This window comes from Pristiophorus japonicus, chromosome 7, assembly GCF_044704955.1.
Source record: "Pristiophorus japonicus isolate sPriJap1 chromosome 7, sPriJap1.hap1, whole genome shotgun sequence".
Lineage (NCBI taxonomy): Eukaryota > Metazoa > Chordata > Chondrichthyes > Pristiophoridae > Pristiophorus > Pristiophorus japonicus.
In genome coordinates, this window is record NC_091983.1 from 145,792,307 (window position 1) to 145,936,485 (window position 144,179).

General features: G+C 46.4%; 1 long non-coding RNA gene across 1 annotated transcript; it reads left to right on the forward strand.

Moving 5' to 3' along the window:
• Positions 1-2,155: 2,155 nt before the first annotated feature.
• LOC139266869 (uncharacterized) lies at positions 2,156-119,114 on the forward strand. Its single transcript, XR_011593790.1, has 3 exons — positions 2,156-2,221; positions 5,602-5,628; positions 117,958-119,114. It is a non-coding gene; the product is annotated as an uncharacterized lncRNA (long non-coding RNA).
• Positions 119,115-144,179: the final 25,065 nt, after the last annotated feature.

The window sequence follows — 144,179 nt, forward strand, 5'->3', positions numbered from 1 at the left end:
AGCCCAGCCATCCCTGGAATCAGTCTGGTGAACCTTCGCTGCACTCACTCAATAGCAAGAACGTCCTTCCTCAGACTAGGAGACCAAAACTGAACACAATATTCCAGGTGAGGCCTCACTAAGGCCCTGTACAACTGCAGTAAGACCTCCCTGCTTCTATATTCAAATCCCCTAGCTATGAAGGCCAACATACTATTTGCCTTCTTTACCGCCTGCTGTACCTGCGTGCCCACTTTCAGTGACTGATGAACCATGACACCCAGGTCTCGTTGCACCTCCCCTTTTCCTAGTCTACTGCCATTCAGATAATATTCTGTCTTCGTATTTTTGTCCCCAAAATGGATAATCTCACATTAATCCACATTATACTGCATCTGCCATGCATTTGCCCACTCACCTAACCTGTCCAAGTCACCTTGCAGCCTCTTCACAGCTCACACCGCCACCCAGTTTAGTGTCATTCAGCATTGCACTTAAAAACATTTCAAGTTCCCAGATGTCAGATAATATACTCTGAATGTTACAACGTGCAGTCCTATTGTGAACTGACATTGAGATCCAGTCAGCTCATATTGGTCTCTGGAAAGATATTGGTCTCTGGACAGATGTTGGTATCTGGACAGATGTTGATCTCTGGACTGATGTTGGTCTTGGGACAGATGTTGGTCTCTGGACAGATGTTAGTGTCTGGACAGATGTTGGTCTCTGGACTGATGGTCTCTGGACTGATATTGGTGTCTGGATTAGTGTTGGTCTCTCTGGGCTGATATTGGTCTCTGGGCTGATGTTGGTCTCTGGGCGTTGAGGGTAAAACCGAGGTCATGGCTCGAATAGACAGAATTGCAAAATTTAATCCACAAAATGTTGGCAAAAATCCCACCTGATGCAAACAAGATTTAACTTATTGTGTAACTGATTGTAAACAGGCTGATTTGAAGAATGCAATTACAAAACCATCAGCAAAAATCCCAACATCTCATGTCATAAAAATGGAATTCAGCTTATTCAGTTGCTCACAATCTCAGTTTTTATGTTTTTTTTGCTGTTGATTGAAAACCTTACCAAATAACGAATCCACACTATCAGACATAAAAGTCAGTGGAAAATTGCCTTCTGTTTTAAAATCCAGACTATTGATATCTGGTTTACATTTTAGAAATTTCTAGACAGCTTAATTGTCCTAATAATCCAGCCCAAAACTAAATGGAAAAATCTCCTCCTTTGCATAAATCACACATTTAAAACGCATTTGTATTTTCATAACTTTCAAGGTTATTTTTAACTAATTTAAATAAAACAAAGTGTATTAACATTCAGCAGGCGTGACAAGCCTATCCTCTAATGCACTCAGTAAAAGGACACAAGATAGTTGAAATCTCACTATTTCTGTCAAAGTGAGTAAAACATCTACTGAATGCATTACTAAGACTTTCCATCATTGATTTGGTCCGTGGCCTCATTGTATTGATTTTTGCTCTTTGTTTTTTCACTTAGATCCTGATCTGCCGATAATCTATTGATCACCTTGCAGAAAATCACTAAGGTTACTACTCACCTTAGCGCTTGTGAGAACTTAAATTTATCGATATAAACCCTGGTACTTTACTTGCAAGGAAATTCCTAACAGTTTCTAAAACTTTTTACCATAGCTACCATAGCTATCTGATGTGTCTTGAGCGTGTTTTCCCCTTAAGTTGGAGCAGAACTATATACAGTATAACTATTGTATTGAGGTGCAAAGAGGCTGTACTTTTTTTTAAGGGAAAGATCAGCTTGACTTGGGGGTGTGGCCTGTAAGTGCGGACTTGACTTCTGACACCTTCAATAACCTGGCCAACAGAAAATTGCATTACACCTACACAGCAATGCATATCTATGATGTACGCTACAAATCTAGGGTTCTGATTTTAACCAAACCTTCCTGTCGGGAACTGGCGGGTAAGCAATTAAAATATCATAAATTGACCTACCCACCGGGAAACCACTCGCTGCCATTTTAACTGGCCAACTGAAACATGCGCGAAAGGCAGCTGCCGGAAACAGGTGTGTGTCTCATAAAGAAATGCCAAATCATGGCTGACCTTAGGACTCCAAGGCTGGATTTTCAGCTTGCGGGGTTTTTCGTCGAAAACAATAGCAATACGTGAAACTTACTGTTTACGTTGCGCTACCATTTTTAGCCTGAACTTTTGGCCTTTACATTTGCGTCAAAGGAGCATCGGTAAGGGAGGCGTTGCACAAGCATTCGCGACGCAAACTGCGAGTTTTGGTAACTTTAGTCCGGGGCCGGGAACGCTGCGAGAGAGGCATTGGGTGGGTGGAAAAAAAAATTCCAGAAAACTTTCCAAAAACCTTTTTTTGCAGGTTTTCAAACTTACCACTGCTGGCAGGGTTGCACCGACTGGTTTGACCTGTCACTATTCTGGGCATGGCATACAGGTCGGGAGAGTGCTGAAATTTGGACATGAACGCAATCCGAATCGTTGCATGTCGGCGCACCTCTCCCCGGCAGTACTTGAAAGTCCCGCCCAGGCTTTGCGACAGGGTTTTTGCTGCCGAGGGTCAAATCGCAGTGAAAACACGGTCGCAAACCTCGCAAAAATCTAGCCCCAAGGTTATTTTAACTGGGCAAGAGAGAAGTCCTGCAGAGTGGCCAATCCGTTGAGTAAATCTTTGTAGGATTGATCTCAGAAACTGACTGGCAGAACTAGAAGCAATATTAAAAGGGCGCTCACCTGCACATACTCTGATCATTGGGATCTGTGTGCTATTGTGATTAGTGAATGTATAAGGCAGTTTTCAGCTTGGAGGTTGCATCTATCTGATTTTTCTCTCAATGGCTATGACAGTATATAGAGACAATATTTTGGGTTCCCAAAAATGCCAAGGGTGTACGAAATCGAAGCTTCGGAGTCCCCACCCCTGGTACTGACTCAGGTTTACATCAACGGGTCTTGAAAAGGGAGGATGGAGTCTATGCCTCAGACGTCCATGCTGGAAATCTCAGCTCTAGGCTAGGGATCCCACAATCCCTTAGGAGCACCTGTACTTAAGGAGGCCTCACAGGCTGGCGAGGCACTCTGGAGACCAGCAATAAAAGACTAAGGTCACACTTTACTTTGAGCTCACAGTATCTAGTCAGACTCTTTATCCATACATAACACACCCGGCATTATAGAATCATAGAATCATAGAAATTTACAGCATGGAAGGAGGCCATTTCGACCTATTGTGACCGCGCTGGCCGACCAAGAGCTATCCAGCCTAATTCCCACTTTCCATCTCTTGGTCCATAGCCCTGTAGGTCACGGCACTTTAAGTGCACATCTAAGTATTTTTTAAATGTGGTGAGGGTACCGACCTCTACCATCCTTTCAGGCAGTGAGTTCCAGACCCCTACCACCCTCTGGGTGAAGAAATTTCTCCTCATATCTCCTCTAAACCTCCCCTCAATTACTTAAATCTATGTCCCCTGGTTGATGACCCCTCTGCCAATGGAATCCACTCTATCCAGACCCCTCATAATTTTATACACCTCAATCAGGTCTCCCCTTCAGCCTCCTCTGTTCCAAAGAAAACAAAACCAGCATCGCCAATCTTTCCTCATAGCCAAAATTCTCCAGTCCAGGTAACATTCTTGTAAATCCCCTCTGTACCCTTTCCAGTGCAATCACATCTTTCCTGTAATGTGGTGACCAGAACTGCACACAGTACTCCAGCTGTGGCCTAACCTGTGTTTTATACAGTTCTAGCATAACCTCCTTGCTCTTGTATTCCATGCCTCGACTAATAAAGGTAAGTATGCCTTCTTAACCACCCTATCTACCTGGCCTGCTACCTTCATGGATCTGTGGACCTGCACTCCAAGATCCCTTTGTTCCTCTACACTTTTCAGTGTCGTACCATTTAATGTATATTTCCTTGCCTTGCTAGACCTCCCCAAAAACTTTTCCAGATTGAATTCCATTTGCCACTGTTCTGCCTACCTGACCAGTACATCAATATCTTCCAGCAGTCCACAGCTTTCTTCTTCATTATCAACCAGACAGCCTATTTTAGTGTTAACTGCAAACTTCTTAATCATACCCCCAAAATTTAAGTCCAAGTCATTGATATACACCACAAAAAGCAAGGGACCCAGCACTGAGCCATGCAGAACCCCACTGGATACAGCCTTCCAGTCACAAAAACACTCATCAACCATTATCGTTTGCTTTCTGCCTCTGAGCCAATTTTGGATCCAACTTGCCACTTTGTCCTGGATCCTATTGGCTATTACTTTTGTGACCAGTCTGCCATGTGGGACCTTATCAAAAACTTTACTAAAATCCATATACACTTCATCATATGCACTGCCCTCATTAACCCTCCTGGTTACCTCCTCGGAATTTAATCAATTAGTCAGACACGACCTTCCCTTGACAAATCCATGCTGACTGTCTTTGATTAATCTATGTCTTTCTAAATGAGGATTTAGCCTATCCCTCAGGATTTTTTCCAATAATTTTCCCACCACCGAGGTTAGGCTGACTGGCCTGTAATTACTAGGCCTATCCCTTTCTCTCCTTTTAAACAAAGGTACAACATTAGCAGTCCTCCAGTCCTCTGGCACTGCACATGTAGCCAGAGAGGATTGGAAAATGATGGTCAAAGCCTCTGCTAGTTCCTCTTTTGCTTCCCTTAACAGCCTGGGATACATTTCTTCCGGGCCTGGGGATTTATCCACTTTCAAAGCTGCTAAGCCCCTTAATACTTCCTCTCTCACTATGTTTATCTCATCTAATATTTCACACTTCACCTCCCTCATTGCAAAGTCTGCATCGGCCCTCTCTTTTTTGAAAACAGATGCAAATTATTCATTTAGAATCATACCCACATTTTCCGCCTCCACACACAGATTTCCTTCATGGTCATTAACAGGCCCCAATCTTTCTCTAGTTATCCTCTTGCTTTTAATGTATTTATAAAACATCTTTGTTTTCCCTGATTTTACTTGCCAACATTCTTTCATGCTTTCTCTTTGCTTTCCTGATATCTTTTTTAATTACACCCCTGAACTTCTTGTACTCCTCTAGAGTTTCTGCAATGTTGAGTTCTCGGTATCTGGCATAAGCTTCCCTTTTTTTCTTTATCTTACCCTATATGTCCCTTGACATCCAGGGGGATCTGGATTTGTTAGCCCCACCCTTTTTTTTTAAGGGAACATACTTGCTATCTACCCTCAGGATCTCCTTCTTGAATGCCTCCCATTGCTCTGACACTGATTTACCATCAAGTAGCTGTTTCCAGTCCACTTTTGCCATCTCAGCTCAGCAAAATTGACTTCACCCCAATTGAGAAATTTTATTCCTGGTCCCACTTTGTCCTTTTCCATAACTACCCTAATTCTTACTGAATTATGATCACTTGCACCAAAATGCTCTCCCACTGATACCTCTTCTACCTGCCCCTCTTCATTCCACATTATGGCAGGAGCTTTCTGGAACACCCGTGGATTTTGGGAACCCATGTTTCTCTGGCTGGCATGGTGATAGCTGGCATAGTGGATGTGCTGCTGCATGAGGTGGGTATAAGTTGACTTGCCTTTCCTTTTACTCCAAGGCACCTTCCAGAGGACAGAATTGTACCGTAAGTAACCTACTTCCTTTGTTGTGTTCCCTTCATAATTGGAGGTGAACTTTTGATTGATAAATTATTGATTGTTAATTTTTTTTCACAGCTTATATAACCTTTTGTAAAGTTTGGCTTCATCACTTAATGATGGGAGCATTAATTAGATGGAATATGTGCTCTGCCATTTATTTTTTTTAAGTCATTTTATGAGATTGTTCTTCTTTGTATAGATATGATCAGTTAATCACCTGAAACAACTATAATAGTTTGAAAAGGTATCATATGTGCAAATGTCTAATTTGACAAATCAGCTTTAAATCATTTTGCTTGAGGAAACAGCTCCATTGCTCACAAAGAGTCATTTTATTGTTTTACACTGTTACAGTACAGTGCACCATAATTACACAAAAGTGAAGTTGTACACGTAATTAGAATCAATTAAGACATCAGTTTGCATCACATTGTTCATTGAAAATCATTACATTCTCTCTACACCATTTGCTGTCACATGTAATTATATTTTCATGTCTGACTATGTGTTTTCTCAGCTGCTTTCCTTTCATTGATTTTTCTTTTCTCACCAACATTCTCCGCTTATTTTTTTCCTGCATCTCTCCTCTCCTGAAAGCACTGACTCTTCCTGGGGTATGGTTCCATGGACACTGCACCTTACCCAAATTGCTACTTTTCATGCTTAAGCTTTGATGATGAATTTCCCCAGACTATCCATTTTGTTCTCGCCTGATGGCAGAATGTCTGAGTACCCGCTCCCATATCTGGAAATTGGCATCTGATATCCACTTGTTGGAAAAAAATCAGAAGTAGGAATATTAACTGTTTTTTCTCCTAGGGGTGTGAAGGTTGATTACAATACCCTATCGCTACCTGTCCTGAGATCCATTAACTAAGTGCAGATCTTGGATCAAATCTGGAACCTTCCTGATTTACATGTCTCAGTTACTCACTGGCAAACTAGAGAGTGATTGGCGGAGACTTGCTTTTCATCCTGTTGCACTTGCCCCTCTAGAAAAATTAGAAATAAAAATTCCCTATTAGGTCATTGAATTAAATCTGGGGCAACATTTTTATTTAATTTTCTTTCAACTTGATCCAAAGAATTGTATAGAGGATTAATGACGTAAATCATGCAATTGCTTTAGGGTTTTTTAATTTATATTTCCATTTCCTTCTGTAGATTTGTATAATGGATTTATGGAGTCATCTTTATCTGAATGTGATAAGAGAGCCATTTACTGGATAACAATGCCACCTGGCTGACTTAGTAGTTCTCCTGTTACTCTTGAAAGTTATGAGTTCAAGCTCCAGTTGAGGGAATTGAGCTTCTGTCTAATATAAGATTCAGCAGGCTGCTAGCAGGTGCTGAGCGGTTGAAGGCAGGCAGATGGTTAGAGATTCTGGCTTCAAAGCAAATACATTCAGTGAAAAACAAAATGCATTTGAATGTACAAACAGTTACCAAATTGCTGCTGCTTCTGTGTAAGAATGTGAAACATGCAGATTCTGTACTGAAATAGGGGGCAAAAGAAAGCATGAAAAGATAAGTGTTATATTTTAGGCTTACACCAGAATTTGAACTCATGCTCAGCATCAATAGCCATCCTTGGAAGCAAGGCCTTGCTTCCTGCGAAGTGAAGTATGACTTTAATACAACGCAGGCGAAATATTCAACTCTGTAGCACTCGATTTTTCAGCATTATGGGTGCTGTTTTGTGCCAAAAATGGCGTCCGTGTCACGCACGCAAACTTCTGGTGTGTGCTGGTGAGGGCGGCAGGGTGCCCGTTAGGGGTGTGTGCCAGAAGTATGCAGATCGCGCAGATCGCGATGTCAATCAATTTGATGCCAGCATTTCCATTTTCCTCATCAATGCTGGAGCTAATGCCCTGTTTAACCTCGCACAGCTGAACATGCATTCGGTTTCAGCAAGGAACCCCCTCTAATGATATTTAAAAGGATCAGCAATTACTCTGAGGTTCATTGCTGATTCATTTCTACTGGCACTGTGTATGTTTGTGGAACTGTTTGGAGCTTTCCAGAGTTGTTTTAAAGTTGGTAAGGTGATGGGGAGTGGCGCTGCAAGTGGAGAAAGCCTTCCTTCTGACTCTGAGGGTTCTGCTCAAACCACTTGCTCCCCGTCATGGGTACTCTAGTTGTCATCTCCCTTGCCTGCAGCATGATAGGGAGATGAAACAGAGGCAGTGAAGACGAGGACAAGCTGCTTGCAGAAGGAGGAGGGGAAGAAGGGCTCTCAGCAGGTGGCTTTACCCACTTAGAGTATTCCAAGAGTGTTATGTATTAATGCTTGGGGGTCACCAGGCACCAGAGCATGCCTCGGTTGGAGGTCATCAGGCTGTACACATGTGGCATGTGTGTTTGGTCACCTATATAGAAGCTATGTGTCTTTGTCAGGCTGACACTCTTGGGCTGGAATAAAGATGGATCAGGTTGCAGCTGAGTGAGATTACAGTAACCAGACTCTTGAGTCATTACAATTGGTGACGAGGTAATTTAAGAACCTTCGCATGCACAATGGGCACTGTTCGAATTCTGGAGAGATTCGTGGAGGGCAAGGATTGGGAAGATTTTGTCGACCGGCTGGATCAGTATTTTGTGGCCAATGGCATGGAGGCAGAGGCCTATGCAGTTAAGCGCAGGGCAGTTCTCCTCACCGTTTGTTTTGTGGCCAATGGCATGGAGGCAGAGGCCTATGCAGTTAAGCGCAGGGCAGTTCTCCTCACCGTTTGTGGTCCGAAAATTTACGGCTTCATGAAGAATCTTCTCTTGCCTGTACGTCCAGCGGAAAATTGGTAAGAGGAATTGTGTACTGTAAGGGGTTCTGGGGACTGTTGTGCCTTGAGTGTCTCTCTCTCTGGGCTTCTACCCTCACAGCTTATGCCTGACCTGTGAGGTACCCTGAATGCTGCAAGAGCACTCCTGGAGACACTGTGTTCACAGCTTATGAAGGGGGTTTTGAGACTCGTGCATCCCCACAGCTTATGACTAGCCTGTGAGGCACCTGTGAGTGTCAAACACTCCTAACCCCTTTCTTCCCTAGCCTGTGGCACACAGTTGAGCATTTTCGAGGCGCTCCTGGCTTTCCTTACATTGTTCTGACACAAGACTCACGATCAGGAGATGTAATACAACAGAACTGAGGCGAGGCAATTCCAAGAGGAACTTTAAGCTTCCAATTTATTTGACAAGGTGTATCTCAACAAACAGCAATACACCATCAAAACAATCTCCCTAAATCCCACTAAACGGACACAACGAAAATTTTTACACAAGTATTAGCAGTACAATGCCCAACCTCCCACCTTTCCTGACCTAACCAAGTTGGGAGTTCTGGGGACCAGAGGTAGTACTCACTACTGTATCTTTTGCAGTCTGGTGATTTGTTTCTTCTGTCTTTGGTGTCTTCGGACACTGGTCTTCCTTCTGTGTTGAGAGGCTTGCTGGTTGCTGGATCATGAGAGCAGAACACTCACACACACTGGGTCAGAGCCCCCTTCTTATAGCCAGATATCCAGTCCGCCTCTCGTGCTGAAACCGATCCTTCCCATTGGTGGGCTTTGTGATTTTGAAAAATGCAGCAGTGTTAGATTTCGCGGGTTTTTTCCCACTGACCATTCAGATGTTAACCTACTCAAGAGTTGAGTAGGTATTGATTGGGTTGGCAGGGTGTGGGTCTCCTGTAGCCATTGTGTAGGCCCTTGGTTTGTTTTGGATTCCCTAGTTTTCTGAAGGTCCGCATAATTTCCCGATAATGGTGTAAACATGGGGAAGACAATAGCCCGATAATGGTGATAAGTCAGTCCCACAGTTTTCGAGCAAGTGCTCTCCCATTGGCTTGAAGCCCTTTGCTTTGGGCTAACTCTGTCCCACCATTGGCCCTCCAGTGTCGTCCCCCCATTCAATCACTGCTCTGCCAAGGCCACATCGTCTCGGTCGCAACCCACGCCTGGATCTGGGTTCTCTGTTCCTTCCAGGACACTGGCCTTCTGTTTTATTGCAGCATAGGCAGATTCCACAGCTCCTTTTCTTCTGGGTAAAATGAGGGGTTTTCGCCCTCCCCTACATAATGTTGGTGGGTAACCACCTGAAGCCAAAACAGGGGATCATCATATCATGCTACCATCTCTGCACGCCTATTCATGCTGAGGGCCAGGATGTGTCGGGATTTGTCGCCGACCTGCAACGTTTTGCTGAGCCGTGTAAGTTAGGGAACATGCTGGAAGACATGCTGCATGATGTCTTCGTGATAGGCATCAGCCATGATGCGATCCTCAGGAAGCTGTTGGCTGCAGAGATGCTGGATTTGTAAAAGGCCATCGCGACAGCCCAGGCATGCATGACGACGGATGATAATTTGAGGCAGATATCATCGATGAGTCGGAGTTCCATGGCAAGTACTGTAAACAAGATGGTGCCATCTTTGAGCAGAGCTACTTATGTGAAACCTGCCGCTGCTCAGAGCCTGCCAACTCATTTGAACCAGATTTCACCCTGTTGCTGTTGTGGGGGCAATCATTGGCCTCATCAGTGTCGGTTTAGACAATACTCATGCAATGGATGTTCAAAAGTGGGGCATCTTCACATAATGTGTCCACAACAAAGCAAGCATGGTGCGGCTCACCACGTGGTTGATGAGGACCAGTTCAGTGATGGCCCGGATACGCAACCCGAGGAGGAAGTGAATGGACTGTATTCATTCCTGAACATGAACGTTAATGTGAAGTTGAATGGCGTGCCTGTATCAATGGAGCTGGACTCAGGTATGAGCCAGTCGATAATGAGCCAAAGGACATTCGACAAGCTGTGAGACACTAAGGCTGCCAAACCGAAGCTGAGTCCAGTCAATGCCAGGTTGCGTACTTACACTAAGGAAATCATACCGGTGCTCGGCAGTGCATCAAACGAGGTGTTACATGATGGTGTGGTTCACGAGCTACCCTTATGGATCATCCCAGGTAATGGTCCAGCGCGGTTCGGCAGGAATTGGTTCGAGAAAATAAAGCTGAACTGGAATGATGTCAAGATGTTGTCCTCGGTGGATGATACTTCGTGTGCTCAAGTATCGAAAAAGTTTCCTTCTTTGTTTGATTGCAATAGTAAGGAAGTACATTAGCTTGGATGATGTGGAATCTGCGGAATACCAAAGGGCAGAAAACGCTAGTGGGAGTTGTGTACAGACCACCAAACAGTCGTAGTGAGGTTGGGGACAGCATCAAACAAAAAATTAGGGATGCATGCAATAAAGGTACAGCAGTTATCATGGGCGACTTTAATCTACATATTGACTGGGCGAACCAAACTGGTAGCAATACGGTGGAGGAGGATTTCCTGGAGTGTATTAGGGATGATTTTCTAGACCAATATGTCGAGCAACCAACTAGAGGGCTGGCCATCCTAGACTGGGTGATGTGTAATGAGAAAGGACTAATTAGCAATCTTGTTGTGCGAGACCCCTTGGGAAGAGTGACCATAATATGGTAGAATTCTTTATTAAGATGGAGAGTGACACAGTTAATTCAGAGACTAGGGTCCTGAACTTAAGGAAAGGTAACTTTGATGGTAAAAGACGTGGATTGGCTAGAATAAACTGGCGAATGATACTTAAAGGGTTGACTGTGGCTAGGCAATGGCAAACATTTAAAGATCACATGAATGAACTTCAACGATTGTACATCCCTGTCTGGAGTAAAAATAAAATGGGGAAGGTGGCTCAACCGTGGCGAACAATGGAAATTAAGAATAGTGTTAAATCCAAGGAAGAGGCATATGAATTGACCAGACAAAGCAGCAAACCTGAGGACTGGGAGAAATTTAGAATTCAGCAGAGGAGGACAAAGGGTTTAATTAGGAGGGGGAAAATAGAGTATGAGAAGAAGGTTGCTGGGAGCATAAAAACTGACTGCAAAAGCTTCTATAGATATATTAAGAGAAAAAGATTAGTGAAGACAAATGTAGGTCCCTTGCAATCAGAATCAGGTGAATATATAATGGGGAACAAAGAAATGGCAGACCAGTTGAACAAATACTTAGGTTCTGTCTTCACGAAGGAAGACACAAATAACCTTCCAGAAATATTAGGGGACTGAGGGTCTAGTGAGAAGAAGGAACTGAAGGAAATCCTTATTAGAAACATAGAAACATAGAAAATAGGTGCAGGAGTACGCCATTCGGCCCTTAGACCCTGCACCACCATTCAATAAGATCATGGCTGATCATTCACCTCAGTACCCCTTTCCTGCTTTCTCTCCATACCTCTTGATCCCTTTAGCCATAAGGGCCATATCTAACTCCCTCTTGAATATATCCAATGAACTGGCATCAACAACAATCTGCAGTATGAAATTCCACAGGTTAACAACTCTCTGAGTGAAATTGTGTTAGGGACATTGATGGGATTGAAGGACGATAAATCCCCAGGGCCTGATAGTCTGCATCCCAGAGCACTTAAGGAAGTGGCCCTAGAAATAGTGGATGCATTGGTGATCATTTTCCAACAGTCTATCGACTCTGGAACAGTTCCTATGGACTGGAGGGTAGCTAATGTAGCACCACTTTTTAAAAAAGGAGGGAGAGAGAAAATTGGTAATTATAGACCGGTTAGCCTGACATTAGTAATGGGGAAAATGTTGGAATCAATTATTAAAAATGAAATAGCAGTGCAGTTGGAAAGCAGTGACAGGATTGGTCCAAGTCAGCATGGATTTATGAAAGGGAAATCATGCTTGACAAATCTTCTAGAATTTTTTGAGGATGTAACTGGTAGAGTGGACAAGGGAGAACCAGTGGATGTGGTCTATTTGGACTTTCAAAAGGTTTTTGACAAGGGCCCACACAAGAGATTGGTGTGCAAAACTAAAGCACATGGTATTGGGGGTAATGTATTGATGTGGATAGAGAATTGATTGGCAGACAGGAAGCAGAGAGTCGGGATAAACGGGTTCTTTTCAGAATGGTAGGCAGTGACTAGTGGGGTGCCGCAGGGCTCAGTGCTGGACCCCAACTACTTACAATACACATCAATGATTTAAATGAAGGAATTGAGTGCAATATTTCCAAGTTTGCAGATGACACTAAGCTGGGTGGCGGTGTGAGCTGTGAGCAGGATGCTAAGAGGCTGCAGGCTGACTTGGACAAGTAAGGTGAGTGGGCAAATGCATGGCAGATGCAGTATAATGTGGATAAATGTGAGGTTATCCACTTTGGTGGCAAAAACATGAAGGCAGAATATTATCTGAATCGCGGCAGATTAGGAAAAGGGAAGGCGCAACGAGACCTGGGTGTCATGGTACATCAATCATTGAAAGTTGGCATGCAGGTACAGCAGGCGGTGAAGAAGGCAAATGGTATGTTGGCCTTCATAGCTAGGGGATTTGAGTATAGGAGCAGAGAGGTCATACTGCAGTTGTACAGGGCCTTGGTGAGGCCTCACCTGGAATATTGTGTTCAGTTTTGGTCTCCTAATCTGAGGAAGGACATTCTTGCTATTGAGGGAGTGCAGCAAAGGTTCACCAGACTAATTCCCGGGATGGCAGGACTGAAATATGAGGAGAGACTGGATCGACTGGGCCTGTATTCACTGGAGTTTAGAAGGATGAGAGGGGATCTCATAAAAACATATAAAATTCTGACGGGACTGGACAGGTAAGATGCAGGAAGACTGTTCCCAATGTTGGAGAAGTCCAGAACCAGGGGACACAGTCTAAGGATAAGGGGTAAGCCATTTAGCACTGAGATGAGGAGAAACTTCTTCACTTAGAGAGTTGTTAACCTATGGAATTCTCTACCGCAGAGAGTTGTTGATGCCAGTTCATTGGATATATTCAAGAGGGAGTTAGATTTGGCCGTTACAGCTAAAAGGATCAAGGGGTAAGGAGAGAATGCAGGAAAGGGTACTGAGGAGAATGATCAGCCATGAACTTATTGAATGGTGGTGCAGGCTCGAAGGGCCGAATGGCCTAATCCTGCACCTATTTTTCTATGTTTCTATGAACCGGGCATTGCAATTTTACAAGAGCCAAGGTGCAGATTCACCCAGACTCCAATGTAAAACCTGTCTATGACAAAACTCGGTCTGTTCCATACATGATGAGGGAGAAGGTTGAAATTGAGCTTGACAGATTCCAGCATGAAGGGATCATATCACCGGTCGAGGTTAATGAGTGGGTTAGTCCCATTGTTCCTGTGTTGAAGAGTGATGGCACTGTCAGTGGTTGTGGAGACTACAAGGTTACGATTAATCGATTTTCGAAACAGGACCAGTATCCGTTACCGAGGGCTGATGACCTGTTCGCCATGCTAGCTGGTGAAAAGTCATTCACGAAATTGGATTTGACGTCGGCCTTTATGACACAGGAGCTTGTCGACACTTCAAGGAAACTCACCTGCATCAACACCCATAAAGGACTGTTCGTCTACAACAGGTGTCCTTTTGGCTGCAGCCATATTTCAGAGGAATATGGAGAGTTTACTGAAGTCTGTTCCTAGAACTGTCATGTTTCAAGATGACATTCTGGTTACAGGTCGCGACACTGCTGAACAGCTGAACAATCTTGAAGAAGTCCTACAGCGTCTGGACAAATTGTGACTCAGTCTAAAATGCTTGAAATGTGTATTCATGGCACCTGAAGTCGAATTCCTCATGAGGAAGATTGCTGCTGATGGCATCAGGCCCACTGCTTCAAAAACTGAGACCATCAAAAATGCACCCAGGCCTCAGAATGTGATGGAGCTGTGTTCGTTCCTTGGAATACTCAACTACTTTGGTAATTTCTTACCCTGATTGAGCACTTTACTAGAGCCACTGCATGTGTTACTATGGGGTTGGCTGCGTACTTCAACGAGCAAATGAATCGGGCAAGCTACAACCTGATGTGTATGCTTTGAGAAGTCTGTCTGAAGCGGAAAGAGCTTACAGTATGGTAGAGAAATAAGCTTTGGCCTGTGTGTATGGGGTAAAAAAAAATGCACCAGTACCTGTTTGGTCTTTGTTTTGAACGAGAAACAGATCACAAGCCACTCATTTCATTGTTTGTGGAAAACAAAGTTATCAATACCAATGCATTGTCCCATATTCAAAGGTGGGCACTGACATTGTCTGCCTATGATTACGTCATCCATCATAAACCTGGTACTGAGAATTGTGCCGATGCACTGACTCATCTGCCCTTACGCACAACTGAGATGGAGACGCCTCAACCTGCAGATCTACTTTTAGTAATGGATGCTTTTGAGAGTGAAGGAACCCCGGTCACTGCTCAACAAGTTAGGATCTGGACCAGCCATGACCCTATTTTATCGGTTGTGAAATGGTGTGTACTCAGTGGTGATTGGTGTGCCATACCTATGGAGATGCGTGAGGAGACCAAACCTTACAACCATCGCAAGATGAGCTGTCCATTCAGTCAGCCTGGTTACTGTGGGGTAATCATGTAATCATGCCTAGGAAAGGTAGAGAAAAATTTGTACGTGACCTCATCCCGGTATTGTCATGATGAAGTCCATTACTAGGTCTCATGTATGGTGGCCTGGAATTGACTCTGATCTGGAATCATGCGTGCATCAGTGCAATACTTGCATGCAGCTAAGTAAAGTACCAGCGGAATCTCTGCTGAGTCTTTGGTCGTGGCCATCCAAACCATAGTCGAGGATCCACATTGATTTTGCGGGCCCATTCCTAGGAAAGATGTTTTTTGTCGTAGTGGATGCATATTCTAAGTGGATAGAGTGTATTATTATGTCATCCAGCACATCTATAACTACCATTGAGAGTCTTCGTGTCATGTTTGCTACTCATGATTTGCCTGACATTGTTGTGAACGACAACGGATCTTGCTTCACAAGTCTTGAGTTCCAGGAGTTCATGAAACTCAATGGAATCAGACATGTGAGATCAGCTCCATTCAAGCCTGCTTCTAATGGTCAAGCGGAGCGTGCCATTGAAACGATCAAGCAAAGTATGAAACGTGTAACTCAGGGTTCACTGCAGAGATGGTTGTCATACATATTGCTCAGTTACAGGTCAATACCTCATACACTTACTGGGGTTCCTCCTCCTGATGAAGAGAAATCTCAAGACCAGGTTTTCTCTTGTTCATCCTGATTGGAATGATCGTGTTGAAAACAGATGCCAAAGTCAGCAATGGTGTCATGATCGTGTTGCCGTGTCACGTGACATCTCGATCAACGATCCGGTTTATGTACTGAATTATGGTCAAGGTCCAAAGTGGATTGCCGGCACTGTTACAGCCAATTAGGGTAACAGAGTGTTTATTGTCATGCTCAAGAATGGGCAAACATGCAGGAAACACCTTGACCAGGTTAAACTGCGGTACACGGATGAACTGGAAGCGTGTGAGGAAGATGCAGTCAGTGACCAACAAACCATTGTTCATTTATCAGAGGACTCTGCTGACATTACTGACTCTGAACCTTCAGTCTCTGATATAGTCATGACCACTCCCAACAGATCAGCTACTCAGCCCTCTCAGCGGACTCAGAACGCTCACCCAGAGCCAAAGTTGAACTGAGATGATCAACTCGTGAGAGGAAAACCCCAGAATGTCTTAATTTGTAAAAAGACTGTTGTTAAGATTTTAAGAGGGGGATGTTGTTATGTATCAATGATTGGTGGCTCACCAGACACCAGAGGGCGCCACAGTCAGAGGTCATCAGGCTGTACACATGTGGCATATGTGCTTGATCACGTATATAAGCTGTGTGTCTTTGTCAAGCTGGCACTCTTGGGCTGGGATAAAGATGGATCAAGTTGCACCTGAGTGGGTTTAAAGTAACCAGACTCTTGAGTTATTACAGAGAGCAAGTTTCTTACCTCAGCCTGAGCCAGGAGCAGTGTGTGAGGCACTTTACGAAGGAGGTGCTCACAGAACTCTGCCACCTCATGCTTCACACTAGGGCAAGGACAGCGCTGCCAATGGCTGTGAAGGTGATCGTAGCCCTGAATTTCCTCTCGGCTGCATCTTTCGAGGCTGGAGCAGGTGACATTTCACAGTTCGCTGTCCGCGGCTATTTAAGGGAGGTGGCATGCGCTCTTTATGGTGGGAGAGGGGACTTGATTTTCTTCTTTCAAAACAGAGAGAGCAGGCAGAGCATGCACCTGGCTTTACTAGGATAGCAGGCTTCCACATGTTGCAGGATGCCATTAGCTGCACACATGTGGCTTTGCAGGCACTGCACTTAATGCTGAGATGAACTGTAACTGCAAATGTTTCCATTCACTTAAAGTACTGTTGATGTGTGACCATGCTCAGCACATCATGATGGTGAATGCCTGGTATCCTGGCAGCAGTCATGATGTTTTTATCTGCGCCAGTCTGCTATTTCCTCAGACTTTCAGCCACCACGTCAAACCAGAGGCTGGCTGATGGGCAACAAGGGCTATCTCTTGACCACCTGGCTCATGACTCCACACCCCAACCCAAACACACATGGCCAGCATGCATACAATGAGAGCCATGCTGCCACACAAAATGTCATAGAGCAGACCATTGGGTGCTGAAGCAACGGTTCCATTGCCTGGACCGCTCTAGAGGTGCCCTGCAGTACTCACCAGAGCGCATGTCACGATTCGCTGTGGCCTTCTGCATGCTGCAAAACCTCACCATCAAGAGGGCAAAGCCCTTGCCACCAGGCATATGGGGACCAGTTGAGGATGAGGAAGAAGAGGAGGAGGAAGTGGAAGGGAGGAGGCAACCCAGACAGCTCTTTTCTGCTCGGGCTATCCATGATCGATTCATCCAACTGCGGTTCCAGTGAACGCAGCCCCAATTCCACATTCACCAATAGGCCCACGCCTTAGCAACCTTCTGATATGGACCATCACAGCGATCTCTTGACCACAATGCTGAAATGAAAGCCACCACAAAACAAACATTCCAAATCATCTATATACATCAATCCATCTTATATTACATAAAAAGTCAACTAATCTCGCCTGTGCATTGCCTGTCTCCCGTGTGCCTCTGCCTATCCTAGTGCTCGTCTGAAATGCTGCCCCAGTGGCTGGTGGAAGGCTGCTTAGTTTCAGTGGGGGAGACTGCAGATGGCCTTACAGAACAACTGAAAGCATGTGTGGATCTAGAAGGCACAGCTGTAGATTGCACCACGTCGGCATGGGAGGCAGCACTGATGCTCCCACCACTGCCACGCTGCTCGCAGTGTTGCAGTGGTGGGAGCATGAATGCTGTCATCCTGAGAGAGGACAGCAGGTTCGTGCACCACGGAGCCGCTCCCACATGGTGGTGCCTCAGCAATCCTATTAATGTGTTGGAGGACAGAGTGCTGGACTGCTGTGACATGCTGCAAACCCCTTTGAACACTGGTTTCCGCAGCCATGATGGCAACAGTCTGAACTTGTGTGGCAGCAAACTGAGCTTCCACTGCTGCAGTTAGACGTTGGGTTGTTTCCGCCTGTGTTGCAATGGAAGCTGAGACATCGGCCATCATACGCTGCATCGTGGCTGGGTCCACAAGTGTGCCATGCTGGAAAGGATGGGCTCCAAGCTATGCACAAAGCCTTGTGCAAGGTTTGTGCCGGACTCCTCCATACTCCTTGACATTGCACTCAGGCTTTCTGGCAGGCCTGCCAATGCATCAAGCATTTCACTGTGCATACCCATCAGCCATCTCATCAAAGTCCTCATCTGAGTCTACTGCAGTAGAACCTATGTGTGATCACACCCTCCAGGGAGCTGGAACCTGAGTTATCCTTTCCCCCTGTCCTGGCTGCAGGCCGCTCGTGCCCGGTGTCTCACTACATACAGATCCCAAGGCTACCTTATCCTCTAAAGTGCATGGAGTGTCAGTATCTGAGCTGATGGCTTGGAGTGTGAAATCGACTGATGCTGTATCTTCACGATCACTGTCTTCCTGCTCCTCCACCTGTGCCTGGCCATTTTTTGCTATCTGAAAGGAGAAAGGCACAAGGGTAGGGTTACGGTGAGGGGAGGGGGAGAAAGTAAGAGGTGCATGCTTACATCATCTGCAGCTTGTAAGTCGAAATGTTAGTGGGATGAGGGGAAAGTGGGATGTGAGAAGGAGGATTAGGTATGAGGATACCATCATCTTGGATAGGTTCAGTCATGACCCTAACCACGAGCTCAATGATTGCCGTGTCAAGAATGGTCAGCACAAAGAGGGTTAAATTATGCAGATGTGCCTGAGCCCCTTTGGGTATCCCCTGCTGGCTCCGTTTGTGAGCCACCTTGTTCTGCAAGTGAAAGGGAAGTGTGTCAGTGAGTGTAGTGCCATGTGTTTTGGTGATGTACCTGTCATGGTTGAATAGCTGACAGCATGTCCCAGCTGTCAAATGTGAGTGTGAGTCTTGCAGCAGTGCTAAGTGTGTGAGGGTGAGGTGAAGCTATGAATGTGAGTTATGAGTTGTGTTTGGTCGAAATTGTTGGTAGGTGAATGATGGAGGTGTGGTGCATTGAGCAGTGTGTGAGGCTTGTGGTGCAGATGGTGCGATATGACATTTGAAGATTGATTCACTGACGTTGGCCATTTAACCTCTTCCTGCACTGCAGCCAGGTCCTCAGAGTTACACTGCTGACATTGAAAGCTATGATTATCTGTTCCATTGTGTTTACGAGTTTGCTTGGAGGGGCTTCAGACACTCTGTGGAAAAAGAAGCCCTCACCTCCTTTCCACCTCCTGCACCAAGGCCTCCAGTGCTGCATCTGAGAGGTGCACGCTTTCTCCCCTGCTGTGACATGCAAGGAGTATCCGTAATAAGGTGGATGAATTAACTGTGCAAATAGATGTTAACAGATATGATGTGATTGGGATTACAGAGACATGGCTCCAGGATGATTAGGGCTGGGAACTCAACATCCAACGGTATTCAACATTCAGGAAACATAGAAACATAGAAACATAGAAAATAGGTGCAGGAGTAGGCCATTCGGCCCTTCAAGCCTGCACCGCCATTCAATGAGTTCATGGCTGAACATGCAACTTCAGTACCCCATTCCTGCTTTCTCGCCATACCCCTTGATCCCCCGAGTAGTAAGGACTTCATCTAACTCCTTTTTGAATATATTTAGTGAATTGGCCTCAACAACTTTCTGTGGTAGAGAATTCCACAGGTTCACCACTCTCTGGGTGAAGACGTTTCTCCTCATCTCGGTCCTAAATGGCTTACCCCTTATCCTTAGACTGTGACCCCTGGTTCTGGACTTCCCCAACATTGGGAACATTCTTCCTGCATCTAACCTGTCTAAACCCGTCAGAATTTTAAACGTTTCTATGAGGTCCCCTCTCATTCTTCTGAACTCCAGTGAATACAAGCCCAGTTGATCCAGTCTTTCTTGATAGGTCAGTCCCGCCATCCCGGGAATCAGTCTGGTGAACCTTCGCTGCACTCCCTCAATAGCAAGAATGTCCTTCCTCAAGTTAGGAGACCAAAACTGTACACAATACTCCAGGTGTGGCCTCACCAAGGCCCTGTACAACTGCAGCAATACCTCCCTGCCCCTGTACTCAAATCCCCTCGCTATGAAGGCCAATATGCCATTTGCTTTCTTAACCGCCTGCTGTACCTGCATGCCAACCTTCAATGACTGATGTACCATGACACCCAGGTCTCGTTGCACCTTCCCTTTTCCTAATCTGTCACCATTCAGATAATAGTCTGTCTCTCTGTTTTTACCACCAAAGTGGATAACCTCACATTTATCCACATTATACTTCATCTGCCATGCATTTGCCTACTCACCTAACCTATCCAAGTCACTCTGCAGCCTCATAGCATCCTCCTCGCAGCTCACACTGCCACCCAACTTAGTGTCATCCGCAAATTTGGAGATACTACATTTAATCCCCTCGTCTAAATCATTAATGTACAGTGTAAACAGCTGGGGCCCCAGCACAGAACCTTGCGGTACCCCACTAGTCACTGCCTGCCATTCTGAAAAGTACCCATTTATTCCTGCTCTTTGCTTCCTGTCTGACAACCAGTTCTCAATCCATGTCAGCACACTACCCCCAATCCCATGTGCTTTAACTTTGCACATTAATCTCTTGTGTGGGACCTTGTCGAAAGCCTTCTGAAAGTCCAAATATACCACATCAAGTGGTTCTCCCTTGTCCACTCTACTGGAAACATCCTCAAAAAATTTCAGAAGATTTGTCAAGCATGATTTCCCTTTCACAAATCCATGCTGACTTGGACCTATCATGTCACCTCTTTCCAAATGCGCTGCTATGACATCCTTAATAATTGATTCCATCATTTTACCCACTACTGAGGTCAGGTTGACCGGACTATAATTCCCTGTTTTCTCTCTCCCTCCTTTTTTAAAAAGTGGGGTTACATTGACTACTCTCCACTCGATAGGAACTGATCCAGAGTCAATGGAATGTTGGAAAATGACTGTCAATGCATCCGTTATTTCCAAGGCCACCTCCTTAAGTACTCTGGGATGCAGTCCATCAGGCCCTGGGGATTTATCGGCCTTCAATCCCATCAATTTCCCCAACACAATTTCCCGACTAATAAGGATTTCCCTCAGTTCCTCCTCCTTACTAGAACCTCTGACCCCTTTTCTATCCGGAAGGTTGTTTGTGTCCTCCTTAGTGAATACCGAACCAAAGTACTTGTTCAATTGGTCTGCCATTTCTTTGTTCCCCGTTATGACTTCCCCTGATTCTGACTGCAGGGGACCTACATTTGTCTTTACTAACCTTTTTCTCTTTACATATCTCTAGAAACTTTTGCAATCCGTCTTAATGTTCCCTGCAAGCTTCTTCTCGTACTCCATTTTCCCTGCCCTAATCAAACCCTTTGTCCTCCTCTGCTGAGTTCTAAATTTCTCCCAGTCCCCGGGTTCGCTGCTATTTCTTGCCAATTTGTATGCCACTTCCTTGGCTTTAATACTATCCCTGATTTCCCTTGATAGCCACGGTTGAGCCACCTTCCCTTTTTATTTTTACGCCAGACATGAATGTACAATTGTTGTAGTTCATCCATGCGGTCTCTAAATGTCTGCCATTGCCCATCCACAGTCAACCCCTTAAGTATCATTCGCCAATCTATCCTAGCCAATTCACGCCTCATACCTTCAAAGTTACCCTTCTTTAAGTTCTGAACCATGGTCTCTGAATTAACTGTTTCATTCTCCATCCTAATGCAAAATTCCAACATATTATGGTCACTCTTCCCTAAGGGGCCTCGCACAATGAGATTGCTAATTAATCCTCTTTCGTTACACAACACCCAGTCTAAGATGGCCTCCCTGCTAGTTGGTTCCTCGACATATTGGTCTAGAAAACCATCCCTTATGCACTTCAGGAAATCCTCCTCCACCGTATTGCTTCCAGTTTGGTTAGCCCAATCTATATGCATATTAAAGTCACCCATTTTAACTGCTGCACCTTTATTGCATGCACCCCTAATTTCCTGTTGGATGCCCTCCCCAACATCACTACTACTGTTTGGAGGTCTGTACACAACTCCCACTAATGTTTTTTGCCCTTTGGTGTTCTGCAGCTCTACCCATATAGATTCCACATCATCCAAGCTAATGTCCTTCCTAACTATTTCATTAATCTCCTCTTTAACCAGCAATGCTACCCTACCTCCTTTTCCTTTTATTCTATCCTTCCTCAATGTTGAATACCACTGGATGTTGAGTTCCCAGCCCTGATCATCCTGGAGCCACGTCTCTGTAATCCCAGTCAGATCAAATTTGTTAATATCTATTTGCACAGTTAATTCATCCACCTTATTACGGATAGTCCTTGCATTAAGACACAAAGCCTTCAGGCTTGTTTTTTTAACACCCTTTGTCCTTTTAGAATTTTGCTGTACAGTGGCCCTTTATGTTCTTTGCCTTGTGTTTCTCTGCCCTCCACTTTTCCTCGTCTCCTTTCTGTATTTTGCTTTTGTCTCCTTTTTGTTTCCCTCTGTCTCCCTGCATTGGTTCCCATCCCCGTGCCATATTAGTTTAACTCCTCCCCAACAGCACTGGCAAACACTCCCCCGAGGACATTGGTTCCGGTCCTGCCCAGGTGCAGACCGTCCGATTTGTACTGGTCCCACCTCCCCCAGAACCGGTTCCAATGCCCCAGGAATTTGAATCCCTCCCTGCTGCACCACTGCTCAAGCCACGTATGCATCTGCGCTACTCTGACTAGCACGTGGCACTGGTAGCAATCCCGAGATTACTACTTTTGAGGTCCTACTTTTTAATTTAGTTCCTAGCTCCTTAAATTCGTTTTGTAGGACCTCATCCCTTTTTTTACCTATGTCGTTGGTACCAATGTGCACCACGACAACTGGCTGTTCTCCCTTCCTTTTTAGAATGTCCTGCACCTGCCCCGAGACATCCTTGACCCTTGCACCAGGGAGGCAACATACCATCCTGGAGTCTCGGTTGCGGCCGCAGAAACGCCTATCTATTCCCCTCACAATTGAATCCCCTATCACTATCGCTCTCCCACTCTTTTTCCTGCCTTCCTGTGCAACAGAGCCAGCCACGGTGCCATGAACTTGGCTGCTGCTGCCCTCCCCTGATGAGTCATCCCCCTCAACATTATTCAAAGCAGTGTATCTGTTTTGCAGGGGGATGACCACAGGGGACCCCTGCACTACCTTCCTTGCACTACTCTTCCTGCTGGTCTTCCATTGCCTGGCTGGCTGTGGACCCTTCTCCTGCGGTAAGACCAACTCGCTACACGTGCTACTCACGTCATTCTCAGCATCGTGGATGCTCCAGAGTGAATCCACCCTCAGCTCGAATTCCGCAGCGCGGTCCGTCAGGAGCTGGAGGCGGATACACTTGCCAGAGATGTAGTCGTCAGGGACACCGAAAGTGTCCCTGAGTTCCCACACGGTACAGGAGGAGCATATCACGTGACCGAGCTCTCCTGCCATGACTTAACCCTTAGATACACTTAAATTGGTGACAACACTGTTAACAGGTTACTTACTGATATAAAAAAGAAAAAGAAAAACAACTCACCAATCACCAGCCGGTCACTTACCCCTTTGGCTGTGACGTCACCTTTTGATTCCTTTCTACTTCTTTTCTGCTTTTTCTCCCGGCTGGAGCTGCACAAGCTCACCTTTTATAGGCCTCACCACGCTGCTCCCGCCTCTCGCCGACTGCCGCGATAGGAAATATAGAATAAAAGGAAAAGGAGGTGGGGTAGCATTGTTGGTTAAAGAGGAGATTAATGCAATTAGCTTGGATGATGTGGAATCTATATGGGTGCAGCTGCAGAACACCAAAGGGCAAAAAACGTTAGTGGGAGTTGTGTACAGACCTCCAAACAGTAGTAGTGATGTTGGGGAGGGCATCAAACAGGAAATTAGGGGTGCATGCAATAAAGGTGCAGCAGTTAAAATGGGTGACTTTAATATGCATATAGATTGGGCTAACCAAACTGGAAGCAATACGGTGGAGGAGGATTTCCTGGAGTGCATAAGGGATGGTTTTCTACACCAATATGTCGAGGAACCAACTAGGGGGGAGGTCATCTTAGACTGGGTGTTGTGTAACGAAAGAGGATTAATTAGCAATCTCGTTGTGCGAGGCCCCTTGGGGAAGAGTGACCTTAATATGGTGGAATTCTAAATTAGGATGGAGAATGAAACAGTTAATTCAGAGACCATGGTCCAGAACTTAAAGAAGGGTAACTTCGAAGGTATGGGGCATAAATTGGCTAGGATAGATTGGCGAATGATACTTAAGGGGTTGACAGTGGATGGGCAATGGCAGATATTTAGAGACCGCATGGATGAACTACAGCAATTGTACATCCCTGTCTGGCATAAAAATAAAAAAGGGAAGGTGGCTCAACCATGGCTATCAAGGGAAATCAGGGATAGTATTAAAGCCAAGGAAGTGGCATACAAATTGGCAAGAAATAGCAGCGAACCCGGGGACTGGGAGAAATTTAGAACTCAGCAGAGGAGGACAAAGGGTTAGATTAGGGCAGGGAAAATAGAGTACGAGAGTAAGCTTGCAGGGAACATTAAGACGGACTGCAAAAGCTTCTATAGATATGTAAAGAGAAAAAGGTTAGTAAAGACAAATGTAGGTCCCCTGCAGTCAGAATCAGGGGAAGTCATAACGGGGAACAAAGAAATGGCAGACCAATTGAATAAGTACTTTGGTTCCGTATTCATTAAGGAGGACACAAACAACCTTCCGGATATAAAAGGGGTCAGAGGGTCTAGTAAGAAGGAGGAACTGAGGGAAATCCTTGTTAGTCGGGAAATTGTGTTGGGAAAATTGATGGGATTGAAGGCCGATAAATTCCTAGAGCCTGATGGACTGCATCCCAGAATACTTAAGGAGGTAGCCTTGGAAATAGCGGATGCATTGACAGTCATTTTCCAACATTCCACAGACTCTGGATCAGTTCCTATGGAGTGGAGGGTAGCCAATGTAACCTCACTTTTTAAAAAAGGAGGGAGAGAGACAACAGGGAATTATAGACCGGTCAGCCTGGCATCGGTAGTGGGTAAAATGATGGAATCAGTTATTAAGGATGTCATAGCAGTGCATTTGGAAAGAGGTGACATGATAGGTCCAAGTCAGCATGGATTTGTGAAAGGGAAACCATGCTTGACAAATCTTCTGGAATTTTTTGAGGATGTTTCCAGTAGAGTGGACAAGGGAGAACCAGTTGATGTGGTGTATTTGGACTTTCAGAAGGCTTTCGATAAGGTCCCACACAAGAGATTAATGTGCAAAGTTAAAGCACATGGGATTGGGGGTAGTGTGCTGACATGGATTGAGAACTGGTTGTCAGACAGGAAGCAAAGAGTAGGAGTAAATGGGTACTTTTCAGAATGGCAGGCAGTGACGAGTGGGGTACCGCAAGGTTCTGTGCTGGGGCCCCAGCTGTTTACATTGTACATTAATGATTTAGACAAGGGGATTAAATGTAGTATTTCCAAATTTGCGGATGACACTAAGTTGGGTGGCAGTGTGTGCTGTGAGGAGGATGCTATGAGGCTGCAGAGTGACTTGGATAGGTTAGGTGAGTGGGCAAATGCATGGCAGATGAAGTATAATGTGGATAAATGTGAGGTTATCCACTTTGGTGGTAAAAACAGAGAGACAGACTATTATCTGAATGGTGGCAGATTAGGAAAAGGAGACCTGGGTGTCATGGTACATCAGTCATTGAAGGTTGGCATGCAGGTACAGCAGGCGGTTAAGAAGGCAAATGGCATGTTGGCCTTCATAGCAAGGGGATTTGAGTACAGAGGCCGGGAGGTGTTACTACAATTGTACATGGCCTTGGTGAGGCCACACCTGGAGTATTGTGCACAGTTTTGGTCTCCTAACTTGAGGAAGGACATTCTTGCTATTGAGGGAGTTCAGCGAAGATTCACCAGACTGATTCCCAGGATGACGGGACTGACATATCAAGAAAGATTGGATCAACTGGGCTTGTATTTACTGGAGTTCAGAAGAATGAGAGGGGATCTCATAGAAACGTTTAAAATTCTGACGGGTTTAGACATGTTAGATGCAGGAAGAATGTTCCCAATGTTGGAGAAGTCCAGAACCAGGGGTCACAGTCTAAGGATAAGGGGATAAGGGGTAAGCCATTTCGGACTGAGATGAGGAGAAACTTCTTCACCCAGAGAGTGGTGAACCTGTGGAATTCTCTACCACAGAAAATTGTTGAAGCCAATTCACTAAATATATTCAAAAAGGAGTTAGATGTAGTCCTTACTACTAGCGGGATCAAGGGGTATGGCGAGAAAGCAGGAATGGGGTACTGAAGTTGCATGTTCAGCCATGAACACATTGAATGGCAGTGCAGGCTAGAAGGGCCGAATGGCCTTCTCCTGCATCTATTTTCTATGTTTCTATGTTTCTATTTGCACTGTCCGCCCCCAGCCAGTTGTATGAGTTGTTGCAGGCAGAATTCACATCGCCTTTAAGAGGTGCAGACTGCCTTTATAAAGTGGAGCCTCGCTGTCATTGGTGCTAGCCTCACACAAACTTGGGCCCCCTACTGATCATTCAGCTGATTGGCTGTCACTGACTCAATTGACCATTCATTGAATAAAGCAAGTAAACACGGTTGCACATAATACATTATAATATGAATACTCCAGGCTTGCAACGTTCCCTATAAGCTGCACATGGCCATGCACCCAAAAATAAATTACAGGGAGCATTGCAGGGTAGATCTTGACTTTGTTCAATCGTGTAAAATGAGTGATCATGATTTTACAGCCCGTTTTACATCTCTCCTAATTTTTATTTCCATTGACTTCCAAAAAGAAAATAGCTTGAAACACATATCGGCCCAGAAATCCCAGTTTCTCCTTCCCGCGGGCGTTCAACTGGATTCTAGAAAAAAGAAGCACATCTACCCGAAGCTGCTATGCCCACGCGAGATCCTGGTCCTGAGGCCTCCCCTGACTGTATCACATCGCGTGCACGTCGGGACTTGCGCAGGCCAGGAGCTGGAGTCACATGGCTCTGGGCAGCCAATCAGGCATAGTATATTCTCATTCATAACAATGGGAACTCCGTAAGTTGGAGTTCCCATTATTATGAATGAGAAACAGCCCTCAAAACACACATAACCAATAATAAAAGATAGAAAAAATGCACGACAAATTTTTATTAATTTAAATGAAAGTTTTTATGTATTTAAAAAATATATATTTTTCCAATTTTTTAAAAAGCTTTTTAAATTATGGTTTAAAATAAACTTACCGTAGTGGGGAGGGTTGTTAACAATAAAATGTGTTTCTAAAATGTTATTTTACAATGTTTTTGTGTGTTTTAAAACTCTTATGCCTGTAAAAGTGGGCTATGCGCCTGCTTTTATCAGGCACAAGAGTTTTGAGGACATCCGCTGGGCAAGATATGGGTAAACCCTGCAATCTTGCCCTTGCAAATGTTCTCGCTCCCGATATGCGTTGGATCTGTCAAGCTCCAACTTGACAAATCGGAAAAGCCGGTTTCCAGCGCATGCGCATTGTGCGCTGAAAACCGGCTTTTGCGATGTCTTCCCGGGTCTATAGATACTCAGTACGGACTCGCGGAGGCTGGGATTTCTGCCCCATCAGGTTAGCATCAAGCAAGAGAAGAAGAATAAGAACAATAGCAACAACTTGCATTTCTATAGCACCTTTAATGTCGGAAAATGTCCCTTAGCGCTTCACAGAGCCGTAGTCCAAAATAAAATGGTGCCAAGCCATAGTAGGAGATATTTAGAGGGTGAAGCTTGGTCAAAGAGGTGTGTTTTAAGGAGGGTCTTAAAGAACTAGAAGGATAATTTTATTGTTGATTTCCCTCTCCATTGTCTTCCGTGGAAAGTAAAATTAGTCACTGCGTTTTACGGGTTGCTGATCCGCAACTGATAGTTTCTGGCTGTACCCAAATTGAAAATTACACCTAAAGGGAAGTGAAGAAGTGGAGTGTGCTAAGAATGGGGTTCAGAAGCATGGGGCATAGCTGGCTGAAAGCATGGCTGCTGATGGTGCGACAAAGGGCCGGGATGCACAAGTAGCTGTTGTTGGAGAAACAGATAGTTCCGGGGCATTGTGGTGGGGTGGGGGACCAAAGATTGGAAGAGGTTGTAAAGATAGACAGGGAAGAGGCCACAGTGGAATTTAAACATAAGAAATAATTTTTAATTTGGGGGGGGCGGGGGCGGTTGGGGGAACAAGAGCCAGTGTAGTTAAGCAAGGATTGACGTGATGTGAGATCAGCACTTGAGGCAGGATAGGATATGGGCCGCAGAGCTTTGGATGAGCTTAAGAGGATGTAGGATGGAAGATTTTAAAATCAATAAGAGAGGCCGGGATTTTCCTTGGATCTGCTCCCACTCTGTTGCCATAACTTTCCAGAAATGCAGGTTTCTGCCGCACTTCCAGCGAAGTTATGGTAGTGGCTCGGGAGCTGCTCCGAAGAAATGCCCGGCCACAGACTTTCTCATGATTTGAAATGTGACAAAACCCCCTCATTTGTCATGATAAAAGCATGAGGAGGAAAGTCTCTGCTTCCAGTTTAGAAGCTATGGTTTGGTGCAGTCATGTGCTTGTTTCCTTTAACCTTCATCCTGCTTTAATTGATTCCAATCTGTATATTCAAGTAAATGTTTAGATTTTCAATAAGAAAAGATTAATAAACCAACCTGTGAGACTATAAAGCTGATAACCAGCTAATCAGATTATATCATTGTAATAATTTATTTCCTAATTAAATTAAACTTCAATCTTTTTTGCAGATTCTAAACAGGAACTGTGGTAACGGGATTTCAATCAGCTCAAACCCCCAATTCTAGAACATAACTTCCTGCATACCTTGGATTACAACATAAGCAGATTGTACACCAGCGATACCACTTTCAAATTGAAACAGCCCCAGGCTCAGTTCAGGCTCTCATGATGAGGAACAGTGCTGGTCGGGAAATCGCGTGTCCATTGCCTTTGATTTCTATCCATTCATTTAAGCAGATGGATAATCAGGGGTGCAGATCTGCGATTTCCTGACCAGTGTTGCCCCTTGCCTGACTAGAGAATCAGCCCTCTAACGTCATCATCATCATAGGCAGTCCCTCAAAATCGAGGAAGACTTGCTTCCACTCTCAAAGTGAGTTCTCAGGTGACTGTACAGTCCAATATGGGAATTACAGTCTCTGTCACAGATGGGACAGACATTCATTGAAGGAAAGGGTGGGTGGGGAGCCTGGTTTGCCGCACGCTTCTTCCGCTACCTGTGCTTGTTTTCTGCATGCTCTCGGTGACAAGACTCGAAGTGCTCAGCACTCTCCCAGACGCTCTTCCTCCACTTAGGGCGGTCTTTGGCCAGGGATTCCCAGGTGTCGGTGGGATGTTGCACTTTATCAAAGATGCTTTGAGGGTGTCCCTGAAACATTTCCTCTGCCCACCTGGGGATCGCTTGCCGTGGAGGAGTTCCGAGTAGAATGCTTGCTTTGGGAGTCTTGTGTTGGGCATGTGGACAGTGTGGCCCGCCCAACTGAACTGGTCGAGTGTGGTCAGTGCTTCGATGCTGGGGATGTTGGCCTGATCGAGAACACTGGTGCTGGTGCATCTATCCTCCCAGGGGATTTGCAGGATCTTGCGGAGATATCGTTGGTGGTATTTCTCCAGTGATTTGAGGTTGGACTAATGTAAGTCTCTAATCAAGGTCAGTGCTCAATGGCTTGCAATGTTTATCAAGGAGAAATGCTATTTCAGACCCTTTATATATTAGAAACATATTAAAGAATGGAGAATATGCCTGGTTTGTTTGGATATTTTGAATTCTCTGGCATAATGTTAATATATTAGGGATATAAAATAGCTTTTTTCCTTGACAGATTTTATTACTCCTACACTGCTAAATTAGCAGAAATTCCATATGACTGGAACAATGAATGCCAACAGCTTTTTGAGGATGTAAGTGTAAGAAAATAACTCCTAGTAAAGTATTCCTTTTCCAGTATCAATAACTTTAGAAAGAGACCTTGGATTGCAATTGTTTTCAATTTTGCTTGCTAATGGCCTATGAAGTATCTTGGGATGTTTTACTACTTTAAAGGTGCTATATACATGTAAGTTGCTGTTGTTATCTCACCCATCATGAAGGCAGTGATTCATACTAGGATACAGATCCATGAGCAAGGGCATCCTTCTGGTGGTTAACCATTATGTGTGCCTCCTTGATAAAATGCAACATCCCCACCGGCACCTGGGAATCCCTGGCCCAAGACTGCCCAAAATGGAGGAAGAGCATTTGGGAGGACGCTGAGCACCTCGAGTCTCATCAGCGAGAGCATGCAGAAACGAAGCGCAGACAGCAGAAGGAGCGTGTGGCAAACCAGACACCCCATCCACCCTTTCTTCCAACGACTGTCTGTCCCACCTGTGACAGAGACTGTAATTCCTGTACTGGACTGTACAGTCACCTGATAACTCACTTTTAGAGTGGAAGTCTTCCCCGATTCCGAAGGACTGCCTATGATGATGATGATGATTTACATGTGAGCCTGGGTGATATCAACAGATATTCATTCTTCGAGTCATCACAGCCAAGCTTAATCCCATCTTCCTCTAACATCGAAACTTAGTACAATTTTCTGCAAGAGTCACTACCTAATGATCAAAAACAGTATCCTGAAATGATTCTCCCCATCTAGCCAGGATACTTCTTACTGCTGCCTGGATGAAATCAGCTAACACACCACAGCTAATTTAAACCCACGAAAGATACACTTTGAAGGAACACCAGATGAGAGGAGATGTGAGCTAGTGATGGAATGACTCATACTCCTACATATAGATTCAGTGCCCATATGTTTAAGATAGTCAGATCAAATGCCACACCAAGTACTGGCTCCGTTGAGCGAAAGATGAATGGAAAGTAGATTTGAGCCCCATGCTTATAATCAGGAGGGTTGTGGAAACCCAATGTTACTTTCATATAAGGCAGTAGGATGACAGATGATGTCATGGTCCTATTTGAAGCTAACAACAAAGTACTTGACTAGTCTGCTGCTAGAAAAGGTCAGGAATATAAGCTTCTGAGAGATAACATGAAAACTGGCTGCTTCAAAATTGTATTCTTTGGCTTTGTCTTCAGCACTTTAGGTAAATGACACATTGGTAACAAATCCCTCATTTCATATTTCAGGATTAAATCATTCTATCCTTTCCTCACATTTCTCTCTGTGCCTTAGCTGGCACCTAGATTCTGGCCTGCGTACCCTTTGGTGTTCAGAGCGGAGTGCCAGGATTGGGCTTCAGTAGAGTTTCAGTGCCCTCCTCATACTCCATTAAACAGAAAATGGTGTCAAATTGTCCTTACACCAATTGTAAAAATAATCCTATTTAAATCTGTATGTGTTGTTCTATAACAGGAGATAGGTCTGGAACTTTTGTTGGCATGAGCCACAGACATGATACCAGAATCAAGCTTGAGAATCTAACTAGTACTATTTATAATCTCCACAGAGTAAAAAAAACAGCTTTAGATGGAACACAGACATATTAAAATCAGTGTGTGTCTATTTAATCATAACCTGCAATATCTTGGAAGAATTCTTCAATCCTTCATCTCTGACTCCCTCGTTTGTTTCATTTGTTCTGAGCCATTGACTGTTTACAGCCCAGCTATTCAATCTGTTGTTAAAATTGGTTAATCTTTGCTCATAAACTAGTGTACATATTAATAAGCACTGTGGGTAAACACACTGTCTGGTGCTGTATTAAGTCATAAAGACTAAAGCTCCAGGTTCAATATCCAGTCTGTGATGAATTAACTGACCTCAGAGAGTTTAGCAGCTGCAGCATTGTAATTTGGCTCAGAGCCCTGGGTTAGAAAGGGGGAAATAAATCCGTCTTGGTTCCACTTCTGATCACTATCCAGCGACTCTTGGACATTGAGGGGTGAATTGTGTGGGCAGGGGGGTGGGGTCAACGGGCGTGTTTGGAGGCAGGTCAGGAGGGAAAATGTTTTTTGTTGACAACAGGTCGGGACCCTGATATCAACATGCCTTTTCCAAATGTCGGGTCCGTCAGCGATGAACAGACCCGACACACAGCGGCAGGGGAAGCAATTCAGGACATTATGACCTTGTTTACAGCCCATCAAGAACTATTTTAAGCTCACCTTTACATTTTATGAGGGCACCCACAGGGTCCATGCTGCCCAGAGAGCATGTCGGGTAAGCAGGTCGGGAGTTGAATGGCCATGGAATCATCTCTTTACTTGACAGCTGCAAACGTGGTATAAAAGCTCCCATCTCACAACTCTTCACTTTCCAAGCTCAGAAGCTGTTGCTTACTGCATTTGAAATACAGATTACGCTCTATGCAGGTTGCAAGTGTTTGGAGCAAATTCTGTATCCAGTGTCAACTCATTGGAACAAACTCTCTCACCATTGACAGATTGCTTCTGTCATCTCAAGTTCACCTGCCATCTATTCCATCAGAATGGATACAATTCATACTGTCTCATCTTGGTCCTCAGAATCCAACTACAATCAGCCGCAACACCAGTATCACCAACAACAACACCAACCTTTTCCGCAATCAACTGATGCTGCACAGGACAGAGTGCATCAGCCACCCGACCACATTGCTACCGGGAGGCCAGGGATGGCCTTACCATGGCCAGATTTATGTTACTTTACGCTATACACCCTGGCTGCCACATGATATGCCAGGTTGGCACCACCCCACACCAACACCATAAAGCATCCCTACAATGCCCAAGCCATTCCTTTCACACTCATCACCATTTCAAGGGGTACCGTTATGTCTTCCAATTCACTGCAACTCACTAAGCCACTTCCAAAGGTACAATAGATCTGTCGAAGAATTCAAAATATTCAAAATAAAGGTTTCAATGTTTGATACCACAGTAACAGAAACTTTACCTAAACATTGGCTAAAACACGCAAGTGTGTGTTGTTAGTTGGTATGATTGGACAAGGGTGAGTGTGAGGGGGTGGCTAGTGAGATGGGAATGTGATATTGTAGATAGAGAGAGAGGGATGGCTGGAGGTGCAAGGTAAGTTGGTGCGAGTAAGGATTTGCAGGAGTAGGGTAGGGAAGGCAGAGTGATGGGAATGTGATGAGTGGCACAGCAGGATGAGGTTGAGTGTGGCTTTGCAGTAACGTTTCATGATCTACTGAGATAATTGAAAGGTTTGCACCACTGCAGCTAGGTCATTCTGATCACACCCTTGCTTGTGCCCTCCTGTGCAATGTGCAACCATACTGCGTTGGTGTCCTGTGGAGGTCTGTTATGTCCATTGGAAGGGAAGAGAACTTCTCTCCATAAGCATCTGGAGGAAGCCATGGAGAACCTTGGTGCAGCCGTGTACCTTTGTGCAGTGTTAGTCAGTGTTTGCAGCAGCTCAATGCTGCAGAACACTGATAGCATAACTGTCAAAATAAATTTTTGCATGGTCCCTTTAGGGAAACCGGCTGATGATGTGCCATTGAATTATGTCATTGGACCCACTTTCTTTAATTGGCCGGCAAACATGCTGGGTGGGCTTAACAAGCCCAATCAGGGGAAAATCATTTTGGACAGCGGGCTGGAGCCGGCAGTGAGGCCAGGACCCGTCACCAACATCGCACATCCCAGACCTGCCGAGGTTGGTAAAATCCAGCCCTGAATGTTTTCTGAGGTAGATAAAGGGGTACAAGTAATAATCAGAAACCTGTTCAGATAAGTTGTTGTTGTAATGTTGAGCGTGTGCAATATCTTAATTTAATCATAGATAGAGTATTGTGTACAATTTTGGCAACAGGTAAGATGAATTATAGATTCAATAGGATGTTGTTAGGGATATGGGGTTACAGTTTTGTTGCAACTTGGGAATTTCTTTTTCACTAAAGCTAAGGTTAATAGGGAACCTGTTAATAATATTTAGATTATGATGGGTTGTGATAAATAGCTATAGATTGTTTCCACTGGTCAATGAAACTGTAATGAGCGAGCACAAATTTAAGTAACTACATTTTTGGGTCTGCTCTAACCCTAGATTACCTTGGCCTTATATCATAGATTCTATTATTCGTGTATCCAATTTCCCCGTACGTATAAGAGTCCTTGCCTTGAGATCAAAGTAAACCTTTGACAACAAGCCTAGCTAAAGTATTTTTAGGTACTTTTCTTATGCCTCCATAAAATCTCACTTCAAACTTCAAAATTTGTAGAGTGTCACAACAGAATATCAACATCTCTTCTGACATTTCAAAACTGGGATTTTCCAATTGTCAGCTGCTCATTTGAGTTCTTTGTTATAGTCCGGAAAAAAGTTACTGGAGCTTCTTAGATGTTCAATATCGGACCTCAAATTCAAAAAGTAATCAGTCAAACACAAACCAAACCAATCAAAAAGTATGTATTGTTTCTAAAATTGTGTATTTGATCTCTTCTCAAGCCTGTTACTAGGGTTCAACAACAGTAAACTTTGCTGTTCTGTATTGGGATAAGCCTGGTACAAGGTTTTGACTTGTTTCTCTTTTAAACTCCCTGAGCACAATGATTGAATTTTAACGAGACAGACACTGAAATTCCTGAGCCCAGGGAGGTTTTATCTTGTTGCAGCAGTCAGCTGTGCTCCTCTTGGGTTTGTCGCGAATCCTGCTTCATAAGGCGCATGCCCACAAATGAATATATGTATTATAACGTGACGTAAATGAGGACAACACATCATACAATATATTGTCCCTGACCACCTAAGCCCCTGACATTTAATGGCGTGGAAATCCCGGCCTCCCCAGGTCCGTACTAACTGTCTGCGGACCTGGGAAGGCATCGCAAAATCCAGTTTTCAGCGCACAATGCACATGCGTTGAAAACCGGCTTTTCCGAGCTCGAGCTTGACAGATCCAATGCATATCGGGAGTGAGGACATTTGCAAGGGCAAGATTGTGGGATTTACCCATATCCTGCCCAACAAATGTCCTCAAAATTCTTGCGTCTGATAAAAGCGTAGCCTACTTTTACAGGTGTATGAGTTTAAAAACATACAAAAATATAATTAAATTAAATTGAAAAAAAAACATTTTTAAGAACCTTGCCCACTACATTACATTTATTTTTAACCATAATTTTAAAAACTTTTTAAAAGCTCGGAAAACATTTTTTTCTCAAAGATATTTATTAACTTTAATTTTAATTATCTGAGGTGTGTTTTTTATTTTTTATTATATGTGCTTAGTCTGTTTTTTTTTCTCATTAATAGCAATGTGAACTCGTAAATATGGAGTTCTCATTGCCATGAATGAGAAAGCTGTGGAATACTGTACCTGATTGGCTGCGCACTCACACGTGACTGCACCTTCTGCGTGGGAACCTCGAGGACGGGAGCACGCTTCACAGCGTGAGAAGAGAAGGCCTCCCCAACAGAATCCCATGCTCCTCTGGGACTACTGGGTACTTTCCTAGAAATGTTTCAGGTCGGAGTCATTTGGCCGCAGGAAGCCTTCGACCGCAATTTCAGCCCCATTATTTCTTGGGCTATGGTGGAGGTGGGGGGCAGGGGCCTAGAGGAGGGAGATGTTGAATTAAAAAAGAAGTTGCTAGACCAGCATAAGGAACTACAAGGAGTTTTTCGTTCTTTCCTCCTTTGTCTCGGAGCCCCACGGGACCGTGAATACTGCATCAGGGTGCCACAGTGAAATACCCCTCTCTCATCAGACAGGTGTCTAATTGTATCAGAAATGGCACGGACACCCTAACCTTACCATTCAAATTACCCTGATCCCAAGATTTCAAATGGGGTTTGGGAAGTCAGCACTGGGTGGATGAAAGTTTTATTCCATCCCAAATCCGTCCCCGCTCTCACCCCATCCCAACCCACAGGACCTTCCCATGACTTTCGGGGTTACATCCACTAAACCAAAACTGAGACAAAATACATCATTTTTATTACAATGACCATAGAAAGAATTAAAGGAAAGGTTAGAAATAATCCCACCATCTTCAATTTCAACCTGCACTTTGAGCAGGTGGCAAGGTCAGTCACATGAAGCCGGCGGGGTCCTTCTTTAAATATGCAGATCAGGATCTAATTATGTCATTTTTGTTTTATTCGTTTCTGGGATGTGGGCGTCGCCGGCAAGGCCAGCATTTATTGCCCATCCCTAATTGCTCTTGAGAAGGTGGTGGTGAGCCGCATACTTGAACCGCAGCAGTTCGTGTGGTAAAGGCACTCCCACAGTGCTGTTAGGGAGGGAGTTCCAGGACTTTGTCCCAGCGACAATGAAGGAATGGCGATATATTTCCAAGTCAGGATGGTGCGTAACTTGGAGGGGCACTTGCCGTTGATGGTGCTCCTATGCGCCTGCTGCCCTTGTCCTTCTAGGTGATAGAGGTCGGGGGGTTTGGTTGGTGCTGCCGAAAAAACTAGCGAGTTGCTGCAGTGCATCTTGTAGATGAATGCTGCTGGACCCTGGTCTTGGTCCCTTACTGCAGTTTAACTGTTCTGAGCAGGGAGGTCATTGTGGTTTTCCCATCAGATGATGATGAGCAGGATGAGGATCAGACCCTGGGATATTGGACAGGGAATTTGGCAAAGGAGGAGGAGTAGCAATATTGATAAAGTACACAATTACAACAGTAGAAAGAAAGGATTACAGTAAGGTTGGTCAGGCAGTGATCTACAGTTAGAACTGTGGAACAGCAGAGGATGCAAGACTCTGATGGGAATTGTCTAGAGACCTTCTGACAGTAGTGATGTAGTGGGGAATGTATAAACACAGATCAGGGAAGCATACAGCACAAACAATGTGATTAGAATGGGAGATTTTAATGTTCACATAGACTAGGAGAAGCTCAAGTTGTAAAGGCAGTGAATTTCTATAATGTATTCAGGACAATATATTTTAAGTACTCGATTTAGTGAGGGGTAACAAAGCAGAAATAGTTGACAATCTGATGGAAAGGGAACAACTTGTGCATGGTGAATATACAATGATTGAATTCAATATTAGGTTTAGAAGGAGAAGGGAGAGTCACAAACTAAGAAGGGGGCGTGTCCAGCCACTTACAACTATTTTATAAGTTTAGGCAGCAAAGCCTTACTCCAAACTAACTTAAAATGGAGTAAGTATAGATTTTTGTACCCTCAGAAAAACCTTGCCTTCATTTATAGATCAGGCGTAGGGAACGAGAGATGGGAGGGGTGGGGAAGGGGGGTTTACAAACATTAAACACTTCACTTTTACAAATAAAGAGCCATCTTCAATAATAAATTATAAATAAATCAATAAATCAATCAAAAAAAATTAAAAAATTAAAAATAAAAAAAATAATAAAAAATTCAATCAATCAATAAAAAATTAAGTTTCTACTCATCTACTGCATAGAAACATAGAAAATAGGTGCAGGAATTGGTCATTCGGCCCTTCGAGACTGCACCGCCATTCAATAAAATCATGGCTGATCATTCCCTCAGTACCCCTTTCCTGCTTTCTCTCTATACCCCTTGATCCCCTTAGCCGTAAGGGCCATATCTAACTCCCTCTTGAATATATCCAATGAACTGGCATCAACAACTCTGTGCGGCAGGCAATTACACAGGCTAACAACTCTCTGAGTGAAGAAGTTTCTCCTCATCTCAGTCCTAAATGGCTTACCTCTTATCTTAAGACTATGTCCCCTGGTTCTGAACTTTCCCAACATCGGGAACATTCTTCCCGCATCTAACCTGTCCAGTCCCATCAGAATCTTATATGTTTCTATGAGATCCTCTCTCATCCTTGTAAACTCCAGTGAATAAAGGCCCAGTTGATCCAGTCTCTTCTCATATGACAGTCCAGCCATCCCTGGAATTCGTCTGGTGAACCTTTGCTGCACTCCCTCAACAGCAAGAATGTCCTTCCTCAGATTAGGAGACCAATATTCTAATACTGGAATCACAATTCCAGGTGAGGCCTCACTAAGGCCCTGTACAACTGCAGGGAGAACACCCTGCTCCTATACTCAAATCCCCTAGCTATGAAGGCCAACATACTATTTGCCTTCTTCACCGCCTGCTGTACCTGCATGCCAACCTTCAATGACTGATGAACCATGACACCCAGTTCTCGTTGCACCACCCCTTTTACCTAATCTGCCGCCATTCAGTTAATATTCTGCCTTCGAGTTTTTGCCCCCCAAATAGATAACGTCACATTTATCCACATTATACTGCATCTGCCATGAATTTGCCCACTCACCTTACCTGTCCAAGTCACCCTGCAGCCTCTTAGTGTCCCCCTCATAGCTCACACCGCCACCCAGTTTAGTGTCATCTGCATACTTGGAGATATTACACGCAATTCCTTCATCCAAATCATTAATGTATATTGTAAAGAGCTGGGGTCCCAGCACTGAGCCCTGCGGCACTCCACTAGTCACTGCCTGCCATTCTGAAAAGGACCCGTTATCCCGACTCTCTGCTTCCTGTCTGCCAACCAGTTCTCTATTCATGTCAGTACATTACCCCCAATATCATGCGCTATGATTTTGCACACCAACCTCATGTGCGGGACTTTGTCAAAAGCCTTTTGAAAGTCCAAATACACCACATCCACTGGTTCTCCCTTGTCCACTCTGCTAGTTACATCCTCAAAAAATTCCAGAAGATTTGTCAAGCATGATTTCCCTTTCATAAATCCATGCTGACTTGGACCGATCCTGTCACTGCTTTCCAAATGTGCTGCTATTTCATCCTTAATAATTGATGCCAACATTTTCCCCACTACTGATATCAGGCTAACCGGTCTATAATTATCCGTTTTCTCTCACCCTCCTTTTTTAAAAAGTGTTGTTACATTAGCTACCCTCCAGTCCATAGGAACTGATCCCGAGTCGATAGACTGTTGGAAAATGATCACCAATGCATCCACTATTTCTAGGGCCACTTCCTTAAGTACTCTGGGATGCAGACAATCAGGCCCCAGGGATTTATTGGCCTTCAATCCCATCAATTTCCATAACACAATTTCCCGCCAAATAAGGATATCCTTTACTTCCTCCTTCTCACTAGACCCACTGTCCCCTAGTACATTCGGAAGGTTATTTGTGTCTTCCTTTGTGAAGACAGAACCAAAGTATTTGTTCAATTGGTGTGCCATTTCTTTGTTTCCTATTATAAATTCACCTGAATCCGACTGCAAGGGACCTACGTTTGTCTTCACTAATCTTTTTCTCTTCACATATTTATAGAAGCTTTTGCAGTCAGTTTTTATGTTCCCTGCAAGCTTCCTCTTATACTCTATTTTCCCCTTCTTAATTAAACCCTTAGTCCTCCTCTGTTGAATTTTAAATTTCTCCTAGTCCTCAGGTTTGTAACTTTTTCTAGCCAATTTATATGCCTCTTCCTTGGTTTTAACACTATCCTTAATTTCCCTTGTTAGCCACGATTAAGCCACCTTCCCCGTTTTAATTTTACTCCAGACAGGGGTGTACAATTGCTGAAGTTCATCCATGTGATCTTTAAATGTTTGCCATTGCTTTTCCACCGTCAACCCTTTAAGTTTCCTTTGCCAGTCTATTCTAGCCAGTTCATGCCTCATACCGTCAAAGTTACCTTTCCTTAAGTTCAGGACCCTAGTTTCCAAATTAACTGTGCCACTCTCCATCTTAATAAAGAATTCTACCATATTATGGTCACTCTTCCCCAAGGGGTGTTGCACAACAAGATTGCTAATTAGTCCCTTCTCATTGCACATCACCCAGTCTAGGATGGCCAGCTCTCTAGTTGGCTCCTCGACATATTCGTCTAGAAAACCATCCCGAATACACTCCAGGAAATCGTCCTCCACCGCATTGCTACCAGTTTGGTTAGCCCAATCAATATGTAGATTAAAGTCGCCCATGATAACTGCTGTACTTTTATTGCACAAATCCTTATTTCTTGTTTGATGCTGTCCCCAACCTCACTACTACTGTTTGGTGGTCTGTACACAACTCCCACTAGCGTTTTCTGCCCTTTGGTATTCCGCAGCTCCACCCATACCGATTCCACATCATCCAGGCTAATGTCCCTCCTTACTAATGCATTAACTTCCTCTTTAACCAGCAACACCACCCTGCCTCCTTTTCCTCTCTGCCTATCCTTCCTAAATGTTGAATACCCCTGGATGTTGAGTTCCCAGCCTTGGTCACCCTGGAGCTATGACTCCATGATGCCAATTACATCATACCCGTTAGCTGCTGTCTGCGCAGTTAATTCGTCCACCTTATTCCGAATATTCCTCGCATTGAGGCTCAGAGTCTTCAGGCTTGTTTTTTTAACACACTTTGCCCCTTTAGAATTTTGCGGTAATTTTGTTTGTTGGCTTGGATTTCTCTGCCCTCCACTTTTACTATTCTCCTTTCTATCTTTTGCTTCTGCCTCCATTTTATTTCTCTCTGTCTCCCTGCATAGGTTCGCATCCCCCTGCCATATTAGTTTAACTCCTCCCTAACAGCACTAGCAAACACTCCCCCTAGGACATTGGTTCCGGTCCTGCCCAGGTGCAGGTCGGCTGGTTTGTACTGGTCCCACCTCCCCCAGAACCAGTTCCAATGTCCCAGGAATTTGAATCCCTCCCTTTTGCACCACTCCTCAAGCCCCATATTCATCTGGGCTATCCTGTGATTCCTACTCTGACTAGCATGTGGCACTGGTAGCAATCCTGAGATTACTACTTTTGAGGCCCTACTCTTTAATTTAGCTCCTAGCTCCCTAAATTCATCTCGTAGGACCTCATTACGTTTTTTACATATGTCGTTGGTACCTATGTGCACCACGACAACTGGCTTTTCACCCTCCTTTTTCAGAATGTCCTGCACCCGCTCGAGACATCCTTGACCCTTGCTCCAGGGAGGCAACATATCATCCTGGAGTCTCGGTTGCGGCCGCTGAAACGCCTATCTATTCCCCTTACAATCGTATCCCCTATCACTATAGCTCTCCCACTCTTTTTCCTGCCCTCCGTGCAGCAGAGCCACCCACATTGCTATGAACTTGGCTGCTGCTGCCCTCCCCTGATGAGTCATCCCCCTCAACAGTACCCAAAGCGGTATATCTGTTTTGCAGGGGGATGACCGCAGAAGACCTGTGCACTACCTTCCTTGCACTGCTCTTCCTGTTGGTCACTCATCCCCTATCTGGCTATGTACCCTTTACCTGCGGTGAGACCAACTCGCTAAACGTGCTATTCACGTAATTCTCAGCATCATGCATGCTGCAGAGTGAATCCACCCGCAGCTCCAGTGCTGCAATGCAGTCCGTCAGGAGCTGCAGCCGGATGCACTTCCCGCACAAAATAGTCGTCAGGGACACCGGAAACGTCCCTGACTTCCCACATAGTACAGGAGGAGCATAACACGTGTCTGAGCTGTCCTACCATAACTTAACCCTTAGAAAAACTTAATTTGGCAACAACAATGCTAAATGTTACTCACTGCTATAGAAAAGAAAAAGAAAAACTACTTACCAATCACCAGCCAATCACTTACCCCCTTGGCTGTGACATCACCTTTCGATTTCTTTCTACTTCTTTTTTACCTTCTCTCCCCGCTGCAGCTGCACCAGCTGGCTGCTCGAACTCCAGCCTCTACGACTGCCGCCGACTCTGCTCTGCCACTGGGCCTTTATAGGCCTCACCAACACCCCTAACTCCTGCCTCTCCTCTGCCGCCGCCTCCCGCTGCCGCTGCCACTGGGCCTTTATAGACCTCTCCACACACCTCGAACTCCCGCCTTGGGAGCCCTCCAATAGCATGCTGGGATGCCCCCGCCCCCCGACCCCCCACCCCGGTGTCTCTCTCTTTCTGTCTCTGTCAGTGTCTCTCTCCCTGTCTCTGTCAGTGTCTCTGTGTTTCTGACAGCGAGGGATGGGAGGACAGAGGGAGAAGGGGGAGAGGAAGGGGGAGGGGGGAGAGGAGAGGGAAGGGGAAGGGAGAGGAGAGGGGAGGGAAGGAGAGGAGTGGGGAGGAGAGGGAGGGAGAGGAGGGGAGAAGGGAGGGAGGGAGAGGAGGGAGAGAAGGGAGGGGAGAGGAAGGGGAAGGGAGGGAGGGAGGTAGAGGAGGGGGAGGGAGAGAGGATGGGGAAGGGGGAGAGGATGGGGAGGGAGAGAGGGGGAAGGGGAAGGGAAAGGAGGGGGGTGGGAAGGAGAGGAGGGGGGAGGAGAGGGAGGGAGAGGAGGGGGGAGGGAGGGACAGGAGGGGGGAGGAGAGGGAGGGAGAGGAGGGGGAGGGAGGGAGAGGAGGGGGAAGAGAGGGAAGGGGAGGGAGGGAGTTAGGGGGAGGAGGGGGGAGGGAGGAGGGGTGAGGGGGAGGGAGGAGGGAGGGAGGGAGAGGGGGGAGGGAGGGAGGGAGGAGGGAGGGAGGGGAGGGGAGAGGGAGGGGGGGGGGGCGGGGCTGTGCCAGGGGGAAGGGGGAGGGGGAAATGAGGGGGGAGGGGGGGAGAGAGGAGGGGGAGGGGGGGAGAGGCTGAACGGGCCAGGCCGGCCGCCGCCACCAACACTTTGAGCGGGGCCCGCCCCCAGCGAGATGCCGGGCAGGCGAGCCCCGCCGCTGACAGGGAGGGCTGGGGGGGGAGAAGTGGGGGGGAAGAGAAGGGGGGAGAACAGGGAGGGGAAAGAAGGCTGAATGGGAGGGGGTTGCGGAGAGGTTGAACGGGCCGGGCCGGGCCGGGCCGCCACCGCCGACACTTCGGGCGGGGCCGGCCCCCAGCGATTGAGAAGAGGGCTGGGGCTGGTCTTCGAACACTCTTTTCCTCAGGCGGCCGTAGCCATAGGAGCCATACCTAGCATAATTCAACAGCTTCAGGAAAGAAAAGGAGAAAACTAGAGCGGAACGAAATAAACCCTTGCTTATCAGGTACTTATCATATTGGTCACAATTACTTACTGAAATCTATCCAGTGTGATTTATTTTCTGACATAACATACAAGATGGAAAAAAACAGACATTTTTTTAATGGTTTTAAATTTACCAGCAAGATTTTAGAAACTGTCAATAACGTCACAAATTCCCCCAAAGTTTCAACAAAATAGTCTAAATTAATGATATATATTGCTTGTGGCATGCCATTAATTTCGTATGACTCTACTGACATTACAACAAATACAGTGAATTACAATTCTCACAGAAAAACAAGGAATAGAGCATTTTTTCCTGAAAATACTGTAATCATGTTAAATATTAAAGGGCATGTGCCAAATTTGCTTTGAATTTATATTCAGGTGTCATTCCTCTGCTAGGTGCAATTGTTAATCATGTTAAGATTTTTAATTAGTTGCTGCTGCTTTCGCAACTCCTAAACTGATGGAGCAAATTACAAATACAATTTTTTATAGCATCCTTATTTATAAACTCCTTGATAGCTGGGAGGCCCAGAGAAATTCCAATCTCTGTCAAATGTCTTTTATAAAAAAATAAGATTTTCAGCTTCCAATGTGTAATATTGAAACAACTTTTAATATTAAAATTATAATGGGGTCCATAGTAAGGGAACCAAGGAGGGAGTATGAGAAACGTATCTCAATTGTTTTTTTAAAGAACAGTAAAGTATTCCACAAAAATATCAATAAAAAGAGAAATGTTAAAAGTGAGGTGGGACTCTGCGAGGGGAGGATTGGACAGTGAGTTAGTTGACGATGAGTGGACATTTGGGGCATACTTTACAAGTACTTTGCTTCAGTGTTTACAGAAGAGAAGGATAATGGGGAGGAAGCAAATCATGAATTCATTAAATGCGAGATGAGCGATATTAAAATAAATAAAAATAAAGTACTGGAGTAGTTAATTAAGCTAAAGAAGAAGAAAGTGGGCATGCCTGATGGAATACATCCAAGGCTCCTGAAGGTAATGGGGAAGAAATAGCAGAGGCCCTGATAAATGTGTTTCATGAGAGTGGATGTGTGCTGGGGGATTAGAGAGTGGCCAATGTAATAACTATTTTCAAAAAAGGGAATAGAGCTAACCTGAGTAATTACAGACCAGTAAGTTTAACATCTGTGGTAGGTACAATTTTTGAATATTTAATTAAAGATAAAATTACCAACGAAGACAAAATAGTTAACAAGCAACCAACACAGATTTCATAAAGGAAGATTGGGCTGGATTTTCTGCTAATTTGCGCCCCGTTTAGCGCCTGGGTGGGCTGCAAAAAAAATGTTCTTCGGCGGAAAACGAGGTGCCCGGGCGGAACTTTCGGCAATGGTTTTACGACGGTGCTAAAACTTAGCACCCGCCCACTGTTTTCACCATTTGGATGACGTAAATCGTCATGCATCGTCGTGCTAGCGCCCTATTGGAACCTTTGTCCATATCACCCGACTTAGCGTCCGCCCGGAACCAGCCAGCAAAAAGCAGTCGCACCCCGGGCATACCCAGCGCTAATAGCGCCATCTTGTAAACGGAGGAGAAGGTCGGAGTTCTGACTGATTAAAAGCATTGGGAGAAGAACGCTGCGTTATTGCATACTTTTCATTGTGAGTTTATAGTTTGTTTTAAAGGACATTTAAGGACATTTTAAAAGATGGGAGCTATACAGGTTGAACCTCTTTTATCCAGAACTCTCTTATCCGGCACCACCCCTCATCCGGCACCATTCTTGGCTGCCGGGTGGCGCATGCGCAGATAATTTTTTTTGTACTCACCAATATTCTCTGCTCTCCTGAAGACGGAGACTCCTTCCTCGATCCGATTCCAAAGGCACTGATTATTGCCTTGGAGTGGGTATTCAAGATGGGGGGGGGGTGTGGTGAGAGGAAAGAGAGATTAAACCTGTAATATTAATAATTATATTTTAAATTACATTATAAATAAACGCTTGATAAAAAGTTATTTTTTTTAATGAACTGAGTCCCATCGACCTGTCCCCATGCCCTGGCCATGGTCGGGCTGACGACCCGTGTCCTCGGGCTGGCCGCTCCTCCTCTTCCCATTGCCATGGGCACTCCCTCCGGGGTCAGGCCGGTGAGCCGTGTCCTCGGGCTGGCTGCTCCTCCCCTCCCCTCCCCTCCCCTCCCCGCTGCCCTCGGCACTTTTTGCCAAACAAAAAGAAAATGCCTCTTCATTACTTTCAATGAGTCTTGGAGATCATTGGGATTGGGGGGGGGTGCATGGATCGTGGGGTCGGGGATATCTGTATCAGGGCTGGCTGGCCGGGACTGGGAGCTGCGCTTCCTAAAAGAAGTGCTGACAGAGATATGCCAGCTCGTCCGGCAGACCTACAGCCTACCAGCGTTACCAGGACTGCACTGCCTGTCGAGGTGAAGGTGACTGCAGCACTTGCCTTCTATGCCTCCGGCTTCTTTCAGGCACCAGCAGGGGACATATGCTCCATTTCACAGCATTCGCCAGGTGACTACTGCACTGTATGCACGCTGGATGGACTTTATAAAGTTCCCAATGACCAAGGAGGCCCAAACTGAGAGGGCTGTAGTTTTTGGACAATTTTCTGGCTTCCCCAAGGTTCAGGGTGCTCTTGATTGTGCGTACATCGCCCTACGAGCATGTTTACAGAATCCAGAGGTTTACCGAAACCGAAAAGGATTCCACTCCATGAACGTACAGATTGTCTGCGACAATACTCAGCGCATCATGGCAGTCAATGCCCAATATCCAGGGAGCATCCACGATGCTTTCATCTTGCCTGAGAGCACTGTCTCAGGCCTGTTCCAGCGTCAACCACAAGAACAGAGCTGGATGCTCGGGGACAAAGGTTACGACCTCATTACCTGGCTCATGACCCCGCTCCGGAACCCTCAGACAGCAGCAGAGCATCGCTATAATGAGAACCATGCAGCCATACGCAACATCGTCGAACAGACAATTGAAGTGCTGAAGTTAGATCATCCTCGGATGAGGTGTTTGCCAGTGGAAAAAAGGTGTCGAGTGCATCTGCCCTCCCGTAGTCGGCTGCTCTGTCAAATCTTCTTCCTCCTCCTCCTTCTCCAAACAATAGGCTGACATGGAGGGTTGATCCAACAGATGTGGCGCCTGTGACTGGCAACTGTAGAAAGCAACAGACGAATGGTTTGCAGCAGGGGAGGGGGCAGGGTGACATGAGGAAGGTCACATAGCACAGGCTCATATAAACGACCGCCGCTACCCCATTATACCTAGTCCAGAGACACTTCATCACATTGCCCCAACCAAGCCCAGGCAGTATGCAGGACTTACCCTCAGTATACAAGCAGGGGTCAGCACCACCAGTGGCAGGGTCTGAAGCAGATCACCGCCGGTCCGCACCTGCTCGCGGTGGTTATGGGACTTCTTTGACTGGTTACCAGAGGGACCATCTGCTCTTTTGGCACACACAGATAGCCACCAAAGCACTTATACCATACTATGTGAATGTAATACAGTCCTCTGTTTAATGGCCTTGGAAGTTGCATGTGGTTCATCAGGAGGACATCGAAGTGTGGAAACATCTTATGAGATCTCAGAAAGCAATCTTAATAATGTGTAAAGATCATTCATGGCAAATAGAGTGCCACACTAAGCCTACCTATGTGTCATGCGATTTATGAGGCAACCCACAGAGTGCTGAGAGCAACAGCATGAGAACAAATAGTGTGTCAGATTTATAATTTAAGTAATAAAGGAGTGCGTGAATAAAAATTGTACTCACTCTAACGACCCTCGAAAGATCATTAACTTTTTCCGGCACTGTGTGGCAGTCCTTATCATAGTGTCTGAGGCAGAAACCTCCTCAGCAATCTCCCTCCAGATCCTGTTAATAATGGCTGGCAGGGGTCTCGATCCACCCCTCCTGTGTAGTTCCTGTCGTCTCCTCTCCACAGCCCCCACACGAGCTTTGTTAGGCTCCTGTGTAAATCGCCTGGCACACTGCCTGCTGTCCTCCTCCTCCATCATCAAAATTGAATTTTAAAATGGCTGATTCAGCCCCAGGTGTACTGAGCATGTACACGGCCGTGCCCTGCATAAGTGTTTGCGATCGGACAGCAGACCAGAAGCGCAGAACGGCCGATTTTTTTAATGGTCGGAACGTTCGACTCCGATGCACAAATTCTGTCCTGCAACATCGAAGATAATGCTAACACCCGTCGTGAACTCTTATTTGGCAAAAGTTGCGCGATCAGGCGCTATCACTAACCCGGTGTTAAAATTTTGATTTTGCAGCGATTTGTGCCCAGAAATGGGCAGAATCGCAAAAATCCAAAGCTCTTGTGTTTGACAAACCTATTAAAGTTCTTTGAAGACACAACAGATAACATGGATGGAGGAAATGCGTAGTGTACATGGACTTTCAGAAAGCCTTTGACAAGATATCATACAGGAGACATTGGGAGAAAATTCAAGAATTATGGAGTTAGGGCAAGGTTAACAAATTGAATTAAAAACTGGTAAGAAGGAAGGATGCAGAGCGTAAGAGTTAGGGATAGCTTCACCATAGTTGGAAGTGGGTAGCGATGTCCCACAGGGTTCTGTTCTGGGACTGTTTCTGTTTAACTGTACAGATCAATGATTTCCATATAAGGGTGGACAAATTCTGTCCAAATTTGTAGATGATACTAAAGCAGCAAGTATAGTAAATAATTTTGAAGACCAAAGTGAGCTTCAAGAGGATATTGATAAGATGGTGGAATGGCAAAAAAGTGGCAGGTGAAATTCGGTATCAGTAAATGTGAAGTGAAAAATAAAAGTATAATTATAATGGGGGACAGCTGAATGATCTAAATGAGAAGTGGAAGTTCAGGATGAGACCTTAAAGGCAGCACTTCAAGTGGATAACGACATAAAAATATTAACTGGAATACTGGGTTTTATGGCAAGAGCTTAGAATATAGAAGTCAAAATGCAATGGTGAAAGCTTAGTAAGACCACACTTGGGGGTCAAGTTTTGAGCCGCACCTAGAACGGCGCAGCCCTGTGAGCCACGCCTGATTTCCGTGCTCAAAACCGCGCCAAAAACTTACCTCGGTATTCTCCACTCCCTCAGGTCGATCCACGCCCTCGGCGCGGCGCAGCACGAGCTGTGGGGGGTGGAGCCAGGTCCCTGCGCAGAAAACAGTGCCGGGACCTCTGCACATGTGCGCTACAGTGTGCGTGCATGTGCAGTAGCTCCAGGAGCCCGAAACTGTGTGGGAGGGGCCTGAAGCTTGCTACCCCTTGCCCTGGCCGAATGGGCTCAGTGGGGCAGCGAAGATCGGACTGCACCTCCCTCCTCCAGCTCCTGCTCTGGCTCTGGCTCTGGCTCTGGCTCCGGCTCTCCCCCTGTTCAACTCGTGCTCCGTCTGGCTCTCTCACACCCTCCCACCCCAACTCCCGCTACCGCTCCTGCTCCGCTGCCAGCCACTTCTTCCCACCATCCCCCCAGCTCCCGCTTCGCTGCTAGCCGCTCCCCTCTCCCCGCCCCCAGCTTCCGCTCTGCTCCGGCTCCCCCCACCCCCCCTTCAGCTCCGGTCCGCTCCCTCTTCCTTTGGCGGGGCCCGTCCGCCCGGCATCTTGCTGGGGGCGGGCCCTGCCCGAAGTCTTTGGCTCGGCTTCTTCATGTCGGCCGGGCCCGTTCAGCCTCCCCCTTCTCCTCCCTCTCACTCTCCCTCCCTCCCTCTCCTCTTGCCCCCTCACTCCCTCCCTCTCCTCTTCCCCCTCCCTCTCCTCTTCCCCCCCTCTCCTCCCACCCTCCCTCCCTCTCCTCTTCCCCGCTCACTCCCTCCCTCTCCTCTTCCCCCTCACTCCCTCCTTCTCCTCTCCCCCTCCCTCCCTGTCCTCTCCCTCCCTCCTTCTCCTCTCCCCCCTCCCACTCCTCTACCCCCTCCCTCTCCTCTACCTCCCTCTCTCTCCTCTCCCCCCATCCCCCTCCGCTCCCCCCATCCCTCTTGTAGAGGGTTTTTGCTCTGCCCAATTACGGTGGCCTTTGGTGGCTGTTGGTGTATTGGGCCTCTCTGTCCTTCTAGGGGATGGTCCAGCAGCTTATGGCTCACTGACCACTAACCCGGCGGTTTCGAAGCACCCTGGCACCCCTATCTGGTTCTAAGCTCAGAATTTTGGTGGATTATGAGCTTCTACAAGGGAAAACAAAACACTCAGAGACAAGTGGTCCTTGGAACAAAAAAAAACGGGTAAGTCCAATTTATTAACCACGGTAAGTTTCCAACAAGGTCAAACTTCATCAAAACACATATCAGACACACACTTATAAACTATGAAAATCTATGGGAAGAAACGGACACAAAGAAAACCTTACACAATTTTATCTTTACAAGACATTTCCAACACCACCCCCACCCCGCTTTTTACCTGACTGACCTAGGCTGACAGTTGGGAAAAGAAACCCCAGGATAATACTTATGATCCCTTTTTGACAGTTATTCCTTTTAGCCTTAGGATGGTTGGTTTACGGGGTAGCTGGAGTGAATGTTACCTCTCCCAGTTACTTCGGTCTCCGGTTCTTCAGCTGGTTGGCCTCGGAGCGTTGTTTGGTGTGCGGCTCGGCTTCTTGAGACGATGTTGGGCCTCTCGGTAGTTGGGTTGTATATTCTGCACACAAGTTGAGTCCAGGGCCCGTACGATGGTAGGTTTCACAGCCGGTAACAGTCTGTCTCCGTTCTCTCTCGGTTTCTGTCTTGTCTGTGACTGTTTCCTACTGCTCCAGCTGCTTTCTCTACCATTTTCAAACTGGGCCGGGTAATCCCCATTGGTTGAGGATTTCCCCACTTCAGGCCCGACTCGACCCCTGATTGGCCTGCCAGAATGCACTTTTCCCCCATTGGCCAGTGCCTCTGTCTCGGTTATGAGCCAGACTCCACAATGTCTGTATCCGACCACACGTTTCCCAGCCTGCCTGGTCTGAGGATTTAACTTGGCCAAAAATGTTCATTTAAAATGTATAGAAAGATCCCATTTAGTTTTCTTGTCCTTAGGGTGTTCCAATAAAATGCGGCCATGGATATTCGTACCTTACACTCTCCTCTCCCCCCCCTCCTCTCCTCTCCCCACCCCCTCTCCTCTCCCCCCATCCCTCTCCTCTCCCCCCTCCCCTCTCCCCCCTCCCTCCCTTTCCTCTCCCCCCACTCCCTTTCCTCTCCCCCCCCCTCCTCCTCCCCCCTCCCCTCACTGTCAGAAACACATTGACATGACAGCTAAAGAGAGACACTGACACTGACAGACAGAGAGAGAGAGAGAGAGACACTGACAGAAACAGAGAGAGACACACTGGCGGGGGGGGGGGGGGGGGCATCCCAGCACGCTGTTGGAGGGCTCCTGGTGCTGCAGTCGGTGAGTAGAAACTTAATTTTTTCTTTACTGATGTCAAGTATTCAACTATCATTGTAACCCATGTATAAGCTGATCTAAATTGTATGCCTTGAGAAGATTGACCACAGCGGGTGAACATGTGGGAGACACTCCTAACCTGGACTTTCAGGTATAAAAGGGGAAGCACCACCCACCTTCATCACTTGAGGTCTTGGTAATAAAGGTAACTTTATCTCAAGTATGGGCATCGTGTGCATTTATACTGTATAGTAAGGATATATCATTGGGGACGAGAAACTGAGATTTAAACCACGCGAGCATGGCCACAAGCAGCACAGAAGAGAGGTACTGTGTTGGTGATGATTGGGACGACTTTATTGAGAGACGACAGCAAAGTTTTGTCACTAAGTTAATGGTTGGGACAGGATTCGGCCGACAAACGCAGGGCTCATCTCCTGATGGTTTGTGGATCCAGAACGTACTCCCTGATGAAGAAACTTCTAGCGCCAGAGAATCCAGCGGACAAGACGTTCGAAGAGCTCAGTAAGTTGATCGGGGAACACTTTAAACCAGCAAGCAGCATGCATATGGCGAGACACTGGTCTTACACGCACCGGCGGTGAGAAAGACAAAGCATTCCAGACTTCGTAGCAGATCTGTGGCGACTGGCGAGCCTATGTAAGTTCCCAGATGCATGCAGAGCAGAGATGCTGCAAAACTTTTTTATCAAGGGCATCGGGCACGCTGGGGTTTTCAGGAAACTGGTTGAGACCAAAGACTTGACCTTGGAAGCGGCGGCTCTGATAGCCCAGGGGAGGAAGAGACCAAATGCGGCAAACGACCAGGGAGTCAACATTGTTAATGCGGCACACAGTTCTCTAGACAGACAAGGGGAATCAGACATGCAGCATGTAGTCGAACCCAAAGGGGGAATTCAACAGAGACAATGGCTAGCTGAATTGCAATTCATGTCATCGCAATGGACAATGCGGCCAGTAATGGGGCCATCAACACCTGTTAATGATGCGCATAAGGACAGTTACAGACAGTCAGAGACGATCGACTGGTAATGGACCTTTTGTTTCCAACAACGGCTCATGCTGGAGGTGTGGAGGCAAAGACCCAGCCAGAGCTTGCAGGTATCAGCAATATACCTGCAGAAACTGCAACGTCAGCGGTCACTTGGCGCGTATGTGCAGGAAGCCTGCAGCCAGGTTGATGTACGAGGAGGACGGGCCCGATGTAAGCCCTGCAAGGCCAAATGAATACTGGGGGAAATCGCTGGAAGCTGAAGTTCAGCGAGTTCATGTGGAGCACATATACAGTTCATATACCAGGACGCCAACGATAATGATAAAAGTGCTCTTCAATGGCATCCCAGTATTAATGGAGCTAGACACGGGGGCTAGCCAGTCCCTGATGAGTATCAAACAGTTCGAAAGGTTGTGGGTGTCCAAGACCAGGAGGCCAAAATTATTGCCGATTGACGCACAGCTACGGACATATACAAAGGAGATCATTCCGGTGCTAGGCAGCGCCACGGTAGTCGTGACCCACAAAGATTCGGAGAACAGGTTGCCACTCTGGATTGTCCTGGGGGACGGTTCCGCACTACTGGGGAGGAGTTGGCTTGCTGTCATGAACTGGAAATGGGGCGATGTCAATGCAATTTCTTCTGTGGAGCGAATATCATGCTCACAGGTCCTGGACAAATTTGACTCATTATTTCAACCCGGCATTGGCACTTTCATGGGGGCCAAGGTAGTGATTCACATAAACCCGGACGCCAGACCAGTACACCACAAGGCCAGAGCGTTGCCGTATGTGATGCGGGAAAAGATAGAATGCAAATTGGACCGCCTGCTGAGGGAAGGCAGTCGAATTCAGTGACTGGGCAAGCCCGATCATGCCAGTACTCAAGGCAGATGGGTCAGTCAGGATATGTGGCGATTACAAGGCCACCATCAATCGGGTGTCACTCCAAGACCAGTACCCGCGACCGAGAGCGCAGGACCTCTTTGCGACGCTATCCGGTGGCAAACATTTTTCAAAATTGGACCTGACCTCAGCTTACATGACCCAGGAGCTGGCGAGTGAGTCGAAGAAGCTGACCACCATCGCGACACACAAGGGGTTGTTTGAGTATAACAGATGTCCGTTCGGGATTCGTTCGGCCGCCGCGATCTTTCAGCGAAATATGGAAAGCCTCCTCAAGTCGATTCCAAGGACGGTGGTTTTTCAAGACGACATCCTCATCACAGGTCGTGATACTGAAGAACACCTCCACAACCTGGAGGAGGTGCTACGCAGACTGGACCGGATAGGGCTGCGACTGAAAAAGGCAAAGTGCGTCTTCTTAGCTCCAGAGGTAGAATTCCTGGGGAGGAGGGTAGCAGCAGACGGGGTCAGACCCACAGCGTCCAAAACAGAAGCGATCCAGAGAGCACCCAGACCCTATAACACGACGGAGCTGCGTTCGTTCCTGGGGCTCCTGAACTATTTTGGTAACTTTCTTCCCAAATTGAGCACGCTGTTCGAGCCGCTACATGTGCTTCTAAGCAAAGGTCACGATTAGGTCTGGGGGTACAGCCAGGAAAGGGCTTTTGATAGAGCATGCAATTTGTTATGCTCCACCAAATTGTTAACGTTATATGACCCGTGTAAGAAACTTGTTCTAACGTGCGATGCGTCTTCCTATGGGGTCGGGTGTGTGTTGCAGCATGTGAATGCCAATGGTCAGTTACAGCCGGTAGCTTATGCCTCCAGAAGTCTGTCCCGGGCAGAAAGGGGCTACGGGATGGTAGAAAAGGAAACGCTAGCATGTGTTTTTGCAGTAAAAAAAATGCACCAGTGCCTGTTTGGCAGGAAATTTGAGCTGGAGACAGATCACAAACCCCTAATGTCCCTTTTGGCCGACAACAAGGCCATAAATGCGAATGCATCGGCCCGCATACAGAGGTGGGCACTTACGTTAACCGCCTATGACTACGCAATTCGGCACAGACCGGGCACTGAAAACTGCTGAAGCTTTCGAAAGCTAAGGTTCACCTGTGACAGCCCGTCAGATTAAAGCCTGGACAAATAAAGACCCGCTACTGTCTTTAGTTAAGAAATGTGTCCTGAATGGGGACTAGGCAGCCACGTACGGGGCATGCCCAGCGGAATTTAAACCGTTTCACAGGCGCAAGGAAGAACTCTCGATTCAGGCCGATTGCCTACTGTGGGGAAACCAAGTAGTGATGCCCCAGAGGGGCAGAGAGGTGTTTATCAGAGAATTTCACAATGAGTACCTGGGAATTGTCATGATGAAGGCAATTGCCAGGTCACATGTTTGGTGGCCAGGGATAGATGCAGACCTGGAACTTTGTGTTCGCAGGTGCAACATGTGTGTTCAGCAGGGCAATGCACCCAGGGAAGCCCACCTTAGCCCCTGGTCCTGGCCCGCCAAGCCATGGTCACGCATCCAAGTGGACTACGCAGGTCCTTTCATGGGGAAAATGTTTTTGGTTATAGTAGACGCCTACTCCAAATGGATTGAGTGTGCCATTTTAAATTCAAGCACATCCTCTGCCACGGTAGAAAGTCTATGGGCAATGTTCACCACCCATGGTCTATCGGATGTTTTGGTCAGCAACAATGTCCCATGCTTCACAAGCACTGAATTGGGGTAATATACTGACGTGGATCGAGAACTGGTTGGCAGACAGGAAGCAGAGAGTCAGGATAAACGGGGCCTTTTCAGAATAGCAGGCAGTGACTAGTGGAGTGCCGCAGGGCTCAGTGCTGGGACCCCAGCTCTTCACAATATACATCAATGATTTCGATGAAGTAATTGAGTGTAATATCTCCAAGTTTGCAGATGACACTAAACTGGGTGGTGGTGTGAGCTGTGAGGAGGATGCTAAGAGGTTGCAGGGTGGCTTGGACAGGTTAGGTGAGTGGGAAAATGCATGGCAGATGCAGTATAATGTGGATAAATGTGAGGTTATCCACTTTGGGGGCAAAAACGCGAAGACAGAATATTATCTGAATGGCAGATTAGGAAAAGGGGAGGTGCAACGAGACCTGGGTGTCATGGTTCATCAGTCATTGAAAGTTGGCATACACGTACAGCAGGCTGTGAAGAAGGCAAATGGTATGTTGGCCTTCATAGCTAGGGGATTTGAGTATAGGAGCAGGAAGGTCTTACTGCAGTTGTACAGGGCCTTGCTGAGGCCTCACCTGGAATATTGTGTTCAGTTTTGGTCTCCTAATCTGATGAAGGACGTGCTTGCTATTCAGGGAGTACAGCGAAGATTTACCAGACTGAGTCTTGGCATGGCAGGACTGACATATGAAGAAAGAGTGGACCGGCTAGGCTTATACTCACTGGAATTTAAAAGAATGAGAGGGGATCTCATAGAAACGTATAAAATTCTGATGGGACTGGACAGGTTAGATGCAGGAAGAATGTTCCCGATGTTGGGGAAGTCCAGAACCAGGGGTCACAGTCTAAGGATAAGGGGTAAGCCATATAGGACCAAGATGAGGAGAAACTTTTTCACCCAGAGAGTTGTGAACCTGTGGAATTCTCTGCCACAGAAAGTTGTGGAGTCCAGTTCGTTGGACATATTCAAAAGGGAGTCAAATGTGGCCCTTACGGCTAAAGGGATCAGGGGGTATGGAGAGAAAGCAGCGATGGGGTACTGAAGTTGCATGATCAGCCATGATCATATTGAATGGCGGTGCAGGCTCGAAGGGCCGAATGCCGTACTCCTGCACCTATTTTCTATGTTTCTATGTTTGTATTAATAAATACATGTACAAGGAAAGACTAGAAAAATTGGGGCCATCTTCATTAGAACAGAGGAGATTTTGAGGGGATTTGATAGATGTGTTTAAAATGATGAATGAATAGGACAAAGTGGATAGAAACAGCCTGTTTCCAGTAATTGAAGTGTCTAGGGGCCCAAGTTTCCACATGATTCGCGCCTGACTTTTGGAGCAACTGGTGGAGAACGGACTATTTTAGAAATCGCAATTCTCCACATTTTTTTTTCTGCAGTTCTAGTCAGGTAGAACAGTTCCAGTTTAGAACAGAATTTTTTCTTCAAAAGGGAGCGTGTCCGGCCACTGACGCCTGATTTGAAAGTTTCCACAGTGAAAATGTACTCCAAACTAAAGTAGAATGGAGCCAGTGAAGATTTTTGTAGAACTGAAAAAACCTGTTCTACACATTAAAAAATCAGGCGCAGGTTACAAATTAGGCGTCCAGAACGAGGTGGGGGGGAGGGGGGGGAAGGGAACTCATTAAATTCTACAATAAATCCTTATTTATACTTCTACAAATATTATACAAATAAATCCAACCTGAATAAACATTTATAAGCCAAGAAAAGATTAAATAAACCATCTTCCTACCTGTGTGAAAGTGCTTCAGCCAGGGAGAATTCTGCAGCCGTTCGTGCCGCTGAGCGGGAGGGGGAGAGAGAGAGAGAGAGAGAGAGAGGGAGGGAGAGAGAGAGAGGTGGGGGGAGGGAGAGAGAGAGAGGGGGGGAGGGAGAGAGAGAGAGAGGGGGGAGGGAGAGAGAGAGAGTGGGGGGAGGGAGAGAGAGAGAGGGGGGGGAGGGAGAGAGAGAGAAGGGGGGGAGGGAGAGAGAGAGAGCGGGGGGGGAGGGAGAGAGAGAGAGCGGGGGGGAGGGAGAGAGAGAAAGGGGGGAGGGAGAGAGAGAGAGGGGGGGAGGGAGAGAGAGAGGGGGGGAGGGAGAGAGAGAGGGGGGAAGGGAGGGAGAGAGCGGGGGGGGGGAGGGAGGGAGATAGAGGAAGGGAGAGAGAGGGGGGGGAGGGAGAGAGAGGGGGGAGGGAGAGAGAGAGAGGGGGGGAGAGAGGGGGAGAGAAAGAGGGGAGGGAGGGAGGGGGAGAGAGAGAGGGGAGGGAGGGAGGGGGAGAGAGAGAGGGGAGGGAGGGAGGGGGAGGTGGGGGGGGAAGAGAGAGGTGGGGGGGAAGAGAGAGGGGGGGAGGCGGGTCGGGTCGGGGAACAGGAGCGCGGGTCGGGTCGGGTCAGTCGGCGGGGGGAGCGGGTGTCGGGTCTCGGGTCGGGGCGGGGGGGGGAGCGGGTGTCGGGTCTCGGGGGGTGGGGGGAAGCGGGTCTCGGGTCTCGGGGCGGGGGGGGGAGCGGGTGTCGGGTCGAGGGGAGCGGGTGTCGGGTCGGGGCGGGGGGGGGGGAGTGGGTGTCGGGTCGGGTCTGGTCGGCGGGGGGGGGGAGCGAGTGTCGGGTCTGGTCGGGGCGGGGAGCAGGAGCTGGCCGTGGGAGGAGCCTTATTCACGCAGCCCCAGTGAGGCCATTCAGCCAGGGCTAGGGGCTGCGTGCTTCTGGCCCCTCCCACACAGTTCGGCGCCTGGAGCTACTACACTTGCGTGCCCATTGTAGCGCGCATGTGCAGAGGTCCCGGCACTGTTTTCAGCGCAGGGACCTGGCTCCGCCCCCCCCCCACAGCTCCTGCTGACTGCGCTGAGGGCCAGAGGACCTACAGATAGGTGGAGAATACTGAGGATTTTTTTAGGCGCCGTTTTAGGCATGAAAAACGGGCGCCCAGCTCGGAGGGGCGCCCGTTTTTTTCTTGTGGAAACTTGGGCCCCTCGATGAGGAGATATAGATACAAGATTAAATGTAAGATTAAATGTAAGAGATTTAGTACAGAGCAGGTGAAATGTATTTTACGCAGGTGATTGTGAAGCATAGACTATGTCAACATTTAAGAATAGCTTAGACTGGTAGTTGGAGAATCTTGAGATATGTTCCTATCTTAAAGGTACTAGATAAATAAAAGTTGTTGTTGTTATTGAAGGAAAGGGATTAAAGGGATATGGGGACATCATCACCTGTAAGTTTCCCTCCAAGTTACACACCATCCTGACTTGGAAATATATCACTGTTCCTTCATCATCACTGGGTCAAAATCCTGGAAATCCCTCCCTAATAGCAATGTGGGAGTAACATCACCACATCATAGAAACATAGAAACTTACAGTGCAGAAGGAGGCCATTCCAGCCCATCGTGTCCGCGCCGGCCGACAAAGAGCCACATGGCCCTTGGTCAGCAGCCCTAAAGGTTACATATAAACCTATGAACAATGATGGAAAGGCAAGGAGCACCCAGCCCAACCAATCCGCCTCACCACATCTGCGACACCTCTTATACTAAAACATTCTACACTCCACCCCAACCGGAGTCATGTGATTTCCTGTGAGAGGCAAAAACCAGATAAAAACCCAGGCCAATTTAGGGAGAAAAAATCTGGAAAAATTCCTCTCCGACCCATCCAGGCGATCGAAACTAGTCCAGGAGATCACTCTGGCTGTACTCTGTTCCCTGCAGTACTTACCATTATATCTGTTCCGTCCAACAAAAGGTCATCCAGTCTAATCCAGCTCTAGGTCTGTAACCCTGCAGGCTGCTGCACTTTAGGTGCCCATCCAACCATCTCTTAAAAGTGGTGAGGGTTTCTGCATCCACCACTCTTCCAGGCAGCGAATTCCAGATCCCCACAACCCTCTGCGTAAAGAAGCCCCTCCTCAAATCCCCTCTAAACCTTCCACCAACCACCTTAAAACTATGCCCCCACATAATAGACCCCTCCACCAATGGAAATAGACCCTTACTATCCACTATGTCCAGACCCCTCAATATTTTGTACACTCAATGAGGTCTCCTTTCAACATCCTCTGTTCCAATGAGAACAAATCCAGCCTATCCAATCTGTCCTCATAACTAAGATTCTCCATTCCAGGCAGCATCCTAGTAAAGCTCCTCTGCATCCTCTCTAGTGCAATCACGTCCTTCCTATAATACGGCGACCAGAACTGCACGCGATACTCCAGCTGTGGCTTAACCAAAGTATTATACAATTTAAGCATAACCTCCCTGCTCTTATATTCTATGCCTCAGTCAATAAAGGCAAGCATTCCATATGCCTTCTTAACCACCTTATCTACCTGGCCTGCTACTTTCAGGGATCTGTGGACAAGCACTCCAAGGTCCCTTTGTTCATTTACACTATTAAGTGGCCTACCACTTAATGTGTATACCCTTTCCTTATTAGCCCTCCCAAAGTGCATCACCTCACACTTCTCTGAATTAAATTTCATTTGCATCATCATAGGCAGTCCCTCGAAGCGAGGATGACTTGCTTCCACGCCAAAAAGGGATGAGTTCACAGGTATTTCAATGTTCCAGATCCCGAACGAATATTCCAGATCCCGAACTACATCTTGAAGGGAGGAAGATGCCTGTGCGTGGATTTTTTTAACATATGGTGGCCATTGCACACCAGCCACCACATGGGCTTGACAGAGCTAGGTCCAGTGGCGAGGATTAACCAAGATGACTGGAGACCAGCTCTGCTGCATTGTCCCAGCACGCACACATATCGCAGTGTGGGCTGGCCTCTGCCGTCCTCGGGTCCTCGCATCCTCTGAGCCCCAAACTCACGCCTCCCCTGGGCCCTGGTCACCTCCATCTAAAAACTTTTGTCGCTCCTTCGGCCCTCCTGCTGTGCCTGCCCATGCTGCAATCAGCCGTCGCCCTCCTGCAGCAGCATGCGCTGCTCCCTGCAGTGGTATGCCACCACATGCTGCTACCTACAATGGCCCCGGCCTGCTGATGTTACTTCCAACCAGAGTCCAGTAACATTGGAGGGAGCAGCGTACGGCGACCCGCCCCGGAAATCAGCGTGGTCCCGGTCTGCAAGACCATCAGCAGGCCGGGGCCAGTGAAGGGAGCAGCGTGCGGTGGCCCAGCCCAGAAATCGGCATGGTCCCGGCCTGCAAGACCATCACCATAAGGACTGCAACGGTTGAATAAAACGGCTCACCACCATCTTCTCAAGGGCAATTAGGGATGGGCAACAAATGCTGGTCTTGCCAGCAAAGCCTGCAACCTGTGAATGAATAAAAAAAAGAACAGAGCAGGCACATGGGACTGGGACTACTGTTTGTGTGGAGGATAAACACCAATACAGACTGATTGGACCAACCATCTGTTTCTGTGTTGTAATTTCTATGTAATTCTACGAACTCATTAAACTAATTGAAATGTAGCTTGAGAAGAACATAAACATTTCCCTTTTCAATGCTTGGAATAAAGCATTACTAACAGCACTAAGCAGTTTATTCTCATGTGAATTATTATTTCTTATCCTAAATTTAGTTTGCAGTATACTTCTTATTCTGCTTTTTCTATCCCACCCACCCCAGTATTTTCTGATGTTCTCTCGTCTCTCTTTTGCTGGTTCTGATTTTATGGAGCTGGGGTGGTAGGGGCAGTAATCGACCCTCAGTGGTATTCAACTGTAGGATAATCAAAGCTGGGCCAACCCTATCTCACTCATCATCCGTGCATACACATTTCCAATGGGGCTGATGGCAGCAGTTAAAAGCAGGAGCCATGGCGGATTTCTATTCCCAGGCTCAAAACATTATATCCAGCAATGCAAACTTGGCCACTATTGTCCATTCACTGTATAACTTTGAAAGCAGCATTGTGATGTGGACTCTGGCCCATTGAGATTGAGATAGAGACTGTCTAAACTAATTTCAATCAGGATGCTTCAGAGCTATTATAAAAAAGTGTGTCTGGTTCACTAGTTCCCTGCTGTCTTTTTTTATCAGTGTATGTTGAGACACCGGTAGGAAATGATTGCAAGGAAAATTTGCTTCATCACGCTCTGCATCAACAATGTAACAATGGTAATATGCATCTGAGCCACAGTTAAAATTATATAGCAAAATAAAAATTGGACAAAAAATTGAGCCACTTTAACAGTATGGGACCGAAATTGCCCTCTGCCTGAAACGGGGTGCACACACCGCATTTGAGCATCCCTTACCGTTGATACGGATGGGATGGTGTTAAGATCGCAATTCATTTTTTCGGACCGAAAACAGAGTGGAGTGGTAATGGCTGGTGGTAAGGGCTGCTTTCAATGGTGTGTCAGCGTAGTGGCATTTCAGCCATGATATTGCCCTCCTTACCATTGCAGCTAACGATGCAGCTGCTCCCTGGCCTTCTTAAAGGGCAGGTTTTGCAGCTGTGTCTTGACTGCATTCTGACTTGTATCCATGGAGATGGCTGCAAGGGGAGGTTTGAGGAGGGCCAGCCGCTTCAGTGACGTGGAACTGGAGACTCTACTGGAAGGAGTGGAGGGAAGAAGGCGGGTACTGTTCCCTGAAAGGAGTGCAAGACTGTTATGTATGTAAACCTGTAAATACATGTCTAACCACCAGAGGACTTAACCCCTGGAGTCCCAAGGGAGCCCACAATCCCTTGGGAGCACCTGTATATAAGGCGGCCTCACAGGCTGGAGAGGCACTCTGAGATCCATAATAAAGGACTATAGTCACACCTTACTTTGAGCTTGCAGCATCTACTCTGACTCTTTATTCAAGACATAACAAAGACCAAGTCGGGCCGTCTTCAACGAGACCTAGAGGAAAATCGTGGAGGAGGTTTTGGAGAGCTCAATTCAATAGCAGACCCCCAACCAATGCAGGACAAGGCTAAACGACCTTATTCACTGAATGAAAGTGAGTACATCTTCCCCTAACTCCTCACATTACATCTGCCAGACTGTCCTGTACTTTCACTTCTTTATCACCAACACTACGTTGTAGCTAGAGTGCCTGTTCATTGCTCGGCCTGTATGTGTGCACACTCACAATGGAGGATACCTTGTATCTGAGATTCACAGCTGCATGTAATTGACCCAGACTTGTATTCATTGCTGAGGCCTCTTGAAACTGACATTTACCAACCCTTCATTGCTTTGCAAGCCAAGGTGGCGCACAACCGTGCCGAGCAACAAGCCACTGGTGGGGGGGAAATCGCAGAATGTACAACGGCTAGTGGGCGCACACGTTGGTGTCCCTGCGGTTTTTGGTTCCTCCGATGTCGCTGGGGCAGCATGGGTAAGTGAAGGCCTTTGTGCAATGCTTTGTCTCCCTTAAAATGCAATTGCCTACCTGGATATTGTTTATGCTTCTGTGCAAGCTGCTTGCTGGATAGTTTGATGCAGCACCTGACCCTTACGGCCCCACTTCTCCCTTTTATGATTGCAGATGACAGCCCGAGTGGGAACCAGGTGGCTACTGGTTGCTCCGATGTCGCTGGGGGCAGCATCGGTAAGTGAAGGCCTTTGTGCAATGCTATCTCTCCCTCACAGTGCAATGGGCTACCTGGCTACTGCTTGTGGTTCTGTGGAAGCTATTGCTGCATGGTGCAATGCAGCTCCTCATCCTCACAGCCCCCCTGCTCCCATTTATGATTGCAGATGAGACCCCGAGTGACACAGACATTCTTGACGTGACTGGTAGCCACAGTGAGAAAGAGGAGGCACTTGAGACCCTTGATGATCTTGGCGGTATGTCGGATGAGGGAGATAGAGAGGGGGAGAGCTCTGCCAGTAACAGTGCGTCACTGCTTCCTAAAGTCCCACGCACCAGCTCAGATACTGGGAGTCAGGTAACCTAGATTTAAGAGAGGGGTCTGAACTGGGTGAAGCACCGGGGCCTAGCAGGCTGCAGCATGGTGCAGGGCAAAGGGGCAAAGGGAATCTTGGGTGCCATCTCATCGGGGGACGAGTGCGCAGCCGAGTCCTGCTGAGGAGGACTCAGATGAGCCCATCGATCTTGGGGCTTATGAACAAAGGGTGGAGGCCATGTAATCCGAATGCTTGGCGGCAATGCAAGGGCTGCCCAAGAGGCTGTCGCAAGTGGTGAGGAGCATGGAGGAGTCTGCCTCCTGCATTGTGGACAGATCTGCGCACAGCATGGAGGCCATCATTGCGAGTGTGCAGTCGTTGGTGGAATCCCAGAGTGACTGTGCGGATCCAGCTGCGATGACGCATCTACTGGCCGAGGTGACAGCTGCCATTGCAGCACAGGCGCAAGGGAATGTGCATCACTGTGCTTCTTTGGACTGCATGACCACTGCCCTGGAAGCTCGGAATGCTCTCCTGCACTCTGTGCATCAAGCCACAGAGCATCTTACTGCTGTCGTCTCGGATGGCTTCCAGAGTGTGACTGCTCTCATGCAGTCTCAGCTGGAGGCTATGCGAGATTTGACTGCTGCCAATGCGGCTGGGTCCACCACAGTCCACCGGTGCCACCCCACCCCACCGACCTGTGCTCCCGCAGCTTGGTGGGGGAGGTGGGATGCTGCCCCGGGGGAGTGGCGCTGGCTCCTCAGAGCAAGGGACTGATGTTGCCTCTCCGGTTCACAGCAGCCCTGAGCCGAGACCTGCCACTCCACCATTGCTGCCAACCATGGAATCACCCCAGCCACTTCCAACTGAGGGCACACAGGAGAATGGGGCCAGACTGCAGCCAGCCCTTCCAGGGCCAGAGCTGGTCGAGGGTGTTGTGTATCAATTGTTGTGTATAGAAGAATTCCACAAGGCTGAGTACTGTGAGCTAAACTTAGTGTGACCTTAGTCTTCTTTATTATAACTCCAGAATGCCTGAACAACATGGCAACCAACATTTTATACTGGCCCTGCATGTGTTTGCAGGTGACCATTAGGACTCCAACAGTCGTGCCCTCTGGTGGTAAGTATTACATAGTTACATACATAACAGAGGGCATCTGAGAAGGACATCTGTAGCTTCCTCTACAGACACACGGCAGACTTCCCAAAGCCATGATGCAGCCGCAGGGGAGACATTGCAGTGTAGTGTAAAGATCGGGCTGTGTAAGAGGGGTAATAAGGAGTTGCACAAGGGTGAAAATTAATTATGTTAATGTTTTTCACACTCATTGTTTGGGTTCTAATAAACCTTTATTTTGTGTTTCAAATTTCTGATGAGCTGTCTCATTTCAATGTGCGGGAATGATGTGTGAGAGGTCTCATAGGTTTACCCATGGACATGGCCAGGTACAGGCTCAACTGGTCATTGAGTTATGTGAACCACGCAGCTATGAGACAGGTTTGTGCTTCCCTTGCAGGGTCACGATCGCGACACCGCCTCCTGTGTGGCTGCCCACCCACATCCTCCTCCTTTTCCTGCTCCTCCCCCTTTGCCTCCTCGTCCTCCTCCTGCACAGGTGACATTGTTGCTTCATCCTCCAATGGCTGTGCCCTCATGATGGCCAGGTTATGGAGCATGCAGCACACCACCACAAATATGGAGACACGCTCAGGCGAGTACTGCAGCACACCTCCTGAGTGATCCAGGCCATGGAGTCTCTGCTTCAGAATCCCAATTGTGTGCTCGATGATGGTCCTGGTGGCCGTCAGACTCTCATTGTACACGAGCTGCCCAACAGTTCTCGGGTTGTGCAGAGGCGTCATGAACCAAGTGCTCAGCGCGTACCCCTTGTCACCAAGGAGCCAGCCGCTATGATGATTGACACCAGTGAAGAGGTGTGGCACACCGCTCTGGTGCAGGATGAAAGAGTCGTGGCTGCTGCCAGAAAACCGGGCATCCACTTCCATAATCTTGTGGTTGTGGTCGCAAACGAGTTGGACATTGAGAGAGAGAAATCCCTTGCGGTTTCTGCATTGCTCGGGAGTTTGTTGGGGTATACCGGGGAGCTACATGGGTGCAGTCAATTACCCCCTGGGGAAGCATGCAAATCATAGGAATGCACTCTGGGGCTCCAATTGCTTCTCCCTGGTCATGGGGAATGAGATGTAATCGGCCCACCTCCTACACAGACATCTGTGACCTCCCGTATCGATGTACAGGCCGCAAGCTGCGAGATGTTGGAGATGTCTGCAGTGGCAGCTTGCAAGGACCCAGTTACATAAAAGTTGAGGGCGATAATGACCTGTGTTTGTGGCTCCAAATCTGCCTGCAGGAGCTTACAAAGCTCCGTCATGACATCCATCCGGAATCTTAGTCTGCGCAGGCACTGATCGTCATTCATATCCCTGTATGAGAATTGCTGGCGAAAGATCCTTTCTCGATGTGGCCTGGTGCCTCCACATCTGTGTAGCTGTCTTCCTCTGTGATGTGACTCATTGGCTTCTCCCTGCTGCCTGCTCCACCTCTGCAGGCTGCTGCTGCCCAGCATCTGCCTCCGCAGCAGGCTGCCTCCTCTCCTGCTGGCCCAGTATCTGGTGTGGAGGGTTGACCAACCTCACTCTCCTCCTTTGGGGACACACTTGCTGAGGGCCTTTGTATGGCACCTCTCTTGCCTCTCCTCTGTCGCCATCTCACTGGACCTCTCCATGCTGGGCTGCAGTGATGCCTGCGGCCCTTGCCTACTGCCTCTACAGCCGTTGCCCCCAGCGCCACCTCCTTCTCCGTGCTTCGCTGGCACGCACAATGTGCCGGAGGCGTTGGCCTGCCAGCACTGTCCCCATTTCAAAAGCCTTCACAAGTCCAGCCTCCTCCAAGTGGCCTCCCTATTCTGCAGGTGGAAGGCGCCTTCAGCACTCGCAAAGCAGCGCACACTGTATCCTTGCACTGCTAGTGAAACAATGGGAAAAAGTCACCAACTCAAAATTGAAAAAAAGCAACAGACGTTTAAGGCACTCTGGCGGTGTGCATGAGGAACTATGCACCACCCGAAAAAAACAACTCTTGGCACCGCCGAGCGGTGGAAGGACTTTTTTAGGGCAATGTGGCTTCCGGCCCAGGGCCTCGGAGGCGCACGCAGTGATGACGCACTTAGGAGGAAATGGGGGGGAAACGGGGCGGTGATGGTAACCACTTGAAAACCTCAGGAGGGTAATTGGGCCATGGGCGGCCATTGGACAGAAAGATGGCGGCCACCCCACTCCGCATCGTGGCTGCCAATTTCCGGTGGTAGCAGGCCTTAAGGAAAGGGGACATTTTGGCTGTTATATTTCATACAGGTTTACATTTTCGCCTTAAGCATCATGCAACAATGTGCTGCGTAGAGCATAGAGATGATTGCAAAAGAGCAAACTATCAAAATAACATCAGGTCTAGGAATAAATAGGAACCTCACTATGTGTCATCTGTAATGTATGTACATATGGTCTGCCCACCAACAGGGGGCACTACCATCAGAGGTCCTAGGGTCATAGGTACCCTCGTGCTGGGCTCGGTATATAACCTGAACTTCACCTTTGTATCTTCACTTCTGAAGCCATTAAAGACTGACCAGGTTACACCTGGTCACTGGCTCACAGTACGGAGTTCATTGTATCCTTTCATACACTACAACTGGCGACGAGGCAAATATGAACCCACGCAAAAGTATGGTGAGCACAGCACAATCGAGTACTGTTGGAATTATCAAGAGATTCAATGAGGGAGAGGATTGGGGAGATTTCACGGATCGTCTTGACCAGTATTTTGTGGCAAACGACCTAAACAAAGACAAGGATGCAGAGAAGCGCAGGGCAGTTCTTCTCACCATCTGTGGCCCCACGATCTATGCACTCATCAAGAATCTGCTCTCACCCACTCTTCCTACAGAAAAGGATTACAAAGAACTGTGTCCTCTAGTTCGGGAACACCTTAAACCCATGGAAGGAATCCTCATATCCAGATATCGCTTCTATACGCACGTTCTTCCAGAAGGCCAGGACGTAGCGGCATTTGTTGCCGACCTGAGACGTCTTGCAGGGCCTTGCAAATTTGGGCCAAAATTGGAAGACATGCTACATGACTTTTTCATGATTGGGGTCAACCACGAGGCGATCTTAAGTAAGCTGCTGGCTGTGGAGACACCGGACCTCAGCAAGGTCATCACCATTGCCCAGGCTTGCATGTCCACGCAGAATAGCACAAAGCAGATATCGGGACAAAACAGGAACTCCACGGCAAGTGCTCTGTACAAAGTTGCATCGACGGCCGACAGAGCTGCACATGGCAGGGCCTACTTGACAGCGTCTGCAAGACCGGGAGCCGCTCATAGTTCGCCATCGAGAGCCTACTCGACTGCGTATGAGAGAACGAGAGCCGCTCAAAGTTCGCCATCAAGCACAAATCCGAGCTTAACATGTTGGCGTTGTGGGGACAATCACCGACAGCATCAGTGCTTCTTCAGGCAGTATGTATGCAGAGGGTGTGCGAAGACAGGGCATCTTCAGCGGACGTTTCCACAGCAGAACAAGCGAGATGCGACACACCACGTGGATGATGATCAATTGAGTGTGGATCTGGCAATGCAGCCTGAGTCATTTGAGAGCTCCGAGGAGGAAGTGTAGAGCCAACTGATAATGATGGAGGTAAAATTACTAACAAAGAGCCAACCGATAATGATGGAGGTAAAATTAAACGGCGTGCCGGTATCCATGGAATTAGACACTGGTGTGAGTCAATCAATAATGAGCCAGAGGACTTTCGAAAAGCTGTGGGAGACAAAGGCAGAGAGACCCAAGCTGAGTCCGATAAATGCGAAGTTGCTTACCTACACCAAAGAGCTCATACCAGTGATCGGTAGTGCATCGTAAGAGTGTCGTACGAGGGAGCGGTTCATGATCTACCATTATGGATTATCCCAGGAATTGGCAGCTTCAAGGGAGCCAAGGTGCAGATTCACCTTGGCTCAGACGCAAGGCTCATCCATCACAAAGCCAGGGAGGTCCCACACATGATGAGAGAAAAGGTTGAGCTCGAATTGGACAGGCAACAACGCGGGGGGGTCATCTCACCAATCGAATTTAATGAATGGACCAGCCCCATTGTTCTGGTGTTAAAGAGCGATGGCATGGCCAGGATCTGTGGAGACTACAAGGTCACGATCAACCGAGTTTCGAAACAAGATTAGTATCCGCTACTGAAAGCTGATGACCTGTTTGCAACGCTAGCTGGGGGAAAATCATTCACCATATTGGATCTAACGTCGGCCGATATGACACAGGAACTGGTTGAATCATCAAAGAAACTTACGTGCATCAATACGCACAAAAGACTGTTTATTTATAACAGGTGACCTTTTGGCAATCGTTCGGCGGCAGCCATATTTCAGAGAAACATGGAGAGCCTATTGAAATCCGACCCCAGGAACGTGGTAGTCCAAGACTACATCCTAGTCACAGGTCGTGACAACGCCGAGCACCTGCACAATCTGGAAGAGGTTCTGTGTTGTCTGGACAAAGTGGGACTCAGGCTGAAACGTTCGAAGTGTGTTTTCATGGCACCAGAGGTCGAATTCCTTGGACAAAAGTTTGCTGCAGATGGAATCAGGCCTACAAACGCGAAAACAATGCGCCGTCAAAAATGCGCCCAGGCCCAAGAATGTGATGGAGCTGCGTTCGTTCCTGGGTCTTCTCAAGTACTTCGGTAACTTCTTACCCAAATTGAGCACAGTATTAGAGCCTTTGCACAAGCTGCTCAGGAAAGGAGATGACTGGGTGTGGGGTGAACGTCAAGACAGAGCCTTTGAGAAGGCTACAAATCTGTTGTGTTCCTACAAGCTACTGGTACTGTATGACCCATGCAAGTGTCTAGTTTTGACCTGTGATGCATCGTCCTATTGGGTCGGCTGCATACTCCAGCAAACCAATGAGTCAGGCAAACTACAACTGGTTACATACGCATCTCGAAGCTTGTCCAAGGCGGAAAGAGCCTACGGCATGGTAGAGAAAGAGATTTTAGCATGTGTTTATGGGGTTAAAAAAAAATGCACCAGTACCTGTTTGGGCTTCGCTTCGAGCTGGAAACCGATCACAAGCCGCTTATATCATTGTTCTCGGAACATAAAGGTATCAATACCAACGCGTCATCCCACATCCAGAGGTGGGCGCTGACATTATCTGCCTATGATTAGGTCATTCGCCATAGACCAGGCACCGACAACTGCGCCGATGCATTGAGCCGGTTACCGTTGCCCACACCAGAGGTGGAAACGCTAATGCCCGCAGAGCTACTCATGGTCATGGATGCCTTTGAGAATGAAGGATCGCATGTCACTGCTCAACAAGTTAAAACTGGGATCAGCCAGGATCCGACCCTATCGGTTGTAAAACGTTGTGTTCTTAACGGGGACTGATCGACTATCCCTAAGGAAACGGGTGATGAAACCAAACCGTACAGCCGTCTCAAAGATAAGCTTTCCATCCAGTCTGACTGTTTACTGTGGGGTAATCATGTTGTAATGCCCAAGAAAGGCAGGGTGAGATTTGTACGGGAGTTACATTGTACGCATCCCGGTATTGCCATGATGAAGGCCATCGCCAGGTCCCATGTTTGATGGCCTGGCATTGACTCGGATTTAGAGTCATGCGTGCATCAGTGCAGCACTTGCATGAAGTTAAGCAATGCCCCAAAGGAAGCTCCACTCAGTCTGTGGTCATGGCCATCCAAACTGTGGTCGAGAATCCACATCGACTTTGCGGGCCCCTTCTTCGGTAAAATGATTTTTGTGGTGGTGAATGCATATTCCAAATGGATAGAATGTGTGATCATGTCATTCAGCACTTCCACTGCCACCATTGAGAACCTAAGAGCCATGTTTGCCACACATGGTCTGCCAGATATCGTTGTCAGCGACAACGGACCGTGTTTCACGAGCCTGGAGTTTCAAGAGTTCATGAAACGCAATGGCATTAGACATGTGAGGTCAGCCTCGTTCAAACCCGTGTCCAATGGTCAAGCGGAGCGGGGCAGTTCAAACCATCAAGCAGAGTCTGAAACGCGTAACTCACGGTTCCTTGCAGACACGCCTGTCATGCTTAGTTATAGGACAAGGCCACACACGCTCACCGGGGTCCCGCCTGTGGAACTATTGATGAAGAGAGGCCTCAAAACCAAGCTCTCTCTAGTCCAACCTAACGTTAACGATCATTTCGAAACTCGACGTCAACACCAGCAGTGGTATCACGACCGCGCCGCAGTGTCATGCAAAATATCTGTAAATGACCCAGTGTAGATACTTAACCATGGTCAAGGGCCCAAGTGGCTCCTGGGCAATGTTGCGGATAAGGAGGGTAACCGGGTGTAAATGGTTAAGCTCAAAAATAAGCAGATGTGCAGGAAACACATTGATCAAATTAAGCTAAGACACACTGACGAACCGGAACAGTTGGAACGAGCTTAGACGACCAACCAACTCACGTCCAGCCATCAGAAGAACCCGGTGTGATCAATGCCCAGCCCCAAGTCGTGAGAGACTCGGAAAGCACTGTGATTGTACTGAGACGGTCAACCAGGGAGTGAAGGTCTCCGGACAGTCCGAACTTCTAATATGGACTTGAGCCAAGAACTGGGGGTGGGGGGAATGATCTAATGTATGTACATAAGGTCTGTCCACCAAGAGAGGGCACTACCGTCGAAGGTCCTAGGGTCATAGGTACCCTCGTGCTGGGCCCGGTATATAACCTGAACTTCACCTTTGTATCTTCACTTCTGGAAGCCATTAAAGACTGACCAAGTTGCACCTAGTCACTGGCTCACAATACGGAGTTCATTGTGTCATTTCATACAATACGTCATCCTCCACTTCTAGGACTAGCTAATGACTACAAAAAAACCATGCCACATTAGGAACTTATCCTTACCTTATTTGTTCCATTTTGTTCTAAAAAGAAAATTAATTCCAAGCTTTAATGCCATCTGTGCAGGAAGGTCACAAGTAGCTGATCCCAGTGCACAGAATACATTGCATTGTCATATTAAATATTAATCCAATGTATTAGTACTTGACATATTTAAACATGCATTGTCCCCGTGGCTACAGTTATTTGATTTCAGAGTTTTGTTATTACTTGTTAGCAGCAAATGTATAAGTTCAGCAATAGTCCCCTGTGGTACGCTGAGGCAGAAAGCAGTGAGTCATTAATAAAGTGGCTTTGCACTCAAAGTACCCAGTGTAGATGATACTTGTTGATATGCTTGTCATAAGGAGAAGGGGAGGCTCTCTTGCCCAAACACTCTATTGTTTGTATCAATGTGAAAGATGAAAAATAATTACTGTTTCTCCTATGCAATGTGAAATTAACTGAGCAGGTAAGAGATAACACAAGTGTTACAACAATGGAAATCAGGCTGGACTTTCAGCTATAAGAGTAAGGTGCCTTAAATCATGAGGCAAATAAAGAAAGAAAGAATGATGGTTTTAACCCGAGAATATTAATGACTTATAAAGGGGTTATATTTTCCTCTATTCACTAACATTTGCAAAAAAAATGTGTGTAAACAGTTGTTATTGATTGATGTTCAACCATGTTCAGCGGTGCTCTGAGAATATTTGAAAATCAGCAATCAGGAAGCAAATGTTTTTACTTGTTTAATCCCCATTAAAGGTTCATCATCATCATAATAGACAGTCCCTTGAAATCGAAGAAGACTTGCTTCCACTCTAAAAGTGAGTTCTTCGGTGACTGAACAGTCTAATATGGGAATTACAGTCTCTGTCACGGTGGGACAGACAGTGGTTGAAGGAAAGGGTGGGTGGGATTGGTTTGCCACATGCTCCTTCCACTTCCTGCGCTTGTTTTCTGCATGCTCTCGGCGACGGTTAACTCTTTGTCGAAGATCAATCATGAGAAACTTATGAAGAATATGTATGAGGTATGGGACAATGTAAAAAAAACTCTGCACTGGATGTGCATGTCACACCTGGCATTAGTCAGTTGAAAGGAGTTTTCTGCTGTAATGTAGCCATTGCCAGGTACCTTAGTACAGCAGGAACAGGATCACTGAGAAAGCTGCCACCTTTTTCTGAATTGCCAGATTCCCCAGTGTTCTGGGTGCGATTGACTGAACACATGTGGCATTGTATGTCTCAAATATACATTCCCATTTTATATGAACCGCAAAAGCTTCCATTCCCTGAATGCACAGGTACAAGCTTCTTGCACAATGAATTCACAAAATCTTTCCATCATTTCAGTGAATAAAGTCAGATCAACAATACTGTCTCGTGAACCTAATCATTTAACATTGACTACCTCCTTGGATTGCCATGGATACTGAGACAAATATATATTTAAAACAATCACCTTATTATGTCATTCAGAAACTTTTCAAAACTCTCCACAGGTTGGGGCCCCAATATTCCTGGGTCATTTGCGCCGTTTTTTTGGCATGTGCCTTTTTTCTGCCCTATTTATTTTTTCAGAGTTTCCCCCCACGATCTGCGCTGGCGTAACTGAGTTAGTTACGATTTTTTTTTTTTAGGTACTTTTATCATGTCTGCGCCGGTTTTCATAATTTTTCACAGTTTGGACAAAAATTTTTCCACCTAAGTCAGCGTATCTGGCCACTCCCGAAAAACCTTCTGGTGAGTTAGCAGAAAGCAGCACACATTGACAAATCGGCACTGAAAGACACCATTGTTTTTAATCGAAGATTTTGGAGGGAGTCAAGAACACTGTAAAAATCAATAATAAAGTTCAACTTTTTTTACCTGTCAACGTAGTAAATGGAAGTTTTTTGGTTTCAGATGTTTTCATTTTTTTTCTTACACATGCCACCACCGAATGTGTTCAAGCAGGGCTGGAGGGTCGTAGCAGAATCGACTCCGCGCCCGGACACAGGGGCTTGGGGCTTGGGGCTCGACTGGAAAACAAGTCCGGGGTGGCGGGGGGGTAGGGGGCAGGAGGTGGCGGGGGGAGAGAGGGAGGTGCCGACTGATCGGAAGGCTTATGCACTGAGCCCGGGGAGCGAGGTGCCGATCGGAAGGCTTCTGAAGACTGCAATGCGTTTTAGGGAGAAGGGGAGGGGGGAGAGAGAAGGAGAGAAGTCACAAGACTGTAATTAGTTGGGGGGGGGGGGCGGAGAGAGGAGAAGTTTTAATAATTGAATAAATAATGGAAATGATTCAGTTTTAATGTAAAATATATTTTATTCAAAATTTTAACAAACAGTTTGTACTTAACTTTAATAATAAAATTATTCTTGTATCAAACTTTAAAGTTTTAAATTATGATCACACAAACTTTAAGATCACTTAAAAACTTTAAGATCACTTACTAATAAATGTGTAAATTTACATAACTTAAAAAAACTTTTAATTTGAGAACAACAATTACAACAGCAACAATAATAATAACAACAGCAGCAGCAAAGAAAGGCTGCACCCGTCTCTCCTCCACTTTATTCTAAGAACGCCTGCCGCACTTGTTCTTGGTGACTCCACCACCCCTGCCCGCAGGCGGTGGTGCAGTGTTTCTGGGTTGGTACCAAGCTTATTCTTTCTAAGGTCTCGGGTAATGCGCATCTATTGAAAGGGGAGTGGGGGGGGGACAGCAGACAACAATTTGGAGGGTCCAGGCGGCAATGTGGAGGGGCCGGCTTGGGGCTCTTCAGAGGTTGGTCTGGGGATTGGAGTGGGAGTGGCAGTTGATTCTGTCAATGGGCGTGGGGACTTGGTGTGTTCCCTTATTGCAGCAGCTAACTCCAACATGCCAGCCCTCATGCGCCCTGATAGTGTCTCAACGACCTGCAACATTCCCTCCCTCATATTGAGCAAAACTATCTCAACTACCTGTGACATTCCCTCCCTCATGTTCAGTGATAGTGTTTGCACCATCTCTGACATTCCCTCCCTGATGTTCACTGACAGCGCATCACCTACCTGTGACATTCCATTCCTCATGTTCGCTGACGTTGTTCCCATTTCTCGTGAGATTGCTGTTACTTCTCTCGAAAGTCCCACTACCTCATCACCTACCCTACTAATGGTGTCCAGGAGTGATCGTGTAAGTTCAATGTTCTCCCCTCATTGCCATCATCTGAAGCACATCTGTTAGATCCTGCACCTCAGTAGAATGCGGTCGAGCTCTCCTTCCCCTCCTCCCCACGGGTGTGGCTTGCACCCCACCAGTGGGGCCCTGGCTGTGCCTCGCTGCACGCCCCCCCTCACTGGGACCCATAGCCTCGGACATTCGGAAACCATGGAATGTCCCACCACCACTCAAACCATGGAAGGGGCTGTCACCACAATGAATGGCACCTCCTCCAAAGTCAGTAAAACAGTGGGGGCTTCATCCAGCTCCATCCCCTCCACCTCCCCCACCCCCTCACCCCCATGTTCTTGTTCTGGAGGGTTGGATTCAAAGATGCTATCCTATTCAGGCTGGTCCTCATCTGAATTTTCTTCTACATCGTCAGGGTCGGCCTCAAGTTCTGCAAAATCTAACATGACACAGACAAATGACTAGCAACAGAGGAGGGGGCAGGGTGGCATGAGTAGGCTCACACAGCACAGGCCAGGCAGCAGGCTGATTTGAAGGACCATGATGAATGATAGCACATTGCATCAACCGAAGTGTAGCTCACGGAGACATCCCCAGGAACCGAAGCATGGCTAGCCCGCACAGTACTTAACATTTAGCAAAGCCAGACTGTAGAATTTATAGGACTCACCCTCTCCCTCAAGTGTGGGCCCAGCTTGTTCAGTGATAATTGCTTTTCTCCAGGCAGGACCCATCAAGCAGCGACCCTCTCTTCCAAGGATGTCAGTGTGTGAAGATTTGCCGGGCCTCCTTCTGTTCAGGTTCTTTCTCATTTGTTGTGTGCCACTTTCCTTTGCAAAGATGAAAACGTAACTTTTTAGAGAGGCTGTCTTTCTGTTGGAGGGACATATACAGCTGGTCACATTTACAATTGCAATTGGATTGAATAATTGAAAATATTACTTACACTAACTACTTGACCAAGGTCTTGCCACTTCTTTTTACTCTGGCCTCCAGATCTCGTGGTGGTCACCATTGCACAGTAATCTTCTGCAACTTGGTTCCAGCATTTCTTCATTTCTTTAGGTGGAATTTTTATGTTACCTCTGCTGGTGTCCAGCTCCTGCCATCTGTTCTCAGTCACAGTAACTAGTGCTTCCACTTCTGCCTGCAAGAAATTCTTAGTCCTTGCACCGTGTTGCATCTTGTACTGCAGCAGCTGCGATTTTTCCAATACTCTCACACAGCACCCCTTCTCACACACACAACTGGCTCTTTAAAAATGGCCGATTGCCAACTCGGAACTTTACTGCGCATGCGTGTCCATTGCAACGTCAGAAATTTAATTTTTTTTGTTGCGCATGCACAGAAGGTGCAGCATCGTTTTTTTCGGCACAGGCAGCAGGCTCCACCTCCCCCCCCCCCCACTTCCCCTCCCCTCCCCCCCGACATGACTAAGCCAAATTTGAATTCTAGATCGGGGAAACTTTGGCAAAATATTTCTGGTGCATTTCTGACCTAGAAAAATGGGCGTAACTCTGGCAATACGCCAGAAAATGGGCTTGGGCAAAATTGAGCCCAATATATTACTTTGAACTGTTGTTATATAGGTCAATAGTTTCCTGCTTTTCTTCATATAGTGTTATAAAATCTTTAATATCACCTGAATCAACTGAAATAGGCAGATGGGACCTCAGTTTAATATTTACACCAAAGTGCAGCATGTCTTATAATATATCCCTCCCTCAGTGCTTTAATGGAGTGTCAGCAGAGATTTTACATCTTGAACCCCCAACCTTCCAGCTCAGAAGCAAGAGTACTACTAACTAAGCCAACTTGAAGTTCATGCATGCAGCCATGTATGCTAATTGCAAATCAGCTTCATATAATGTCTGATATAGTAACTGTCCTTCAAACTATAATTTACTTCTAGGATAATTATGACTCAGATGCATATTTAATGGTCCAGGATAATTGACAGTCATCCTTCTTTCATTGTCACTTTTCTTTAAATTGGAAACTTTCTTCTTTACATCTTTTCTTATATGATGGATGTGAGATTCTGTGTAGACCCTGGTGGTGACCAACTTCCATATCTACTGAAATTACTGGTTATTTGTTAGAAGCCCTCCAGACCCATAAAGTGCATTTGTTTTCCCCTCTTGCCTTGGCAACTATCATCTGCAGGACACGATCAGGGAACCTGGCCTTTCGACACTTGCCTTCCTAATAGCATTACACTTTTCTCACTCCACTGCTGTTTTTATTTACTATTTGTAACCATGTCAACTGAGGTAGTTGAAAAGTTATTAACTAACTTTACAATAGGCGTGAGTAGATTGGCTAATCTGCCCCTTGTTACTGTTGGCATATCGGAGCTGAAAGATGACTCATTGAGCATAAAGAAAAATGGGGATTACAATGAACTCTTATTTAAACACTCAGAGATATAAGAGTAAATTGAACCCCATAGTTTGTTTCTGTTACAAATAGGATGATTGAGCACAATGGATTTTTCTAATGTCCACTGCAACAGCAACAGCAACAACTTGTATTTATATAGCACCTTTAATGTAGTAAAACATCCCAAGGCACTTCACAGGAGAAATTTAAGAGAAAAAAATTTGACACCGAGCCACATAAGGAGAAATTAGGGCAGATGACCAAAGAGATAGGTTTTAAGGAGCGTCTTAAAGGAGGAAAGAGAGTTAGAGAGGTGAAGAGGTTTAGGCAGGGAGTTCCAGAGCTTAGGGCCCAGGCAACAGAAGGCACGGCCACCAATGGTTGAGCGATTATAATCAGGGATGTTCAAGAGGGCAGAATTAGAGGAGCGCAGATATCTCAGGGGGTTGTGGGGCTGGAGGAGATTACAGAGTAAGGGGGGCCGAGACCATGGAGGGATCAGAAAACAAGGGTGAGAATTTTGAAATTGAGGTGGTGTTTAACCGGGAGCCAATGTAGGTCACCGAGTACAGGGGTAATGGGTAAAGTGCAACATCCCCACTGGTACCTGGGAGTCCCTGGCCCAAGACTGCCCAAAGTGGAGGAAGAGCATCCGGGAGGGCGCTGAGCACCTCGAGTCTCGTTGCTGAGAACATGCAGAAACCAAGCGCAGACAGCGGAAGGAGTGTGCGGCAAACCAGACATCCCAACCATCCTTTCCCTCAACCACTGTCTGCCCCACCTGTAATTCCCATATTGGACTGTACAGTCACCTGAGAACTCATTTTTAGAGTGGAAGTAAGTCTTCCTCGATTTTGAGGGACTGCCTATGATGATGATGATGATGATGGATGGATGAAAGGGACTTGGTGAGAGTTAGGACCCGGGCAGCTGAATTTTGAATGACCTCAGGTTTACGTAGGGTAAAATGTGGGAGGCCAGCCAGGAGTGTGTTGATATAGACAAGTCTAGAGGTAACAAAGGCATGGATGAGGGTTTCAGCAATGGATGAGCTGAGGTAGAAGGAGAAAGAAAAACCAGGAAGGTTGGGATGAAAGACAGTTAATTGAGAACCTATGCAAAAGTTCCACACTGCTTTAACAATACGTCAAACAAATAAATCATATAAATAAAAGTGATTTGCCTTTTTTGACATTACCTAGTACAGGACACACTGAGGAAGTCTTTTATAATGCACCTAAAAAAGTTGCTGCTCTACACGAGATATCTTCCATTTCAGAAACGAGCAATGTTTCACATTTGATAAACTTCAATTTCACGATAATGTGAAAAGACTTTTCAACGCGGCCATAACTTTAATTTGGGTCAAGTTGTTACCTAAATAGGACATTGCTTTCCCTTTAGGTAAGATAATGAGGTGAGCGATTTTGGAAACAATTTAGAACCTTATGACTCCTAATGTTTCATCTGCAATAACAAATAGAATAAAATTGATTGTATCTATGCAGTCTCCAACAGAGTGTGAGTATGCCAGGAGATGAGATTTTTAACAGCCCTATTTTGTGAAGAGTTAAATATATGAAGACTGCACAGTACAAAGTCTTCAAATGCTGTGTTATTAAAAAGATTTCAATACTATCACCACCCCTCTCACTAAGTTGGAGAGGGTATACCGTGCTGTTGGATCAGATCTGCGATTTGTGTTGCAAACTAGAACTGATAATGAAAATGCCCTTTTAGCAGATAAGTTATTGAAAAACAACTGTTGTGAAGAATGTGTATATCCTATAAAAAGAAACTGATATCTTTTCTTCTTTAAAAAAAAACATTCTTGTGAGTTTGTACTGATCAAGGTAAAGGATGTTAATGCTGGGAAATAGGAAAGCTTTCCTATTTTACCACTTTCCCATGCATTAAGTACTCCCAGGTCAGGTAGAGCATATGTAGTTGCAAAGTAAAACTCTCCACATTTTTGCCCCAGCAATGTGATTCAGCACCAATCTTAGAAGCACACTCCCTGAGATTGTAATTAACTGTTCCTTTATTTTATTTCTTTATATTAATTATATTATTTTTCTATTCTTTATAAAAGAAAGACTTGCATTTATATAGCGCTTTTCATGACGTCCCAAAGCGCTTTATAGCCAATTAAATACTTTTGAAATGTGATTATTGTTGTAATGTTTCATCTGCAAAAACAAATAGAATAAAATTGATTGCCAAAATAAGTACTTTGCAAAGCTTTTCCGTAATGTTACAAAGTCTTTCAACAGCATCTCACAAATTGAAAATCATTGGAGGACACTAAAAGTCTTCACCATTTTATTGTTATGTTTAGGCCATGATAAAATGGCAGAGCTGTTGACTAAAGCTGTCCCTGGCTGGATTTTACCAGTCAAGCCAAGTTTTTCAAATGGCTACCAGCTAACAGTTTTAAATCGGTGATGTTGAAGCTTTCACCATATCAGATTAGGAACAAAGCAATTATACCATCAGTTAAAACTGTCAATCAGCAGTAAATTCAAATCCTGACTGATCCGATGAAAGTCCAGCTACCTTACTTTAACTCTAAAAAAATAAATAATACATAACTTACTTCTGTGATGTTAAATCAGTACCAACAATTAACAATTATTGTTCTGAAGTAAATACATATGTTTTAAAAATGAGCGACTGTCTAATAAGTAATGACTGCCTGCCGATTAGCAGATGTGATTAAAAGACTTGTCATTACTTATGTAGCAGGATATAAATTGTAAATCTGGGATGTAGCAAATTGCCAGTGTACGAGAAAGACGATAAAGATTATGTATATAATGCCCATATATCAGTTAATGTGAAGGTAAGATAAAGCCAAGGAAAATTGCCATAATTATCTGCCATCTGTGTGTTAAATCTATCCCAGCTCCAAGACACAGTTGCAAAAACCTAATTCTCCGTGGAGTATTGCAAGTGCATTCAAACTGGCTTCAGCTGAGCAAGTAGCCCGCTAATCCCCTTAGCACATGGGACAAGGCCACCAACAGCCCTAATTGATTTAAAACAGACTGTGGCTGAGAGTGTATAGGAAATTAGAAAGTTCAGATTCCCATGTGGACCTCAATAAAGAGGCAGGATATAAGCCTGGTGCAAGAATGGATTTCAGAATGAAAATCTGATAAGCTGCTTAAAATTGTAGTTAAGTCAGAAAATGATATTAATGCCAGTGCTGCCGGTACATCATGTATTGTCACCTAGTTAATTATCTCTGGAGCAAAAGCTGGGGTGGCCTTTCATGCCTGATCTCATCACGTATTATTAAATCCCTTTTGGCAGAAAGAAAGGGCTTATAGGGGTTACTCTCATCTGTGTGTCCACTGTGCAGGCACTCCTGACAGCTTCACTGCATTACAGAAAAGGAAAATTTTAAGCTGATGATGGGCTTTTGGTGAGCTTTCTGCAACTGGGTGATTATAACTCTCAACAAACACCATACTGCCATCAGCTCACCACAAACCTGTATGTGTGGAGTGAGCTTGCAATGTAAAACATAATGTAGCACAAGCTACAAAATAAAAATCACTTCTAATCATCTATACTGCACCGAGCACGAAAGGATATACTGAAGTTCTGGACTCATACGTACAGTATCACAGAGGAGCAAAAAAACATTGCTTAAATAGGAGTTGTCTCCATGAATAACCTATTGCTAAACATTTTATTGCTTGGGAGGGAAAAAGATTCAGATAAGTTCTACATCATATGACATTTGATTTTTTTGCCTTCAACTTTATTGTTATTTTCAAAAATTACTTAGGAGTATAGGGACAGGTGTAGGCCATTTAGCCCCTCAAGTCAGTTCCCCAATCATGGCTGATCTGTACCTCAACTCCATTTACCTGCCTTTGTTTCATATCCCTTCATATCCTTACTTAACAAAAATCTATCTGTTATGTCCTCAGATGCTCTAATAATGACTCCATGAGGCAATGTGTTGTACTTGAACTGTAGTGACCTTAGTCCTTTATTGATAACTCCAGAATGAGGATCACACCTGGTGGCCTGCCTTTTATACTAGGCCAGGCACACCTGTACAGGTAACCTGCAAGTCTCCCACTGCTGTGCCCTCGGGTGGCACACCTTTTGATAGTACAAAGAGTAGCCATGTAGGATACATGACATCACTCTCCCCCAAGCCTTTAGTGCAAATCACCTCTGCATTGACTGTGCTCTGGGCTTAGCTCTATCTGGTTGACCCTTGATGGGTCGTTTCATTCTTGGGTGAGTGGTTGGTGCATAGAGTGCTGATGATTGCTGTTTGTGTGTCTGTCCCTGACCACTCCATTCTCCCCCTCCCTCACATATAGATTATGCCAGAGGGACATTGCAGTCATATACATTCAAGTTCAGAAAAAACAGTTTTCATTACATTTGTGGTTCAGTTGTGAGACAAGTACATTAGACTGGTGAGCTGCCTTATCGATGCGTCCTGGGAATCGGTGACCGGTGCGTAAGGACAAACTAGTTCCAGAACTTCTGGATGATGTCCCTGCAATCTGGTGGCGGCGCGGTGCCCAGTGCTGGCAGTGGGAACCCAGTTGGCTCAAGTTGCCTGCTCTTGGAGCTGTTGCCGTGGTTCCTAGCATCGGGCAGGTTCACAGATGCCTGTGACCTTCTTGTCCTTTCTTTGCATCCTGGATCGCTGATGCTCCCTGAGGAGCTGTCGTCTAGCAGTGCACAGGGAACTGCTGACTCGCTAGCCTGGGCGTTGTTTGGTTTGGGATCCTGGCTGGTCCCGGTCCCCTTTGGGAGGACTGTAGCGGGTGACCCTTTGTTTCCAGGTATGGCCTTGGTGGCGATGGGGTCTGGGGGCTGCGCCTTAGCACAGTTTGCTCTTTCAGGCTCGTGTCAGTTAGTGCCATCGGGTGCCTGAGGAGTAGAGCCGATCAGGGGCAGGGTATCGATACTGGTGCCGTTGCCCTCCTGAGATCGCTTGCTCTGCAGCTCTAATGTATTAGCTGCTTGTGGCCACACTCCGTGGTGCATAACTCTGGTCCCAGGGATGCAGGCTACAGCATTGGGTAGCTCGCTGGACCTGTGTGCTCCTGATGGGTGACTGCCCGCTGCATTGGCTGCGTGCAGTTGAAATCCTACATCGCACAACTTTTCATTACTTATTGTGAATACTTTGTAGCTCCGAACGCGATCGCGCAACTTTTCCTCACTGGTTGCATGTTCACAATTCTGATCATCAATTACACATTTTACATGATTGCGTGACTTTTCCTTGCTTATTGCATGTACACAACTCTGATCATCAGTTACACATTTTATCTCTGACTAACAGTTGCTATTACATTGCTTGAGTGTGTGGAACTGTCCCTTTAATTGTAGTGGTTTGCAGGCCTCCTTTAAGAGAGCCTTGCTTTCTTTACCCCAATCCACTTCTCCGTTTGGTGCCACATGTTGCTCCATCAACGCTGTATCTCGTGGTCTAGCAGCGGCCATCTTTTCCTTCAGCGCATCACCTTGTGGTTTGGGCGCCATCTTTCCTCCATCCACGATGTCGACTGTGGTGATCCTCTCCTCCCCGGGTTCTGCCACCGAAGCTGGGAAGTCGCCTTTGGATCCGATTTTCTTCCTCCGAAGTCCTGCCACTGGAGCCTGGAAGATGCGCTCGGGTCGTCCCAGCTGGATCATCTCCACGCAGTCGTACTGAGCGGTCTGTGCCTCTGGTGCTATGCTGGACTGCTCTCTGGTGCCGGGTCCACCCTCAAGTGAGGGCTTGCTGTGCCTCCAAATGCAGAGGACGTTGATCGCTGGAGGGTTGAAGTCTTCCCACTTCCAATGGATCTTCTCCATCCACCTTCTTCCAAGTAGCGTTGGTCCATCATCTGCAACAATCCACAGAGGTAACTTGTGCACCGCGCCATCATGGAGTACCTTTACATCTGAACTACCCACAACTGGGATAAGTTCATTGGTGTAGGTGCGCAGCTTTGCCTGAACCAGGACCAACTTGGGTCATTCAGCTTGATTGTCCCATAGCCTCTCAGAGGCGTCTTGAATCATTACTGACTGGCTCGCCCCCGTGTCCACTTCCATGAAGACTGGAACGCCATCTATCTCGACTTCCATCCTCAATGGGGAACACTCGGTGGTACAGGTAAGCATGCTATATTCTTCGTATTGGTGCTGAGCTGCATCTCTGCCTATCATTTCACAATCCGCGCTGGATTCATGGCCATCTGCAGACTCTTCATCGACACAGTAAGTCATATTTCTCTTACACATTTGCTGGAGGTGGCCCTTTGTGCTGCAGCCCTTGCATACATAGTCTTTAAAGCGGCACTGGTGAGCCTTGTGATTCCCTCCACAACGCCAGCATGGAGCTATTCGATTAGCCACCATCAGCGGTCTCTGAGTTAAAGGACTCGGGGGCCTGTTCTCTCTTCCCTGAGAGGGTTCACTGTCATGTTTGTAACTACAATGTAACACTACTGTATTACTTTATACACTCAACTTAGATGCCACCTTGACCACAGGAGGTGAACTTGTGGGAGACACTCCTTACCTGATCACACAGGTATAATAAAAGGAGGTCCCAAGCAGGGTCATCACTTCTGGTGTCCTTAAATAAAGAGTTAAGGACACAGAGTGGCCTTGTCCCTGGAATATGCCTCGTGTGGTTTCATGCTGTAGAGTAAGGACTTTACATTGGCGGCGAGAATCGGAAATTCACGACCCACGAGAATGGCCACCGGTAGCACAGAGGAACAGTACTGTGTTGGGGAAGACTGGGACGATTTTGTCGCGAGGCTTCAGCAAAGCTTCGTAACTAAAGATTGGCTAGGGGATGAAGCGGCCGACAAGCGATGGGCTCATCTCCTGACCAGCTGCGGGCCAAAGACTTATGCGCTCATGAAGGACTTACTGGCACCCGAAAAGCCGTCGGACAAAACCTTTGAGGAGCTCAGCAAATTAATCGGGGAGCACCACAAACTGACAAGCAACATACACATGGCTCGACACAGATTCTACACCCACCCACGATGTGAAGGACAGAGCATACCGGACTTTGTAACGGACCTCCGCCGTTTGGCCAGCCTCTGTAAGTTCACAGACGCCTGCAGGGGGTAGATGCAAAGGGACTTCTTCATCGAGGGTATCGGTCATGCGGGAATTTTTCGCAAGTTAATTGAGACCAAGGACTTGACCTTTGAAGCGGCAGCGTTGTTAGCTCAAACTTTCATGGCGGGGGAGGAAGAGACGAAAATCATTTACGCGCGCAATTCTGCCTCTAACGTGGCGATGGATCAGGGAGTCAATATCATAAATGCTACTCAGAGCCCCGCAGGCAGGGGCAGTCCGAAATTTACCAGGCAGCAATAGATCCCAGAGCAGGATCTCAACAGAGACAATGGCAGGCTGAACAGACGTTCATACCATCACAGTGGACAATGCAGCCCGGGATGGGGCAATTGACACCCACTAATAGGGTACTTAAGAGCAGTCAAAGGGATAGTCAGCACGGCCACAGTCCCTTTGTCCCCAACAATGGAAACTTTAACTCATGCTGGAGGTGTGGGGGAAAACACTCAGCCAGATCTTGCAGATTCCAATATTTTGTCTGCAGAAACTGCAATCTCAATGGCCATTTAGCTTGAATGTGTAGAAAACCTGCAACCAGACTGATATATGAGACAGAGGGAACAGAAGAGGGTTCTGTGAGGCAGGATGACTTTTGGGGCAAATCGATGGACGCCGAGGTTCAGTGGGTCCATGTGGCGAATATTCACAGTTCATACACCAAAACGCCACCAATGATGATGAGGATTTTGTTGAACGGTATCCCAGTACGCATGGAGCTGGACACTGGGGCCAGCCAGTCACTCATGGGTGTTCAGCAATTCGAGAAGCTATGGCCACTCAAAGCCAGTAGACCCAAGTTAGAACGTTTTGAGACACAATTACGGACTTACACCAAGGAAATCATTCGGGTGCTAGGCAGTGCAATGATGGCTGTCACACACAATGGGCTAGTGAACCGGCTGCCACTCTGGATAGTGCCGGGCAATGGTCCCGCTCTGTTGGGGAGGAGCTGGTTAGCCGAGATGAACTGGAAATGGGGGAATGTTCACACAATGTCCTCGGTGTAGCGAAGTACGTGCTCACAAGTCCTACAACAATTCGAGTCACTATTTCAACTGGGCATCGGGACTTTCAAAAGCACTAAAGTGGTGATATACATCACCCCGGACGCCAGGCCAGTGCACCACAAAGCCAGAGCGGTGCCGTATGTGATGCGGGAGAAAATCGAGAGCGAATTGGACCGGCGAGAGGGCATCATCTCGCCTGTTGAATTCAGCGACTGGGCGAGCCCCACCTTTCCCGTTCTAAAAGCGGATGGCTCTGTCAGGATCTGTGGCGACTACAAGGCCACCATCAATCGGGTGTCCCTACAAGACCAATATTCGCTCCCAAAAGCGGAGGACCTCTTCGCCACGCTGGCAGGCGACAAGCTGTTCACCAAGTTGGACCTCACTTCAGCCTATATGACCCAGGAACTGGCCGACGAATCCAAACTACTGACCACCATCACCATGCACAAGGGACTGTTTGCATAGAACAGGTGCCCGTTTGGCATTCGATCAGTGGCCGCGATTTTTCAACGTAACATGAAAAGCCTGCTTAAATCCATTGCGGGAACGATCGTATTCCAGGACGACATCCTCATCGCGGGTTGAGATACCGAGTAACACCTCCACAACCTGGAGGAGGTGCTACGCCGGCTGGACCTGGTAGGCCTGCGACTCAAGAAGACTAAATGTGTGTTTTTTGCTCCTGAGGTTGAGTTTCAGGGCAGGACGGTTGCTGCAGATGGGATTCGGCCCACCGAATCCAAAACAGAGGCGATTCGACGAGCACCCAGGCCCTGCAACACATCGGAGCTGCGTTCATTCCTGGGACTGTTGAACTATTTCAGGAACTTTCTGCCGAACTTGAGCACGTTGTTGGAGCCACTACACAAGATCCTGCATAAGGGTTGCGATTGGTTTTGGGGGGACTGTCAGGAACGGGCTTTTGATCGAGCGTGAAACCTACTTTGTTCAAACAAGTTGTTGACCCTGTACGACCCCTGTAAACGTTTAGTTCTGACTTGTGATGCATCGTCCTATGGGGTTGGGTGCGTGTTGCAGCAGGGTAATGCTGAGGGTCAGCTACAACCTGTGGCTTATGCCTCCAGGTCGCTCTCTCAAGCAGAACGGGGATATGGCATGGTCGAGAAGGAAGCGCTTGCATGTGTCTATGGTGTAAAAAAATGCATCAGTACCTCTTCGGTAGGAAGTTTGAATTAGAGACAGATCACAAGCCACTCACATCCCTGTTGTCAGACAGCAAGGCTGTCAATGCCAACACATCAGCTCGTATACAGCGGTGGGCCCTCACGCTAGCTGCTTATGACTACTCCATCCGGCACCGGCCCGGCACTGAAAACTGCGCTGATGCACTCAGCAGGCTCCCACTGGCCACCACTGAGGGGTCAGCTGAGCAAAGCACTGAGATGGTCATGGCTGTCGATGCCTTTGACAGTGCAGGCTCCCGCATCACAGACTGCCAGATCAAAATCTGGACAAACAGAGATCCCCTCCTATCCTTGATTAAGAAATGTGTCCTGACTGGGGATTGGGCACCCGCACACGGAGCATGCCCTGAGGAGGTCAGACCGTTCTACAGGTGGATGGATGAGCTCTCCATCCAAGCCGACTGCCTACTATGGGGCAACCGGGTAGTCATGCCCCAGAAGGGCAGGGAGGCATTCATCAGGGAACTCCTCAGCGAGCACCCAGGCATTGTGATGATGAAGGCCATTGCCCGGTCACATGTTTGGTGGCCTGGAATTAATTCAGACCTGGAACACTGTGTTCACAGGTGCACGACCTGTGCCCAGCTGGGTAATGCCCAGTGGCCCTGGCCCACCAAGCCATGGTCACGCATTCACGTTGACTACGTGGGCCCGTTCATGGGGAAGATGTTCCTCATTGTAGTAGATGCGTACTCGAAATGGATCGAGTGCATCATCCTGAATTCATGCACGTCATCCACCATTGTGGAAAGCCTACATGTGATCTTTGCAACCCATGGCTTGCCGGACATCCTGGTTAGTGACAATGGCCCGTGTTTCACGAGCTATGAATTCCGGGAGTTTATGTCGGGCAATTGCATCAATCACGTCAGGACTGCGCCGTTCAAGCCGGCCTCCAATGGCCAGGCAGAACGAGCAGTCCAAATCATTAAGCAAGGTATGCTCAGGATTCAAGGACCCTCTCTACAATGCCGCCTATCGCGCCTCCTGCTGGCCTATAGATCCCGCCCGCACTCGCTCACGGGGGTCCCGCCCGCAGAGCTACTCATAAAACGGACACTCAAAACTCGTTTGTCCCTCATCCACCCAGTCCTGACCGACATAGTTGAGGGCAAGCGCAAGTCACAAAACGAGTACCGTGACCATAATTCAAGGGGGAGATGTATAGAAATAAATGATCCTGTATTCGTCCTCAATCACGCCATGGGGCCCAAATGGCTTGAGGGCACTGTAATTGACAAAGAGGGGGATAGATTCATCGTGGTAAAACTCAACAATGGCCAGATATGCCGTAAGCATCTGGACCAAGTAAAAAAAAGTTTCAGCATGGACACGGAGGAACCTGAAGAAGACCATGAGATGGAGCTCACACTACCGCCAGCGAATGTGCAACAAGAGCAATCGGAAGATTGCACAGTCCCTGAGGTCAGCCCGGACAGGCCGGAATCACCACAGGTGACAGACACTCACATCAGCGTCCAACAACCAGAGCCCCAACTGCAGCCCTCCATGAGGGAGTGTAGACCACCTGAAAGACTGAACCTATGATCCCAGTAAGACTTTGGGGGGGGGGAAGGTGATGTCATGTTTTTAACGACAATGTAACACCACTGTATTACTGTATACACTCAACTTAGATGCACACCTTGACCATAAGGAGTGAATTTGTGGGAGACACTCCTTACCTGATCTCACAGGTATATAAAGGGAGGTCCCACACAGCGTTATCACTTCTGGAGTCCTGTAATAAAGAGTTAAGGTCACAGAGTGGCCTTGTCCCTGGAATGTGCCTCGTGTGGTTTCATGCTGCAGAGTAAAGACTTTATATTCACGTTCTACAGTCCAGCCTCTAAAAGGCAAAGTACTTTCTGGGTTTGAGTCCTGAGGATGAGTCATCTGCCTGGAGCCGCAGATCAAGGTCATGAATGACTGGCTCACAGAGATGGCCTTCTGTAGTGTGACTGTGGTATCCGCCGACAGTAGCTTATGAAGAAGGCCCTCATGGCCGATTCCAATGACAAAAATGTCCTGCAGCGCTTCATTGAGGTGGTCACCGAAATCACATGGTGCCGCCAGCCTCCTGAGGTCTGAGGCGTATTTCGCGATTTCCTGGCCTTCGGGCCGTCGGTGGGTGTAGAACCGGTGTCTGGCTGAAAGGATGGCTTGAGTTGCTCATGGATCAGTGTTACGAGCTCTTCGTATGTCTTGGTCATTGTCTTCGCTGGTGCCAGCAAGTCCCTGACGAGGCCATAGACGGTGATCCACAACTGGTTAGCAGGATAGTTCTGCGCTTGCCAGCCAGTGTGGCCGGGTTGTCTCCTGCCGTGTCGTTTGCTGTGAAGAAATGATCGAGCCTCTCCACAAAGGCGTCCCAATCATCACCATCAGTGAACTGTTGCAAGGTACCAAGGGTAGCCATTTTCACGTGAAAGTCCGTAGTCTCGTCGCCAATTGTTATGTTCTTAGATGCTCCAATAATGACTCCACGAGGCAATGTGTTGTAATTGAATTGTAGTGACCTTAGTCCTTTATTGATAACTCCAGATTGAGGATCAAACCTAGTGGCCTGCCTTTTATACTAGGCCAGGCACACCTATACAGGTAACCTACAAGTCTCCCACTGCTGTGCCTACTGGTGGTACACCTTGTGATAGTACAAACAGTAGCCATGTAAGATACATGACACTATCAACTTTGTAATGTATGTACATAAAGTGAGCCCGCCAACAGGGGGCAGTACCGTTGGAGGTCCTAGAGTCATAGATACACTCGTGCTGGGCCCAGTATATAACCTGAACTTCACCTTTGTATCTTGACTTCTGGAAGCCATTAAAGACTGACCAGGTTACACCTAGTCACTGGTTCACAGTACGGAGTTCATTATATCATTTCATACACCACAACTGGCGACGAGGCAAATACGGACCCACGCAAAATTATGGCGAGCACAGCACGATCGAGTACTGTTGGAATTCTCAAGAGATTCAATGAGGGAGAGGATTTGGGAGATTTCACGGATTGCCTTGACCAGTATTTTGTGGCAAATGACCTAAACAAAGACGAGGATGCAGAGAAGCGCAGGGCAGTTCTTCTCGCCGTCTGTGGCCCCACGATCTATGCACTCATCAAGAATCTGCTCTTACCTACTCTTCCTACAGAAAAGGATTACAAAGAACTGTATGCTCTAGTTCAGGAAAACATTAAACCCACGGAAGGAATCCTCATATCCAGATATCGGTTCTATATGCACATTCGACCAGAAGGCCAGGACCTAGCGGCATTTGTTGCTGACCTGAGACGTCTTGCAGGGCCTTGCAAATTTGGGCCTGCGTTGGAAGACATGCTGCGTGACTTTTTCGTGATTGGGGTCAACCATGAGGCGATCTTAAGTAAGTTGCTGGTTGCGGAGACGCCGGACCTCAGCAAGGTCATCACCATCGCCCAGGCTTGCATGTCCACGCAGAAAAGCACAAAGCAGATATCGCGACGAAACAGGAACTCCATGGCAAGTACTGTGTACAAAATTGCATCGAAGACTGGTAGAGCTGCAATTGGCAGGGCCTACTCGACTGCGTCTGCAAGACCGGGAGGCACTCAAAGTTCGCCATCGAAGGCCTACTCGACTGTGTATGCGAGAACGGGAGCCGCTCAAAGCCCGCCATCGGGCGCAAATCCGAGCTCAACGTGTTGGCGTTGCGGGGGCAATCACCGACCCCATCAGTGCCGCTTCAGGCAGTATGTATGCAGAGGATGTGCGAAGACAGGGCATCTTCAGCGGACGTGTCCACAGCGGAGCAAGCGAGCTGCGACACACCACGTGGATGAAGATCAATTCGGCGTGGATCTGGCGATGCAGTCCGAGGCATTTGAGAGCTCTGAGGAGGAAGTGCATAGCATATGTGCATTCCTAACAAAGAGCCAACCGATAATGATGGAGGTAAAATTAAACGGTGTGCCGGTATCCATGGAATTAGACACTGGTGCGAGTCAATCTATAATGAGCTACAGGACTTTTGGAAAGCTGTGCGAGACCAAGGCAGAGAGACACAAGCTGAGTCTGATAAATGCGAAGTTGTGTACCTACACCAAAGAGCTCATACCAGTGATCGGTAGTGCAGCAGTAAGAGTGTCTTACAAGGGAGTGGTTTATGATCTACCTTATGGATTATCCCGGGCAATGGCCCATCGTTATTCGGCAGGAGTTGGCTCGAAAAAATAAAATGGAAATGGTACGATATCAAAGCTTTGTCATCAGCGGATGATGATTTGTGTGCTCAAGTGCTGAGCAAATTTCCCTCACTGTTTGAACCAGGAATTGGCAGCTTCAAGGGAGCCAAGGTGCAGATTCACCTAGGCCCAGACGTAAGGTCCATCCATCACAAAGCCAGGGCAGTCCCCCACATGATGAGAGAAAAGGTCAAGCTCAAATTGGACAGGGTACAATGTGAGGGGGTCATCTCACCGGTCGAATTTAATGAATGGGCCAGCCCCATTGTTCCGGTGTTAAAGAGTGATGGGACGGTCAGGATTTGTGGAGACTACAAAGTCACGATCAACTGAGTTTCGAAACAAGATCAGTATCCACTGCCAAAAGCTGATGACCTGTTTGCAACGCTAGCCGGAGTAAAATCGTTCACCAAATTGGATCTAACATTGGCCTACATGACACAGGAACAGGTTGAATCATCAAAAAAACTTACGTGCATCAACATGCACAAAGGACTGTTTATTTACAACAGGTGCCCTTTTGGCATTCGTTCGGCAGCAGCCATATTTCAGAGAAACATGGAGAGCCTATTGAAATCTGACCCCAGGACCGTGGTATTCCAAGACGACATCCTAGTCACAGGTCGTGACACCGCCGAGCACCTGCACAATCTGGAAGAGGTTCTGCGTCATCTGGACAAAGTGGGACTCAGGCTGAAATGTTCAAAGTGCGTTTTCGTGGCACCAGAGGTCGAATTCCTTGGACGAAAGATTGCTGCAGACGGAATCAGGCCGACAAACGCAAAAACAGAGGCCATCAAAAATGCGCCCAGGCCCCAGAATGTGACAGAGCTGCGTTCGTTCCTGGGTCTTCTCAACTACTTCGGTAAGTTTTGACCTGTGATGCGTCTTCCTATGGGGTTGGCTACATATTCCAACAAGCCAATGAGTCAGGCAAATTATAACCAGTTGCATATGTGTCTTGAAGCCTGTCCAAGGTTGAAAGAGCCTACGGCATGGTAGAGAAAGAGGCTTTAGCATTTGTTTATGGGGTAAAGATAATGCACCAGTACCTATTTGGGCTTCGCTTTGAGCTGGAAACCGATCACAAGCCGCTTATATCTTTGTTTTCAGAACATAAAAGTATCAATACCAACATGTCATCCCACATCCAGAGGTGGGCGCTGACATTATCTACGTATGATTATGTCATTCGCCATAGATCAGGCACCGACAACTGTGCTGATGCATTGAGCTGATTACCATTGCCCACACCGGAAGTGGAAACACCAATTCCCACAGAGCTACTCATGGTCATGGAGGCCTTTGAGAGTGTCACTGCACAACAAGTTAAGACCTGGACAAGCCAGGATCCGACCCTATCGGTTGTAAAACGTTCTGTTCTTAACGGGGACTGGTCGACCACCCACAAGGAAATGGATGATGAAACCAAACGATACAGCCGTCGCAAAGATGAGCTTTCCATCCAGTCCGACTGTTTACTGTGGGGTAATCGTGTTGTAATGCCCAAGAAAGGCAGGGCAAGATTTGTATGGGAGTTACATAGTACGCATCCCGGTGTTGTCATGATGAAAGCCATCGCCAGATCCCATGTTTGGTGGCCTGGCATTGACTCGGACTTAGTGCAGCACTTGCATGCAGTTAAGCGATGCCCCAAAGGAAGCTCCACTCAGTCTGTGGTCATGGCCATCCAAACCGTGGTCTAGAATCTACATCGACTTTGTGGGCCCCTTCCTCGATAAAATGTTTTTTGTGGAGGTGGATGCATACTCCAAATGGATAGAATGTGTGATCATGTCATCCAGCACTTCCACTGCCACCATTGAGGACCTGAGAGCCATATTTGCCACACATGGTCTGCCGGATATCGTTGTCAGCGACAACGGACCGTGTTTCACGAGCCTGGAGTTTCAAGAGTTCATGAAACGCAACGGCATAAAACACGTGAGGTTAGCCCCGTTCAAACCCGCGTCCAATGGTCAAGCGGAGCGGGCAGTTCAAACCATCAAGCAGAGCCTGAAACGCGTAACTCACGGTTCCTTGCAGACATGCCTGTCACACATACTGCTCAGTTACAGGACAAGGCCACACACGCTCACCGGGGTACTGCCTACGGAACTATTGATGAAGAGAGGCCTCAAAAACCAGGCTCTCTCGAGTCCATCCTGACCTTAACGATCATTTCGAAACCCGACGGCAACGCCAGCTGTGGTATCACGACCGTGCCGCAGTGTCACGCGACATATCTGTAAATGACCCAGTGTATGTACTTAACCATGGTCAAGGGCCCAAGTGGCTCCCGGGCAATGTTACGGATAAGCAGGGTAACCGGGTGTATATGGTTAAGCTCAAAAATGGGCAGATGTGCAGGAAACACATTGATTAAATCAAGCTAAGACAAACTGACAAACCGGAACAGTTGGAAGAAGACACCGCGAGCTTAGACGACCAACCAACTCACGTCCAGCCATCAGAAGAACCCGGTGTGGTCAAAGCCCAGCCCCAAGTCGTGAGAGACTCGGAAAGCACTGTGATTGTACTGAGACTGTCAACCAAGGAGCGAAGGCTCCGGACCGTCTGAACTTGTAATATGGACTTGTGCCAAGAACTGGGGTGGGGGGGTGGGGAATGATGTAATGTATGTACATAAGGTCTACCCACCAATAAGGGACACTGCCATCGGAGGTCCAAGGGTCATAGGTACACTTGTGCTGGGCCTGGTACATAACCTGAACTTCACCTTTGTATCTTCACTTCTGGAAGCCACTAATGACTGATCAAGTTACACTTAGTCACTGGCTCACAGTACGGAGTGTGTCATTTCATACACCACAAACCTCAGTGTTGAAAATTTTCATTGGCCCAGAATCCACAGCCTTTTGAGAGAGAGTTACAGATTTACACCACTGTTTGTGGGGGAAAAAATGATGCCTGAATTCACTCCAAAATCATCTTGTTCTAATTTTAACATTATGCCCTCCTGATCTGGTTTCCCCCAGCAGAGGAAAGATTCTCTGTAATTACCCTTTCAAATCCCTTTTCCATTTTCAATACCTCAATTAAATCACCCCTCAACCTTCTAAACTCAAGATAATCCAAAGCAGGTTTGTATAATCGGCCCTCATAATTTAACCCTTTAAGGCTTGGTATCATTCTGGAGAATTTGCGCCTTACTCCTTCCAAGGTCAGTATATATTGTCTAAGGTTTTGTATCAAAACTGAATGCAATACCCAAGGTGGGGTTTGACCAAGACTGAAGCATAACTTCCTCCAAGTTGTATTCCAGCCCTCCTGAGATAAAGGCCAACATTCCATTAGCCTTTTTATTACTTTTTATGCCTGTGCACTAGCTTTAGTCATTTGTGTACATATATATCTAAACCCCTTTGCTTCTCCATAGTTCCTAATATTCATATTTTTCAGATCATATCACATCCTGCCACAGTTTTGCCCACCCAACTAGTCTGACTACATCCCTTTGCAACATTTTGCTCCCGTCGAACCACTTACAGTGCCTCCTAACTTACTGTCATCTTCAAACTTGATTCTACAACTCTCTTTTCCTTCATCCATCATTAATATATATGATGAAAAGCTGAGGCCCCAGTAGAGATTCCTGGGTAACATCAAGTGTCATATCCAACCGTCGAGAATGAACCCTTTATCCTTACTGTTTGTCTCCTACCTCCCAACCAATTACCGACCCATGTCACATTTTTACATCCAATTCCATGCACTCTTATTTTTGCTAATAATCTCTGTGCAGAACCTTATCAAGTGCCTTCTGGAAGTCCATATAGATAACATCAACAGACACCCACCTATACACCATGCCAATGAACTCTTCAAAAACATTAACCAGATTAGTCTGACAAAACTTACCCTTCAGAAATCCACGCTGACTCTCTGGTCAGCTCGTATTTGTTCAAGTGGTCACTGTGTCTTTGATGATAGATTCCAGTAACTTCCCCACAAGTGATGTTAAACTGATAGATCTATAGTTACCTGGTTTCTCCCTCATTCCCATCTTAAATAATGGAGTGGCATTTGCAATTTTCCAATCCAACAGCACAATTCCTGAATCTAGAGAGCTTTGTAAAATTATGACTAATGCATCTACAATTTACTCACCTCTCCCTTTTAATACCCGGAGGTGGAAACCATCAGGCTTTGGAGATTTGTCTATCTTCAGTCCTATTATTTTCTGCATTACCATAATATTAAATCCACTGTTCCTCATCTTGTTTTGTTTTTAGGTTCTCTATTACCGCTGGTATGTTTGTCCTCTTCTTCCACCATGAAAATGGATATGAAGTATTTGTTTAACAAGTCTGCCATTTCCTTATTATCCATTATAAGAACAAAAGAACATAAAAAATAGCAGCAAGACTTGGCCATACGGCCCCTCGAGCCTGCTCCGGCATTTAATAAGATCATGGCTGATCCGATCATGGACTCAGCTCCATTTCCCCGCCCACTCCTCTTAAGCCCTTATCCCCTGATCGTTTAAGAAACTGTCAATTTCTGTCTTAAATTTATTCAATGTCCCAACTGTCACAGCTCTCTGAGGCAGTGAATTTCACAGATTAACAACCCACAGAGAGAACAAATTTCTCCTCATCTCTGTTTTAAATGGGTGACCCCTTATTCTAAGATCATGCCCTCTAGTTCTAGTCTCCCCCATCAGTGGAAACATCCTCTCTGCATCCACCTTGTCAAGCCCCCTCATAATCTTATACGTTTTGATAAGATCACCTCTCATTCTTCTGAATTCCACTGAGTAGAGGCCCAACCTACTCAACCTTTTCTCATAAGTCAACCCCCTCATCCCCGGAATCAACCGAGTGAACCTTCTCTAAACTGCTTCCAAAGCAAGGATATCCTTTCGTAAATATGGAAACCAAAACTGCATGCAGTATTCCAGGTGTGGCCTCACCAATACCTTATACAGCTGTAGCAAGACATTGCTGATTTTATACTCCATCCCATTTGCAATAAAGGCCAAGATACCATTGTCCTTCCTGATCACTTGCTGTACCTGCATACTATTTTTTTGTGTTTCATGCACAAGTACCCCAGGTCCCGCTGTACTGCGGCATTTTGTAATCTTTCTCCATTTAAATAATAACTTGCTCTTTGATTTTTTTTGCCAAAGTGCATGACCTCACACTTTCCAACATTATACGCCATCTGCCAAATTTTTGCCCACTCACTGAGCCTGTCTTATGTCCTTTTGCAGGTTTTTTGTGTCCTCCTCACACATTGCTTTTCCTCCCATTTTTGTATCATCAGCAAACTTGGCTACGTTACACTCAGTCCCTTCTTCCAAGTTGTTTATATAGATTGTAAATAGTTGGGGTCCCAGCACTGATCCCTGCGGCACCCCACTAGTTACTGGTTGCCAACCAGAGAATGAACCTTTTATCCCTGTGAACTTTTATCTTGTGCAGTAACCTTTTATGTGGCACCTTGTCAAATGCCTTCTGGAAGTCCAAATACACCACATCCACTGGTTCCCCTTTATCAATCTGTTCGTTACATCTTCAAAAAACTCCAGCAAACTTGTCAAACATGACTTCCCCTTCATAAATCCATACTGACTCTGCCTGACCGAATTTTGCTTTTCCAAATGTCCTGCTACTGCTTCTTTAATAATGGACTCCAACATTTTCCCAACCACAGATGTTAAGCTAACTGGTCTATAGTTTCCTGCTTTTTGTCTGTCTCCTTTTTTAAATAGAGCCATTACATTTGCAGTTCTCCAATCTGCTGGGACCTCCCCAGAATCCAGGGAATTTTGGTAAATTGCAAACAATGCATCCACAATCCCTGCCGCTACTTCTCTTAAGACCCTAGGATGCAAGCCATCAGGTCCAGTGGATTTATCTGCCTTTAGTCCCATTATTTTACTGAGTACCACCTCCGTAGTGATTGTGATTTTGTTAAGTTCCTCCCCCCTATAGCCCCTTGACTATCCACTGTCGGAATATTGTTAGTGTCCTCTACCGTAAAGACTGATACAAAATATTTGTTCAGAGTTTCTGCCATCTCCATGTTCCCCATTACTAATTCCCCGGTCGCGTCCTCTAAGGGACCAACATTTATTTTAGCCACCCTTTTCCTTTTTATATACCTACAGAAACTCTTGCCATCTGTTTTTATATTTTGTGCTAGTTTACTTTCATAGTCTATCTTCCTTTTCTTAATCATTTTTTTAGTCGTTCTTTGCTGGCTTTTAAAAGCTTCCCAGTCTTCTGTCCTCGTACTAGTTTTGCCCACTTTGTATGCCCTTATTTTCAATTGGATACTGTTAGATATGAATAAAGAGTCTGACCAGATACTGTGAGCTCAAAGTAAAATGTGACCATAGTCTTTTATTGCAGGTCTCCAGAGTGCCTCTCCAGCCTGTGAGGCTTCCTTATGTACAGGTGCTCCCAAGGGATTGTGGGATCCCTTGGGACTCCAGGCTATGAGTTCTCTGGTGGTTACGCAAAGTATTTACAGGTTTACATATATAACAACACTCCCCTCCAAAGTCAATAGTGTAACTATTTACAAGGTGAGTCTCGGTGCAAATGCTGGTTTTGGTGAATAGTTTGTTGGGCCCTCGCTGGACTGCTGTGCAGCTGGCCTTGCTGGGCTGCCTGGTGTGGTGAATCCTGCTGGGCTGCTGCGGGTGATGGGTTCGGCTTCATGGTCAACCGCTGTGTCGGTTGCCACTGATGTTTCTGTTGGGGGGTCAAAGAAGGTAGGGTCTAATGTGGGTTGTTCTGGATAGTCCATAAATCTGAGTTTGGTTTGGTCCAAGTGTTTCCTGTGGATGAGCCCATTTGAAAGTTTGACCTGAAACACCCTACTCCCCTCTTTGGCCACAACAGTGCCAGGAAGCCACTTGAGACCTTGTCCATAGTTCAACATAAATACAGGATCATTAATTTCAATTTCGCATGACACATTTGCGCAATCATGATATGTACTTTGTTGAAGCTGCCTGCTCTCTACCTGTTCTTGTAGATCATTGATAGAGAATTCAAGCTCTGCAGCCTGGCTGCAGTTTTTGAGAAAACACAGACCACATTGCATTAAGTCATCAATCAACTTGACATTTTAGGACCTTGGGTAGCGAGCCAATTAAAGGTTAACAGACTATCAAATGAGCCAATAAGGTCAAAGAAGGCGAGTTCTTTTCTGTAAATTGAACCAGGTATAAGTACAGCCATTTTGGCCATGTGGTCTCAGAAGGACAAAGGCCTGGCTTAAAGCCAAGAGCTTGTTGCTGCTGCCAAAATAAAGTTACATTAAAACTACAATCGGAGTTCGTATTTCATTGGAAATTAAGAGATCTAACAATTTTGGCGTCACGAACAGAATCGCTGAGGGAAGAAACTGAATTTTGGACATCGGACCTATGTACTGAGGTAAGGACTCCTCTTTATAATAGTCCTCGGTCAAAAGTCTAAATTCGCCTCTCCTTCTACGCAATTCCGAAAACCTCCGGTTTGCGAACCTTCCGGTTGGTAGACGGCTCGAGGTCCCATAGACGTCTAACTTCGGCAGTGTGTTAGTTTATTAATCACCGACCCACTGATCGGCTGGAAAGCCTACGACTCGAGACCCCAGTAAAGAAATCAGTATTATGGCAGCAGGAGATAAGAGCAAAGAATTGCTACAACTGTTAAAGGCGGGCGGGCACCACCTGAGGTTTCGATAGATGAAATCCTCGAACAGTTGAAAGAATACGGAGAGCAACAATTCAACTTATCTAAAACCTGTATTAAGATCGAACAAAAGTACGGAACCTCCAAAAGACAATGGTTCTTGGACGAGATTAAAAGGGTCTGGGGAAAAACGACCCGTATGAAAAATAAAGAGCGAACTAGATGGTCCCTAGCCGTTATGGGACAGATCCGAAAGCGGAATGAAATTATAACGTGTTCCCAACATGATAGGGACCTGACCAGTACAAAGGACCAATTGCAAATGGTTTGTGAACAGCTGCGACAGAAAAAACTTGAACTTGAAAAGTCGGAAGCGGAAGTTAAAGATCTTAGAGGTGAAATTAAAGAATGGAAAAAATCATTAGGTCAAGAGACAATAATAGGAAAAGGAAAATGTATCGGTCAATTCCCAGGGTACCCATGTTTGGATAAATTAAAAGCGCAAACCCGAAGACACGACCAAGGAATAGATATGGATTCTGAATCCTCTGATGATACAGGGTCGGAGGATGAAGAATTAGGGGTGCGCTTTGCCCCATTTAAAAAAAGACGAGTTGTAGTCAAATCAGAAGAGACTGCGGATGAGGGCGGAACCAAAAAAGCGAGGAAAAGGGTGTATGCAGAATACTTAGTTCATGATCCGGCAGACCCAGAGAAAATTGATAAATGGTCCAAGGAATTGCCCAATCCAAAGAAAGGGGGAATAAAAACGTGGGACCAATTGGACCGCTTAAGAAATATATATCAACTTCATCCCTGGGATGGAGTGCAAATTTTGACCATAATGATGCCAAAAACACAAGGAAGAAAATTGCACGACAAGGTAGAAGAAGCTTCGGGGCAGGATGAGCAAGAATTAGACGCAGGATGGGAGGCGATTAAACACTGGCTGCAAGCCTTCAGTCCAGCTAAGACAGACTGGGGAAAAATTGCAGCCTGCCAGCAGAAAGGAACAGAGGAGGTCCTGGAGTATGACGAGCGGTTTAGATGCACGTGGCTAGAACATTCGGGTATGAATAATACGGATGAGGAAATGGATGAACAAGTGTTTGGACCCCTGAAAGCAGCTTTCGTGGCAGGTCTAAAGCCAGAACTGTCCAAAATGCTTAAGGTAGTGTTACCGGACTGGGAAGGTAGAGGAACTACCTTTGCAGCATTGGTGGATCGATGTAACCAATTAGACAGGGATATGGGAGCTAAAGTCCGAGCTGTACAGGGTATGGGATGGAAATCCCAGGATTCCGATAAACAGTCATTAGGAAAATTACCCAGAAAATGTCATTATTGTGGGAAAGAAGGTCACTGGGCCAAGACGTGCAGGGCAAAACAGCAAGGTCATGGCCGGGGAAGAGGACGCAGCCAGGGATATAATTCAGCCAACAAACCAGGCTTGTCACAAGATAATGACCTCACAGAAGCATTAAAGCGACTGACAATACAACAACAGAAGGAGTTACTTGGGATAGCAAAAAACGATTAGAGCCCACCCTGGCCCCCCTCCTCGCAATAATACAACAAAAGGGAGATGGGCTATATATAACTGTGAGGGTGGGTGATAAGGATGTGGACTGCCTTTTAGACACAGGGGCGGAATTAACATGCTTACCCCTACAATATGGAGACTTTTTGCCGTTGGATGGTAGGGCACGTACAGCCTATGGAGTTGGGGGCCATAAAATGGAAATTAAAAGGACAACACCGGTACTTATAGGGCTGGGTCCACATGAACTAACCACGCCGGTCTGGCTAGGCCCAGTAGATCAACCCCTGTTGGGAATGGACGTTCTAATCCAAATAGATTCATCGTTGCATTTCGAGAATGGTCGGGTGACATGGTCAATTAGAACTTTGAAGAAAGAAGAATTGAAGGAACACCCGATATGGGCTAAAGATAAGAACACTTGTGGCCTACTCCAGATGGAGCTTACGTCATTTACCGGGACCAAGCCTCCATGCACTAAACAGTATCCCATCAGTCCAACTGCCATCGCGGGAATCTTACCGGTTATTCAGCAATTGGAGAAACAAGGGGTGCTTATTAAAATGCATAGCTCCTCCAATAGCCCCGTGTGGCCGGTACAGAAATCTAATGAGACTTGGCGTTTGACTGTCGATTATAGGAAAGCTGACCAGTGTATTGATCAAAAAGCTCCTTTGGTCACAGATTCCTCCACCATTTTTAATGCCCTCAATCCGGAACATAAATATTTCTCGGTTATAAATATGGCCAACGGATTTTGGTCGGTGCCTCTGACACCGGAGGTTCGACAGTGGTTTGCTTTCACGGTCCAAGGACAACAGTATACTTGGACCCGGTTACCGCAGGGTTTCCACAACAGCCCTACGGTATTCCACATGGCTTTACAAAGCCATTTGCGAGAATTACCTCCCCTGTCATCCACAGTCATCCAATATGTAGATGATATCCTGCTAGCTTCAAAACAGAACAACAGCATGAACAAGATTTACGAGCTTTGCTGGACCACCTTTGGCTGAAAGGACATAAAGCCAGCATCGACAAAGCACAAATATCCCAAGAAGAGGTTGTATACCTGGGACAAAAGATTTCACAAGGAAAGAGAGAACTTACCCAGGATAGAACTGCAGCCATTCGGGCTGCTAAAAAAACCACCACTATTCAGGAACTAAGGTCTTTTTTGGGATTGTGTAACTTTAACAGAAATTGGATTGACTCCTTCACACAGCTTGCTCAGCCACTGAATGATATTTTAAAGGGGAAACGTGCCTCTAAAGAAGCCATCATCCTCACTAAGGAACAGCAAGAGGCCTTCCTGAGTTTGAAAAAGGCTTTGTGTTCGGCACCGGCTCTGGGAATCCCCGACAGTGGTAAGCCATTTACCTTGTTTGTCCATGAGAAAGAAGGATACATGACAGCTATACTGACACAAGAACATGGGGATTGGCAAAGACCTATTGGCTATTATTCGGCAAAACTGGATGCGGTAGCCCTCGGATGGGGAAGTTGCCTAAGGGCCATGGAAGCTACATGTCGAGCGGTAATGATCACTGCGGGTCTAGTCCTCGACCAAAAGCTGATTGTCAAGTGTCCCCACACCGTTATACGCTTTGCTGTCTATGAATAGAATGTCTCAGGTGACGACAGCTAGATGGACCCGCTGGACAGCAGTTTTGGAAGCTCCTAATCTCCATATCATCCGGGCCAGCCCAGTTAATCCCACAACTATGCTCCTGATGTCAGAATCGAGGGAGCAAGAGTGGGGAGAATGTGAAGAGCATGACTGCGTGGAGATTTTAAAAGAAACAGAAGAAGCAGCCTTAGCAGCAGAGGAGCCTCTGCACAACCCAGACCTCATCCTGTTTACAGATGGTTCCTCCTTTGTTGACAATGGTACCAGAAAAGCAGGATGGGCAGTTACAACCTTATATGAGGTAGTGGCAAAAGGATGTTTACCCTCAGGAATGTCAGCACAACAGGCCGAGTTACGGGCCCTGTCAGAAGCATGTCGAATAGCAGAAGGACAGACAGCTAATGTCTACACAGATTCGCGTTATGCTTTTGGAGTCGCTCATGACTTTGGTCTGTTATGGCGGAAAAGGAGATTCCTCACTGCTGCTGGTACACCTATCCGAAATGGAAAAGAAGTCCGAGACTTACTAGAGGCCATACAATTACCTCAGGAAGTGTCCATCCTGAAGTGTAAGGCCCATACCAAGGAAAATACCACAGAAGCCGACCAGGCAGCTAAAGATGCCGCCTCACAGGGCGTTCCCCCAGAAGAACCAACACAGATGTGCAGATTAAAAGCACTCAGGACTCTGACACAGGACCTTCAAACAATACAAGGTGAGTGCTCCCGAGAGGAAAAATGGACATGGATTGAGGCAGGAATTAAGCTATGTGAAGATGATGTCTGGAGACAAAGAGTTACCGACAAGCCAGTCGCGCCACAAGCACTTATGCCTTTTTTAGCCCAACAGATCCACTCGTGAGGACACTTGGCCTCACAACAGATGACGGCACGGTTCCAGAAAAGCTGGTGGGGTCGGGGATTTAAAAAACATGCCCAGCTGGTAGCAGACTGCTGTATGGTCTGCCAGAAAAATAATTCTGGACCCATCACGGTAATGCCCCAACTGAGGCCCCCTGCCCCTGTCGGACCATTCCAGCATCTGCAGGTTGATTATATATCTCTTCCTTCATGCCAAGGATACACTAACATTCTTGTCATGGTCGACAGATTCTCTAGATGGGTAGAAGCTGTCCCAACTAAAAGAGCCACAGCCAATAACACTGCAAAGGTCTTGTGTAAGGATTACATTCCCTGATGGGGAGTTCCGAGTCGCATTGACTTAGATCAGGGAACACACTTCACAGGTGCTGTCTGCCAAGAAGTCTGTATGTTACTGAACATTACGTGGGATTTACACTGTCCTTATCATCCACACTCATCAGGACAAGTAGAGCGAATTAATCGAACTCAGAAACAACAGCTTGCCAAATATCACCAAGAAGGAACACCATGGTCCCAGGCACTACCAATAGTGCTATGTAGCATTAGGGCAACCCCAAACAGAACTACAGGTCTAAGCCCATTTGAAATTATAACAGGAATACCCATGTCGCTGCCAGGAACTATCGATTTACGGAAAGCTGATGTTCACTTCATGAGTGACACTTTGTTATCATACTGTCAGAACTTAACCAATGCTATTAGTTCTGTTTCCCGACAGGTATCGGCAGCTTGGGGTAATCCACCCGAAGGAGAATACGACATCATCCGGGAGTCTGGGTGTATGTGAAAAAGTTGCATATAGAACCTTTGGTTGCCAAGTGGGAGGGACCTTATCAAGTGTTATTGACCACCCAGGCAGCTGTTAAAGTCCAAGGAAAGAAAGCCTGGAACCACGCTTCACACGTTAAATGAGCACCCGTAACTGAAGCTGAAATCTAATAAGGACAATTACTTTTTGTCAAAATGTATAAATTTACTGTATTACTGATTGTAGGTATTCTAGGCTTCTTACTAGCCGACCCGCTGCACCAAAGGGAAATAGTAGGGTAGCAAGGGAATTATAGTAACTGCTCCCGGAATTCTGAAAAGGGAGGTACTTGCCCACTACTCGGAACTGAGTGTTGCACATATATCCCAGATAGCTCCGAAGAAATTATCCACTTAGTGGAGCATTTCCAAAAGGAGGTAGAAAAACTTAAGCAACCCCCATCATTCACTTTGTGAAGCGGAGCCACTGAATGGCTAGGTTCAATAGGAACTTCATTGGTGGAAGGTTTAATTCTAGTCATTGTAATTATTTTACTTTTATATTGTTTGTTTATGTTGATTAAATGTTGTTGCAACCAGGCGGCTGTAGCTGCTGTCCCACATGTGAGACACCTTGCAAGTCCCAGCAGACCATCTGTACATGGCACAGGGGTATGTTATGCTTAAGGGAAGGTTGTTTACTGGTTGAATTAAGATATTGATTTGGATTAAATTGGATTAAGGTTAATTAACCTACTAAAACCAGACTTCCATTGTGGCCACGATGGAACTCGGGTTGGTGTAAATTTGTGTGGAAGCTACTAGTCCGGACATATGGCGAAACACATCAACAAATTTTGGAAGGAAACTCTATTAACATGTATGAAATTATTTTGTAGAATGTTTAACCAGTGATACCTGATGTTTTATGATTCAGTTTGTGAAAGAATCAAAGGGGGGATTGATAGAGAATTCAAGCTCTGCAGCCCGGCTGCAGTTTTTGAGAAAACACAGACCACATTGCATTAAGTCATCAATCAACTTGACATTTTAGGACCTTGGGTAGCGAGCCAATTAAAGGTTAACAAACTATCAAGTGAGCCAATAAGGTCAAAGAAGGTGAGTTCTTTTCTGTAAATTGAACCAGGTATAAGTACAGCCATTTTGGCCATGTGGTCTCAGAAGGACAAAGGCTTGGCTTAAAGCCAAGAGCTTGTTGCTGCTGCCAAAATAAAGTTACATTAAAACTACAATCGGAGTTCGTATTTCATTGGAAATTAAGAGATCTAACAATCAGGGTGGACTAACGAGAGCCTTGTCTTAAGTGCCCTTTTCATGAGCAGTTCAACGGGTGTATTCTCAGTGAGCGAGTGGGGTCTTGTGCGGTAACTAAGCAGGACTCGAGATAGGCGAGTCTTCAGTGAGCCTTCAGTTACCCTCTTCAAGCTCTGCTTGATGGTTTGCACTGCTCTCTCTGACTGACCGTTGGATGCTGGTTTGAACGGGGCAGATGCAACATATTTGGTCCCATTATGGGTCATGAACTCTTTGAGCTTGGCACTGGTGAAACATGGCCCGTATAGTCACTCACAAGGACATCAGGCAGGACGTGTGTGGCAAACATAGCCCGCAGGCTTTCAGTGGTGGCAGCGGACATGCTTGCCGACATTATCTCACATTCAATCCATTTGGAGTACACATCTACAACCACGAGGAACATTTTACCCAAGAACGGGCTTGCATAGTCGACATGGACCCTGGACCATGGTTGGGAGGGCCAAGACCATAAACTTAGTGGCGCCTCCCTGGGTGCGTTGCTTAACTGTGAGCATGTGTTACATTTGTGCATGCAGGAGTCTAAGTCTGCATCGATAAACGTGGGATCTGGCATCGCTTTCATCATTACAATGCCTGGGTGAGTACTGTGGAGATGACTGATGAAAGTGTCCACTATCCAATTACCTCACAGAAGGCAGTCTGCCTGTATAGACATTTCATCTTTGTGCTGCTGGTACGGCTTTATCTCTTCCTGCATTTCCAATGGGACACCGGACCAGCTCCCGGGAAGCACACAATTTTTTACTAAGAACAGTAAGGGGTCCTGGCTCGTCCAGGTTCTAATCTGTTTGGCGGTAATGGGTGATTACTCACTCTCGAATGCTTCCATTACCATGACTAAATCTGCGGGCTGTGCCATTTCCACCCCTGTGGTGGGCAATGGCAGTCTACTGAGAGCTTCGGCACAGTTTTCTGTGCCTGGCCTGTGGCGGATGGCGTAGTTGTTTGCGGACAACATGAACGCCCATCTCTGCATGCGGGCCGATGCATTCGTGTTTATCCCCTTACTTTCAGAAAAGAGAGATATCAGCGGCTTATGGTCAGTTTCCAATTCAAATTTGAGCCCAAACAGATATTGATGCATTTTCTTTACCCCATAAACACACGCTAACGCTTCTTTTTCAATCATGCTGTAGGTCCGGTCAGCCTTTGACAGACTTCTGGATGCATAAGCAACCGGTTGCAATTTCCCAGATTTATTAGCTTGTTGCAATACACACCCGACACCATATGACGATGCATCACATGCTAGTACCAAACGCTTACATAGATCATACAACACAAGCAATTTGTTTGAGCATAACAGTTTTCTGGCTTTTATAAAGGCATTTTCTTGGCTTTTACCCCATACCCATTCGTCTCCTTTACGCAGTAAGGCGTGCAGTGGTTCTAGCAGTGTGCTGAGACCCGGTAAGAAGTTACCAAAGTAGTTCAGGAGTCCTAGAAATGATCGCAGCTCCATCACGTTCTGTGCATTCTCGATTGCCTCCGTCTTCGAATCGGTGGCGCCATGAAAATGCACTTCGAGCATTTTAACCTGAGCCCCACGCGGTTGAGCTGACTAAGAACCTGCTCCAGGTTCAGCAAATGCTTGACTGTGTCCTGACGTGTAACCAAGATGCCGTCCTGGAAGACCAAGGTGCACGGGACCGACTTCAATAAGCTTTCCATGTTTCTCTGGAATATCGCCGTGGCTGATCGAATCTCAAACGGGCATCTGTTGTAAATGCAGAGACCTTTGTGCATGTTGATGCAGGTGAGGCCTTTCGATGATTCCTCCAGCTCCTGCGTCATGTAGGCCGAGGCCGTGAACATCTTTCTTCCCACCAGCGTCGCAAAAAGGTCGTCTGCCTTTGGTAATGGGTATTGATCCTGCAGGGAGAAACGATTGATAGTTACTTTGTAATGACCACAGTTTCTGACAGTGCCGTCTCCCTTGAGGACTGGAACAATCGGACTGGCCCACTCGTTGAATTCCATCGGTGAAATGATGCCCTCTAGTTGCAGCCGGTCCAGCTCAATCTCCACCCTCTCTCTCACCATGTACAGTACTGCTCTCGCCTTGTGATGGATGGGTCGCGCCCCCGGAATTAGGTGGATCTCCACTTTTGCTCCTTGGAACTTCCCGATGCCTGGTTCGAACAGTGAGGGGAACTTGTTTAAGATCTGGCACACGAAGTGTCGTCAACGGACGAGAGCGCTTGGACGTCGTCCCAGTCCCAGCGTATCTTTCCCAGCCAGCTCCTGTTGAGCAGCGTGGGACCATCGCCCGGTACCACCCAGAGTGGTAGCTTGTGCACCGCTCCATTGTAGGAGACCATTACAGTAGCACTGCTGATTATGGGAATCAGTTCCTTTGTGTAAGTTCTCAGTTTAGTGCGAATGGGAGTCAGGACTGGCCTTGAGGCCTTGTTGCACCACAATTTATCAAAAGTTTTTTGCTCATAATGGACTGGCTCACGCCCGTGTCCAGCTCCATTGACACTGAGAGTCCATTTAATTCAACCTTCAGCATTATCGGGGGAAACTTTGTGGTAAATGTGTGCACCCCATATACCTCTGCCTCCTCGGTCTGAGGCTCTGGTTTGTCATGATCCGCCATGGATCTGTCCTCCTCTGCAACATGGTGGTTTGCATGATTAGCAAGGTTTGCAGCTCACCTGCACTTACGTTGTTCCACAACCCTTGCAAACGTATCCTTTGAAGCAGCATGAATGGAAACGATGATCACCCTCGCAGCTGTTAATGGCCTTTCATTCATTACCCTTGATGGTGGACTCTGAGACATCTGCGGACGTGCAGCTGCAGGTATGTGAGGCCTGCCCTGTATGTTGCGATTCGAAAACAACATCACTTTGTCCACAGTACTTGTGGTAGCGCTCGTGTGCTGAGAAATTTGCTTGGTACTGTCACTGGTGGCAATGAATGCCTGGGCTATCGCTATGGCTTTACTCAATGTTGGGGTCTCTACAGTCAAAAGTTTGCGAAGTATCACTTCATGGCCAATGCCAAGTACAAAGAAGTCCCTGAGCATGTGCTCCAAATGTCCTTCAAATTTGCAATGTCCTGCAAGGCATCTTAGCTTGGCAACATAGCTTGCCACTTCCTGGCCTTCAGATCTTTTGTACGTGTAGAACCGATACCTCGCCATCAGAACGCTTTCCTTCAGGTTCAGATGCTCCCGGATCAGTGTGCTCAAACCATTATACGATTTCTCTGTGGGTTTCGCTGGAGCAAACAGATTTTTCATGAGGCCATACGTTGATGCCCCGCAAACGGTGAGGAGAATCGCCCTTCGTTTGGCAACGTTCGCTTCTCCTTCCAGCTCGTTGGCCACGAAGTTTTGATCGAGTCACTCCATGAAGGTTTCTGAATCATCTCCCTCTGAAAATTTCTCCAGGATGTACACTGTTCTCTGCATTGTTGGGTTCGTCATCTGTATCTCGTCGCTAGTTGTTATATATGAATAAATGTCTAACCAGATACGGTGAGCTCAAAGTAAAGTGTGACCTTAGTCTTTTATTGCAGGTCTCCAGAGTGCCTCTCCAGCCTGTGAGGCCTCTTTAAGTACAGGTGCTCCCAAGGGATTGTGGGATCCCTTGGGATTCCAGGGGATGAGCCCTCTGGTGTTTACACAAGATATTTAAAGGTTTACATATATAACAGATACCGTCCTTTATTTCTTTTCTCTCACACCTTTTTCTCCTCACTGGAATATATTTTTCTTGAGAGTTGTGAAATATCTCCTTAAATGTACACCACTATTCATCAACTGTCCTAGAGTTTAATCTATTTTCCCAGTCCACTTTACCCAACTCTGCCCTCATACCTTCACAGTCGCCTTTATTTAAGTTTAATACGCTGGTTAGAGATCCAAGTTTCTCACCCTCCATCTGAATTTGAATTTCAACCATGCTATGATCACTCATTCCGAGGGGACCCTTTACTAGGACATTGTTTATTCATCCTGTCTCATTACACAGGACCAGATCTAAGATAGCCTGACCCATGTTTGGTTCCGTTACATACTGCTCAAGGAACCCATCCCTTACGCACTCTATGAACTCCTCCTCAAGGCTACCCTGACCAATTTGATTTGTCCAATCAATATGGAGGTTAAAATCACCCATGATTATTGCTGTTCCCTTTTTACAAGCCCCCACTATTTCCTGGTATATGCTCCGACAATAGAGTTGTTAATATTAGGGGGTCTATCGACTATACCCACCAGTGGCTTTTTCCCCTTATTGTTCCTTATCTCCACCCAAACTGTTTCAACATCCTTATCATTTGAGCCAATACTATTGCAGTGATTCCATCCTTTATCAGTAGAGCCACCTCCTTTTCCTTTCTGTCTGTCCTTCCGGATTGTCAAGTACCCCTGAATATTTAATTCCCAGTCCTGGTCACTTTGCAACCACATCTCTGTAATGGCTATCAGATCATACCCATTTGTCTCAATTTTTGCCGTCAACTCATCTATTTTGTTACAAATGCTACGTGCATTTAGACAAAGTGCCTTTAAGTTTGTTTTTTTTACCCTTTTTTTCCTACTTGGTTCCTCTCTCCTTCAAACTCACTTTCTTTATTTTTGCTTTCTAATTCCAGCTTTACTCCCCTCCTTACTGAATCTATTCTCATGTTCCCATCCCCCTGCCAAGCTAGTTTAATCCCTCCCCAACAGCACTAGCAAACCCCTCCCCACAAGGATATTGGTCCCGGCTCTGTAGAGGTGCAACCCGTCCAGCTTGTACAGGTCCCACCTCCCCCAGAAGCGGTCCCAATGCCTCAGGAAACTAAATACCTTCCGCTTGCACCATCTCTCCAGTCACGTATTCATCTGCTCTATCTTCCTATTTCTGTACTCACTAGCTCGTAGCACTGGGAGTAATCCGGAGATTATTACCTTTGAGGTCCTGCTTTTTAATCTCTGTCCTAGCTCCTTAAACTCTGGCTGCAGGACCTCATCCCTCTTCCTACCTATGTCATTGGTACTGAGTGGACCGCGACCTCTGGCTGTTCACCCTCTCCCCCCAGAATGCCCTGCAGCCGCTCAGTGACATCCTTGACCCTGGCACAAGGAGGCAACATACCATCCTGGAGTCATGTCTGCAGCCGCAGAAACACCTGTCTGCTCCCCTGACTATTGAATCCCCTACCACTATAGCTCTTCCATTCTTCTTCCTCCCCCCCCTGTGCAGCTGAGCCACCCATGATGGCGTTGACATGGCTCTGGCTGCACTCTCCAGAGCCATCATCGCCCCCACCAGTAATCAGAACAGAGTATCGGTTAGAGAGCAAGATGGATTCAGTGGACTCCTGCACTACCTGCCTAGTCCTCCTCTTCTGTCTGGTGGTCACCCAATCCCTCTCTGCCTGCACACTCTTAAGCTGTGGGGTGACCGCCTCTAGAAACGTGCTATCCACGTTGCTCTCAGTCTCGTGGATGCACCGCAGTGACCCCAGCTGCCGCTCAAGCTCCAAAACACGGAGCGTGAGTTGGTGCAGCTGGAAACACTTCCTGTACACATGGTCGCCCCGGCTGTGCGAAGCACCTAAGACTTCCCACATGCCACAGGATGTGCAATCCACAGGACTGAGCTGCCCTGCCATCCCTCTAGTTACACTCGCAACTATCCAGTAGAACTAAATTCTAAACCTTAGCACATTCAGCAAACAGCAATTCAGCAAACAGCAAACTCAATTAACTGGCTCTCCTTAGATAATAAAGATCACATATATTTATTGGCAGATCCTACTTACAACAATGCCAAAGGTTTCCCACTGAAAAGAAAAAGAAAAATACTCAGCAATCCACCAGCCAATCACTTACCCGCTTGACTGTAACAGTCCAACTTCCATCTGTATGGGTGTACATTCTTTACCATTCTCTTTCACTTAATATATTTAGAAAACATTTGCTGTTAGTTTTGATCTCCTTTGCAGGTTTAAAAAAATATATTCTCTTTTCGCAACTTTTATTACTTTCTTTGTATCCCATTATTGCTTTTTATAGCTCTCTCAGTCTGCTGGATTTCCACTTTTCCATTAGTTTCTGAAAATCTTTTCATTTAGGGTGATACTGTCTGTCTCTTATCTCATTTATTGACCATAGTTGCTTAACCACACAAGTGGAGCCTTTGCCTTTTAGGGGTATGTACTGGATTTGTGATGTACCAACGACTTTTTTGAACATTTCCCACTGTTTGTCTGTCTGTTTACCCATTAACAATTCAGCCCAGTTTAATTTATTTCTCATCCCTTCAAAGTTTGCCTTTATGACTTTCCCTTCTCCCTCTCCACTCTAATATCAAATTCAATCATACTATGGTCACGATTTGCATGATGTTCCCTTACTATCAGATTGTTAACTAATCGTTACTCATCACTAAATCCAGTTTGCCCTATTTGCTTCCAGAAATCTGTCCCAAATAGCTTACAGAAATTCATTGCCTTTACTACTTGAGCAATTCTGCTGCTCCCACTCTGCATAAATTAAAATCTCTGATTAAAATCATGTTGTTTTATGTTACACACTTCCCTGATCTCCATATTTATACATCAAAATTGAAGTTCAGGAGGATTGTCAGGGAAGCACTGTGACAGCAATTGTATTCAGCTGCAGGAAAAATGTAGGAGCAGCGGCAGCCCTTATACATGGCCTTTTTCGACCTTACAAAGGTCTTTGACAGTATCAACTGCGAGGGTCGATGGAGCTTCCTCCTCCGGTTCAGATGTCCCCAAAGGTTTGCCAGCATCCTTTGCCTGCTCCACGACGACATGCAGGCCGTGATCCTGACCAACGGATGCATTACTGACCCAATCCACGTCCGGACCGGGGTCAAAACAGGGCTGCGTCATTGCTCCAACCCTCTTCTCAATCTTCCGCGCTGCCATGCTCCACCTCACAGTCAACAAGCTCCCTGCTGGAGTGGAACTAAACTACAGAACCAGTGGGAAGCTGTTTAACCTTTGTCGCCTCCAGGCCAGGTCCAATATCACCCCAACCTCTGTCGTTGAGCTACAGTACGCGGACGACCGCCTGCGTCTGCGCACATTCTGAGGTTGACTCCAGGATATAGAAACCGAGAAACATAGAAAAATAGGTGCAGGAGTAGGCCATTCGGCCCTTCGAGCCTGCACCACCATTCAATACGATCATGGCTGATCATTCCCTCAGTATCCCTTTCCTGCTTTCTCTCCAGACCTCTTGATCCCCTTAGCCGTAAGAGCCATATCTAACTCCTTCTTGAATATATCCAATGAACTGGCATCAACAACTCTCTGCAGCAGGGAATTCCACAGGTTAACAACTCTCTGAGTGAAGAAGTTTCTCCTCATCTCAGTCCTAAATGGCCTACCCCTTATCCTAAGATACCCTTATCCCCTGGTTCTGGACTTCCCCAACATCGGGAACATTCTACCCGCATCTAATCTGTCCCGTAACGTCAGAATCTTACATGTTTCTATGAGATCCCCTCTCATCCTTCTAAACTACAATGTATAAAGGCCCAGTTGATCCAGTCTCTCCTCATATGTCAGTCCAGCCATCCCGGGAATCAGTCTGGTGAACCTTCGCTGCACTCGCTCAATAGCAAGAACGTCCTTCCTCAGATTAGGAGACCAAAACTGAACACAATATTCAAGGCGAGGCCTCACCAAGGCCCTGTACAACTGCAGTAAGACCTCCCTGCTCCTATACTCAAATCCCCTAGCTATGAAGGCCAACATACCATTTGCCTTCTTCACCACCTGCTGTACCTGTATGCCAACTTTCAATGACTGATGAATCATGATACCCAGGTCTCATTACACCTCCCCTTTTCCTAATCTGCCGCCATTCAGATAATATTCTGTCTTCGTGTTTTTACCCCCAAAGTGGATAACCTCGCATTTATCCACATTATACTGCATCTGCCATGCATTTGCCCACTCACCTAACCTGTCCAAGTCACCCTGTAGCCTCTTAGCGTCCCCCTCACAGCTCACACCGCCACCCAGTTTAGTGTCATCTGCAAACTTGGAGATATTACACACAATTCCCTCATCTAAATCATTAATGTATATTGTAAATAGCTGGGGTCCCAGCACTGAGCACTGCGGCACCCCACTAGTCACTGCCTGCCATTTATCCCGACTCTCTGCTTCCTGTCTGCCAACAAGTTCTCGATCCACGTCACTATATTACCCCAATACCATATGCTTTGATTTTGCACACCAATCTCTTGTGTGGGACCTTGTCAAAAGCCTTTTGAAAGTCCAAATGCACCACATCCACTGGTTCTTCGTTATCCACTCTACTAGTTACATCCTCAAAAAACTCTAGAAGATTTGTCAAGCATGATTTCCCCTTCATAAATCCATGCTGACTTGGACCGATCCTGTCACTGCTTTCCAAATGCGCTGCTATTTCATCCTTAATAATTGATTCCAACATTTTCCCCACCACTGATATCAGGCTAACCGGTCTATAATTACCCCCTTTCTCTCTCCCTCTCTTTTTAAAAAGTGGTGTTACATTAGCTACTTTCCAGTCCATAGGAACTGATCCCGAGTCGATAGACTGTTGGAAAATGATCACCAATGCATCCACTATTTCTAGGGCCACTTCCTTAAGTACTCTGGGATGCAGACTATCAGGCCCTGGGGATTTATCGGCATTCAATCCCATCAATTTCCTGAACACACTTTCCCGCCTAATAAATATATCCTTCAGTTCCTCCTTCTCACTAGACCCTCGGTCCCCTCGAACTTCCGAAAGGTTATTTGTGTCTTCCTTCGTGAAGACAGAACCAAAGTATTTGTTCAATTGGTCTGCCATTTTTTTGTTCCCCATTATAAATTCACCTGAATCTGACTGCAATGGACCCACATTTGTTTTCATGAATCTTTTTCTCTTCACATATCTATAGAAGCTTTTGCAGTCAGTTTTTATGTTCCCGGCAGGCTTCTTCTTGTACTCTATTTTCCCCCTCTTAATTAAACCCTTTGTCCTCCTCTGCTGTATTCTAAATTTCTCCCAGTCCTCAGGTTTGCTGCTTTTTCTGGCCAATTTATATACCTCTTCCTTGGATTTAACACTATCCTTAATTTCCCTTGTTAGCCACAGTTGAGCCACCTTCCCCGTTTATTTTTACTCCAGACAGGGATGTACAATTGCTGAAGTTCATCCATGTGATCTTTAAATGTTTGCCAATGCCTATCCACCGTCAACCCTTGAAGTATCATTTGCCAGTGTATTCTAGCCAATTCACGCCTCAAACCATCGACGTTACCTTTCTTTAAGTTCAGGACCCGAGTTTCTGAATTACCTGTGTCACTCTCCATCTTGATAAAGAATTCTACCATGTTATGGTCACCCTTCTCCAAGGGGCCTCACACAACAAGATTGCTAATTAGTCCTTTCTCATTACACATCACCCAGTCTAGGAAGGCCAGCTCCCTAGTTGGTTCCTTGTCATATTGGTCTAGAAAACCATCCCTCATCCTCCCCCACCGCATTGCTACCAGTTTGGTTAGCCCAATCAATATGTAGATTAAAGTCACCCATGATAACTGCGGTACCTTTATTGCATGCATCCCTAATTTCTTTTTTGATGCTGTCCACAACCTCACTACTACTGTTTGGTGGTCTGTGCACAACTCCCAGTAGCGTTTTCTGCCCCTTGGTATTCCGTAGCTCCACCCATACCGATTCCACATCATCCAAGCTAATGTCCTTTCTTATGATTGCATTAATTTCCTCTTTAACCAGCAATGCCCCCCCGCCTCCTTTTCCTTTCTGTCTATCCTTCCTAACTGTTGAATACCCCTGGATGTTGAGTTCCCAGCCTTGGTCACCCTAGAGCCATGTCTCCATAATGCCAATTACATCATACCTGTTAACTGCTATCTGCACAGTTAATTCATCCACCTTATTCCAAATACTCCTCGCATTGAGGCACAGAGCCTTCAGGCTTGTTTCTAACACACTTTGCCCCTTTTGAATTTTTGTGTAATGTGGTTCTTTTTGTTTTTTGCCTTACGTTTCTCTGCCCTCCACTTTTACCTTTCTTCTTTCTATCTTTTGCTTCTGCCCCCATTCTACTTCCCTCTGTCTCCCTGCATAGGTTCCCATCCCCCTGCCATATTAGTTTAACTCCTCCCCAACAGCACTAGCAAACACTGCCCCTAGGACATTGGTTCTGGTCCTGCCCAGGTGCAGACCGTCTGGTTGTACTGGTCCCACCTCCCCCAGAACCAGTTCCAATGTCCCAGGAATTTGAATCCCTCCCTTCTGCACCACTCCTCAAGCCATGTATTCATCTGAGCTATCCTGCAATTCCTACTCTGACTAGCACTTGGCACTGGTAGCAATCCTGACATTACTACTTTTGTGGTCCTACATTTTAATTTAGCTCCTAGCTCCCTAAATTCGTCTTGTAAGACCTCATCCCATTTTTTACCTATATCGTTGGTACCTATATGCACCACGACAACTGGCTGTTCACCCCCCCTTTTCAGAATGCTCTGCACCCGCTCTGAGATATCCTTGACCCTTGTACCAGGAACATACTAACCTGGAGTCTTGGTTGCAGCCACAGAAACATCTATCTATTCCCCTTACAATAGAATCCCCTATCACTATAGCTCTCCCACTCTTTATCCTGCCCTTCTGTGCAGCAGAGTCAGCCTCGGTGCCATGAACTTGGCTGCTGCCGCCCTCCCCTGGTGAGTCATCCCCCCCAACAGTACGGTAAGTGGTGTATCTGTTTTGCAGGGGGATGCCCGCAGGGGACCCCTGCACTACCTTCCTTGCACTGCTATTCCTGTTGATCATCGATTACCTATTTGGTTGTTTACCCTTTACCTGCGGTAAGACCAACTCACTAAACATGCTGTTCACATCATTCTCAGCATCGTGGATGCTCCAGAATAAATCCACCCGCAGCTCCAGTGCCGCAATGCAGTCCGTCAGGAGCTGCAGGCGGATGCACTTCCTGCACACATAGTCGTCAGGGACACTGGAAGCGTCCCTGACTTCCCACATAGTACAGGAGGAGCATAACACGTGTCCGAGCTCTCCTGCCATGTCTTAACCCTTAGATAAACGTAATTTGGCAACAACAATGCTAAAAGATTACTTACTAAGAAAGAAAAGAAAAAGAAAAACTACTTACCAATCACCAGCCAATCACTTACCCCCTTGGCTGTGATGTCACCTTTCAATTTCTTTCTACTTTTTTGCCTCCGCGCTGCAGCTGCACCGGCTGACCTCCCAACGCCGCTCCACCTCCCGACGCTGCTCGAACTCCCGACGCTGCTCCCCGACTGATGGGTCTCTTGTAGGCCTCCTTGATCTCCCCGCTCCGCCTCCGATGATGAACTCCAGTCGATGTATTTACTGAGGCATATGAAAGCATGGGTCTTACGCTAAACATCCGTAAGACAAAGGTCCTCCACCAGCCTGTCCTCGTCGCACAGCACTGCCCCCCAGTCATCAAGATCCACGGCGCGGCCTTCGATAACGTGGGCCATTTCCCATACCTTGGGAGCCTCTTATCAACAAAAGCAGACATTGATGAGGAGGCTCAACATCGCCTCCAGTGCGGCAGTGCAATCTTTGGCCACCTGAGGAAAAGAATGTTCGAAGACCAGGTCCTCAAATCTACCACCAAGCTCATGGTCTACAGGGCTGTAGTAATACCTGCCCTCCTGTATGGCTCAGAGGCATGAACCATGTACAGTAGACACCTCAAGTCACTGGAGAAATACCACCAACGATGTCTCTGCAAGATCCTACAAATCCCCTGGGAGGACAGGCGCACCAACATCAGCGTCCTCGTCCAGGCCAACATCCCCAGCATTGAAGCGCTGACCACACTTGATCAACTCCACTGGGCAGGCCACATAGTTCGCATGCCAGACACAAGATTCCCAAAGCAAGTGCTCTATGCGGAGCTACTTCATGGCAAACGAGCCAAAGGTGGGCAGCGGAAACGTTACAAGGACACCCTCAAAGCCTCTCTGAAAAAGTGCGACATCCCCACTGATACCTGAGAGTCCCTGGCCAAAGACCGCACTAAGTGAAGAAGGTGCATCCGGGAGGGCACTGAGCACTTCGAGTCTCAACGCCGAGAGTATGCAGAAATCAAGCGCAGGCAGCAGAAGGAGCATGTGGCAAACTAGGCTCCCTACCCCTTCACTCAACGATTATCTGTCCCACCTGTGACAGAATCTGTGGGTCTCGTATTGGACTGTTTAGTCACCAAAGAACTCACTTCAGGAGTGGAAGCAAGTCTTCCTTGATCCCGAGGGACTGCCTATTAATGAAAAGTTCATCCTGTTGCCAAACAAACCCCGAAAAGCTATTTTGACCTTTTCAGCACTGCTTCTAGTGATCCCTTTAAGGGACGCTAGTTCTGGCCATTTCCCACTCTGTGCAATGGACAGGTCCAGCACTGAGTGGGTGCTGTGCTGTCGGGTTCTAATGACATCATAGTATGTTGATTTGCATTGCATAATGAGTCTTCCACCTGTTTCTAGGGAGGCGTTGGCTGCCTAAGTTGAGACCTATTCAAAAATTATAATTGGCCTCAGGTGGGAAGTACCATCAGCAGGAAAATATAAAATTTCGGGGGCAATTTCGGTCTCTCTACTAATCCATTTATCAGAAGGAATGGGGTGATAGCTCGACTATTTTTTTTGTATGTAGAGTACTGAACTCTGTCACTTAGCCTGCGCTCATATCAAGGACACAGAACACTGAAGGGGACATTTTAATTACTCGACTGAAAGCCAGCGATACACATAAGCTACCTGCCCGGGACCTGCAGTAAGAAGCCCAGTCTATTCTAATGGCCAGCACTCAGTTAAATTTCGCCAGTCAGCAGCCCACCCAAAAGAGGTGTCAGAAGGCAGCTCTCCAACTTGTAGCCTGTAAAGATCGAGTGGTCCAGAGGCCATCCGGCCGGCACCCAGGTAAGTCCATCGGGTGGCAGTGTGGGGATGGGGGGTGGGTGTTGGCAGAGTTTTGCTGGGCAGAAGGGGGGAACCTCAAGGGTGGCAGCAGCCCAAAATTGCAGTGTGCCTCCTGTTCCTCCTGTTCCCACTAAAATAAGTTTTGAACTTAACTGCCAGGACAACCACTGGATGTCCGCCAGGTTTTACTGAGTGGAGAGTCTGTGGTGGATGCTGCGTGCTCAGTAGACCGTTAAAATTGCAACGAGAACCTAATGAGATCACAGGACTCCAATTTGCATTTATTCATAAGGCTCCTGCCTAAGTCAAGCAGGCGCCTGAATCATTCAAGAAAATGAGTGTTAAGATTGCTGCGGGACAATAAAAGAACGGTAAGTGTACCACTTGGAATTTAATTCCCATTCCATCGGGCTTTCGCCAGATGGACGGAATTAAAATCCCCCCTCAATTGTTAGAACTATGCTGAATTAGACACTAACCTTTCGCTGAACAAACATTTTTTCACTATAATGTTTAAAATGTATTTTAACTAGATCCCTTTAGGGTACCTCTTCAGGTATCTCTGGAAACACGAGCTTGTTTAGATGATCTAATGCCAAACCTCTGCCTATGCCATTATTGAGCCGATCACTGGAAAGGGCACAAGAGTGGCCTAGTATGGCTCTCACTCATGTTGTTCCTGTTCGCTTGTAAGGTAGTACCTGTCCTCTTTTTCATACCAACACTTGCCCCATTGGGAATTGTAGGTATGAATTTGTATCCTACCTTGGCACAATGTATATTTGTGTGTGTGTGTGTGTGGACGTCACTAGAATCTGAAATATTACTCCATCCCTGGTGCTCTCACAATACAATGATACTTATAATCCTTGGCTAGTTCCATTAATTTTTCACAATAAAGCATAGTTTTAAATATTACACCACTAGAGAATGTGAAACATAGCATAAAATGGATGTTATTTAATCAAATGTCCACTGACGGCTGCACATTCAAGTTGCCTTCACACTACACCCAAGTCAGTTCCAATTGCAGAAGGCCAGATCAGCTGGGAGACGTCCAAGCAGAATAAAGAAAGCAGCAACAACTGTAATTAATAAAATAAAAGTAATTGAATTTTATTAAATGAGGTGAGATTACTGAGACAAAATTAAGAATTTATGTTATTAGTTTTATGTAGTTTCAAGTAGTTAGTTTCAAGAGACTAAACTGAAGACAGCTCATTTTGTTTTGTACAAAATATTCTATTTGTGTGAACTAGGCAGGCTTGCTGTCCATGAATTAGCTGATAAAAAACATTGTTTTAAGTGTTAGGAAATTAAGCTTCTTGTCAGATATATATGTAATTTCAAGTTGTGATCATGCGTAAAACAGGCTAAAGGATACAAAACTGTTGTAGCCCATTATCCCGTTGTCTACTTAGGTGAGAAGACTGTGAACATTTAATGTGCTTGAGTGCCTCAGAAGAAATGGCTTGAGATCAGAAAAGTTGTACAGAAGAAAAATCCCAGCTTCTGACTGCTAGTGTTCCATTCCGGCACTGTGAGCACTTGGGGCTTATATATTCTACATGTAACATAAGAACATAAGAAATAGGAGCAGAAGTAGGCCATGTGGCCCCTCGAACCTGCTCCACCATTTAATACGATCATGGCTGATCCGATCATGGACTTCTCTGCCCGCTCCCCATAATCACTTATTGGTTAAGAAACAGGGCTAGACTTTCCACATAACATCACCCATCTAAGGCCCATCTATGGCCCAAAATGGACCTTTATCGCCCATTTTGAATAAAAAGTGGAAACTAGGCCAAAAATATCCCCAGAAAAATAGGCCCCAAAGTTTCAGCTCACTTCGCCGAACTGATCGCCGAAGTGATCGCCAACACAAGGCCCATCTCAACTTTCGGCACATCGCCAACACAAGGCCAGTCTGATTTAAGGCCAAAAACATTGCTGTGAAATAGTTGCTTTTCCCGGGTCTTACAGAAGGGAATGGGCACTACGGGAGCCATTTTGAAGATCGGGGGAAGGGGGAGACATCCAAAACAAATGAGCTCGATAGTTGTGAGTTATTTAAAGAGTTATTTATAGGTCTAGCAACTTAGAATTTTAACTAGATTTAAATGTAATGATAGTAGCCTAGTGGATAGACATTTTTTTGCTAAAACTTCATTTATAACCAGTGAAACTAATTATAATTGCACTGAGGCTGGAATGGATAGAGTAATTTAATAGATCAAGTTCTGCAGTTCATTAAAGCTATTAAAGCTATTAAAAATAATTTTTGATAGTGATGGGGCCTATGCTTTCTGCGCCATTACTCATAGCTGCCCACAAGCTGGTTTCTGAAAGGAACAATCGAAGAGGTGGCAGAGAAATGCATAGACAGAGACAGAGGAGACAGCGGAGGTGAGCGTACAGCCAACGAATGTACAAAGAGATGCAATCTTACCTCAACTTGACAGAAAACGCTTGTCTAAGGAGGCTTCGCTTCCGGAAGGAGGTCATCGATGAGATTTGCCAGCTCAAGAGGGATCTGCAGCCTTCCAGCACCATCAGAACCACACTGTCCGTTGAGGTGAAGGTTACTGCTGCCCTAGCCTTTTACGCTTTGGGATCTTTTCAGGCTTCAGCTGGCAACATCTGTCATATATCTCAGCACGCCACACACTGCTGCATTCGGCAGGTGACTGAAGCCCTTTACGCTCGCAGGATATACTTTATAAGCTTCCCTATTACCAGGAAGGCACAGACCGGGAGGGTTTTGGGTTTCTCGAGAATAGCAGACTTCCCCAAGGTGCAGGGAGCAATCGATTGCCCTGAAAGCCCCCTTAAAGAATGTGGAGGTGTTTCGTAACAGAAAGGGATTCCACTCCCTAAATGTGCAGCTTGTTGTCGACCACAACCAAATAATCATGACAGTAAACGCTACATTTCCTGGCAGCATACATGATGCGCCCATCCTACGTGAGAGTGCTATCTCTGACCTGTTTCTCAATCAGCCAAAAGGTCACGGTTGGATGCTTGGGGTTAAGGGATACCCCATTGCGTAATCCCGTTACTGAAGCAAAGAAACATTCCAATGAAAGCCACATAGTGACACGCAACATCGTCGAAAAGACAATTGGAGTCCTAAAGTAGTGCTTCAAGTGCCTGCACCATTCTGATGGCAGCCTACAGTACCACCCTGACCAGATCACTGAGTTTATTGTGGTGTGTTGCATGCTGCATAATCTAGCTATAAGGAGAGGACAACTATTGCCAGGTGGGGCTGCAGGTCCACCTCCAGAAGGAGGGGAGACGGAAGAGCCAGCCGGCGAGGAGTAAGAGGAGGAAGAGGCGGAAGAAGAGGCTGCTGAGGACCTAGGGGAGGGCAATCAGCCTGGCGATGTATCCCTGGCCCCAACCCCTGCCCCCGCCCCCCGAAAGCCAGTACCCAGAGGCAGTTATGCAGCGAATAAGCGGTTGCATCAACAGCTCATTAACGAACGCTTTTCATGAACTTTCTTCATGGGTATTTACATTTACATTTATATTTATAGTTAAGCAAAAGTTGCATTTGTAAAGATTCATGTTTTGGCCTCGCATGCAGTTGCCTGTCATTTACATTAATGCTTAAATAAAGTAAATTTTTGTAACAAGTAAATGACGTTCCACTATTGTAGTTTAATTGTTAAAATGTTATGCTTGATGTAACTAAGAGAGAACGAACAGCAATTGTTAACTTCAACAATAAAATTTATTCAACACAAACAATTTTATTAAATATTTTATCAACACCCTCCCCCCACCCCTCCCCCAACCCACCCACACTCCCACCCCAAACGAACGAAGGAACGAATGAACAAATTTGTAAACATATCATTAGACAAACACCCCTCCCTACCTGCGGCCACATTTCCCTCCAGGATCTTTCCCACTCCGTGTTTATACACCACCCGCTCGTTTTGGTCTCCGCAGACTGAGAGAAAGCTTGGGTGCAGCGCGCGACGGCAAGACTTCTTGCTGTGGTGGAGGTGATACAGTGGAAGCCGAAGCCTGAGGCTCCTCTTCCGAGTCAGGAGGAACTGGCAGATACATGGCAGATGCAGTATAATGTGGATATCCACTTTGGTGGCAAAAACAGGAAGGCAAATTATTATCTGAATGGTGACAGATTATTATAAGGGGAGGTGCAACGAGACCTGGGTGTCATGGTACATCAGTCATTGAAGATAGGCATGCAGGTACAGCAGGTGGTGAAGAAAGAAAATGGCATGTTGGCCTTCATAGCGAGGGGATTTGAGTGTAGGAGCATGGAGGTCTTACTGCAGTTGTACAGGGCCTTGGTGAGACCACACCTTGAGTATTGTGTGCAGTTTTGGTCTCCTAACCTGAGGAAGGACATTCTTGCTATTGAGGGAGTGCAGCGAAGGTTCACCAGACTGATTCCCAGGATGGCAGGACTGACATATGAAGAAAGACTGGATCGACTAGGCTTATATTCACTGGAATTAAGAAGAATGAGAGGGAATCTCATAGAAACATAAAATTCTGACGGGATTGGACAGGTTAGATGCAGGAAGAATGTTCCTGATGTTAGGGAAGTCCAGAACCAGGGGTCATAGTCTAAGGATAAGGGGTAAGCCATTTAGGACTGAGATGAGGAGAAACGTCTTCACTCAGAGAATTGTGAACCTGTGGAATTCTCTACCACAGAAAGTTGTTGAGGCTAATTTGTTAGATATATTCAAAAGGGAGTTAGATGTGGCCCTTACGGCTAAAGGGATCAAGGGGTATGGAGAGAAAGCAGGAATGGGGTACTGAACTTGCATGATCAGCCATATTGAATGGTGGTGCACGCTCGAAGGACCAAATGGCCTACTCCTGCACCTATTTCCTATGTTTCTATGTTTCTATGTAACTGTGTCCTCCGTACTCGCTTGAGTGCTAGGGGTCGCACTCTGAGCCGACACGACATCTTGGGGTGCAGCGCCGCGTCCAGCCAGCAATGCATGCCTAAGGGCGGTGGTTGTGGTGGTCTGCTCCCAAATCGGCTCCAAGGTCTCCCGTGCTAACTCCATTTGCATGGAAGACCAGTTGGAGAAGTTCGTGTTGAACTGGCTCCAGTTCATGGTGAACTGGCTCCAGTTCGTGGAGAACCTATTGAAACCCTGGATAAGGTCACGATTTTTCGCGACAATCTCCCTGCACAGGGAGATCAAGCACCCTGTCTGCCCATCCATGGGAGGCGATTGCTCACCTCGCTGACCCGACCTCCGTTGGGTCGGCGTGTGCACAATTGGGTGCCTTGGTGTCACCAGCTGCACACTGCTTGTTCCTGGTGCCTCATCAGTCTCAATAGAGATGACCGCAGGTTCACCCCCCGCCCAACCAACAATTATGTCATCATCATCATCATCATCATTATCGTCCTCAGCTTCCTCCACCTCTTGTAACTCCTCCTGGGTCTGAGGAAAGTTTTCATCGTCATCACCGGAAGTGGACGGCCGATGTTCCTCCTCTTCCTCCTCTGAGGTGGCTGCTGCAGGTTCCATGGCCGTCTGCATTGCCCCGACCTTCTCAGGTTGACCTTAAAAACACGAATGACATTCTTGAAGAACTTATTAGTAGATAACAGTGATCATTAACAGGAGACGTTACATATAAATACTTCTCAGTACCCCTTGAAGCTGCTGCGGCTACATCGCCTGCTTCTTATGCACAATGGCTGCACCAGGGCTGCATGCATGCATGCATGGCCATAGCATCACATTATTAGTATATCAAGAGTACAGCACAAGTATTGCATTTTGAATTACAATTACAGAACCTTACATGCGTAACTTCTTAAGGTTTTCAAAAATGTTTTCAGTATATTTTGAGAAATTAAACATTACACATTACTCACGAGACTCAAGGTTGGGTTCGATCAGACCACATTTGGTGGCCGAACGGCTGTCTAGTCCCACTAGCGATAGTGCAAGCTCCTCAATTTTGGACAAAGGCTGCAGTTGAGCAGAGCCGCCCCTGTCCTCCTCTGCTCTGCCCGGTTGATCGATATCTTCTTCTGCAAATGAGAAGAGAGCATGGCATGGCATAAGCGAATGGACTTGGTAATTAAAATTTTACAATGGCAGACTAAAATTCAATGCAGGATATTAGAAGTTCGATTCATAACTTAGAAATTAAAAATGGAAGTTACTGTTAGCATGGCTTAATTAATTAACATAATAAGTAAAAACAGAATTAAATTCAGTGCAGGAAATTAAATGTTGTAACCAAAATTTGCATGCCTCATTAGAACATTCGATGTAACATTTGAAATTTAAAATGCTACTTACTCTTGCTGTGGCCAACAAGCTATTCCAGCATTTCCGGCACTGGTCTGGTGTCCTCACGTCGTGAGAAGCAGACGTGACCACATCTGCTATCTCGGTCCATATTTTTCTGCAGACACGGCGTGGAGGTTTCCCATGCCCACCCCGTGTCAAGTTGGCCTACCTGGCATGCATAACGTTCACAAGGGCCTCGTTTGCCTCATCGCTGAAGGTTTTTGCCCTTTTGCGATCAGCCTCACCCTCCAATGACATTTTTACTTGAATTTAAATTACTTATAAGTAACTAAATATAAGTAATAAAGTTGAACGCTTTAAATTTCTTCTGTATTACTGTTAATAATCCTAATCAAGTTAATAATCCCAATTCTGTCTCCTACCCAACTCAGCCTTCCTCCTCTCACTCTATCTCCACTCTCTCTCTCTCTCTCTCTATGCCTTCTGTGCATGTGTGATGACCCTTCACCTCCCAAAACGCGGTTAAAAAAAAGCCGAAAAAAAAACTCACACATGCGCAGTAAGCCGTTGCTCGGGAAACTTTTTTTTTGTTTGGACTTCCGTTTTCAGTGAGCAATCGTGAGATCACCGAAAACTCACATCGCCCATTCCACATTGCCGGGCTAAGGCCGAGTGGAAAATTGCAAAAGAAAAATGGCCTTGTTCCAGCGATCAGAAAGGCTTAAATGTCCCACATCGCTGGAACAAGCCCCATTTTTTTCGGCCTAAGCCACCTAGTGGAAAGTCTAGCCCTGTCTATCTATGTCTTAAATTTATTCCATGACCCAGCTTCCACAGCTCTCTGAGGCAGCGAATACCACAGATTTACAAGCATCTGAGGGAAGAAATTCCTCCTCCTCAGTTTTAAATGGGAAGCCCCTTATTCTAAGATTATGCCCCCTAGTTCTAGTCTCCCCTATCAGTGGAAACAGCCTCTCTGCATCCACCTTGTCAAGCCCCCCTCTGTGGTGTCCTTACACCTTACTATCGAATCACATGAGGCATGTACTGCAGACAAAGTCACTATGTGACCTGAACCTTTATTCCCAGGAACAAGGAGTGCTGACCCTGTGTGGGACCTTCATTAGCACGATGCCTGGGTGCTCGCTGTGGAGTTCCCTGATGAATGCTTCCCTTCCTTTCTGGGGCATGACTACCCGGCTGCCTCATAGCAGGCAGTCGGCTTGGATGGAGAGCTCGGCATTCCGTCTGTGAAACAGTCTGACCTCTTCAGGGCATGCTCCATGTGCGGGCGCCCAATCCCCGGTCAGGACACATTTCTTTATCAGGGATAGGAGGGGATCTCTGTTGGTCCAGATTTTGATCTGGTGGGCTGTGATGGGGGAGCCTGCGGTGTCGAAAGCCTCAACGGCCATGACCATCTCCGCGCTTTGCTCCGAAGCCCTCTTGGTGGTCACCAGTGGGAGCCAGCTGAGCAAGTCAGCGCAATTTTCGGTGCCTGACCGGTGTCATATGGTGTAGTCATACGCAGCCAGCGTGAGGGCCCACCGCTGTATGCGAGCTGACGCATTGGTATTGACAGCTTTGTTGTCGGACAACAGGGATGTTAATGGTTTGTGGTCCGTTTCTAACTCGAACCTTCTGCCAAAAAGGTACTGGCGCATCTTTTTCACCCCGGAGACACATGCGAATGCTTCCTTTTCAACCATCCCATATCCCAGTTCTACCTGGGCGAGCGACCTGGAGGCATAAACCACAGGTTGGGGTTGGCCCTCATCATTACTCTGCTGCAACACGTACCCAACCCCATAGGATGATGCATCACACGTTAAAACCAGTTTCTTACAGGGGTTGTACAGGGTCAACAGCTTGTTAGAACAAAGCAGATTCCACGCCCGATTGAAAGCCCATTCTTGACAGTCCCCCCAAAACCATTCACAACCCTTACGCAGGAGCACGTGCAGTGGCTCCAACAATGTGCTTAAGTTCGGCAGAAAGTTCCCGAAATAGTTCAATAGTCCCAGAAATGAACGCAACTCTGATGTGTTGCTGGGCCTGGGCGCACGACAGATCACCTCCGTTTTGGATCCGGTAGGCCGGATCCCGTCTGCGGCAACCCTCCTGCCCAAAAACTCGACCTCTGGGGCCAAAAACACCCTCTTGGAGTTCTTTAGTCGCAAGCCTACCCGGTCCAGTCGGCGTAGCACCTCCTCCAGGTTGTGGAGATGTTCCTCGGTGTCTCAACCCGTGATTAGGATGTCATCTTGGAATACGATTGTTCCAGGGATGAATTTAAGCAAGCTTTCCATGTTCCTCTGGAAGATAGCGGCCACTGAATGAATGCCAAATGAACACCTGTTGTAAACAAATAGCCCCTTGTGCGTAGTGATGGTGGTCAGAAGCTTAGATTTTTCAGCTAGTTCCTGAGTCATGTAGGCTGAAGTGAGGTCCAACTTGGTGAACAGCTTGCCACCAGCCAGCGTGGCAAAAAAATCCACCATTCTCGGAAGCGGGTATTGGTCCTGTAGTGACACTCGGTTGATGGTGGCCTTGTAGTCGCCACAAATCCTGACCGAGTCATCCGCTTTAAGGACAGGAACTATGGGGATTGTCCAGTCACTTAATTCAACAGACAAAATTATGCCCTCTCTTAGCAGCCTGTCCAACTCACTCACAATTCTCTCACGCATCACATACAGCACTGGCTTTGTGGTGCACTGGTCTGGCGTCCGGGGTGATGCGTATCACTACTTTGGTGCCCTTAAAAGTCCTGACACCTGGTTGAAAAAGTGGCTCAAATTTCTGTAGGACCTGTGAGCATGAACTTCGCTCCACAGATGAAATGGCGTGCACATCCCCCCATTTCCAGTTCATCTTGGCTAACCAGCTCCTCCCCAAGAGCGCGGGACCATTCCCCGGGACAATCCAGTGTGGCAGCCAGTTCTCCGATCCATTGTGTGTGACCACCAAGTTTGCACTGCCTAGTACTGGAATGATCTCTCTGGTGTACATCCGTAACCGCATGTCAATGCATTCCAGTTTGAGCCTGTTAGCTTTGAGTGGCCATAGTTTTTCAAATTGTTGGGCACTCATAAGTGACTGGCTGGCTCCTGTGTCCAGCTCCATGCGTACCGGGATGCCATTTAATACAACTTTCATCATCATAGGTGCCGTTTTGGTATACGAGCTGTGGACGTCTGCCACATGAACCCGCTGGACTTCAGCATCCATAGCTTTGCCCCAAGCATCACCCTGCCTTGCAGACCCCTCGTCTGGTTCCTCTGCCTCGTAAACTAGCCTCGCTGCAGGCTTTCTGCACATTCTGGCCAGATGTCCACTGAAGTTACAGTTTCTGCAGATAAATTGCTGAAACCTACAGGTTCTCGCAGCATGTTTGCCACCGCACCTCCAGCTTGAGCTGAGATTGTTGTGAACAAAGGAACTGTTAACAGGCATTCCTCTCTGATTGTCTCTTTGATCACTCTGTTGCTGAGTGTAAATGGTCCCATCCCGGGACACATTGTTCCTTGTGATGGCATAAATTGCCGATCCCCCTGCCATTGTCTCTGTTGCTGGCCCACCCTAGAGTCTGTTGCTGCCTGGGCGGTGTTGAATTGCCCTTGCCTGCCTGCGGGGTTCTGAATCTCATTTACAATGTTAACTCCCTGATCCATCGCCACGTTGGAACCAGGGCTGCGTGCGTAAATTATCTTGGTCTCCTCTTTCCCTGCCATGAAGGTTTGAGCTATCAACGTTGCCCTTTCCAAAGTCAAGTCCTTTGTCTCAATAAGCTCCCTGAAAATCCCGGTGTGACCAATGTCCTCAATGAAGAAATCCCTTAACATCTCCCCCCTGCAGGCGTCTGTGAATTTACAGAGGCTGGCCAAACGCCGAAGGTCCGCAACGAAGTCCGGTATGCTTTGTCCCTCCCGACGCCGGTGTGTGTAGAACCGGTGCCGGGCCATGTGTATACTGCTCGCCGGTTTGAGGTGCTCACCGATCAGAGTGCTGAGCTCTTCAAAAGACTTGTCCGCCGGCTTCTCGGGTGTGAGCAGGTCTTTCATCAGCGCATACATCTTAGGTCCACAGCTGGTCAGTAGATGCGCCCTTGGCTTGTCAGCTCCCAGCCAGTCCTTCGTGACAAAGCTCTGCTGGAGCCTCTCAACGAAATCGTCCCAGTCCTCACCAACACAGTACCGTTCCTCTGTTCTACCGGTGGCCATCCTCGTAGGTCGTTGATTCCAGTTTCTCGTCGCCAATTGTGGTGTCCTTACACCTTACTATAGAATCACATGAGGCATGTACTGCAGACAAAGTTACTACGTGACCTGAACTTTTATTCCCAGGACCAAGAAGGGCAGACCCTGCGTGGGACCTCACTTTAAATACCTGGATGACCAGGTGAGGAGTGTCTCCCACAAGTTCACCCCCTGTGGTCAAGGTGTGTATTACTCAGGAGTATACAGTGTACAGTGTTGTTACATAAGGGTTACAGTTATGTGAAGGTTACAAACATGACACCCTCATAATCATATATGTTTCGATAAGATCACCTCTCATTCTTCTGAATTCCAATGTGTATAGGCCCAACCTACTCAACCTATCTTCATAAGTCAACCCCCTCAGCTCTGGAATCAACCTTCTCTGAACAGCCTCCAATGCAAGTATATCCTTCCTTAAATACGGAGACCAAAACTGTATGCAGTATTTTAGGTGTGGCCTCATCAATATCCTATATAACTGTAGCAAGACTTCTCTGCTTTTATACTCCATCTCCTTTGCAATAGAGGCCAAGATTCCATTGGCCTTCCCGATCACTTGCTGTATCTGCATACTAACCTTTTGTGTTTCATGCACCAGGACCCCCAGGTCCCGCTGTACTGCAGCACTTTGCAATTTTTCTCCATTTAAATATTAACATGCTCTTCGATTTTTTTCTGCCAACATTATGCTCCATCTGCCAAATTTTTGTCCATTCACTTAGCCTGTCTCTTAGCCCCAAAAAACAGGTTATTCTGGTGAGAGGTTAAAGTGTTAAAAAATTGAATTCCAAACCCAGCCCATCTCCAACTCGCCCACTTCTGGTTTTAACGGAAGCCAGCCAACCCGCTCCCAAGAGGTGGGTCGACCATTTGAGTATTGTAATGAGCCTGGCGTGCCCCAGATTTAACCACCATTACAAATTTAACTCTGGCTGGTTGGGTTTCTCAGGCCTCAGGAACCCACGAGCTAAAGTAAGGCGAGGACAACGAGATCCAGGAGGTAAGTGCCTTTGCACCCACTTCCTGGATCCAGCATCCTTGAAATTGGAGACTCCCCATGAGGCCTAAAATCCTCCCACAAGGCCTAAAGTCCCCCCATGAGGCCTCCGATCCAGCCCATGAGGGCTCCGAACTCCTCCATGAGGCCTCTGATCAACTCCCACGAGGCCTCTGATCGCCTTCCGGTCCCTGCTCCAGCCCTGATGCTCTTATCCTCTCTCCCCCCCACATGCTCCTCCGGCTGGACCTGTTTCTCTCTTCCCACATTCCCCGATCCTCCTCTGGTCGTCCCGATACTCTCGCTTCCCCCTCCAATCCTCATCCGGCCCCTGACCACCCCACCTCTGGCTTCCACCCCAGTCCTCCCTCCCTCCTCTCTGCAGTCTAGTGCCACAAGCTTACCTGACCACAGCCAGCCTCTCCATCTGGCTGGCTGTGGGTGGGAAACAGAGCTTTTAAATGCCAATCAGGCCCTTCCGTTAAAGTCAGCATAATGGAAGGGCCTATGGGAAACCCATTCTCCCAAAGTTTTCCAACAGCTTTCTAGCTCTCCCCGCTCCCCACCCATCCCCAGAATAAAATTCCAGTCCATGCATCTGTCTTCATGGTAGAAGATTCAAAAACATTCTCAAAATAGTCAAGGGTCTAGCGAGAATGAGAAATTAAAATAAATTAGTGTCAGTAAAGAAATAGTACTGGAGAAAATAATGGGACTAAAAGTCAGCAAATCACCTGAACCTGATGGCCTACATCCTAAGGTTTTAGAAGAGGTGGCTATAGAGATAATGAATGCATTGGTGTTGATCTCCCTAGATTGTAGAATGGTTCTCATGGAATTGGAAGGTAGAAAACATAATCCCGCTATTCAAGAAAGGAGGGAGAGAGAAAACAGGGAACTACAGGCCAGTTAGCCTGACATCAGTCGTAGGGAAAATGCTACAATCTATTGTTAGGGACATGGTAACACTTAGAAAATCATAATATGATGAGGCAGAGTCAACACGGATTTATGAAAGAGAAATTGCATTTGACAAATCTGTTAGAGTTTTTGAGGTTGTAACTAGTAGAGTAGATAAGGGTTACCAATAGATTTGAATTTTAAAAAGCATTCTTCAAAAGAGATTGAGTAGACTAGGCCTATATTCCCTAGAGTTTAGAAGAATGAGAGGTGATCTAATTGAAACATATAAAATTCTTAAAGGATTTGACAGGTTAGATGCTGAGAGGTTGCTTTCCCTGGCTGGGAGTCTAGAACCAGGGGCCACAGCCTCAGAATAAGGGGTTGGATATTTAGGACTGAGATGAGGAGAAATTTCTTCACACAGATGATTGTGAATCTTTGGAATTCTCTATCCCAGAGGGCTGTATATGCTCAGTCATTGAGTATATTCAAGGCTTGAGATCGATAAATTTTTGGACTCCAGAGGAATCAAGGGATTTTAAGGTGCCTCTGCTCTTGTACCCCACCAAAATAATACCATTTAGATGACACTGCCTCGTTATGTTGTTCCTCCCAAAGTGCATCACTTTACACTTACCAGTATTAAATTGCATCTACCATGTGTCTGTCCATTTCACCAGTTTGTCGATGTCCTTCTGAAGCCTGCTCACTATTTTCTACGTTGCCAAGTTTTGTATCATCAACAAACTTCAAAATTTTACTCCCTATACACGTCCAGGCCATTTATATATAACAAGAAAAGCAGTGGTCCTAATGCCGATCCCTGGGGAACCCACTGCATACTTCTCTCCAGTGAAAAAACATTCATTCACCACTACTCTCTGCAACCTTTCCTTTAGCCAATTACATTTCACAAATTAACACCATTCTTTTAATACCAATTGCAGCATAAGTCTGTTATATGGTACTTTATCAAATGCCTTTTGAAAGTCCATACATACAACATCTAGGGGCCAAAATTGCCCCTCTCCTTAAGGCCTGTTACCACCGCAAATCAGCTGCCACACTGCGGAGTGGAGTGGCCGCCAACTTTTAGTGGAATGGCCGCTGATAGCCCACTTTCCCTCCCGTGTTTTCCAGGCGGTGCCCCAATGCCACCTCCCCCCACCACTCCGCCGCTGCCGATCCGTGTTAACCGCGCAATCACCGTGCGCACCATCAACCTAACCCCCCGACGTCGACATTCCCCTCGGAAAATCTTCGACCCGCCTGATTTTTTCTTGGTGGTCCAGTGAGGCTGTGGCCTTCTGTAGTGGTGGTGCAGCTTTTGTTAAAGGGGTAGGCGCACTGCCATGAAAACACCAGCAGCTGCAGGTGGTGTTCATCGGGAGGCCGAGTGCTTTGGCGGTGATGCTTAAAGGCGAGATGGCCGAGGTAAGTAAGAAAACATTTTCATACCTCTTTGATTTTTTACATACCTTCTTTGCCTGTGATCGATCAGCTCGGCACTCTGCTGCAGTGCATCAGGCTGATGGGGCCAGGTCACAGCTGCTGACATGGAGAAGGTAAGTTTTTCTTTTGCGGAGCCTGCAGCGATGGCCCTTCCCTTTAAGGGTGGGAAGGAGCCTTCCAATGTGGCAGCGCTGCACGGTCCACTGTGCAGGGCTGCACAAGTACTCAAGTACTGCCCCGCCTGCTGCCTCTTGCACTCCAGGAAGGGAGTGGAGCACTTGATTTAATGCTCCACTTCCTTCCTGGATCACAAACACCGTATTGTTTAAAAGTTAGCCTGGCGCTAAATTTTCCAATTTTTAAAAGTTACCGCCCCAAATGTGTCGCTCCCGAATTTCTCCCCCTTGGTATGTTCCCGAAGTATCCCTGCCTTGAAAGCCTGCTGTTTTCCTGGTCAATCCTTGTTTCCAGTCCATCTGTGAAGATCCCTTCTCAAATTACTGAAATCGCCTTTCTTCAACTTGGGCATCTTCACCTTTGATATTTTTTTTGCCCCTTCCCATAACTACATTAAATATAATTGTATTATGATCACTATTACTCAGATGTTCTCCCACTTCAACACACTCCTACTTGCCCTACTTCATTCCCCAGAACTAGATCCAGCACTGCTTTCTTCCTCTTTGGGCTAGAAATATACTGATTAAGAAAGTTCTCCCGTGCACATTTTAGGAATTCTTCACCCTTTTTGTCCCTTACTCTGTTTTTTCCCCAATCTATATTTGGGTAATTGTCAAAAATAACAAAAATGGTTTTATTGATATTGCTCTTGTTAAGCACCTTGGGATGTCTTACTATGTTAAATGCGCTATATAAATGTAAGTTGTTGTTGTTAATTGAGATCCCGTACTAGTACTGCTCTGTTATTTTTACATTTCTCTGAAATTTGTCTGCAGATTTGCTCCTCTATCTCCTTCTCGGTATTTGTGGGTTGATAGTAAATACCCAGCAATGTAACAGACAGCTCATTTTCTGTTCCTTAACTCTAACCAAGTAGAATCAGTCTTTGAACCCTCTAATTATAGTCCCTCTGTAGAACTATAAAATTATGTTTGATCAATACTCTACTGCCATTCATCCCCCCTGTATTTTTCCCTTCTCTATCCCTCCTGAATACATTGTAGCTAAGAACGTTTCGTTCTCATTCCTGCCCATGTTTAAGCCAGGTCTCCGTTATGGTATCATAAACCCTTGCGCCTGTAGCTCGTCAACCTTATTTGTAACACACCTCGCATTAACACACATACATTCTAACAACTTGCTCTTGCTATGCTATTCTTTGTTCTGTTGCTGTTTATCCCTCCTAGTTTTCTATGTATCTTGTCTCTCCTTGCTGCTGCTGTGTCCTGGTGCCCCTCCCCCTGCCAAATTAGTTTGGACCCTCCCCCACAGCACTAGTTAACTTCCTCGCAAGGACATTGGTCACAGCCCTTTTCAGGTGCAATCCGTCCAGTTAGTGCGAGTCCCGCCTGCCCCAAAAGTGGTCCTAATGCCCTAGGAATCTGAAGCCCTCCCTCTGGCACCACTTCTCTAGCCTCGCATTCACCTGCACTATCCTCCTGTTTCTGTACTCAGTAGCACGTGGCACTGGAAGTAATACAGAAATTACCACCTTTGAGGTCCTATTCTTTAATCTTTTTCCTAGCTCCTGAAATTCTGCCTGTAGGACCTCAACCCTTTTCCTACCTATGTCATTCGTTCCCAAAAGAACCATGACTTCTGACTGTTCCCCTTCCCCTTACAGAATATCCTTCACCCGTTCACTGATATTATCAATTGTTACTCTGGCACCGAGGAAGCAACGCTGCATTCAGGACTCATGTCTGCGGATGCAGAATCACCTGTCTATCCCCCTGACTATTGAACAACTGCATGTCTACAATTTCTTCAACTATTGTTATTGGATCCTCCCATAAAAGTATTGCAATTTTTAATAGTTTGCTTATGTCTTTTGGCTCCTGTATATCATTTTATTTGTAAATAAATCTGGAACAGTAGTTTATCCCAAATAAAGTGCTCTAGCAATGATATTTTTCTGTCATCTGGAACACAAGCATTCTGCAGATTTTCCAGCAAGTTATTCATCGTGATTATAGTTAATTTCAAACCTAGGCTACATTAACCCAAATATGATGGAGAATGTAAAACGGAGTTTTCAGGTTATAAGAGAACTTGACCTGCTGAAGAAAACTGCTGTTATAGGGGGAAATCCAAAGTGTAACAGTCACCTTCAACTAAAGTGTACCTAATTAATCAAAACAGGCCCTTAAAAAAAGGTAACTTCAAGGTAAGTCACCTTTATTTTTAAAATTCAATTTGCAACTACAGGGCTGCTCTGCTGAATCCTGTCACAGCCATTTGCTGCAGTCTTGCGTGAAATGGACTCATTGGGGTGAGTGTTCACAGCTTTATTGCAGACCAATCATGGTCCATCTTATTTTTGTTTCAATCTTTGCTGGGTGCTAGACAATGGTATCGCCCAAATGTTGCTGATACTCTCTGAGGAAAGGCAGGGCATACAGGCCAGCCATCTCCCTCCATAGGGAGGGACGTTACAACGGATGCTGAGTTATCATGGGTTACAGCTGGCTAACTTTTAGTGGTTTGTTACAAAGCAGCATTGGCGCAAGGTTGGTAACAAGTCCACTGCCTCTCAGTTAGAGGATGGAGTACAAAAAAAAAGCAATAATAAAATGAAGGTTAAAATAATCAAAGGAAAGAAGAAAGAGCATATGAATTAGGACATTTTCTTCTGCTCTATTTGCCCAAATGTATATTATAAAACTGACAAAGAGTCATTTTTCAAATGCAAAATAGAAAAGCTGTCCTTGTTTTGGAGAACTGAAAGGGTTAAATCAAAATCACCCATCTTCCTTTATATGTTCTGGAAACTGTAACAGTGTTCATGGGATTTGAAACAAGATGATGACAGGAGCACACCCGAAACTAGCTGCTATCATTATTTTCAGGGTCACAAAGGTTGATCTGTGCAGTATTCAATCATAAAAGGGCAGCAAGTCAACCTATTATTCACATCATAAGTAGGGAGAGAACTTCTATGTATTATATTTTTGTTCTCGCATATGCCTGTAGAAGGTATCTGATATAGATCCCCTGCTAAAAACAAGCAGCTAGTCTCAGTGAATTCCGGCAGTATTACATTTGGCTTATAGTCAACGGGGCTCGTGCTTCAGGAACTGGGGGCACTAACACAGATCTTGTATGATATAAAAACACCTTCAGTGGCCAATGAAGGCAGAATGTTTGGACACCCTTGGAGTGTACACAATCAATGGAAGAAATGGTAACGGAGTACATCAATGCAGTCGCACCTGTGGCACAATCTTGGGAACAGTTGAGGAAGAAATATTTGGTTGAAGTAAAGTTGCCAAAGCAAATATGCACTTGGTGAAGTACAGGGCATGAGTGGGGAGAAGCAAATACAGGAGGACTTGCAGAAGACAACCTTCCGACAGAGGCTCAAGAGTATGGGCTCAATTTTCCCCAATGCCATTTTTTGCCATATTGCAAGAGTTACACCAATTTTCTTTGGCCCCAACTACTCCAAAAAAATAACTAGCAAGTTCCCCCATTCCATTTTTTGAAATTGGCGCCGCGCAGCCTGTCCTTTAGCTTCGGGGGGTGGAGCCTAATGTCTGCGCCAAAAAAACGATGCCCCCCCTTCTGTGTATCCGCAAAAAAACTGATGTTTTTGACGTGACTGCTATGGGCGCGCATGCCCAGTACACCTCCTGGTCTGCAGTTAGCCATTTTTAAAGAGCCAGTTGTGTGTGAGAACTTTAATTCTCAGTGGAAAAATTGGAGCTGCAATACAATATGCAATGTGGCTCAAGGACCAAGAATTTCTCACAGGATGAAGAGGAGGCACTAGTTACTGTAATTGAAGCCAGATGGCACGAGCTGGACACCAGCAGACGTCACTAAAAGTTTCACCAAAAGAAATGAGAGAAACACTGGAACCAACGCAGAAGATTACTGTGCAATGATGATTACCCCGAGGTCTGAAGGTCAGTGCAAAAAGAAGTGGCAGGACCTTGGTCAAGTAGTTAGTGTAAGTAATATTTTCATTTATTCACTGTAATTGCAATTGTAAATGTGACCAGCTATATATGTCCCACCCAGCAGAAAGACACCCTCTCTAAAAAGTTATATTTTCATCTTTGCAGAGGAAGGTGGCACACAGCAAAAGGGAAAGAACTCGAACAGGAGGAGGCCCGACAAATCTGCACCCACTGACACCCTTGGAAGACAGGGTCGCTGCTTAGATGGGTCCTGCCTGGAGAAAAGTAACCACTACTGCACAAGCTGGGCCCACATTCGAGGGAGAGGGTTGTGCTGCAAATTCCACAGTCTGGCTTTGCTAAATGTTAAGTACTGCGAGGGCTAGCCATGCTTCGGTTCATGGGGATGTCTCCGTCAGCTACGCTTCGATTGATGCAATGTGCTATCATTCATCATGGTCCTTCAAATGAGCCTGCTGCCTGCTGACAGGAGCTGACGACTGCTGGACGGACCACCGCCTTATCCGTTCTATCATCAACATTAATATAGCTCTAAAGCCGCGACGGCAACAGAAGCAATGTCGCAGAAAAATCAACGCCGGGGCACTCAAAGACACAGTTAAGAGAGCCCTATACAGCCAGTGCCGCGCTGCCAACCTGGCGACCCTCAATGACCCCGAGATGCAGAGAGCCCATAGCGCTTGGTCTGCCCTCCAGGCCACCATAACCAACGCCTACGAAGAGACGCTCGGTCACTCAACCAGGAAACACCAGGACTGGTTTGACGAGAATGACAAGGAGATCGAGGAGCTAATAAACCGCAAGCACAGGGCACAAAGTATGGTGGAGAAGCACTATTAGTACGAATGCATGACCTCATCTCTCTTATCTGGAAGGAGGAAAGCATGCCGGGAGATCTCAAAGATGCCGTAATTGTGACCATCTTTTAAAAGGGGATAAGTCTAACTGGGGCAACTACAGAGGAAACTCTCTACTGTCAGCCACTGGGAAAGTAATCACTAGAATCCTCCTCAACTGCCTTCTTCCTCTGGCTGAAGAGCTCCTCCCAGAGTCAACATGTGGATTCCATCCACTAAGGGGTACAACGGATATGATCTTCACTGCGCGACAACTGCAAGAGAAATGAAGGGTACAGCACCAATCCTTGCCTACTTTGACCTCACAAAGGCTTTTCACACTGTCAACCACGAGGGACTATGGAGCATCCTCTTCTGTTTCAGCTGCCCCCAATGGTTTGTCACCATCCTCCGCCTGCTCCACGAAGACATGCAAGCCGTGATGCTGACTAACGGATCCACCACAGACTTAATCCACGTCCGGACCGGGGTCAAACAGGGCTGCGTCATCGCACCAATGCTCTTCTCGATCTTCCGCGCTGCAATGCTCTATGTCACGCTCAACAAGCTCCCCGCTGGAGTGGAACTAAACTATAGAACCAATGGGACCCTATTCAACCATCGTCATCTCCAGACTAGATCCAAGGTCGTCCCATCCTCTGTCATCGAACTACAGTAAGCGGACGACGCTTGTGCCTGCGCACATTCAGAGTCTGAACTCCAAGCCATCATCAACATCTTCACCGAGATGTACAAAAGCATGGGCCTTACACTAAACATCCATAAGACAAAGGTCCTCCACCAACCTGACCCCGCCACACAGCACTGCTCCCCAGTCATCAAAATCCACGGAGCGGCCTTGGACAACGTGGACCATATTCCATATCTCAGGAGCCTACTACCAGCAAAAGCAGACATCGACGACGAGGTCCGTCACTGCCTCCAGTGCACCAGCGCAGCCTTCGGTCACCTGAGCAAGAGAGTGTTCGAAGACCAGGACCTCAAATCTGGCACCAAGCTTATGGTCTACAGAGCTGTAGTGATACCTGCCCTCCTATGTGGCCCAGAGACATGGACCATATACAGTAGACAACTCAAAGCGCTGGAGAAATACCACCAATGCTGCCTCCGCATGTTCCTGCAAATCCACTGGGAGGATAGATACACCAACGTCAGTGTTCTCGATCAGGCCAACATCCCCAGCATTGAAGCACTGACGACACTCAGCCAGCTCTGTTAGGCGGGCCACATCGTCCGCATGCCTGACACGAGACTCCCAAAGCAAGTGCTCTATTCTGAATTCCTACACGGCAAGCGAGCCCCAGGTGGGCAGAGGAAACGTTTCAAGGACACCCTCAAAGCCTCTTTGATAAAGTGCAACATCCCCACTGGCACCTGGGCATCCCTGGCTCAAGACCGCCCTAATTGGAGGAAAAGCATCCGGGAGGGCGCTGAGCACCTCGAGTCTCGTCGCCGAGAGAATGTAAAAAAGAAGCGCAGGCAGCGGAAGGAGCGTGCGGCAAACCAGACTACCCACCCACCCTTTCCTTCAATGACTGTCTGTCCCACCTGTGACAGAGACTGTAATTCCCATATTGGACTGTTCAGTCACCTTTTAAAGTGGAAGCAAGTCTTCCTCGATTTCGAGGGATACCTATGAGGATGATGATGATGATGGATGATGGTGAGCCTACTCATGCCACCCTGCCCCCTCCTCTGCTACTAACCATGTGTCTGTTCTGTTATATTTTGCAGAACATGAGGCCAATGCTGATGAGGCTGAAGCCGATGCAGAAGAAGATTCAGACATGAACGAGCCTGAAGAGGAGAACATCTTCCAATCCCAGCTTCCAGACCAAGAGCATGGGGGAAGGGGGAGGTGAGGGGATGGATGAAGATCCATCTGTAGTACTCACTCTGGAGGAGGTGCAGGTGCTACCCATTGAGGTGCCAGGACCGTTCCTGAGTGGTATGAGTGTTGGGACATCCCATGGTTTTGCACAGACCAAGGCTGCGGGTCCCAGTGGGCTGCAGCAAGGCACACTCAGGGCCCCACCATCCGAGGCTGCGGGTCCCAGTAGGATGCAGCGAGCCATACCCAGGGTGAGGAGGGGAAGGAGAGCTCGACAGTGTTCTACTGAGGTGCACAATCTAAAAATGTGGTTCAGATGATGGCAATGAGTGTGGAGAGCATTGACCTTATGCGATTACTTCTGGACACCATCAGTGGGGTGTGTGATGAGGTCTGTCGGGACTGTCGGGAGAAGTAATAACACTCACGAGAAATGGGAACACTGTCTGGGCACATGAGGGAGGGAATGTTGCAGGCAGCTGATACAATGTCAGTGCACATGAGGGAGGGAATGGGGAATGTTGCAGGTAGTTGATACACTCTCAGTGAACATGAGGGAGGGAATGTTGCAGGTAGTTGAGACACTGTCAGGGCACATGAGGGAGGGAATGTCGGAGTTAGCTGCTGCAATAAGGGAACATGCCCAGACCACGCAGCCATTGACAGAATAAACTGCCACTCCAATCCAATCCCAAGACCAGCCTCTGAAGAGGCCCAAACTGGGCCTTCCACATTACCGCCTGCCCACGCCCCCCCATCAAGAAGTGCACATTACCCGAGATGTTCGAAAGAATAAGCTTGAGAGACACTGCACCACCGTCTGCTGACAGGGGTGGAGTCAACAAGCGCAGCGGGCGGTCTTAGAATAAGGTGGAGGAGAGATGGGTACAGCCTTTATTTGCTGCTGTTGTTGTCGTTGTTGTTGCTGTTGTTATTATTATTGTTGTTACTGTTGTAACTGTTCCCAAATTAAAAGTTTTTTGTAAGTTATGTAAATTTACAAGTTTAAAAGTTTGTAAATGATCTTAAAGTGTTTAAGTGATCTTAGAGTTTGTAAGTGATCTTAAAGTTTGTAAGTGATTTTAACTGAAAACGTTAAAGTTTGATACAAGATTATTTTTATTAAAGTTAAGTTAAGTACAAACAAGTGTTAAACTTTTGAATAAAATATATTTTAAATTATAACAGAATCATTTCCATTATTTGTTCCATTATTAACACAACTTTTTGAACTAAAGAAGAATCATTTCCATTATTTGTTCCATTAACACAACGCAACATTACAGAACATGTCCTAGCGGGAAACATGGTCCATTTGGAATAGTTGCCGCTGAGCCTTCAGGCAGCAAAGCGTTCACAGATGAGCTGCTGGCGTAAGGCTCGAGCAATCATTAAAGGAGCACGATGGCCCGCTGTAAGGGCGAAAAACCTTAATTAGGTGTAAAGTAATTCGGTGTAATTAAAATAAAGTAAGAAAGACTGCGAGTAAGGTTTAAAGTGCATTCATGGTAGAATAGCTGAATTAGGCAGAAAAACTAAAGTCAGACAAATTCTCTTAGGAGATAAGAACACCCACAAGATTTATGTAGACAGCTCACAGAAATGATGAGAGAAGGCCACGATGTTCCATACACAGGATATAAGAGGGACAAAAGCCTCTTTAAAGCAAAGTCTAACCAGACTCTGCCAAAGATAACAAGCCTGGGAAGACATTCCCAGGAAAGTACACATAATCTGCAGCGGCTGTTCCCTAGCAACAGCTGTCAGAACTGAATGTACCAATAGAATCATTTAAAATTTCCTTTAACCTGTATCAACCAATGTATTAGTAGTAGGTGGGCAGGGACTGGTGGCAAATAACCAATGGAACACTTCCCCGCCTAGCTTCTGTATTTCGACTCTATAAACATGTAATGTACCACCTGCCCTGTGAGATCGGCATTGAGAGCACTCAGTAATGGTACTGATGCGGCCAGATCTCCCTTGATTAATCAGGTTTTAATAAACAACTCTTTTCTCTATAAAAGACCTTTCGTGTGAGTGTTATATTTTTAATACTCCACAACATTTGGCGTAGTCGGCAGGATACAATGGGCAGCCAACAGACGAGCGTATACGAATCCATCACGAGTGAGTATCTTTAACTACCACTCATAATCCGATATGAGACATTTCGAGACGTGTCTGTTGCCCGGGGTACCAGAATCTGTGAAAGGTCTGTTATGGTGTAAAAGACTTGGGGGAATTGGGAAGTCCCGATAGCCACTATCAGAAGGCATCAATGTGGATGTGGCCTCTGAGTTCAAGGGGAACCGAGTAGAGGCACTATCAGTATCTAGAATACAGATAAATCGATAAGGGTATCGATGAGACTGCAGGCTCTAGGGGTAGGGGAAACCGATTAGAGGGACAGTCGGTATCTAGAATACAGTTTAAAATGAACAGGGAAATCTTGGGGCATGATTAAAGTCACGTGAAGGGGCCAGTACGGTGGGACCGCCTATAGTCGGATCACAGAATAGCATCGGGGAAAGAATTAGACTGGGGTGAAGAAGGCACCCTTACTAGGTTCAATGCAGGTGACCAGAAGGGCTTAATCGACAAGATAAAAAAACCTGATAGTGACTATCTTAAGTGACGTATGGATCCAAAAATAGAGTCGGCCAAACAATTAATATGCTTTGTTGAATGAAAAGAGGCTTTTGTGAACATCTGTCTTTGAATGAAAGTGCTTGTGTGATTGTGGACTGCGGAATATTTGAGGTGGGAATTAATGAATTTTTCATGTGTCTGAAAGCCTGTTTGAAAAAATGGTGGAGCTGTCTGTTTGTTTTAGCTCCACCCACTTTTTCCGACAGAGTGAAAGTTTTTTTAACCCTTTGTAGTGTTGTCCTGTACGTGGGAAGTTTTAAGAAAGTGTGAACCTAGAATTGAATTACATTTTAAGTTAGAAACACAGGTGGGGATTTAGTTGATAAGTTACGGAGCTAGGAAAGGCACAAAGGCTAGGTTTGTTGAGAAAAAGATAAAACATACATGGTCCCGGTGGTTTAAAAAAAAAATTCGACACGCTCACTTACTTGTCAAAAGAAAACACGCAATCATTGATTACATTGGGTTGAAAGACATAAATTTAGTCTAGGAATGAGATAAAGAACGGAGAAGGGAAGTTGTAATGCCTTTTAAAAAAGCCTGCGTGGGTCTCTTGAGGCTGCGGGCTGGGGAAGTACGCCCCCATTTCCTTTGTGTAAAACCGTGACATGAAAGCTTCTCGCTCAGTAAAGAGAGATTTAAATAAAAAATTTTGGTTGTATTGGAAAATCTTGGGTTTGGAAGCCTTTTTAATAAAAGTACACATACTATGTCAGAAGCTGAAGCGTAAAAAGATGTAATTTATGAGATACTGTATCACAAAATTGAAGTTACAGAGCAAAAGATTAGAGTTTTTGATGTTCAGTTTCTAAAACAGAAGTTAGGCACATAATTATAAAACAAGTACGTTGCGTTCTGTGATCTGTGAATCACTATAAGCATAAATGAAAAGTCCAATATTAAAAAAACAGTATTACCATATTTGACATTTTGTAATTCAACAATAAATACAAATACTACAAAAGGGGAGCAGAAATTAGGAAGGGAACAGTGAAGAGTTAATTTTGTTGTGAAGGTTTCAAGTACCACTGGTTAAGAAAAGGCACAACAAAATATGACACATTTAAAATAAAAAGTTGAATCTGATCTCTTTAAAAAAAGAACTAAAAGGTTTGGAAACAATCTGGAAATACCTTCAGGGATCAGGTCAAACTCCTGGGCAAGTGGGGAGCTATCTGCGAAAGTGTAAAAGGGACTTTGGGAAAATTAAAATGTTAAAATGGCAGGCTTTAGCAGTTTAGAACAAAGGACAGTGATAAAGATAAAAATGCAACCTTGAAAGCTGCAGCTGCTAGAAAGAGAAACAAAGATGTTTAGGAAAATGGACTGGAGGAAGATCATCAAAATACAGAACCTAATTTGAAGAAATAAAATGCTAGCTGAGAAAAATGGAAAATGAATAAAAGAAAAGGAAAATGCTGGGAAAACACATTGAATTTACAAAGGACAGTGGAGGGTACAACAACTTAGGGTACTGGCTATAATAAAATGGATCTGGAAAAGGGCACATGGCCGGAGAAATGGTGCAAACAATCTCGTTGAAATAGAAATGGTAAGACTCTAACTAAAAACCTGGATTATCCAAGATGTGTTTTATCAACAGAATATAAACGTGATCACCACCGCCCTTCCGATTCTACAAGGATAAACTACAAGGCTGCCCCCAGGGAGCCCAGAAACATATACCCACAGCGGAGGGTACAACAACTATATAAAGCAGCCCCAAGCGGGCGGCATCCGAGTGTCAGGAGCGTTTAGCTTGAAGCCACAAGGTAAGTGGGTAACAAAATGTTACCTGAATATTGTAAACCAGGGGAATTAACCTTGGGAAAGTGCGTGGTAGTTAAACCTGGAACAGAAGTAATGTTGTTATTCGACAGTGTGCAGCATGAAATGTTACCTGTGAGCATAAATTTAACAGCCCAATACCTGCCAGAAAAGTTTAGCCTCAAGACTAAAGTGTTGTACACACGATTGCTAGACACAATCCTGAGAAAAGCTAGTGACACATCAGGAGCAAGGGAGATCACAAGCAGCTGAGACACAAAGAAGGAAGACAGAGGAGATCTATAGGGAACGACGTATTAACTGAAGTAAGTACAGGGACCTCTCTAGTAGATGTACTGGATATACAGGCGATCCAGGCAGGAGTAGATAGTTTGAGGGGAATGATGGAGGTACTAATGAGGAAACAAGCCTGGATAGGGATAGAATCTTCAGAGTTAGGATCTAAAACATCCAAAATACTGCTAGAGGGTGTATCCATATTGGAAGGCCATGCACGAACAATTAACGAGGTAAATAAGCAGGAATGAGAGGACGATGCCGAGGACAGGAAAATAGACACATGTCATGCCTATGGGAGATAGATGATTGGTCAGGTGAGGCACAATATAGATCAGATACAAACCGGGCAAGTTCCAGATTGGATAAATAGCACCCAGTTGAAAGAAATGGCACAGCACACTGGGCCATTTGAGGCCTGCACCCTGAAAGGAATGACTAGGGTGTATGTGGTTACAGGAGGATGTGAGGGGATACAAACATAATACGAGGGGAGAGTACATTCGCGATGGACCAGTATGAGATCAAAAAGAATGGAAATATAAGGGGAGTATCTTTATCCAGGTGCCGGAGAGAAGGAAGCCTAACTATATGCCCTCACCCAGTGGGAGACGGGAGCAAGGATAGCTGCGGATTTGACAATATTACGGAAGAATGTGTCATTGGAATAAGCCCTGCCCGAACCGAACCCACACATTACACCTATCAAGGACGAGGAGAATATTGTGTGGTAACTAGCCTGGGAACTTACAATTATGGAGGCTTGACTTGTAACATTACAATACCTAACTTTTGCTTTACTCCCAGAGTATCGATGGCGGTGGGAAGAGCACGCATGACGTATATACACACCAGGAAGACAATGACATTATATATAAGCAATGAGATTAAGTAAGATATTGCTGATTACATGGAAGAGCAAGCATCAGCAATTCCCCTGTTACTTGAAGATTTAACTGAGCTCAAAGGACTATTAAGAAATAACATTAAAAGATATTATGAGCTAAAGGATAAAGGCAAAGAACTGGACAGCGAAATAACGGATAACCTGAAAAACCCACCTTGATTCTTGAGATTATACATCCGTGGATAAGGATCCTTTCACATACCCTACTGGCAGTACAGATAGGAATAGCCTTGAGTTGGTTGGTGATGTTATGTAACAAGTGCAAAGACAGGAGAGGCATACCCGAGTAAAGTTACAAGATAGGGATTAGAATTATATCCCATGTGTTAGTCCTAGTGCAGCTGATAGTGGTACTGATGCTCTGGGGAGAATGTGCAGGCAGTTACAAGAGACGCAGAGCGAAGAAGTTGGCCAAGGCCCGTAACCAAGAACGCAGAAAGCCTTTGCTAAATCAAAGAGGGGTAATCAAACACAAAGATGGCATGAATAACTGGTATGAGGCGTGAGTGTCCCAATCCTATCGCCTGATCAACGAAACCGAGACAGGAAACACACGAATAGGATAAGGCAGGGAAAGGAAAATTGTTGTTCATGGTGGGTATTAGGGGTTACCACCTGATCAAATGGGGGATTGTAAGGGTGAAAAACCTTAATTAGGGGTAAAGTAATTTGGTGCAATTAAAATAAAGTAAGAAAGACTGGGAGTAAGGTTTAAAATGCGTTCATGGTAGAATAGCTGAATTCGGCAGAAAAACTAAGGTCAGACAAATTCTCTTAGGAGATAAGAACACCTACAAGATTTACATAGACAGCTCACAGAAATAATGAGAGAAGGCTACGATGTTCCATAAACAGGAGATAAGAGGGACAAAAGCCTCTTTAAAGCAAAGTCTAACCAGACTCTGCCAAAGATAACAAGCCTAGGAAGACATTCCCAGGAAAGTGCAAATAACCTCCAGAGGCTGTTCCCTAGTAACAGCAGTCAGAACTGAATGTACCAATAGAATCATTAGAAATTACTGTAACCTGTATCAACCAATGTATTAGTAGTAGGTGGGCGGGGACTGGTGGCAAATAACCAATGGAACACTTCCCCGCCTAGTTTCTGTATTTCGACTCTATAAACATGTAATTGCACCACCTGTCCTGTGAGATCGGCGCGGAGAGCACTCAGTAATGTACTGATGCGGCCAGATCTCTCTTGATTAATCAGGTTTTAATAAACAACTCTTTTCTCTATAAAAGACCTTTCGTGTGAGTGTTATATTTTTAATACTCCACAACACCCGCCCTTCTCCGTCATCGTGCTCCAGGTAGTTACATGGCTTCCCCATCCTCCACCTCCTCCTCGTCCTCTGCATCTTCCTCATCATTATCATCAGCCACTTTCACCTCAGGTGGGTCTTCCAAAACCAGATGCTGCTGCCTCATGATGGCTAAGTTATGCAGCATGCAGCACACAACAGTGAACTGACCCAGAATCTCGGGGGAGTATTGCAAGTAGCCTCCGGAGTGGTCCAGGCATCCGAAACGCTGTTTCAAGATGCCAATGGTCCTCTCTATTATGCTGCACGTCGCAATGTGTGACATGTTGTATTCCCAGTCAGCTACCTTCCGGGTTACGCATAGGGGGCATCATGAGCCAGGTGGTGAGGCCGTACCCTTCTGGCTGCTGCTGAAACATGACAGATACAGCGCTCTCACATAGGATGAATGCATCATGGGTGCTCCCAGGGTATCTCGCATCTACTGATATGATGCAATACATGTCGTCACACACGAGCTGCACATTAACGGAGTGGAAGCCTTTTCTGTTCCTGTACATCTCAGAATCCTACAAAGGTGCTCGCAAGGCGATGTGGGTACAATCAATGCAGCCCTGTACCTTTTGGAAGCAAGCAATCCTGGAGAAGCCCACAGCCCTTTCATGCATTGTCTGGGGGTCATGGGGAACTTTATGTAGTCATTCCTCTGGGCATATAGTGCAACAGTCACCTGCCGAATGTGTTGCATTTTAGAAATGGCGCATACTTCCCGAGTTGTGACATGGAATGATCCAGATGCATAGAATGAAAGTGCAGCTGTAACCTTCACTTCAACTGACAGAGCAGTCCTCCTGATGCTTCTACTAACTCACAGATGTCGGTTACAAATTCTTTGCGGAAATGCAACCTTCTCACACAATCTGCATCACTCAGGTGCAGGTATGAACACCTGTCTCAATGTAACCGACATGGGTAATGCCT